Raw genomic sequence first — 136,197 nt, forward strand, 5'->3', positions numbered from 1 at the left:
GAGGCCAAAGGAAGAGGGCGAGGGCGAGCGGGGGGACGTCCCTCCCGTGGGGACGGAGCGGAGAGGGGCACAGGGCCGCGGCCGCCCCTTGCTGCACCGCCACGGCTCCGGCCACGCGGCGGAGGGCTCCGGGGCCGGCGGATGTGACTCAGAGTCACGCCGGCGGCTCGGGGCCAGCCGGGACGCTCCCTGCCGCCGCGCGCGCGTTGCGACACCCGCAGCGGCCGCCCCGCGTCCAGCAGCACCCGGCACCCGCTGCCCGGTCCGGGTGCTGCCCCGCGTGGGGCGCGAGGGGAAGCCCAGCGGCAGGCGGGAATGGATGGCGGGAGAGGCCCGGGTGGCGCCGGGCCGGGGACACCCGGGTGGCCCGGCAGGGGTGGGGTGCACCCGCGTGGCCTCCTGCATATGCGCTCACCCGCTCGCTGCACCCACGCACCCGCCTGGGCGCACCCGTCGCACACCCTGCGCACACCCCTGCACACACCCCTGCTTGCACCACGCTGATCGCTCCTATGTACACCTGCATACACACCCTATGCACCCCTATACGTCCCTCTTTGCTTACTGCTACGCTCCCTCCATACAGCCCCTATGCCCTATATGCCCCCTATACACACCCCTATACATACCCTGTGCTCACCTCTATACACATCCTATACAGACCCCTTGGCACACCTTTGGCTCTCCCCTATACACCCCTTATGCATCCTCCTATTTTCCCCCTATACACATCCCTACGCACTCCTTCAGCTCACCCTTATACACACCCTATGCTCACCCCCTATATGCCCTGCTATACACACCTCTACGCACACCCTATGCTCACCCTCGTACACACCTCAAGCAACCCCGTAGGCCACCTGCACAACCCCATACACTCCCCCCTACACCCCCTATGCACACCCCTGTGCACCCCATAAACTCCCCCATACCTCCCCGTGCACAGCCCCATACGCATACCATACACTGCCCCATATACCCTCCATGCACACCCTGTATATCCCCATACACCCCTAATACACCTCCACACACCCCTGTGGACAGCCTACACACACCCGTATACCCCCATACACCCCTATGCACACCCTGTACACACCCTATGCACACCTGTATACCCCTATACGTACCCCATACACCTCATGCACAGCCCATACACCCCCCCATACAACCCTATGCACACCACACACATCCCCATACACCCCCTGCACCCCTGGGCACACCCCCACGCACACCCCACACCCCCCAAACACCCTCCATACACCCTGATGCACACCCCATGCACCCCCAGGCACACAGTCATGCACAACCCCACACCCCCCTATACATCCCCCATACACCCCCACGCACAGCCCATACACCCCCGTGCACACCCCACGGACACCACCCCGCACGTCCCCGCACCCCCCCCACCCTCCTCGCCCCGCCGGTCCCGGTGCGCGGCGCCCCCTGCCGGCCCCGCCGCGCCGCTGCAGCCCGCCCCCGCCCCCCGTGCCTCCCCCCCGGCGCGGGCACCCGAACACGCGTGTTCGCGGCGGCGGGCGGGCGCCGGCAGCGCGGCACGGCCGGACACGCGTGCAAACGGGAAAAGTCCTTTTTATTTGCAAAGGGCTAAGGCAGCGTTACGGACACCGGGGGCGGCGGGTGTCCCCCCACCCGGGGGCGGGTGTCCCCCCGGGGGGTGTGTGTGTGTGTCCCCCGTGTCTCAGAGCAGGTGGGTCCCCGTCGCTCCGGAGGGACCGGGGGGGCTCAGGGGACACCCCTCGCCCTGGGGAGGGGGGTTAACCCCCATTTTAAGGCCACTGGAAAGATTCGGGGATCCCGGAGGCGGGTGGGGGTTGACGCCCCACCGCTTTGTGCCCCCCTCCAGCCCCACTCCACCCCGTCCCCAGAGCACCCTGTGGGGCTGGGGTCTCCTCGGAGGCCCGAGTGGGGCAAGAGCGCAGAGAGGGGCAGTACGGAGGGGGGGGGGGTCTCCGGTCCTCGGGGACCCCTGCGAGAGCCCCCCCCCCGCCCCAGCCTGGGTCGTAGCTCCCCGTTACCCCGGGGTGGGGGACACGGGGCAGGGCACCCGGAGGTGCCGCGCTTCGAGGAGTCCTTACGGGACGCGGGGCCGGGCCGCTCTACAGGAGCGCGCAATCCGAGTCCTGCTTCTGCCTCTGCCGCCGCTCTCCGGCTGCCCGGGCGCCCGGCTGCGCGCGGCCCTGCGGGGAGAGAAAACGGGCTGGGAAGCCGCAGAAATTGCGGAGACCCCCCCCACCTCCTTTTCCCTTCGCTCCTGCCGTGCCGGGCTCCGGCGGGACGCGGTCTCCGGCCACCCCACAAAGCAGCCGGCTCCGGGGCTCCGCTTTGATCCCTCTCCTAGGTCCTGGCAAGGAGGGGTGCCGGGAAGGGGGATCCCGGTACCTGCGTGGGAGCCGGGGCCGGGCGCTGCTGCTGCTGCTGCTGCTGCTGCTGCTGCTGCTGATATTCCTCCTGCTGCAGCTGACGTGCGAGTTCGAGGTCGCTGAGCGCCGAGGGGCCCTGTCCCTGCTGCTGCTGCAGGGACAGGGCGATCATGTAGTCCTGGGGACAGAGGAGAAGGCGCAGAGGGGCTCAGCACCCGGGGGAGGGACCCCAGGTGTCCTGCGTGCCCCCCCACCGCCACCACCGCGGGCTGTCCCCAACCTGGTCCACTTGTCTCTGCTGCAGTTGGTGCTCCGGGGAGGACGCGCCGGCCGCCTCCTTGCCCAGGGCATGGCTGAGATGGAAGTCGGTGTCGCAGAAGCAGCTATCGCCGTCCACGTTGTGGAGGCTCTCCCACACCACCCCCTCCTCCTGCAGGAAGCCCTGGTCCGTCACCAGCAGGTAGAGGTGGCCCTGCGAAGAGGGGACAGGGGACAATCGGTACCGCCGCCGAGGAAGGGGGGATCCTCGGGATCGAATTCCCTGCGGATGCTGCAAAAAGCCAGGGTTTTGTGCCCTGCAGGGGAACAGCAGCCAGGGCACGGTCCCACCTTGTGCTTTATCATGGTGCTGAAGTGGTTGTTGCGGAAGAAGACGCTCAGCTCCTCTTCCTTTACGGCGGCCGTGAGCTCGCACAGCCCGTGGTACGTCAGCTGCGAGGCCGTGGACTCCAGGAACTGCTCCGCGATCAAGCCTGGGGTGAGAGCGGCCTCAGAGGGCGGAGCAGGGCCCAGACGGTCCCGGGGCGTTTGCTGGGCCCGAACCCAACACGGCGCCACCCGAAAGCCACCTCGGGGTCGTTACCTTCGGTCACCAGGTTGGAGTCGCTCGAGTGTTTGCAGGTGATGATCTTCTCCACCAGCTGGTTGTAGCTGAGCTTGCCCACGGCCTGCACCACCTCTGGGCTCTGCGGGGACGGGAAGGGATGGAGCGGTGAGCCCAGGGTGGGGTGAGGATGGTAAGTTTAAGCCGTGGAGGTGTTCCCCCTCTCTGCACAGGAAGGGAAGCAAGTGTCCTGCCCTTGTGTGCCCCAAACCAGTGTGTCAGGCTTTGGCTGCAGCTCCCAAGTCCCACTGAGTGAGCTGGACCTTTGCTCCACCTCAGGGACATCCAAACAGCTGGGCCTGTGTTTTCCCTGACAGCAGAGAGAAGACCAGGGCCGTATCCATCCCCACCCAGGCTTTTTCAACCACATTCAATCCACCAGCACGCCCCACCAGGTGGTGTGAGGCCCTGAGGCTGCGGAGCTGGCTCACCTGTGGGTCCACCAGCCAGCCGTGGTAGAGCGGGACGTTGAGGAGGTCGAAGACGATGCACTCAGGCGTGTACTCAAAGTCCGAGACACCTGTGAAGCGCACGTTGACATCCAGCCCCGTCGAGAGCTTGGGGAGGACCATCATGGTGTCGTTGACGTTCTGCAGGGGGAAGAGCAAGGGGTCTCGGTCAGTGAATGTGGCCCAGGTCTCCAAGTCCCACGGCCCAGCCCAGCACCCCTCCAGGTTTTGCAGGCCACAGGCAGCTCCTTTAGATGGGGCTGAGCTGGGGACACAGGCCACATTTTAGGTGGACAAATCATGTCAATTTTTTGGCTGGGCGACCTGTGGCACTCCGTCCCTTGAGGCCCTGCAGAAGACAAGCAAATGGGTCTGTTCCCCCCACCCGACCTTATTCCTCACCTGCTGGAAGTTTAGCTGCAGCCCTTCCGATTTCTCTTGAGGTTTGATGGATAAGATGCAGTCCCCTTCAACAGAGCAAACGCAGCCGGTCAGCCCCAGCGCCTTCCCCACGACTTCTCCTCCTTCCACCCGTCCCCAGGCAGTGCTGAGCTCTCTCCCCGCAAGGGAGCAAGGAAATTAAGGCACAAGCGGGCTAAATGCCATGCCCAAAGGCACACGCAGAGCCTGGATCCAAACCTGGCTTCCTCCACACCCCAGGAACTGCCCTCCCTCTGGTCTTGCCATCCCACCGCTGGGACACAAGGGATCTGGTCCATCTTGGAGCCCGGCTCCAATTCCTCCTCCTCCACACGCAGAACAGGAGCATTTCTTTGAGGGCTAAGTATCAGGAACGAGGTCAGGGTGACATTCGGGGCTGAAGACCAGGGGAGGAAGGGCAGAGATCCCCAAGGCTGGGAAAGAAGGGATAGACCTGCAAGCAGGGCAGCACGTTGGAGACCCTGCCCCATGCAGGTCCCAAGTTCCTGGGGAGCAGGTGTCGCCCCCAGGCACCCCGGCGAGGCCCCAGCTCACCCAAATGCGCCATCAGCTCGTCCGACGTGATCACCTCCTTCTGCGGGGGCAGTTTCACCTGGCAGCAGAAGAGATTTGGGACCGTTAGCCAGGCCAAAGCGCCAGGTTGGTTCCACACATGACCTCCTGAACATTTGTCTTGGCACAACGAAGAGGATGAGACATGGGCAGTGCTGCTTGGTGTCATGCTGGACAAAACGTGTCCGGCTTCCACCTGTCCCAGGCCCTGGTGCCTCTCCATGCCACTCACCTTCCACTGCAAGAAGAGGATGTTCATGATGGCCAGGAGCGGGCAGGGCCCGTTCTCGCTCTGCGTGATGATGGGTGTCCGCTCGCCTTTCCACGTAATCCACTTCACGCAGTAGAAATCCGGCTCGGGCTCCCGCTCCCGGCTCGGGGACTGGGCCTTGGCAGGCTCAGCCGCCGGCTCCGCAGCCCCCGCACCCAGGCTGGGCATGGAGGTGTCGGGCAGCGAGGCCTCTCTGGCGGGTCGGTCGCCCTCCGCCGTGGCCGCACGGCTCTCTTGGGTGCCTTCGCTCTCTTCTCCCACCTCCTCGCTCTCCGGCTGCTCAGCGTCAACCGTGGAGAGAAGGTCCAGGGCACAGCACAGCTCCTCCTGCCTTGGGCTGGGAGGTGGTTCTTCCTCCCCGCGGCATGCGATCTGGTCCTGCCCATCAGGATCTTGGCTTTCCTGGCTGGCAGCCGGTATTTCTTCCCCCTTGACGACCTCCTCTAAATCCCGAGGGGCCTGGCAGATTTCGGGGTCAGTCCCTTTGCCGCTGACGCCTTCCCCCTTCGTTGGGACAGGCTGCTGGGGCTCCATCATGCCTACTCAGAGCATCCAGCGGTGCGAAGGCCTCCGGCCGTGATCCCGTCACGTTCCCCGCGGCAGGCTGGCCGTTCCCTCCTGCTCCTCTCCAGGAGGCAGGGAAAAAAGAGTCAAAGCCCTTCCTGGGAGTGGGCAGGGGCTCTGTGTCCAGATCAGAGTGTCAGAAATGCTCCAGGTCTGTCCAGGAATAGTTGCATCCTAAATCTCTCCCTTCCGAGAGTAATAAAACACAGGTATTTCAAGACAAAATACATATATTAATCCAAATCATTCATCAAGCGTGACTTGTTTAGCCAAAACTAAGTGTGGCTTATGTTTTTCCCCTGTCCCTTTAGATTCATTTAAATAAGCAAAACTAAAGCATATCTAAGAAATCTCTGAAAGACTCTCGCAAGGCAGATTTTAAAAAGCCTATTTATTAAAGGCCGAGTCCTTGTTCTAGAGGCTGTTTATTCTGCGGGGAGCCCTCCCCGGCTATTTAATAAAGTCTTTGTTTGGCACTTTGATATTCTCGTGAAACTTTTGCTGTTGTTGGTTTTCTAAATGACTTTCCGCTCCTCTCCGCAAAAAAAATTCTGCAGCTGTGCCTGGCCTGCCACTTATCGATCGGCGTCGAGGCAAATGAACCCAGGTCTGCCTCCCTCTCCTACTTTAAACTCAATTATTCACCACCAATGAAATGCAATATTCCCCCTGCTCTGTGTATGTGCGTGTACAGGCACCCTTTGGCGGATTATACCTCGAAATCACCTTTAAAATAATAACGCAACAAATGCACGTGTGTTTTATCTGTTTCCCGTTAGCTTTTAAAGCGTGGAAGAAAATGATAGAAATGAAGCAATTCAAAACAAAGCTACAACCTTGGGCCGACGAGTTAAACTCATGTACTTACATGAGAGTTATTTTGCTGAAAACCCAGGCCAGACCTGGGGAACAAAGACAGTGTTTGCAAATCTGCCTTTTAAAGCCCTGCCAACTTGTTTTTCCAATCCTCTCCCTATCAGTCGCTGAGGATCTCCGCAGCTCCGAATTCTTTCCCCAGCATCCGTTTCTCTCCCGCCTGGAGGTTACACAAACAGAACAAAGGCTGCTTCTTTCTCGCTTAGACTCGGGCTGGATTTTTCCACCTGCTGCTTGCCGCGGCACTGCCCTTGCCGGTTTTTCTTCTGTGGCCTCCTTTGCTCGGAGCTGACCAGGTAGGCGGCTTCAGCCGGCGTCCGGGCGGCTTGCGGGGGAGCGCTGCGGGCTGCTCCGGCAGCAGGACTCCCTCTGCGGCGTCACTGGGCAGAGAGCAAGGAGAGAAACAAGTCAGAGGAATCGGCGCGTTATCAGATTGCCAATAATTCAGCTCTGTTTGGCCTAGTCCAGAGCCCGACGGCCCAGGGCTTTGGCAGGTGGGAACTCTGGGTGGTGCCTTGGACACCCCAGCAGTCTCCACTCACTCCCATTTTCGTGCTTTTTCTCCTCAATTCCCCACCTCGATGTTCCCCTGCACCCCTCCCCGCAGTGACAGGGCTGTTCCAGCTAAAACACACACCTAAGCTGACTCACCAAGAGATCTTATTATTCCTTAATCTTTATCCTTCTCCCTCCTACCGCCACATGCGCAGCCTTTCCAGCCCTCACCTAAGCTCATGGATGAAATCAAATCCGCTGGCAGCCCTCTGGGGTGCTGCAGATGGACGGGCACTTTTGAAAGCACCTATATTTCCGATGGGAATCAGGCGTTCAGCCCTTCGGCGAGCGTGCGGGGACGGAGGAATGACGGCGCTGTCCTGAGACGCTTGGAGCGGGGACGTGTGGGACAAACGCAGAGCAAACAGCCAAGCAGAGCTTGACCCGCATAGAAAAGGCGCCGCCTGTGCTTTGACAGGGTTTTGCTGATGTTGCTCTGCCAAGCGTGGAAAAAGCAAAGAAATAAGAAAGAACAAGCGTTCTCACAGCTGCCTGCACCACTGCGAGCTCCCACGGGGACGGAACGAGGGCAGCAAAAGAAACGAGCAGTTTTGCTGTCCCACTGCACGGGGCTTCCTCATCTCTTCTTATGGCTCGGGTCTGGATGGGAAATTTCTAGGGAAATAAGTGAGAGGACAAGCTACGCAGCGTGCTGCAGTGGTTCGGCACTGCCTCCCATCCCTCTCCCGCATGGCCGCGGTACCTGCTGCCACGGGACGTGAGGGATTAGGAGGTACAAACGCATCCAAAGGCGAGACAAACTCGTGGACCCGTCCTCCAACAAGGGCTGACAAAGCCAAAAGGTTGGAGGCAAATTAAACCTGCTTCAAGGCTCAAGGCCAAAGCTGCAGAGGCCCAGCCTAGGGTCTCTCCGAGCTCATGCTTTTTCTTAGCCCCTTTCCTAGGGATTTGCTAGTGGCTGCTCCCCCAGCCACATCCCAGGGCTGCCCAGGCTCATGGGCTGTCACAGCACGCTGAAAAAGCCTAGGCTGAATTCACTTCCAAAACGGGGTGAGCACCACCAGGCAGCAGCCTGCAGACAACGGGACGCTGGAGCCCGCGGCCTCTTCCCCTAAAGTGGCTCCGAGCCATTTCCCAATGTAAACGAGTCCTTGGCTAACGCTACCAGCGTCACGAGCGTCTCTGTCGCCAGCCTGTCCCTCTCCCGCCTCTGCCCTGCCCTTTATGGTCCCAAAAGCAGCCCGGATGCCGTGCCGGCTCTGGCACGCTGGTTTGCTTTGTCGCGTGCAGAGCAGGCCCTCTAATGTCACTGTCCCCGAGAGCCCGTCATTGCCTTGGGTTCGGCAAGTCCCAGGAGCTCGCGGCAAGAATTGGTGCGCTGAGTTTTCCAGCCTGTGGTTTCCCCAGATTCAGAGGCCCCTGGCAGCTTCAAACAAAATAGGCTACAATCTTACAAACTGCCAGCTCCGCGGGGAGAGGATGGCTGCGCTTTATATTTGTACCGGCGCAGCACGATTGGATCCTGCCCTCCTGCGGCATCCCTGGGTGTTATGGTAATAAACAGTCACATCGGAACCCAGGCAGCTTTTAAACAAGAACGTCCCCTCGCTGCCTAACGCTGCCACCCCCCCCCCCCCGCCACCTCTAGCCAAGTTTGGAAAAGCAGCGCAACTCTTCCTCCTCGAGCGTGCGCAGCAGCAAGGCCCGAACACCTGGGTTCCTCCCCAGACCCTGCCTCTGCCTCGCAGCTTGACCTTCGAGCCAACTAATTTCTTTGCCTCAATTACTGCCCCCCCCCAGTCTTTGAAGTTACAAGAATAATGACCCTCCTGCCTTCGAGGCCATAAAGCCCCAGGAAACAAAGCAGTCGAGCCCTGGGCAGGTTCTTTACCGTGTCCTTGCTGTTCTTTTTGTGATGCCAGCAGCAATAAAAAGGGGGTTTTGCTGCTTCCAGCGAGCTTCTCGCTAGCCTGGTGGCTGCGCTTCAGCTGAAGCATCCCCAAGCTCCCAGGAGCAAGGAGATTTTTATGCTGTCAAAAGCGTGGCGCGGTTTTGATCACGGACTAATCAAGCTGCAAAGCGTCTGGAGGAAACCAAGCAGGGCTGTCCCCTGCCCCAAGGCAGGATCTGTCCCCTCTGAGCCATTGCCCTCTCCACCCTTTTATGAGCCAGAGCTAATCTCTCCAAGTCCCAGTCCAAACAAGTAGCGAGGCTCAGTGCAGCTGGATCGGGGCCGTATTCAGCGACCTGCACGCTATCAGCCAAGCTAAAAGATTTAGCGGGGTCCCCAAGGAGGAACGAAAGTGCTCTGTAGTGCCAGAAGTGCATGCAGTAAAAAGGGTTCGTACCCAAAGAGCCAAGCGTACTTGCTGCAAGGAGAGCTAGAGCCATTCCAGCCTGCAGGGTTTCATTTAGGAAAGAAAACGCATAACGAAGGTGAGTGGCTTCCCCTCACCAAAAAACCATCCTCGAAAGGTCAGCGCTGCAAAGGTAAAGCTTTAACAAGCCCTTCTCGGCCTTTCCCATCTCTGGGACGGGAATCCGGGAGCCTGCAGCTTTGGGGCCAGCCTGGGAGCCGCTGCCGTCCGTACGTTATGCAAAAATGATTCACAGGTAGAAAGCAGAAAAAAAAACAGCCTTGTAAATGCGCTCATCTCCGGCTAGAACCACAGCGTAAAAACAAAGAGGAATTCAGGCCCGGAGCCAGGAAAGCACTTAAACACACGCTTCACCCTCAGCAACGGAGTGGTCTTAACGAAGGAGGAGCAACATGTCCAAAGTTAAGCGCACGCTTAAGTGCTTTGCTGGATTAAGGCCATAAAAACAGCCCCAGCAGGTGCTCGTCCCTACCTTCCCGCACACACGCACCATTAAAGCTTCCTGTAGGCAAAAATATGGAGAGACCCAGGAGGGAGACAAGATGGGAAAAAAGAAGAAATACAAGCTACTGGTGCGGCTGTGAAGGAGCACGGCCCGGCCTCCGAAACGTGCTGCCCGGCTCCCTCGGTGCCAAGCAGAGCCAGTCACGGCGTCCGCCGGGATGGGCTGCGCGCCCACGCGAAGCCGGGGCCGGGGCCGGCGTCCTGCGAGGCCCACAGCTCCCAGAGCCTGAAAAACCGGCTCTGAAAGCCCTGGGGCTCGGACGCGGATTCATCCCTGCGCCTCCTTACCTGGCGGGGGGACCCACGTGCTGGGGATGAGGAAGATGAGAGGAGTTAGGGCCGAAGGGTCGGGGCTGCGGATCGTTACCTGGTCTCCGCTTAGGAAACAGTCGACGGGCAGCTGGTGGGGATCGGAGCCTGCTGGCCTCAAAGGCTTGAACTTCTCCTTTTATTGCTACTTTTTAGAAGCGCCTTTGATGCCTCTTCGGGGAGAAGGGCTGTTTCGTCACCTGTTAGCCAAGAGAAAACCTCAGACCAAGCCCATAGGTCAGGCCTCCTCTCTAGAATAAACCCCATTTGGGTTTCTCTACACACTGGGACTCTCTCCGGTCACTTCCCAGCTCTCGCAGCCCGCCCGGAGTGGTGGATCGTGGACCTGTGGCCAGCGGGGCCCTGGAGAAGGCTCTGCACGACACAGCTCCAGCCGGACTCCCTCCTCTAACCCACCAAAACCATGCTTAATCCCCCGCTGACAGATCATCCCCCAAAATGCAGACAGCGCCTTGCACCCGATCCCTCGGTGGGCGCCCCGGTCGCTCCCACTATGCAGACCGCAGGCAACCGGAGCCTGGGGAATGGGTCTCCTCCCTTCCAACACCCAGGAATGAAATGTAAAGAGGGTGGGAAAAGCAAGGAAGAGCAGCCGCGATGGTGTAATCACAGCACTCGGGAGCTGACTCCTGAAAAGCTACACTGCCGGTCGGGTGACGCTCCACAACAGACAGAGCCGGCCAGGGCACCTACGAGCCCAAACAGCCGCTGCGTCACCGCCGTCGGAGACAACCATCGCGGCGAAACCTGTTGCTGAGATAAGGCAGCAACCCTCGTTGCCCCCCCCCGCCGGTCCCCACACCGCCTCCAACCCTAACGAAGGGCCAGCGGTGCTCGGGCTGGGGGGGGGGAAGCCCCTCTACCCGGCCTACGTCCGTTCCTTTGCCTTCTTGCCTCAGTTTTCCCAGCCATAAAATGGGAACCGCTGTCGTTCCGGGATTGGGGAGGCAGTTTTGGAGCTGCAAGGAGGCAGGAGCAGGCTTCCACCCGGATGCCGGGGCAAGGCCTGGGGGGGGGGGGGGGAGTGTCACGGCGCAGCTTTGACTTTGCCAAAACCCTGCTGCGTCGGGGCACTTTGGGGCCTGGGGGATCCTCTCCCATATCAGCCGGAAACCGGTCGGTCCTTCCCGGCCCCCTGCCCAAAACACCGCAGCTTTATGCGTCCGCCGCACCCCAAAAAGCAGCGCGAGACTCGCAGCTCGTCCCCCCCCCCCCCCGCCCAGGCAACCCCAGCCCACCCTCTCCGCGCTGAGAACGGCGCCCGCTCATCGCACCTCAGCTGCCCCGCTGCCACGCAGCCCCGCGCTTACTTCGCGGCCCCGGTGACGATCCCGGCGGACGGACGGGGTGGGGGGGAGGAGGAGGAAGGGGGGGGGAAGTTTCGCCGCTGCCGTTTCCTCTCTCCCTTCTTTTTCTTCTCCTTTTTTCCTTCTTTTTTTTGGCTTTTTTTTTAAATCTGCTCGACGAGAGGCCGCACACCGCCGGCGCAAGGCGAACTGTTCGCTTTTCCTCCGTGCGCTCGGGCGCTTTTCAAAGAGACATCTACCGGGAAGGCGGATTTACAGCAGCGAGAGGAGGAGGAGGAGGAGGAGGAGGAAGGGCCGGAGGGGTGGAGAAAGCGAGCAAATAAATAACTAACTCGGAGAAAACTGCTTTTTTTTTTTTGCTTTTTTTTTATTATTTTTTTCCGGCCCCCCCCCCCGCTCCTCCCCGTCCCCCGTGGCAGAAGCAGGCCAGGCCCGCGGGAAGTCACCTCCCTCGGCGGTGTGGCGAGGCCGAAGGCTCGGCGAGCTCCGGGCCTGGCTCCTCCGTCGCCTTCCTCCCTCAGCGGAGGCCCGACCTCGCCTCTTTTAATTTTCCTGCCCTTTTTTTAAGGCATTTCCCGCTTTTCCGGGGAAGACGGGGACGGGGGAAGGGGCCGCGGCTCGGCCAACGCTGCGTTTTGGGCGGAAAAGCGTTTCTTTAATTAGGGTCTCCGCGGCCGGGGTCACCTCCCCCCCCCCCGGAGTCCCCCTCGCCTCACGGCCCCCTCAGGTCCCCCGTGGAAAAGCCCCCCCCACACCGGCCCTGTCACCCCCACTGTCACCCCCCCTCCCTGCCCCCGTGGTCCCCTGCCGCCGCTGTCCCCCCCCCCCCAACCGGGCAAGCCGCCCTGAGGGGACGCGGCCAGGCCCCGCCGCGCCGCGCCGGGAGGCGGTGCCGCCTGTACCGGTCCGTACCGGTCCGTACCGGGAGGCGCCGCGCAGCGCCGCGGGCCGCGCCAGGCCGCACCGCGCCGTTGTGGCGGGCCGCGGGCCGCCACCGCCGCCGCCGCCATGGAGCGGTTCGTAGAGGGGCGTCGCGCCGCCCTGCAGGTACCGGGGCCCCGCGGGGCCGTGAGGGGGGGGACGGAGCGCGGAGCCGGGCCGGGGGGGCGCCCGGTGCTGGGGGGCGGCAGGGAGGGGCCCGGTGCGGCGGCGCAGGGGGCTGCAAGGGGGCCCGAGCGCACAGGGTGCTGGGGACGGGGGGTGCGGGGTGCTGGGTGCAAGGGGAGGGTGTGAGGGTGCAGGGTGGTGGGTGCAAGGGGAGGGGGACGAGGGTGCGGGGTGGTGGGTGCAGGGAGGAGGGGGATGAGGGTGCAGGGTGGTGGGTGCAGGAGGAGGGGGATGAGGGTGCGGGGTGGTGGGTGCAAGGGGAGGGGGATGAGGGTGCGGGGTGGTGGGTGCAGGGAGGAGGGGGATGAGGGTGCAGGGTGCTGGGTGCGGGAGGAGGGCGGTGAGGGTGCAGGGTGCTGGGTGCAGGGAGGAGGGGGATGAGCGTGCGGGGCGGTGGGTGCAGGGAGGAGGGGGATGAGGGTGCAGGGTGGTGGGTGTGGGAGGAGGGGGATGAGGGTGCAGGGTGGTGGGTGCGGGAGGAGGGGGATGAGGGTGCGGGGTGGTGGGTGCAGGGAGGAGGGGGATGAGGGTGCAGGGTGGTGGGTGCGGGAGGAGGGGGATGAGGGTGCAGGGTGGTGGGTGCAGGAGGAGGGGGATGAGGGTGCAGGGTGGTGGGTGCAGGGAGGAGGGGGATGAGGGTGCTGGGTGCAAGGGGAGGGGGATGAGGGTGCAGGGAGGAGCAGGGACACCTCAGGGCGCATTGAGACGGGTGCGTGGAGCAGGGTGCAGGGGACAGAAAGGCAGGGGGTTTGGGGAGCGATGGTGCGTGGTGCTTTGAAGGGGTCTGCACCTCCGCGGGGCGCATTTGGGGGTGCTGTGCCGTGCAGGATTGTGCCCTTGGGCCATGCCCATGAAAATCTCCACGCTGCCGCTGCGCCTCCCCGGCTGCCTCCCCGCGTCCTCGCCCTGGGGATGCTTTTGGGGGGGATCGAGGCCCTTAATTCCCTTGTCGGAGAGGGTTGCACCACCTCCACGGGAGTTACGGGGCAATAAAATCCCGTCTCTCGAGCATTGGGAAAGCGCCGACTCCGGTTTGCTAAAACCATGTCCGTCTACACTCCAAACTTAAATCCAGAGCCTTTTTTTTTTAACGTCTCCTGGCTCCTTAGGAGACCCCGCGCGTGCAACCCTTGTCCTGAGCTCCCCAGCGCCCCGGCCCCACGTCATCTCCTTTGCTGGGGCGATTCGGGTTCGGCGGTTGAATTTGACCTCGAAAGGGGACCTCGAAAGGAGGCCGTGCGAAGGACGGGCCCTCCGCCGCGGGGTTAACGCCGGAGACGCCCAGCGCGGCCGTCGCTTATTGATTTCTTCCGTTTATACGGAATAAATGAGCCAAACCGCGTTATGCCGTGAAATAGTTGTCACCAAGGAAAGGCCTCTAGACGGGGCGTCTCCCTAGAGCATCGCGTGCCGTGCTGAGCGCCGGGGAGCGAGGACGGATAGGGGAACCGCGGGCGGAGGACGAGGGGACGTGTGGGTCCGCAAGTGCCTGCTGCTCCCGTGGGCAGAAACGGGCTGAAACGCAGTGATTTGGTGGGGGCGGACAGCCCCTTCTGCCGATGCCCACGTCCCTCCTCCGTGCAGACCGAGCGGCTGCAGCGGCGTCCCCTGCGGATTAAAGGACCTCGTCCCTGCTGTTGCAATCGACTGCGATTGCTCTTGACCGAGTTGGGTTTTTCCTTTCTCCCTGGGGCCTGATGCTGCCGGTTTTGCACGTGTGCTCTGATAACGTGGGTGTAAATCCATAAATCCATTAAAGCCATAAGTCAACGCTGGCCGGGTCTCTTATCTAAGCCTGTCTGGCAGGTGTTTTGGAGGGGGCTGTGCTAGGACAGGGACGTGGGATGGGTCGCTGATGTGCCTGATGCCTCTCTCACCCTGGTAGGAGCACATCCAGCGTCAGCAGGAGGTCCACGTGGTGATGGGCAATGAGGCCTGTGATCTGGACTCCACCGTGTCTGCTCTGGCCCTGGCGTATTTCTTGGCGAAGGTGAGGCTTGTCTGGTTGCTCCAGGGGGATTTTCGGAGAGGGTCAAGACGGGAAGGCACCTCACCGGGTGTCCGTCGCCTCTCCAGACCTCCCCAACGTCTAAAGCTGCTTTCGTCCCCGTGCTCAACATCCCGCGCTCAGACTTTGCCCTCCGCATGGAGACGGCGGCCCTGCTGCGGCAGCAGCGCATCCCGGACGCCTCCCTCATCTTCCGTGATGAGATCGACCTGGCCGGGCTGCACCAGGCCGGGCTGCTCTCCCTGACGCTGGTCGACCACCATGTCCTGCCCAGGTGAGCGTGGAGATGGCATGGGGACAGCCGGGCCGGCTCCCAGACAGGAGATGTGGACTCATGTCACCAGCCTTAGTTTTGCCCTGTGTGAGGGCTTGATTTTGGCTCAGGGTGGGTAAAACCTTTCCCTTTCCCCCTGGAGTGTTTTCAGGGTGGAAAGGGAGGAGCAAAGGGGGTTTCCAGGCTCTGCTGGTGGCAATGCCGGGGCTGTGCCGGTGGGGACGGGGACCGCACGGGTCTCATTGTCCCCATCTCGCCTGCCAGGGCCGACGCGGCCCTGGAAGAGGCCGTGGTGGAGGTCCTCGACCACCGGCCGCTGGAGCGGGACCGGGCTCCGCGCTGCCGAATCACGGCGGAGCTGGTGGGCTCCTGCGCCACGTTGGTGACGGAGCGGATCGCCCAGGGCCCGCCGGGGGTGCTGGACGGACTGACGGCCGCGCTGCTGCACGGTGAGTGAGGATGGGCTGCCGGGACCCCACTCCAGGTGGCAGCCCGGGGGCTGCTGAGCCCCGTCCGATGGGGCCGGCGACGCCGGGGCTCGGCTCTGCAGCGCTGACGGCCCCCATTCGCCCCAGGTACCATCCTGCTGGACTGCGTGAACCTGAGCCCCGCGGGTGGCAAGGTGACACCCAGGGACACGGCGTGCGTCACCCTGCTCGAGTCCAGGTTCCCCGAGCTGCCAGCCCGTGACGTCATCTTCAAAGCTTTGCAAGCGGCCAAGTTCGATGTCTCAGGTCTGTGCACCGGAGAGCTGCGTCCGGGGGCGTCTGCGAGCTTGTCCTTGGACAGACCCTCTCCTGGGGGACAAGGACGCGACAAGGGCTGTGCCCCCCATTGGGGGCTGCGGTGCCCCATGGCTCACTCTGGGCCCCTCTCACCCCCCAGGCCTCACGACGGAGCAGATGCTGCGGAAGGACCTCAAAGCCCTCTCTAGCGATGAGCTGGCCCTCGGCATCAGCGGGATCTACATGGACTTGGAGGTGAGGCTTGGCGAGGGGAAACTGAGGCAACGGGGTGGCGCAGTGGGGACAGTGGGGGTGACACCAGCATCTGCCCCCTGCTCCAGGTCTTCTTACGCCGGCCCGGCTTGCTGCAGGACCTGGAGGCTTTCTGCCAGGCCCGCGGCTTCGCCGGGCTCGTGGCCATGACGGTCTCTTTTAACGAGCGGAGCGAGCCCTTCCGGCAGCTCGCGGTGTACAGCCAGCGCGAGGCCGTCCGGAGCGCGGTGAGTGGGGTGGGAGCACCTCAAACCCATCCAGACCTCCACCTGGTGGGTCCCAGACCCCAGCGTGGGGGCTGTACGGGGGGTCCGGGGTGGGAGAGGGTGCACCGAGCGAGGCAGTTCTCTGCCACAGCGTTCGTTTTGCCCTGCAAAGCCCCGGCTTCGGGGCAGGGGGGTGCTGGAGAAGCACCCGCCGGACACCGCTCTCCGTCCCCTCCAGATGTGCCGGGTGCTGGAGGAGGCCACCACACCGTCCTTGAACCTCCAAGCCCTCCCCAGCCCCTGGCCCTGCATCAACGCCTACACCCAGGGCAACACGCTGGCGTCGCGGAAGAAGGTCCTGCCCATCCTCCGGACCGTCCTCGGGACGCCGCTGGGGCCGACGGCGCCGGAGGAGGACGTGGCCTTGCCGCCCACCCCCGTGAACAGCCTGGTGGACGAGTGTCCCCTGGCCCAGGCCGTGCCCCCGCTCTGTCCCCAGGCCGTTTTCGAGCGGGTCAGCCGCATCGCCGCCGGGCAGCCCCCAGCCTCCCTGGCCCCCGGCAGCCCCCCAAAATGACCACGGTGGCACCCCCAAACCCTGGTTCCCTGCACGAGGTGGCTTTTGGGGCACTTGCGAGGGGCGTTCGGTACGTGGGCAACCCCCCCGCGGGGCAAACGGGATGCCCCCCCCCCCGGGGGCCCGGCTCTAACCCCCTTCCTTAATTAACCCCCTTCGTTCGAGCTGGGGTTTCCAGGCCGGAGCTGTTTCTTCGCGGCGATTCGCCTCCTGACGGACTTCCAGCCTGGATGATGCCTGTCGGGTTCATGCGTGCGGCGAGTTTGTTGGGCGGACGGCTCCGGGGAGCGGGGCTGGAGCCGGGGCAGCGGCCGTGCGGATAACGAAGGATAACGATTCCTTGCCCTTCTTGCCCGCTCGGGGGGTTGACGGGGAGCACGGGTGTCCGGTCCGTCACCCGCCTTGGATGGCGGCGTTTGCACATGCAGCCCGAGATGGGCAGTTCGGGACTGTTTTCGGAGTAGTTTGAGGATTAAATTTCCCTCTTTTCCTCCACTTTTGGCTCTTGGCTCTTCTTCTGGGGGCGTTTCGGAGCTGGGGATGCCCGACACTGTATCCTCGCCATATCCCGGATGGGGGAGGGGGGAACTTTGGACCCTTTTTTGCCGGGGCACAAACCCCTCTGCAAACACCCCGTCGTGCCAGGCTGGGTTAAAGGAGCACTGGGGAGCGTTTCGGCCGGGCTGGGGGCTCGGGAAGCCGCCGGGCAGCTCCGCTCCGGTGGGGATGGAGCGGGCCGACGCGGTTGAACCCCCAAATCCGGCACAGCCGGGAAGAAACCGGTCGCGGCGCAAGGCCCCGAGCGGCGCCGCTAGGACCCAGGGCCTCTGCCTGGGCACGAATGCGGCCAAACCAGTTTGGATGAGCCACCAGTGCCGTCACCGTCACCGGGGCCACCCTCGCCAGCGCCGGGCCGCCGTGGCCGCCGCCGGATTCCCCTGGGGTGAGAGGGGGCCCCCCAGAGAGGTGAGTGGCATTGGGGGGGGTATGGGGAGTCTCTGAGGTCTCATACAGGGTTGTGCTGCTGGTACCAATCTTGCCGGGGACCCCCCCCAGGTTTCGGGGGGGGTGTGCGGGAGCTTCGGAGCCATCTCACCGCAGCAGGGCAGGCTGGGGGCAACGTTTGTGACCACTTTCATTTTGGAAATGGGGCAGGAAACTCGGGAAATTGTGGGGGGGAACCCGGGAAATCGGGATGGTTTGGTGTCAAGCTGTTCGGGTTCATCCCTGGGCCCCTGGGTGATGACGGTGACAGTCTCGGGGTGGCTGTGAGGATCGAGGGGAGCCAGTCCTCATCCCCGGGGCTGAGCCGGTGTCTCTCCCTGCAGGTGACAGGGACAGGAATGACAGCGGTGATGGGGACAGCTGGCGTCCAGGGCCTGGAGCTGAGTGAGGAGTGGCAGGACGAGGACTTTCCCGGGTGAGCGGGGGATGTGACTGGCACCCCTGGCCCAAATCCACCCACTAGGCACTGCCGGCACCATCCTGCTGATCCCCCCCCCGTCTCCGTTTCCGTCTCCGCCAGGCTGCTCCCAGAGGAGGACGCCCAGGGTCCCCCGCGGCCCATGCGGAGGCGGCTGTCGGCGCCGGAGCTGAGCCTGGCGCTGGAGCGGACCGAGAGCGCCGAGCGCTCGCCCGACGCCAGCATCGACCTCGACCTCGACGCGCTGGAGACGCCCTCGGGGAGTGAGCCGGAGGGTCCCGATGCCTTTGAGTGGGAAGGTAGGGCCGGGGCCTGGACGCCTGGGTCCTGCCGCGGTCGGGGAAGGGATGTGTGTTTGGGGGGGGGTTCCAGGACGCCTGGGCTCTCCCCCAGTCCAGGGGTGGCGGGAGGGATTCCCGGACGCCTGGGTTCCTCCCTCGGCACCTGGCTAACCGGGTGCCCGCAGACGAGGGGCCGTGCCCGGCGGGCGCCCGACGGGTGCTGGACGTGGAGGACGAGGGCGGCCGGCGCTGGAGGCTCTTCCTGGGCGAGCGGCTGGAGCAGAAAGTGGATCTGAGCGCGGTGGAGCCCTACACCCGGATCCTCTCCCACGGGGGTAACGCTGCGCTCGGACGCCTGGGTCCACCCTGCCGACCCGCAGGGCTGGTGCTTAGAGCGGGGTGGGGGGTGGAAACCATCCTGGGGGTCAGGACTCCTGGGCCCCCTCCTGGAGGGGGATGGGGTGGTGGTTAGTGAGGTGCCAGGACTCCTGGGCCCCCATGTGAGGGTTGGGGCGGGGGGGGGGGGGGGGGGGACGGGTGCCGGCCGTGCCACCCTCCGCTCTGCCCAGGGTACCACAGTGAGGACCTCGGCGCCATCCTGCTCTTCGCCGCCTGCCACCTCCCAGACGGCAGCATCCCTCAGTACAACTACGTCATGGAGCACCTGCTCAGGTGGGACGGGCCGCGGGAGCCCCCGGACACCTGGGTCCCTTCCAGAGCACCCCGTGTCTCGGTTTCCCCGGACCGACAGACTCGCCCTGCAGGTACATCGTGGGCACCCTGGAGGTGACAGTGGCTGACCGCTACACGCTGGTGTGCCTGAGCGGGGCCGCGGCGCGCGGGCAGATCCCGTCCTTCGGCTGGATGAAGCGCTGCTACCGGGCCGTGGATCGGCGGTGAGCGTGCACGGAGCCAGCGGCGCGCATGCAGGAGCTGGGGGCAAGCGTGCAAAGCGAGCGTGCAAAGCAAGCGTGCAAAGGCAGCGTGCACGGAGGTCGGCGGTGAGTCTCCCCCCCTTGTACACACATATTTCCGCATCCTTGCAGGCTCCGGAAGAGCCTCCAGGCCGTCATCATCGTCCACCCCACCTGGTACATCAAGGCGCTGGTGGCTCTCTCGCGGCCCTTTCTCAGGTAGCGAGGGCTGCGCGCACCCGCGGGTGCAGCTCCCCGTGCAGTTGCCCGTCCTGGCGAAACGCCGGCGCAAGGCGGGCGGCTGAGGCCCCTGCCGTTAGGCGTAACGAGCTGCGGGGCCTCGGCCCCCGTCTCCCCCAGCCCCACGTTCAGCGGCAAGGTCCGGTTCGCCGCCAGCCTGCAGGAGCTCACCCGCCTCGTCCCCCTGGAGCCGGCGCTCGTCCCCGAGCCCGTCCGGCGGTGAGTCGCCTCTGCGGGGTGGGGGGGGGGCCGGGGTTGGGATTTTTTTGCGGCGTGCCGGCCACGGGTGCATTTCTCTCCCCCTCCCCAGGCTGGAGCCGAGCTGGGATAGCCGCCGGGATGTGCCGCGGTGACGGCGAGGTGCCACCGGGGACCAGTCCTGGCGGGGACGCGCAGCGGCGTTGCGGCGGCAGCTCTCGCCATGCCAAAAGCGGTGGCTGAGCACCCGCAGGGGGGATAAAGGACGCGGACACGAGCGCGGTGGCTGGTGTGTGCGGCGGGGACGGTGGCGGGGGGGGATTTGGCACCCCTCTGCCCCATCCGCTTCCCATTAAACAGGGCATTTCCTGCTTTTCCGAGCAGCGCTTTGTGCAAATTTGGGGGTTCCCGTTAGCAAAGCGGGGAGCGGCGAGGAGGCGCTGGCGGCTCGCGGACGCGCTGCTCGGGCCAGCACAAGGGTTTTATTTCAAGGGTGGGTTTTTCTCCGCGTGTTTTCCGGAGGAGGGGGGGGACAAAACAACTGACTCAAGCATCCGCACTCGCTTACGAAGGCCGGGCGCACCGTGTTGCTGGAAAAGCCCCGCGCGGCAGCGTGCCGCCACGGCTAAAGCCCAGCCGGCGCTCTTTATCCTATACACGCGCGTGCCCAAATTCAGGAGCCCGAGCGAGTGCCTCCTTCCCGGGGTAGCAGCCGGGTTCGGGTCCCGTCCTGCCTCGGCCGATCCCGGTTAAACCCCGGCGGCGATCCCGCGTCGAGGTGGGAGGCGCTTTCGGAGCTTATAAAATACCCTAAAAACGCAGGAAGGCGCAGGTTTGCCGGTGGTAGAAACGCCAGCTGGGAGGGAAACGCGGACTCATCGCCGCCACCGCCGGAGCCGAAGCGATGCATCGGGAGACGCCGCAGGGTCCAGGTTTAATCCGCTTTTTGCTCTTTTACGTCTTTTCCGAGCAGGTGCCGTGCTCCTCCGGGCTGGCCTCGCCGCGATCGCCCGGAGAAACCGAGGCAGCAGCCGCTCGGTGGCCCATCGGCGACGGTCGGGGTGGCGAAAGGGGTTAAAACGGGAGGGTTTGGCCCATCTCGCCTGCGCCCGGCAGCTCCCCGCGCAGTTCGGGAGGGCGTCCTTTAGGCCGAGCTTTTTTGCGCCTCCAGGAAGGAGGGAGGTGCGTTGCGGACGACCGAAAGCCACCAGGAGAAACGTTGAGGACGCGGGACGTGGGGTCAGCAGGAAAACGCTCCCCCCCCTGCCCCGGCTTGCACGTTGGGTTGCAACGGGGTTGCAGAGGTTGAGGACACGTTAAAACCGCGCTCGGGCCGGTGGGGAGCCGTTTGCATAAATTACCGCGGGACTAAAGCGCTTGAGGTTGGCTGTTCCTCCAGGCAGTTCAAGTTTGGGCTGAAATAGCCGGGAACCTGCAAAGTCCAAGAGATGCCGGGTTACAAAAGCCTGAGGTGCCTACAGGTGGCAGGAGTATGGATGGTTTGGGGGGTGAAGGTCCCTCACTCAAGGCATAAACCTGCCTAGCCCCAGCGCACAAGCATCTCGTTTCACTGTGTTAATTAGCTGGTAATTAGCTGTCCTGCCTCAGACGGCAACAGAGGTGCTCAGGGATGTCATGGCCACCAGCATGCCCCGCTCCCGAAATCGCTGCGGTACTCACGCTACAACACCCGGGAGTTGCTCCACTGTCGCTCCCGTCCACCCTTGGACCTCATCTCCTGGACGGCGCCTGTCTGCAGGGAGAGGACGGAGACACGTCACCCAACCGTGAGACCTGTTACCCAACTATAAGACCCGTCACCCACACCATAATGCCTGTCACGCCAGCTGTGAGATCCATCACCCAACCATGGGAGCTCATCACCCCAACTATGAGACCTGTCACCCAACCATGAGACCTGTCACCCAACCACAAGACCCATCACCCAACTATGAGACCTGTCACCTGAACCATGAGACCCCATCAGCGCAACCACAAGACCCATCACCCACCCATGAGACCCCACCACCTCCAGTGATGATACCCATCACCCAACCATGAGACCTATCACCCAACCATGACACTCGTCACCCAACCGTGAGCGTGGGTATGGTACCATGGGCAGGCCTTCACCGGCGGCCATGTCATTGGAGCCGATGTGCGTCAGGTGCATGAAGTTCATGGGCTCTCCGATCATGGAGCGGTCGATCCGTCTCCTCCTCTTCTTCTGCAAGTGGATGGAGGCCATTAACCCCTGCAACCTTTGCTGCCTGGAGACCCCCATCCCCACCGACCTGGACTCAAGACCCAAATGCGCTCCCAAACTGGCCCGCTCGAAGCTACTTACAGGCTGCGGTTTCTCTACGACGCAGCAGCCCAGCTTGTGCCAGAAGTCGCTCATGTTTGCGGTGGCAGCCAGCGTTCCTCCTGCGAGGGGCTGGGACCGGCACGGAGAACCCGGCGCCGGCTCACTCCATGGGGACGGAACGAGGGAGTCCAGGGCACCTAGTCGGGACGGCCAAGACAGCGGCTGCCGGCCCTCGCACGGCTCCTGGCACGCACCTGGAGGAAGGCAGAGCTGAGGAGGGCTGTGTCACGGCACGGAGGAAGCCGGGAAGGATTTGTCCCCGGGTGCTGGGACGGGTTCCTTCGCCAGGGACGCGGACCAGCCACCTCGGGGACGTCGGGGCTGCGGGATCCGCCACGCTCCCCCGTTGGGGCTGCCCCCAGCTGCCGCCCGGGTGATGCATCGTACTGGGGAAACTGAGGCACGGCACAGCGAGGAGCGGCGAGCCGGCGGGTTGGGAGTGGGGACCGATTCCCAGAGTCCCAGCACCCTCCGATCAGCCCTAAATCTGCTCCCTCACTCAGATCCGGCTGGAAAATCCTTCCTGATTGATTGTTTTCCCGCAAGGTGGTTTTCAGCTGGATCAGCTCCTGACCGGCCGGCCGCTCCGGCAGCGGCAGTGCACAGCGGGGCCGGGGCCGAGCGCAAAGCCCCGGCATGGACCGGCTGCTCCGCCACCGCATGCTCCCACCGGCGCAGGATCCGGCCCCATTACCCCGCTCCCGGGAACCGGCCGCAGCACGCTGCAGCAGGCCGGAGAGACGAGCCGACCAGGGGGAGCAAATCCCAACTCCCTGAGCAAGGCCGCTATAAATATCCCGGCCTTTCCGAAAGGCGCCGGAGGTTGAGCTCTTCCGCTCCGACTCTAAAAGGAGACGGGGAAAAATAAACAGTGGCTCTGCCCGGCGGCCTGATTCTGCCCCCAATCCGCGTGGTTTCGGGGTGCGACGCGCCAGCCTGCCCACGCCGAGCTTCGGGAGCGGAAAGGGGGCTCCCGCTTTTCACCCCAAACCCAGCTCCCCCCCCCCCCGCACCGAGTGACAACTCGTCACCTGCAAAATCCACCCGGCGCCGTGCACAAAACTCACCCGCCCCGGCAGGGAGACCCCATGCGCCGCGTCCACCCTCCGCCGGCGACGGGCCGGAGCACAACCCTATATCAGCCACCGGAGAATCCCCACGCCACGGCGGGGCCGGTTTGCAACTGCGCCGAGGAAAGCCGGCACCTTCCTGGTGCTCAAATCCGGCGGCAAGCGGGTGCTGGGGCCCGGGAGAGGGGGTTCAAAATTCTTCCCCTGCACCGGAAAACAGGAAAAGTCCCTTCCTCTGCCCCGGCGCCTCCGAATGCTGCCAGGGTCCAAAGTCCGCGGTGGCCGGGCTGGCGCTTCCTGCGGGCCCGGCGCCTGCGCGGCCGCCTGGGAAACTCCCGGGTGCCGGCGGCCCGATGCCGAAGCCGGTGACCCCCCCCCGAAACGGGGCTCGACCGCCTGGGAGAAAGGGGATGAGGATGCTCCGACCCTGCGGCATTGCCAAGGCCCCGTTGTCCCTTGGTCCAGGGGCCCGGCCCTCGCCGCAGCGTCTCCGTGCTGGGCAGAATGTGGCCCCTGGGGTGTCAGGGCTGCCCCGTTGCCCCCACCGCGGCATCCCGGCTCGGGGTGCCGCCGCAGCCCATCCCCGTGGCGTCGGGGCGCCACATTAGCGGCGCCGCGGGAGAGCTGGGGATGAGCGAGGGGGGACGGGAGGTCTCCCGGCGCCCCCCCCGCCCCCCCGGCTCGCCGGCACGGTCCCGCTCGCCCCCGGCGCTGGGCGGCGCGGGCCTGCCCCGACCTGCTCCGCCGCGGCCGCCTGCCAGGGCCGGGAGCTGGGGAAGAAGCCGAAAATCCCTGCCGCGCCCTGGCCCGGCTGGCTCGGGGGGGCTGAGCCTGGCTCAGGGGGGCTGAGCCTGGCTTGGGGTGCTGAGCCCAACCCGGGGGGCTGTGGGGACCCATCACCCCACCTCCAGCCTGGCCCCGCGTGTGCGCAGGGAGGGGGAGCCCGGACACCTGGGTCCTTTCCCAGCCTCCGGATGGGCCTGAAATGTCCCCAAAGGGCCCCCGGCCACGAGGACCCCCGAGGGGTCCTGGGGGCACCCTGACCTCCGCGACGCTGTGATGTCCCCACCGGCTCAGGGGACACCCCGTCCCCCGTCCCACCTCAACCCATTGCGGCTTGGCGGCGAAACGTCCCCCAGCGAACCGAGCTGAGAACGGGCAGGTTGTGACACCCTCGGCACGGTGCAACCCGGAGCTGCCGTCGGTGCACGGCGGGGCTGCGGCAAAGCAAGGGCGGGTGACGCCGGCGCCCACGACACCGCCGGACCCAGGGCCAAAATCCGCCCCGGAGCACCCACTCGCTCCGACGCCTTCCCCGAAAATGGCTTGATCCCTTTCCAACGAGGATCTGGGGAGAACCCGGATTCCGCTGGGGCTATTTTTCCTCCCGGCTCCGGGTGCAAACCTCAAGGTCGCATCGCCCCCCCGGCTCAGTAACCCAATGAGGAAGGGAAACTGAGGCACGATGCTCCGAGCGAGCGACCGAGCCGAACCCGGAGCGGCCTCGCTGGGCGCCGCAGGTATTTATAGCCGTTGCTCGGCCTTCCCTTTCCTGGGCAGCTCCCGGTGCATCCCGGCGGCCCTCGGTTCGCTTGCGGGTGGCTCTCACCGGGCTGGGGGGGGTGTACCGAATTTGCCATCCCGACTTTTCCTGGAAACCGGCGGAGGGGAAGGCGGGAGAATCCCTCATTTGTTTCCCGCACGGCGAGCTCAACCTCGTACGAGCCACCAGTGAAGCCAAGCACCCCCCTTCCCCCAAAAGCCGGCTGCTCCGGGAGGGCGAGGGGGGTTTGATCCCCCTCCGCTGCGGCTTTCCGGCTGGGGGAAACTGAGGCAGAGGGCCCGGCTGCGCCCGCCGCCGCCAGGAGGAAGGGACGCGGCGCAGGCATGCGCCGAACGGGCCGGCCGCCCACGCCAGCCCCCTCGTGGGGGGGGGGGGCGGGGGGGGCCCCTTCCTTCCTACCCCACGGTGGCGGCCCCCCGCCGCGCGCCCACCCTCGCGCCGGTGGGTTTCGCCCCGCGGCGCGCCCGCCCGCCCGCCTTGCACTTACGCCGCTTCCCCTCGGCCACCCATGCAACGAGTTGTGTCCGGCCTCAGCTGCCGCCACCGCCGCCACCCAAGCGAGGGGGGTGGCGCGTGTCGGGCCCCCGGCCCGCTCCGAGCACCGGCTCGCTGGAGCTCGTCCCGTGTCCTCCGGCCGGCGCTGGCTTTCCGGCCGGGCCCGCACGCACAAAATGACTTCCCGGTTGGGAAATCGCGGCTCTGCGTCACCGGCGGGCGATCGGCGGGCCGGGCTCGGGCTCGGGGGGGGGGGGGGGGGGCGGGGAGGGGGGTGCCGGTCCCACGTCGCGGGGCGTTGTGCCAGGCCTCGTTACGCCAGGCCTCGTTACGCCAGGCCTCGTTAGCGGGTTTTCGTGCCCCCCACCCCTCCCTCCGCGATGTGCCGGGGTTTTGCCCCCCTAGCAGGGCCCTGTGGGTCCCCCCCCCGAGCGCGGGGACCAGGGTGGCAGGGCCACGGCCGTGACGGGGACAGAGGGGACCCCCCCGTGTCCCCCTCACGCTGCCTCCCTCCGGGGGGGTCCTGCTGCCCCGGGGTGTGTGTGTTTGGGGGGGGGGGGCACAACCCTGCCCCGGTCCCAGCTGCCCCTCGGGGTACCGGCAGCGGTGGGGGGGGCTGGGAGGCCCGGTGCGGCTGGGGGATCCCGGTAGAGCCGGGGGTCCCGGGGGTGCCGTCGGGGTTGGGGGGGGTCCGGTAGTGCTCGCGGGGTCCCGGGGATCCCGGTAGGGCAGGGGAATCCCGTCGGGGCTTGAGGGGGGGGGAGTCCCGGTAGGGCCGGGGGTCCCGTCGGGGTTTGGGGGGGGGGGGAGTCCCGGTAGGACCGTGGGTCCCGTCGGGGCTCCCCGGTACAAGCACATGGCTGCTGCGGGGGGGGGGAGGGGGGGCTGCCTGCCCTGCGCCGGTGCCGGAGCCCTTCCCCGCCTTTCCAGGGCGATTTTGGGGTGAAGGGGGGGGGGCTTCCCCGGGGCCGCGCCCCGATCCCAGCCCCGGTCCCGGTCCCGGCGCGGCCCCATTACCTGCCCCGGCGGCGCAGTGCCCGCGGCGGCGGCCCCGTTCCCGTTCCCGTTCCCGGCGGCGGCCCCGTTCCCGTTCCCGTTCCCGGTGCCGGCCCGCGGCGCAGCGGGCGCGGCCAGGCGTGGCCCGACGGCTGCGGGACGGGACGGGACGGGACGGGACGGGACGGGACGGGTCGCGGCGCTCTCCCGGCGCCCGACACAGCTCGGCCCGGCCCGGCCCGGCCCGCGCCGCCGCACAGCTCCCCCCTGGCCGCCGCCAGCACTGCAGGGAGCCGCGCAGGGCCGGGGGGGGGGGGACCCGAGGGCGCCGGCAGGGCTCGGGGGTCCCGGGGGTCGGCAGAGTTGGGGGGTCCTGGCAGCGCTCGGGGGGCCCGGTAAGGCTTGGGGTCCTCAGCAGGGCTGGAGGGGTCCGGGGGGGCCGGCAGGGCTGGGGGTCCCCAACCTTGGCAGGGTTCGGGGGGTCGCAGCAGGGCTGGAGGGGTCCGGGGGGGCCGGCAGGGCTGGGGGTCCCCAACCTTGGCAGGGTTCGGGGGGTCCCAGCAGGGCTGGAGGGGTCCGGGGGGGGCCGGCAGGGCTGGGGGTCCCCAACCTTGGCAGGGTTCGGGGGGTCCCAGCAGGGCTGGAGGGGTCCGGGGGGGCCGGCAGGGCTGGGGGTCCCCAACCTTGGCAGGGTTCGGGGGGTCCCCAGCAGGACTGGGGGTCCCGGGGCTCGGCAGGTCCCAGGTGTCCTGGCAGGGCTGGGGGTCCCCAACCTTGGTGGGGCTGGGAGTTGTGGACGTGGCCGGGCTGGGGGTCCCAGGGCTCGGCAGAGCTTAGGTCCCCGGCAGGGCTGGGGGGGCTCGGCCAGGCTGGGGGGGTCCCAGGGCTCGGCAGGGTTAGCGGCTCCTGGGGGTCCCAGCAAGACTGGGGGTCCTGGGACTCAGCAGGGTTGGGGGGTCCCCAGCAGAGCAGTGGGTTGGGGACATGGCAGGGCTGGGGGGGCCTGGTAAAGCTGGGGGTCCCCAACCTTGGCTGGGCTGGGGGTGTCGGGGTTCAGCAGGGCTTGGGGTCCCCAGCAGGGCTGGGGGGGCTCATCTGGGCAGGGGGTCCCGGGGTTCAGCAGGGTTAGGGGGGCTCCAGCAGGGCAGGGCATCGGGGGCATGGTGGGGCTGGGGGTCCCTGGCCTTGGTGGGGTTTGGGGGGGACCTGCCAGAGCTTTGGGTCCTGGGGTTCAGCAGCGTTGGGGGGTCCTGGGGGGGGGTTGTCTGTGGCCAGGCTGGGGGTCCCTGACCTTGGCAGGGCAGAGGGCCCTGGGCTTGGTGGGATTTTGGGAGTCCACAGCAGGGCTGGGGTTCCTGGGGCTCAGTGATGTTGGGGGGGGGGTCCCAGCAGGGCTGGGGGTCCCCGAGCCAAGCAGGGTGGGGGTCCCGGGCCCTTGTGGTCTTGGGGGGGGGGTCCGTACAGAGTGGGTGCTCGCAGGGTGCAAACGGGGCTGGGGCACTGGGAACAGCAAAGGCTGCCAGGATGGGAGGGGGCTGCCGTGGGGTCCCCATCCCTCCCCGCGGCCCCCCAGGGTTACGGTCCCCTCCCGGAGGGTTATTCCCGTTTTTTTCCAGGGATGTGGCAGGGCCACTCCGGCAGGCCCTGATTCTCCCTGCTCCCCCCCGGCAGAGGGTTCGCGGGGCTCTCGGGCCGCGGCTCCCCGAAATAGCGGAAGCCAAGGGGGGGGGGCCGGACCCGCGGCGGGTGCAAATCCGCCTTGCGCCATTTCCTCGGGCCCGCGGCACCGGCGATTGCCAGCCGGGGCGGGGAGGACGGGTTTCGTTATTTCTCCTTCGCTCTTGTTTTCGCCGCGCCGCCTTCCCCGACGCGCGACGGCGGGGTTTTGCCCCGTTTTCGGCTCCGGACGGGATGCGTCGTTCGGGCACGGCCTCCCCGCGGGGCTCGGCCCCCGGCGGCTCCTGAACCATCCCGCCGTGCTGCCCCCACCCGCGGGGAGGAAACGGTCCGAAATCCCCAACATCCCGATGGCTGCGACTCCGCGAAGCCCTAACAAGGCGCCACTGTGCCCGTTCAGGCGGGTGTCCGTCCGGCTGTTGCGACGAACAGTCGGAGAGGCCCCGGCTGATAATGCGCCGAGTGTTTGAGACCTCGTTTCAGCCGTTTTCTCATGCAGGCTCCCGCCTGAAGAGCCGCTTTTTCCCCTAGCGCAAGGCAATGGGTCAGATCCAGACACGGGCCGCGAGGTTGCCTCCTTACGGAGCATCCCGGTGCAATCTGTGTCCCTTGGGATCCCCCAAAACACTCCAGCTCCTAGGGAAGCGCTGGAGCATCTTCCACCATGCGCCAGGATGGCGTTTTTCCCGCACCACCGTGCCGGCACAGCCCAACTGTGAACGGGTCTATTTAGGAGAGCGGGACCCCGTATCCTTCACATCCCAGCGGGAAGGAGGAGGTAGAAAGAGCCAGGCAGAAAGCCGAGCGCTCGGGGACGCGGCCGGCACTTGGCAGAAACGATCAGCGCTCATCAAAAGGAAGGGGAAAGAAAAAAAAACCGCTCCTCTACAAATGCCGAAAGGAATGTTAATCCCGGGGAGAGGAGGGCGAGGGCCGCTGCGTGTCTCCTAGGCGAGGAGGGACGTTCAGGGCCGAGCCGCGGCCCGGCCGGGGCGGATTTGCAGGTCGCAGCCCCGGGAGTCGGGGATTTCTTTGGTCCCCGCTCCCCGGGCTTTGGCTACATGGCACAATGCACCTGGGGCAAAAGAAAGAGATTTTTACCCAGTTCCACGAATACGGTTTCGTGACCGAATGGCTGCGGGCTCAGTGATGCTGCAAAAAACCCCACGGCCGGGCCACTGAGACCAAATATCCGGAGCCCCAAGGTGGTGATTTACCTGCAAGATGTTTTCCTACACGGTTCGGGGGTACTGGGGCACCCCCACTTCTTTGTATGCAGGTAAAGAGGAGCCTTTGCCAGCCGAAAATGGGCCGTTCCCCTCGGATCCTGTGCTGAAGGTTACACGAGCAAAGCGGGAACAGTGACAGGTGGCTATATATATATATATATAAATAATATATAGCCGCCGCTATATATTTTTAACGCGTTTACACCAGCAGCAACGCCGCGCTGCGATCCCATCTCGGCGCCTCGCTTCGGGGCCCGCCGGAGCGCTTTCGCCCCGCCGCTCCAAAACGCCGGCGAGACCTTCTCCCCCTCGCCGTCTTGCGCGGAGCCGGCGACGGCGCGTGCGGGAGCAGCTGAGTCATCTGCCCACCCCGCGTCCCCCCCCCCTACACCCCCCCCCGCCTCGAAGGGGAGTTCGCCAGCCCGTTTCGAGGGGCTGCATTGCAGACCGGCGGCGCCAGCAGACAAAAGCCGAGCTGCGGCGCCGGCGAGCACAAAGAGCCGCTCCATCCTCCGAGCCCCTCGTTCCCTGGACAGGTAAGGGGTTGGGAGGATGCCGGAGGGGGAAGAAAAGCGACAGGATGCTTTTCGCTAAAAAAAAAAAAAGATTTTGCCCTGGGAGGATGGTGGCGGATTGGCACGCCTGGATTTTTGGGGGGGAAAGGGGAGAAACGCGCAGCGGTGAGCAAGGGCCGGCAGAGATGAGGTGAATAAAGGTCTCTTTTTCACCCCCGTTGCACGACTCTGCGGCACCCGAGGCGAGACGCTTTCTCCGGGGGCCGCACGCAACGTAGGATTCTCTCTCGTGCATCAATTCGCCTTTTCCGAAAGCATCTTTAATTTTTACGTCTCGCCTTTAGACTCCCTCTTCCCTTTTGAAGCTGTAAAATCCATTGTCCGAGGTCCTGCCAAAGGGCGCGACGGGGCGAATGATCTGTCACTTTTGAATCCGTCGTTGTGCCGAAAGATCCCCGGAAATATACCCCCGAGGAGGAGGCTATTTAAAAACACAGTAGCTCATTTTACCCTGGGGATGACACAGGAGCCTTTCATAGCCTTGGCGTCACATCGGGAATCTTAAATTTAGACGCTCGTCACCCCTCGCTGCGTGGACGGGGGAGTGGGGGAGGGCTTGATTCAAGGGATGCTTGAATCATCCTTTGGGATTCAGATTCCCAGCGCTTTAAAAAGGGGAAAACAACAGGAAAATAAGGAGATTTAGGGTTGGTGGTGTTTATTTCTTTCCACTGGCCGGGCCTCTGTGAAAACGGTCTCCGTTGCCAACCCCGAGGAGGTGAATGACATAATTCTGCCAGGGAAAAGCTAGTCAGCGCCGCCGTGACTCAGCTCCAGCAAGGCGGCTGTGCCGGAGGCAAAGCCGAACCGAATCGCCTCCCGCTGTTACCCAATTCTCCGCAGATCGGGGTGGGGTTGCGGGAGGCGCTCTGCGGCGCGGTGGGGCCGGCTGGCCGGCGGGCACGCGCGCGGCCGGCACCCGCTGCCCGCAGCCGGCAGGGTGGGTGGGGTCGGATGGAAACGCCGAGCGAGGTTTCTTCCAGGCTCTTCTAGACGGTTCGGTCGCGCTCCCCCGGGGCACAGAGGGGGGGTGGCGTGGGCACGGGCCGACCCCCGGCGGCTGCGGCTCGGGGAAAGGGCAGGAGCCTTTTGCAGGGTCTGTCGGGGAAAGGGTTTGTTTTATTCCCGTTTTCCACCCGCCCCGCTCGTGTGCCGCAGCAGGATCGATCCGTCGGCGACAGCCCTCCCTTGCTCCCCGCTGAACCCCTCTTTCCCACTCCACAAGCAGCAACGAGGTGCTCCGTCTTCGAGGCAGGAGATTGGGTTGGGAAGGCGCTAGCCCACACCCTGCCCTTCATTTCCAAGTCCACCGAGGGGCTCCGGTTTGTGCAAAAGGGGGAAACTGAGGCACAGAGTGACAAGCTCGCTTGCATGCACCTCCATACGATGGCTCAGCGAAGGGCTGTGACCACAACCCCCAACAGGATCAGCAGCAGATTGCTCCAGTCTCCTTTTAGTCCGAGCCCATAACCAAATCTCCTCCCAGCTGTGACACCACACTCCCCTGCCCCATCAGTTTTTTAGGGGGGAGTCCTGTGGGATTTGGTCAAATCCCATCTCAAGGCGTGAGGGTGTCGGTCGCTTTTGGGTGGCCCCGGGAGAGCCTCTCTCTTCTTATTCTCTCCCCTCACCCCCTTCCCCTTCGCAGCCTGAAAATGCTGGACACCATCAGCAGCCAGTACGATTCCTTCATCTACTGGAGGATGCCGATCCCGCGGCTGGACGTGGCGGAGCTGGAGGGGCTGGGGCTCAGCGACGTGGCCCTCTACAAACCCAAGGGAGGGCTGGGCAAGTTCGCCGGCGAGCGGCGACAGGGCAGCCAGGACAGCTCCGAAGAAGAGGACAGTCTGCTGCAGTTCAACAGCTTTAATTTCTGGCGAGCTCCCATCGCTAGCATTAGCTCGTTAGATTTTGATCTAATTTGAAGCCCTCCTTCCCCTCCCTCTGCCCCCCTGCCTTCTCTCTCTCTCTCTCTCTCTGCTAGGCATGCAAGGATTTGGTTTTGTTAGTTCTGTACATTGTCAGTTTGAGGGTTGGTTTTTCCTTCCAGGCAGTTTTTGACATTGCAAATTAACTCAGCGGTTCACCCCGGCCCTGTTGGCGATTGATAGATGGGCTCTCCGCAAAGTTTCAGCCTCTGTCTCCACCTGTTCCCTATTTTCTTCCCTTCCTGCAGCAACACTGGAAATTCCATGATAGGGCAAGCAGGGGCTAACATAGCTGGGGGCAAATGCGAGCGGAAAGGGCAAAACCAGCCGCCCCACTGCCCCCCGTGCCCATGCCACAGAGTACGGGACATGCGGGGAGGTGTCCGGGCACAGCCTGAACCCCGTGACCGTGACCATGTGTGTCCCTGTGCTCCGGGACTGCGCTGTCACGGCGGGAGGGGCTACATTTCGGCTCGTTCCTCTCCTGCTTTTTTAAGAAACTCATTTGTGCAAAGGGAGCAGTGCGGGACCTCCATTAGCTGACGGGAACCGTCTTCGCTTTGCAGACAGCATCGTCCCTGCTCCTCTCCCAGGGATGCGCAGAGACCCGTGCGGCTCTGCGCCCTGTTGGCCCAGTTTCTCCAAACGCTGATTTGTTCCCTGACCTTCCCCTTGGGATAACTAAGGTGGAAGAAGCAGAGATGCGCGCTGGTCCGGGCATGTGAGCCAAGTCTCTTTCTTGAAAAAAAGTATCCCTAAAGCCTTGCAGCCTGAGCCCAGCCGGGAGAAACAACGGCCCAGAGGGTAAATACGCAGCAGCTGAAGCATGGAAATGCTCTAGCCTTGTTTGTGGGCGGTTGATAGGGTTACGGTTGGGTGTTCACCGCACTGGATTTGATTTTCTCCCTTTATTATCCCCTGCTTACCTGAGCCCAGGTGTGATTCCTGACTTGGACTGGGATGCTGGGCTGCATCGTGGGACTGTCCTGTTCACGGCCAGACAGCAGAGCCGGACGGGTAACGAGCCGAGCTGAAAGATAGAAAGGAGAATTAATGTGATGTCACCCTGAAATGAAAATGTTTCCGGTTCCCCACCCAGTTATCAGTCCATTTCAAAGTAACAACCAAAAATGCTGCATTCGTTCAAATGGAAATCTTGTCCGGATGCTGTGTTTTGTTTGAGGGAAGTTTTAACCTGGGTTCTCAACAGGCTGCGGTCTTTTTCTCGGTGTCATTTCGAAATGAGGGGGAAAAAAAAAACCCAACTCTGAATCATTCTGGCTTTTACACAGTTTTTTTCACAAGGTTGTTTTCTGGGGGGAGCCGACCTGACAAGTTTGTTGTCCTGAATGTGCTTTCTGGCTTTGATTCAGTTCCATGGGCCAGCTTGTGAAACTGTGATGGATATTGGTGAAATTGTGATGTGGAGCGTCTCAAAACCGTCCTAGGAGTGAGGGGGTAGGCGGCCAGTGGGAGGCTGAGGCAGCCTGAACACCCAAAAAGAGGCAGATATTGGAAAAAATCTGCACTCCATTAAAAAAAAAAAAATACAGTGCAGCTCTCCTGTAATCTCCAGAAATTACCCAGCCTGCTAACTTTAAATCACCTATTTTAAACCAGAGGTGAAAAAATGTAAACTCTACTCTGCAGAGCTGTTTGATTTCTGTGTTCCAGGCTGTGGAAACCACAGGAGAAGTATTTATTATGAAACTTTAAATAAAATTATTTAAAAAAATACACATTCCTGTGGACGCTTAAGAATCCATATAGACTGGAATCCAGCTCTTTCTGTAATTTGCCATGAAATTGTTTGAAGTCTTTTCAACTGTGAACTTGAAAACTGAAATGAGAATATGTAGCCTTGGATGTAACGTCTGTTTTTTCGGTTGGGATGCTGGAAATTGAAGAGGATGCTAAATAAAAGGCCTATTTCTGTGCCCCCTGCACCTGGTAGAGTGGTCTAGATCAATACTGTGTGGGCCTAAGAGGGCTTTGGAGGAACAGGATTTTTCGTTTTCCCTGGGAAATTTGGCTATTTTGACACCTCCCCACACACAAAAAAAGCGGGGGGGGAGGGGGAGAAACCACAGACTGGAAATCACCTATGAAAAAATGAGATCTTTGGGCTGGCCCAAAGTATTTTGTTTCAGACCAACGCTAAAAGAACCCACCGTAATATATTTCTAGAGTTGGGCATATATGCACACGTTCGTATACACCGCAGTGAAAAAGCCCTTTCAAAGCGAAAATTGAAACATCCTGCTCCGAGGAGGCTGAAGCGGAACATGCAGCTTTACGGGGTGGCTCCACTCCAGTAATTATTCTTTCTTCTAAATTAAATGCCACCGAAACATACAGGTTTCCCTCAAACACCTGGATTTTGACCAAGCCACGTTTACTGTTGGCAAAACATGATTTCAGCCTAGCTCCAGCGTCCGAACTGCAGGCAGTGACGTGGGCCAGGGCTGGTCGACAGCTGGAAGCTGCGGGTCGGGTGCCAGTTTTGGGACACTTTGTGCTGCTCATCCGGTTACCCCAGGGAGGGACTTTCAGAAATCTGCTTTTGTTTGGGAATTTCTCCCGCTGATGCTCACAAAATCACCTAGAAATTTGCACTGTCGCACTTACACTCCCCGCAGGGCTGTCCTGGTTGAGCCCATATCAACACGCCGGATAAGCGAGTGTCTGCTGGACCCTGATAATCCTTATCAGGGAGCTGAATTTGAGCATGTTTTTCCCTCTGGCCTCAGTTGATCTTGGGTGGCACACAGCTCCCGTGCGAGTCCCGGCATTTGTATCCAGCCGCGTGTAGTGTCCAGTTTTCGCCTTATCCCCACCTGGAAAACATAAAAAAACAAAAACGCGTGGACAAGTGACACTGCATTTGCCTCCACAAACTGAGGTTTTCTGGTCTCCAGCTGCTGGACTCTCATGCCACCCGCCCTTGACTACCCCCAGGAAAGTGTGTGTGTATATATATATATATATATATAATTTTTTTTTCAATATTTCAAAGTGTCCTGGCTTACCCCAGCACCCCAGTCTGCAAAGAGTTGCTCTGTCTGGCAATCTGTCACTGCCGCTTAAGTCTGCTGCCTTCAAAAACTGTTAAGAAAAGGATTTCCCAGCCACAGAGTGCTGAATATTTGCTCGTGTGAGCGTTTCACCAGGGGTTTGAGCCTTTCCAACCCAGCATTTTGCAGCTGGGGGTGTTTTCGCTCTGCCTTTAAATGCCTGGCATTCCTGAGCCTTTCCGAACAAAAGATTTTTGCTTTTTTTCCACAGCTCCACATAAAATCATCTTTCTTCTCGCCCTTTTGTAAGAAGGGGGGAAATATAAAGTGTCTTTACAAACGTCGTGGATTGCTCGCCCCATGCTGGCTGCTATTTGGAGGGTTCAAGAGCATGGAAAAACTATACCAGGAACCAAACTAATTATTTGAATTTTCCCCCGGACTCTCAGGTCTCTCCGCTCCCATTCGAGCGGCTCCACAGGTTTATTTCCATCAAAACTCTCTGCTCCGTAAGATTTTTTTTCCCTGAAGCCCTTTTAATGGCACATTGAAACGTCCTTTGCAGGAAGCTCGCATGTACAGCGGTGTTATTATTATTATTTAAATGCCAGCGATCGCAAACATGCAAACTCTAAGCTGGGATAAAACGTGGAAAAAGCGATTCCTTTGGCACGGCTGGCACAGAGGCACCTCTGTCCATCCCTTCCATGGGCTCGGCAGGGCCATAATCCTGGGGACACCAAGTGCAGAGAAGGAGGAGGAATTTTATTGATGGTCCTAATTAGAAGGGAAAAAAAGAAAAAAGGATCCAAGGGCTGTTGCAGATGTACTTGCATTTACACTTGCTCCTCATAGCAGCCGAAAGGGCACTCCGTTCCAAGTGAAATAAGCTCTTCCTGGCATCATAGGGCCCCAGCTAAAGTGCCCTCAGTGCCAAGCCCAAAGGGAATGAAAAAAAATAAAAATAAGAGACATGAGTGTTTCATATTCACCTAAAAATAGGCACTCGAGGGCTTTGGAGGGCCTAATAGGGGGGAATACCACACAGAGCAGGAGGCAGGGCTGACCTACAGTTCCTCCTCGCTGAGGGGACCCCCGAGACAGGAAAAGAGACAGAAGCGCACACACACACACAAGTATAAATATATACATATGTATTTATAGATCGAGGAGCCGCCGGCCCGCCGAAACGAGGGAGCGCCACGAGAAGCCGACGCCCGCCCCTCAAGGAGGAGCCAGCAGCACGCACAGGCGGTCGCTGCCGCCGCCGCCCCTTTTATACTTGGCGCCTAAACGCCTCGGCCGGGACTAAATCCGGGCGCATCACCTAACCGCATACCACTACGCCAAGCTGCTCAGTATTCCTCCGCTGGAGAAAATACTCCCCCATGCCGAGCTACCCCTGCTCCCAGTGCCGTCGCCGCCCCCCTCCAGGGCTGTGGGCGGGGAGGGGGCCGGGAAGGCAGGAATTCCTCCATACCCGCCCCGAGTTCTTCGTGGCAGAGCAGGGCGAGGCCCCGTCCCGCCTCCTCTCGCCCTTCCCTCCGCGAGCGGGCGGACTCTTTTGCGGAGTCGCACGCGGTATCCTTCCGCTGCCGTCTCGCTTCCGGGTCGGCCATTTTGTGGAGCGGCGGCGGGAGGGGCGGGAAGAGCGGCGGGGGAGGGAGGGGGGCGGTGCCGCGCGCCGGGAACAGCCGCGCGCGCCTGGGGGGGCCCGAGCCGGCGCGTGAGTGGGGCCGGGGCGGCAATTGGGGGGGGGGGGGGGGAGAGACCTCTGTGAGGGGCGGTGTTGGGGGCTGCCTAGGGGGCGAGACCCCCCCCCCATGAGGGGTGAGGTTGGGGGCTGTCTGTGGGGGCAGGCGGGGGGAACCCCCCTCCCCGTGAGGGGCGGTGTTGGGGGGGCTCTCTGTGGGGTGGAGATGAGGGGAACCGCCCCCCCCCGTGAGGGGCGGTGTGGGGGGGCTCTCTGTGGGGGATACAAGGGGGGGGGTCACCCTGAGGGGGGGGGGTCACTGATATTTGGGGCTGGTTTGGAGGGCAGTGGGCCGCTCTCCCAGCGAAAGGGGTGATATTGGGGGGGGGGCATGTGTTTTAGGGGTTCCTCTTGGGGTGTTCATGGGGGGGAGGGCCATGGAGAGGAGGGTCTCCACGCTGGAGATGGGGGTGGTTTGGGGGAGGGAGGCAAAAGAGGCGCCCTAAAAAGGGGATCCTGCCTGTGCATCTGGGGGAGATGGCTCGTTTTTGGAGAGAGATTCCTGGCATGGAAAGGAAGGTCCCGGCCTGGGGCAGGGGGAGTTTGGGGGGGGGGTGGGAAGCCCCATCTCTAGCGGGGGGGGGGGGAGGATCCGAGAGGAGAGGGGCTCCTATCCCCAGCAGGGAGGGGGGGGGGCTCAGGGAATTTACTTTGGGGAAGCAATTCGTGCCTCTCCTATGCCGGAGGTGATGGGGGTCCCTAGGTGGAAGTGGTGTGGGGTTGTGCGTGTGGCAGTATCAATCCGGGACGGGCGGTCCCTTATCTCAGCGGGGCCCCACGTGAAATTAGGGAAGGTTAAAGGGTCATTCGGAGAGACGGAGGGAACCGCGAGGGTCCCCTGTCTTGGGAGCAAAGCACAGCCCCTTGGGATCATTTCCCTGGTCGAGCTAGGGGCAATCCCCTCTCCCCTCTGGGGAAAATCCGAGCGCTGCTGGCGAGAGGAGAGCTTTTCCTTTTGCGGCGGAGAGTAAAGTGCTTATTGGGGTGGCCTTGCCCATTTTGGGTCAGGTCTGCAGAGCTTCAGGGGCTTCTGACCCCAAGCTGGCTGTTAAGAAGAGGGAATTTACTCTTTTTTGAGAAGTGTGTCCTTTGCTTTTACTTTTTGCATATAGCAAAGGGAAGGTGGTGGTGTTGGGGGGTGCCAGCAAGGAACTTGTCAACAGTTGCCCAAACTGTGAATACTGTAAATAACTAAAGTCTGAGGCTCCCTCTTTTTTAAAGCTTCTCTGAAAGCATCAAGCGGGGAAGAGAGCAGGGGTGTAAGGTGAGGGCTCTAAAAAGTCGTTAATAAGTAACAACGCTTCAATTTAATAAGAGCAGAGAAGCTGATGTTTTTTGTTAATGAACCAGTTTCTCCTTTCTTTTTTCTAAGCACACCCACAGTGGTAAACCCCGGTCTTGCAAATACGTAGGCTTGTGATTCACATTATGAACACTGAGTTCAGTGGAACTACTTATGCCTGGAGAGTTATGTACAAGTGTTTTCAACGTGGGTGACAAGAAGGGGCATTTTAAAAAATGATATCTGTCCCTCCAAGAACTGAGGTTAAAAAAACAAAGTCCTACAGGGCACAAGGACTTTGGCAGTCAAATACGTAGATGTTAAATGCATAGAGGGTCCTGACTGTGGAGTAAGCTCTGCGCAAGTGAGTAACTCTTTTGGGCTATTTGCCCTTCAGGAGATCCTCCCTGTGCAGTTTCTTGGAGGACCTAAGTTTGCTGCATCGAGTGTTTGATGCCTGCCGGAGCTGTGCTGTGATAATGGAACTTATTTGAAGTGCGGCTTTTATGTTGTCGCACGTGTTGTGTGAACAGCTGGAAATAGCGCTGGGGTTTTCTCAACGGTTTGTTTCCATAAGCATCGCGTCTTTATCACAGTGAACTAAACGGTGCCAGATTCTTGAATTTTAAGAATCGGGGGTTGCATACGGTAACTGCACACTTAGAAAAAGCTACAATTTTAAAATAGCCTTATAAAATGAGACGTGTTTTTAGGAGGGAGAAGTTGATATGGGCAGTATTGCCTGACGAGATTTAGGATGAGATTTGCTGTTTGGTTTTACTTTACAGGGCTTGTGTTGCTGATAACTGGTTATAGTGTGTCACTGAGGACATGGTGAGATATTTCTTCATTAAAGAAACAGACCCTCTCTTAGAGCTTTTTGGCTATTTCCTAGAATTATAATTAAAGGAAATTAAAAGAAAAATTCATTCCTGTTGGAATCACTGTTAAACTACATGCCACAGCACCCATGTGCCCAGACATTCATTTGTAGCTGTTTAAAGAATGTTGTGAGGGAGTTAATATATAGATTTTTAAAGTCATTTTTTCATAGGACTGGCGTACCAGTGTAACCCTATCATGGAGAAAAATACTATAGTTCACTCTAGTACCATGATTATAATACGTTTAACGTCGTTTGGAATAAATAGAGGTACTATTGTCTGGTAGTTTGACCACAAAATGGGAACTCTTAGGTTCTGCTTCCCTTTATGACCTTGGACAAGTCACTGGAGTTCACAAGGTTTGTTGCGTACTCTGCCAGTAGAGAACAGGGATACTTCCCCCGTGCTTAGCTGCTAGTGCTGGGGGCAGAGGGGGTGCCTTGGAGATGAAACTGTGTTCTTAAAGTGCTTTAAAAATTAAAATGATGTTGTGCAATAAATGTGGACAGCTTTGCCATTGCTTTTATAGGTTCTGCTCTTGGAACTGGAGCCACATGGGCAAGTCTTTGTGTTCGTACAAGGCCCTGTTGAGGTAAGTGGGGTCATGCAGGAGCCCTGATGTCTCATGCTATCTGATCTGGTTGCAGGCTTAGCCTGCATGTTGCCCTCTCTTGATATTTCAAGGCTTGCAACAAAAAAAAGTATGAAAACCATTTGAGTCTGTTTTTATTGACTGTGTTGGGCCTAGCTCTGCATGGGAAGATAGTGGGTCTGCTAGTCAGACAGGCCGTTGGATGTGTTAGTTGTACTGCGCTTTTAAAATGTCTGTGCCTCACTTTCTTTCTTTTTTTTCCCATACCCTGCTCCCACCTGTTAAATCAGCTTTCGGCAAATACTCGTTCCCATGTATAAAGATGTCCTTAGTGGACTTAGGGAAGAGGTTGCTAGAAGCAGCTCGCAAAGGCCAAGATGACGAAGTGCGAACGCTGATGGCAAACGGTGCTCCTTTCACCACTGACTGGGTACGTTGGAGAAACGGAGACGTTTTTCTGCCAGGCTTCAGCAGGGGATGTTGAACAATGTTTAAACTGTTCTTGGGGATAAGAATATTTGTTGTTTGTTTTGAAAATATTTCTGTGAGGTACCATCTCATAGTCTTCTTTCCCAAAAGGGTTGCATGGGTACTCTTCAGTACTGAACCTAAAGGATACGATTGGAAATTGGGACAGTAAAAAAAAAGAGTGTGGATTGACAGGTAATGCATCTCTGCATTTCTGTGACAGTGTGGAGTTGTTCCAGATGAAGCACTTTAACACCTTCCTCAGGCAAAGATGAATTTACATTCATGGAAAGATTGATCTGTACAGAATTGCACGATGTCGCCATCTTAATTAATGTGCTGTCCCAGATAGCAATGTGCTTAGGTTTTGATGCTTTAGGAGGTTCAGTTCAGAGAAGCTAAGATAAATTATGAGTGAAATTGAATTGGAAGAATTGCTAAACCTTCTAGTACTAGGAAGTTCTTTAAGAATGCTTTATTAAATTGGTTAATCCTTTCTCAGTCAGGAAAGTCATCTTTGTTTAAAAAAATAAATAAATAAAAACAAACCAGCCCATCCTGCATAGGAAAGGAAATGAAAGCTTTAATGAAAATGAAGAATAGCAATTTGAAAAACGGAGAACCTGATAACAATGAATATGCCACCAGCAGGTATTTTCCGTCACCAGTTGTCTTCGTTTCCTGTCTCGTCAGTCTGTTCATTCATAGGTTTGGGAAATGAAGGAATTGTCTGTATCAAGAGGAAGTAGAGCCTAGTAGTATTTTAATACTGTCCTTATCTAAATAGCGATTAAATTATTTATCATGGTATAGAAAAGTTAGGGCTAGTCTGCTTTTATCCTGGAAAGAAGCACACTGATGCTCAGTGATAAATGAATGGCACAGTGGAGAAAGTACACACGTTTGATCGTCAAGCCATCAGATAATATAAGTATCTATAAAGAACTTAAGTCCATCAGGAGAAATACTGGGCGTACAGCTGCCGATTTCTGAGTGAAGAGAAAAGCTGATAACCCTTTCTTCCAGAAGCCTAGTCATTCTAGTTCTTTAAAACTGCTGAACGTACGCGTGGTGGTTGCTGTGCCTGTCCTCTCTTGCTGCGAACTGACAGTAACTTTTCTAAATTAACCTGCAGCTTGGGACATCGCCTCTTCACCTCGCTGCCCAGTATGGCCACTATTCAACAGCGGAAGTGCTGCTTCGAGCTGGTGTTAGCAGAGATGCCCGAACGAAAGTGGACAGGACTCCGCTACACATGGCTGCGGCAGACGGACACACTCATATTGTAGAATTGCTGATTAGGGTAAGCCTAGTGAATTAGGTAGAACTCTTAATGCTCATTTGAATGGCCCTTGGAGTTAATTGTTTGTCTGTTGAAATGCTAACGCAGGCACTGCCTTTAAGACACAGTAGATATCTCTGTAGGAGAGAAGCAAGCATCCTGTTCGAGGTGAAGTTAAAATGGTAGTCATCTTAATCACCGTGTCAAAATTTTTTTTTTATAAGCTATTTTACTAATAATCAAGGTGAGAGTGACTGAAGTTAAGATCAGAACAGTGACTGATATGACTGAGCTCTCTGAGGGGGGTTTGTTGTGTGTTAAGTGATGCTTTGTATTGAGGGAAGGCGATGCTCTGACAAGTAATGCGTATTTCTTTCAGAACGGGGCTGATGTAAATGCCAAGGACATGCTGAAGATGACTGCTTTACACTGGGCAACAGAGCACAACCACCGAGATGTCGTAGAGTTGCTGATCAGATATGGAGCTGATGTCCATGCATTCAGCAAGTTTGATAAATCGGCTTTTGATATTGCTTTGGACAAGAACAATCCGGAGACTCTGGTAATGTTACAGGTAGGTTGAGGAACCTGCAAGGACCTGCAGCTGCTGGAAACACTAGAACAAATATTTCTCATGGAGACTTTGATGCTCAGATCAGAAGCATTGAGATAAATTTTATAATGTGCCAACCTGACATGGCATTGACCCAGCTCTGGGTCACCAACGCAGAATCTCTGAGCTGGATGTGCAGACTCCCTTTCATATCAACACCAAGAAACGATCGCCTCCAGGAGGTGATTCATAGTATCCCAAAGTAGGTGTCTAAATAGGCCAGATGACTCACTCCCTAGAAAAGCGTGTTTCTCCGCGTAGATTAGGGAGGGAATCTGGGTGTCTGCCCCAAGTGCGTCTGTGCTCCAGGGAGAGGGATCCTGTTGTGACTGACGGAATCACTTTCTGTTAACAGAGAGAACTAGCGATATGGATGTAGATGACTTTTTATTTCAGAATCAACCAGTCAGTGCCTGCGAGGCCTTAGGGGGTGATGGGGTTTCCGTTGCCCTGCGTTTTGCACAGTGTGCCACAGTAGTGTAAGTTGCCTCGTCCAAGTGGCAGTTTTGTAATAGCTTTTGTACTGGTGTCACTGGCATGCTACATAGAGAAATAATCTGCCTCTAAGCAGCTTCATGGATGCTAAATACTGCTCGGCACAGAAGTCACGAAGGATATATGCCTAACCATGCTCTTTTTCCTAGGAAGCAATGCAGAATCAGGTAAACACGCACCCGGAGAGAACGAATCCTGTCGCAAACACTGTCACTGTCACATCACCGTTTATTCTTGCATCGGGGGAAGTTCTCAATCTCGCTAGTCTTGTTTCTTCAGCAAACACCAAAACAACCTCAGGTAAGGTTTTATGTGACCTTGAGTGGGAAAGTCTAGAATACAGTTCTTGGCCTAACAGGTTCTTAGAGATGTGCCTCTTAATTCCAACTGCTTACCAGTAGAGGGCAGATGGCCATTTAGTAGAGGAAGAATGGTGACACATAGCCAAACACACCACGTTACTACATTTAGCCTCAAAATATTTTTGCTCTCAAAGGTAACAAAGCAGATTTCTAGCTGACGTAAGTAGAGGTGGTTGCACTGTAAGTGGCAAAGCTCTGCTGAGCTCAGCTGTGGGTCTGCTCCAGGTCTGTTATGAGCAACAGAGCTTGAGAAAATGGATTTGGATGGTTGCAACAGAAGAATAATGGGAGTTATTGCCTGCGCCAAATCCTTGCCGTTGCAGAGCAGTCGGGGAAGGGTTTGCTTTATTCTTTATTGGCTACAAAAGTTGAATCAATATTTTGGTGTCTATAAATGTTGGGTCCTTGCAGAGGAAGCAGATCGGTTGGATATGTAGATTACTCCTTATTTGTTCTGGACCAAATATTAGACAGAAAGAGTTAGATTGCTCGTTGTTCTGTAAGCCATATTTTGGTGGGGAAAACACTTTAATTTAAGGCTGAGTGCAAATTTCCTAATTTCAAATTCTTTTCCTATAATTCCGGTTTTTGTAGTAACTCTACAGTTACTTTTCTGTATTTGGGGAAATCCGAACCATTGTTTCTTTTCAGCCTCAAGGGGGCTACTAAATACAAGTTTTGGAAGGCTATTTGGCTTCGTCCAGCAAACACTTCTGCATGTAATTCTTCAGTTAGTGGGACTGTTCATATGCGTGAATGTTTGCCTCTTAACTAGAGAGTGCTTTTAAAAACTTGGATGCTGGTGTTCTGCAGTCCCACCCAGACCTTTCTGCCTGTGCATGACCGTGGTGACTTCAGCAGTGCTCCAGACTTATTCTCAAAGCTTTCAGTGCTGCTCACAGCTTTAAGGCACTTAAACAACAAATCCCAAGTTAGAAGAGGAAAAATGTGTAGAAGTGTTCATGTTCAATCTGTGAGGAAAATGTGATGGAATTGGCATAAAACATCTTCAATAAAGGATGTTCCACAAACTCAAAGGAGCATAAGACTAGAAAGGACCTTGTAATTTTTGTGTGCTGGATGATACCCTCGCCACAGCCAGTGTCACTGTCTCCGCAACTGTATGTAGCAGTGTCTTGAAACCAGCTAGGAGCCTCAGAGGCCAATGCCTTGTTGAAAGGCTGTTGGAGAACAGCAGTGTGCCAAATCAGAAAACTGATTTCCAGCTTAAACGTGTTCACAGTTGCCTTATACCTCTTATTCTGGTGCCAATGCTGTCCTTTAGCTGAAATCATTCTCTTTCCCTTGTGTCCGTTCCTTCAATGCAGAAATCAACTGTATCCCCTCCCTGCCTCTGCTTGGCTGGACTAAGCAAGACAGTCGTCCCTGGTCGCTGTTCCAGTCTGAATTCATCCTTGGTGCATCGGTGAGCAGCTGCAGGCAGTGCTCAAGCGAGCTCAGCACCAGCCTCGCAGCTCCCCGTCTCTCACTGCACCTTTCCTCGTATATCCTGCAATGTAATCTCCTTTATCAGGGCCACCTCAAGGTGATGGCTTATTGTCCACGTGTAACTCGAATAAAATACCCCGGGTCTTTCCTCCCACGACGCTTGCAGCATGTGCAACAGCCGATCAGCATTAAAATAATCAGTGTCAGGGCGCCCCTGCTCTAGGCCACATCAGGAGGTTTGTTTTTTTCCTCGCTTCCCACAAGAGGGCATCAGCGACTGCGTTTTCATTACAACAAAAATCCGTTGCTTAACCGTTTTACAATTTCTCTCGCTTCTCTTAAATTTCTAATATCTTCAGTTATTTAAAAACATTTTGAATAAGAATAAATATCCTCAGCTGGCATGAAGAAATCTGGTTTAGAAATGTAGTTACAGACTGCTGAAAACAGTTACTAAGCCCACAGTATTTTCACGTGCCTAGCCCATGGCCTTTTGAAAGACTGTCCTTTGGGAATAAATCCCTCCGTAACCGTCGCAAAGTCAAGGAGCTAGTGAGACAGAGAGAATAGGTTGCAGGAGTTAAGTCAGGGGAACTTTAGATGAACTTCCCTTTGTATTATCCTTGTGTGCTTATAATCTACGCTGGCAATGAAGCACAGGATTTTTTTTTTAAGAGAAACTGCGGGTTATATGCATGCAAATAAAGTACTGAGGTTGCGCCCATTTAGTTCAGTTTCCTGTTCCATTCTTATTACTTCCGACTTTGAATAGGAATTACTATGGTCAATTGAAGGAAGAAACATTGTATTTTGGAACTGAGAACACTTGTTTATCTTACTCAAATCAATACACTATTGCAGCAGCCTTGATTTCCCCCCCCCCCCCCTTACTAAACCTGAGAGGGGAGGAGAGAAGCTCTGCTCAGTATATTGAAATAAAGTGATATGCTCAGTTGACTTTTGCATTTGAGTAAAAAGCTCTGTTAATTGACTTGTGATAAAACATTTGTTCTATGAAGTAATGCTGAAGACAGTACCTGGAGACTTTCCCAATTGAGTAAGAACTCACAATAGCAAACTAGTTTAATATATTCTTCAGCATTTGCAATTTTGGAAGCTACAGTACGATGCAAAGCCAAGTAATCATGTGCATAGCAACCACTTCTCCACAACACTACAGCAATCAGACCTCGGCACGTCTGTGAGTTTCATCAGACAGCATGGCTACGTCTTGAAAAACCGTCCATGTCTCCAAATCAAAGCTCGGCGTTAGCCCAGCAGACAGCCTGGCTTTCTGCAGCTTTTGCAATAAGGCTGGAGCAAATCAGTTCAGTTGATATCAGTCGACAATGATTTAAAGCAATATTTGCTTTAAATTTGATTTAAATTATTGTAAAATATTCAGAGTGGGTGCTGTCTGTCCTAAAGTAATACCAAAGCCCCTTTTACAGTTAGAAGGAGAGGCACCTCTCACAAAACGTGACCTGTTCCACCTCCCTTTTTCCACTGACCACTGGGAGCCCAATAAATATCTTGCACTAGAGTCTGACTCTAGGTGACAGAATTTTTGCAAGCTGGCTGCTGTGTTCACTGTTTAGGGCATGGCAGATCCTGAAAATCCTTCAGCTTGCCCTCTTCTCTCCCGAGCAGGTGATTCAGATGTATCCACGGTGCAGTTTTCCAATTCGACGACCTCTGTGCTTGCCACGCTTGCGGCCCTCGCTGAAGCATCGGCACCTCTTTCCAACTCAAACAGAGCTGCAGGTAGGGGAAACCATTTGGCCACTGATTCAAATTTGTATAATTTTAGTAGGTATCTTACTAGGAATTGAAGAGAATTGAAGGTATCTGCGTGCAACCTGTGAGTGGATTTGACTTGAGTCGTGGTAATTAAGAGTGGATGTTAAATATGCGTGATGTAGTGGGTTGATTTGTTATCCCAGCTCAAACTAAATTCAAAAAACAGCAGATGTTGCTGACAGAAATGACTTATTCATATTTATTATCCAGCCTGTCCTGTTTTGACCCTGACATCAGCGTGTTGCTTTTGACGTGCTTAAGCAGTTACAAAAAGACTCCAGAACATGGATTTTATCTTTCATACATAAATGTAGATAAATATTTGTTTAAGAAGAAAATTGTTTGAAATGTTTTGTGTCCCCAGGTTGCCAGTTTGTTCAGTTTCATGTCCTTATAAAATCTTGGTATTTCACAAATGCTTGGAGTCTCTTGAGGCTCTGGTAACTTTTTCTTTTGGAAAGTTCTGTTTTGTTTTGTTTCCTTTTATGATCTTTTATGGTATGTTTGTAGAGTGCAATGTTTGACCTTTAATTAACTTCAGATTTAGGAATTTGATAGCTAAAGTTTATGTAATCCTTTCACCTTTGAATTCATTTTTCCCCCCAAGCTAAGCATTTTTCCTTGAATCTAGAGACGAGCAATTTGACTTGTTTAAGCTGCCCCATAACTGATTTCTTGGCCTTCAGTGCTTGAACGTTTTCCTCTCTGGCACCCAAAGCATGCGCAGTAGGTCAGGTACCCTGTTTCCTGTACTTGCAGTGTACGCTGGGAGCAGGATGCAGCTGAGGGCTTACAACCCTGATTATTTGTGCGAGCCGTAAGTCATACAAAAAGTGTCCCGGAGAGCTAAACAGGTTTGCAGTCATCCAGCCAAACTAAATAGCCTCCTTACGGTTGCTTTGGCTGTGCTTGTGTGGATGGGGCTCTTGAGGCACGAAGTGTTTTGAGTGTGGTTTGTCTTCATTAGAGTTGGGGGAAGGGTCGCTTAGAGAGTCAGGTCCGCTTAACAGCTGCCTCCAGCTCTGAGTTTTTAAATTTAATTAATTTGCTTGGATGCTGGTGCTTTAAACTCATTAAATTACATGAAAAATGCTGTTTTTATGTGAGAAAGCTTGTTCTACTAAGGTTTAGTAGTGGGGTTTGTTTCTCACTAAGACTTACTATATTTATGGATTTTTTTCATGAGTAGGTGTTCCAGGGTTCTGATGCTGCATACTTGGGCCTTTTCATTAGGCTTCAGTTTCTATTCAAGGCAGGGAGGAAATACTGACTTTTTTGGCACTTACTTGATTTCTCAAGGTAATACGGAGGAAATAGTGGAAGCGAATTCTGTCGATTCTGCCATACAGCAAGTGGTTGGCGGTGGAGGGCAGCGAGTTATCACAATCGTAACAGATGGAGTTCCCCTGGGCAGCCTGCAAGCAGCCGTACCCACGAGCGGCCTCAGCCAGCCGTTCATCGTAACCATGCAAGATGGACAGCAAGGTGAGGAGTAGCTGAACTCGGAAAGCTGCCAGCCAGTGCTGAGAGTTGAGCTTTAAAAAGGAAAAAAAAGGTACTGATATCTGTGAACCTTCTTGAGCTGTGCAGGGCAGGCTGTTTATACGATTTGCCTTGTCGACACTGTGGGATAACAGGTTCATGCCCTACTGCTGGCATCCAGGAAGGGTTAAAAAGTTTGTGTGATTTACTTCAGTGATAAAGCTTGGCAGTGACTTGTTTGTGGTTTAATACACATCCGTGCTGCTACACTTCAATATTTGAATCTTTGTATTAAAACCAAACACCTTCATTGTAAAATTTCAGGAGGAAGAGAAATGCGGTTAGCTGCTGTCCCCTTGGCAGCCAGGCAAAGATTGTTCCTTTACCCTGTGGTAAACTTCCCAGTCTGGGAGCAAACTGCTCAACCAGTGAAACTGCAACCTGTTGCCTTTAGCAATTACCCCACTGTTCTTGCAAAACGTAGTATTGGGACATTACTGTAAGATTAAATACACCTTTTCCTCCCCATACTCTAGTTACACTGCCTAAGGCAACATAATCTATCAGTTTTACAAGGCAAATTTGTTCGGTAAAGCAGGGCAGAGCTTCAAAGCACTTGCACGGTGAATTTTTATTTCCTCAAGGGATGTAATTCATATGCCTTGTCTATTACCTACAATTCTTTTAACATGTCCTATGGATATTTGGTTATTTGGATTAATATTCGGGGAGGGTGGAAGAGGATTAAGAAGTAAAATAGCTCTCCTGTAACACACATACAATGTTACGGTGTGAGATAAGCTATGTCACTTCTGTCAGTTTACAGTCTTCATGAGTGGAAAGCAATTTTCTAAAGCCTGTTAATTATTCAGAATTATTTGCCAAATTAATACAAATAATTCCAGGCTTATCACCCATTCTTAGTCCAAGGAAGACAAAAGGAGAACTGTTTAGGTGGAGCTACCTTCAGTAGCTCACGTGGTGCGTTTCTGCTCTTTGGTTGGATGAAATCTTTCTACTGGTTTCCCAAAGTGAAAACTCACATTGGCAGATTTAAAATGCGTTTGTTCTCTGGCATATTTACAGCTATTGCATGTGCTCAAAGCTGATTCTGAGCTTAACCAGCAGGACTGTCTGTACTGGGAACTTTTGAGAGTAACTTTCTATTCCTCTTGTTCAACCTATCTTGGCTATTAATGGTATTACTGAACCATCACGATGATAACATTACTTTACATATTTCCTAAGACACAAACCTTTGACTTTGGATTCTACCAGCCTTGTCGTGGTGATGGGACTCTGAAATAACTGCTTGCCTTCCTATGACAAACCATCTAAAACAGAGGCCTGAATGAAGAAGACTGGAAAGCTGCTCCAGAGTTCTTCTCCAGGAAGTCTTAGGCATTGCTGATCCACGGTTCTCCTCTTTTTCTCCAGAGCCACACAGATGCACTAATTTCAAAGTAGTCTTTCAGGAAACATCTGTGCCAAAGCATATCTCAGACTATATAATTTCCCACCTTTGATTTTTTTTTTTTCCAGTTTTAACTGTACCTGCTGATCAGGTTGCAGAAGAGACTATTATTGAAGACGATGATGGCGCAGAAGAGGAAGAAGAGCCACCAGCCAAGAAACAAAAAGCAGAGCAAAGTGTAAATGACTTGGAAGAAGACAAGGTAGACATTGCTGTTTGTAGCTGACTGCGGTTGTCTCCTGTGTGTTTCTCTACTGCACTAAGGGTGTCGGGCTCCTGGCCTGCTGAAGCCACGGACTCGAGTTGCGCCCTCTTCAACTGAGTCGGAGGATATCTCTGTAACAAAATCCGTGTGACTGTTCTCCACTTTCCCATTCGCATTCCTGCCTTAGCGATGAATGTACAAGCAGTTGAGACGAGCAATGTTTGGTTTAGTATAGCACTGCCTTAAGACCGTTTTGCTTTTGTGACCTGAAGCGTGCACTATTCTAATACTTGCACGCCCCGCTTCCTTGTGCTGGTGTTCGTATCGCAGGTTGGGCCTCCATCATGGGCTCTCTTGACTTTTGTTTTCTGTAGGACAGCGATGAAAGGGAAGTGCTACAGCAGCAGTTGCAAGAGGCAAACCGGAAGGCTCAGGAATATCGAAGCCAGCTCATGAAGAAAGAGCAAGAGGCAGAGCAGTACCGGCTTAAGCTAGCAGCCATGGTGAGGCAGCAGCCCAATGGGGCTGAGGTGACGGTGCTTGAAGAGGTCACTGAGATGGACACGGTTGTAGTAACCACAGAAGACCTAGAGGGATCCACAGTGGCTGTGGTGGAAATGGATCAGCCAACTGATATCGCTGTGGAAACTGTAACCTCCTAATCCTGGGCTATTGACTTTATTTTGTAAAGGAAAATAACGTTTTTTTTTATATATATAAAAGGTGCTGTCAGCAAGCAGCACTGGGAGCAGAGGGCTGTTGTCAGATCCACTGCGTGACTGAAAAATCACGTGATGGGACTGCCTGTGCAGTCCCATCAACAGGGACAGAAGTTTCTCCAGCAGCTCGCAACGTAACTCTGCTTTCAGCACAGCGCCAAAAGGCGCTTTTCAAGCTTGACCTTGAATGATTGGAAGCTTTTACAAATTTTAGCCAACAAGTGACCTGAAGGCTTATTTTGTGGTGTTAATACCTGCATTGTTGGGAGTGGAAAAGAAGTACCTCAGTGCCAAAGTAGCCGGTATTAGCTCTCAGCTGCCCCGAAATTACAGCACTGAAAACAGGCTTTATGCAATGACCTGAGATGTTTGCTCCCTTCTGTGAAGTTGAGTGACCAGATCTGGACCTTCGGAAAAGCAGTCTCTTGGGGTGTTTGTTTTGCTTTAAAATCTTCAGAAGTGATAGTGGGGTTTCAGCACCTAAACCAAGCTGGAAAATGAATCGGACTCGAACAATTGTGTTCTTTTGGGTGTTTTTTGTTTTGTTTTTTCCAAAGAAATGAATCTAGTTCACATTGAGGCAACCTTCAATGCAAGAGTAAAGCCCAGGCTGGGTGTGCGTGAACTTGAGCATTTCGAGATATCAGGGAATACTACACTTTGTCCTCTTTGGACAGTTTTAGGAACAGTTTTGGGCAGCTTTACAGCAGACTTCTTAACTACCTAAAGGGATCATAAAAAAAATTCCTCATCAGTTTTATGAAACTTGGTCAAATGTTCCATTTGACTCTTTTGTGCTGAACAGTAGACTAACTCTGATTATATATGCAAAACTAAACATACGGCGGTTGTTGGAAGACAGCTTGGGAGTTTAGTTGTCTCTGGAGATGTCACTTTTTTACTAAATCGTTTTTAAATATACTGAAACCTTTTTTAACAGGCAGCTGATTTTGTTACTAAAATGTATATATTTTTCCCACTCTTTGCAGGCTTGTTTAGTAAAGAGGATACCTAAATGGTTTCCTCTTAGCAGGCTTGTGGATTATGCGTTTCAAGACAGCAGGGAAACGGATTGGAAGCGCTCTGAGTAATCGTGTGGAGCTTGATAATGAAAAATTATTCTGTCTGAGCAACCATGAGGGAAACAAGGGAAGTTGAGAAAAATACCGTAGTGCAAGCTGTTCAGTTGGTTGCAAAAAGGTTACAAAGGCTAGAAGTGACTTCTAGCTCCAGAGGCCCTAGCAGCTGGCCTGCTTTCTGAAGGCATTCTGAAATGTCTCCTTGCAAAGATAAAGAATTAATCACTGCTCTGGCCCATAGTTTATTGTTTTCTTGTCCTGGTTTTGTAACTGTTGGCAGTATTTGTGGTAATCATTCAATTTCATGGTCCTTGCATTGCTTTTTTCCCTGTGATTTCCAAGTGTGTCCAGATAATAGGGTTTTATGTTGGTTCAGATTCTGCCTTTGTTATGTTTGTTTGCCGCTGGATAAGTCCGTATCGTGATGTCTGAGATGTAACAGAGACTTATGAGTTCATTAAGCCATGAACTTAACGATCGCGGGTCTGAATGAGTTTGTTGCCCCAAGAAGAAACCGCTTTTTGCCGTAAAACCGGCCTCCGAGATTGTGGGTTAGTCGCTGCTGCAGAGCAGTCGGTTTCCGCTTGGTAGCGGGGGCTTTGCGGGTCAGCTCGCAACGAAGCGGCGTGGCCTTGTTTGTGCTGATACCCGTGTATCGAAGAAACGGTTGTGAGGCTTCGCCGCAGTTTAACAGCTAGCGTTCGCCCCTCTCCCACGCCGAAGCTCTTGCATCTAGACTCTTGATAAGAATCTCATTCTTGGAGTGCTCGTATCCAGCACCCTTTGATATATTGGGCCGCGTGCTTTGGTCTGAAAGAAAGGTCAGCTCTGCCAAAATCGCGTATTTGGCTACATTGAACAGTGTTTAACTGGTTGGGTTCACCAACGAGTTTTAGGAAAGAAAGGTTTATGAACCTATTATTGTAAAGGCTTCATGAGACTTGCTGGTTTTGAGAATCTAAGTGCATTTATTTATAACCGGTGTAGCTATATTTATAAATAAGACTTTTTATCTTTTTCCAAAAGATGTTTTGAAGAAGGCTTTAATAATTATTTTGAATGAATGAATGTTTGGAGAAGCTCAGTTCCTGACTATTGATTACTTCAATTCTATGCAGTCAGTATTCCTCTCTGGCTTCGAGCATGTGTTAAGTTATTTTTTGTTGTTGCCCAGCACATCAGAAATTCAGGTCTGTTTGATGAACTGCAAATCTGTATTGGAAGGTCCGAGACGGTATCAGAGTAAATCTAGACAGATTCTTCTAGTTATGTTGTACCCAGAAATGTTTACAGATGTAAAGGGACGCTGCCAACTTTGAATTCTACATTTTGCCTGTAGTTAGTGGTTATTATTTGTAAATCTGAAGAGTTCTACAGCTGAGGCAGCTGTAGTATAAATGCTGTGTTGTGCCTTTGACAGCACTTTGATTCTCATTTCTTTCCATGCTTCCCCTGCCCAGGGTCAGTTGTGCAAAAAGTCCCTTCAGCTGGGAAACAAACTTCCCCTTCAGAAGAGAAGAAAAAAGTCCATGGCGTTTGCAGTAATTGGATTTCTTGTATAGAATTGGAACAAATAAAGCTGACAGTGTTCTTAGTGCTTCGCCTCGTGCGGGGAAATCGCACATTAATTTTATTTTTAGAAGTACTTGCATACGGGGTCTGAACAAAGCCTGAGAAGTATTTGATCTATGCCCAGCATTTAGAAAGAATTTAAACTCGCCTGTATCCTCTGCTCTGCCACAGAAAGGACTGGAGGATTTTAAGCAAAGAACAGCAGTTTTCTTGTCAATGCCGCGTCAGATGTGGCAGCGTAGGTCTGTTGTTGCTGGCGGGAGTAAGCGGCGGGTTCGTAGCATGTAAATAACCTTTCCTTGCGCGCCCTCCCACTGAAGCAAGGGCCGGGCTTTGCCATGTCGGCGCTTTCGTTATCCACCCCTTCTCAGCCTCAGCGCTTTTTAAACCGCTCGTTATTATACGAGCGCAGGATTTTAAAAGGTCAAAGGCTAAATAAACGCTTTGCTCCTAACGCTGCGTTGTTATCGACGCGGAGCACTCGCGATCCTGTCTTCCCACGCACCCAGCCCGACTTCCCATCCTGGCTTGGGCTCATCTGCAAGCTTGGAATTGCATCTGTCGTCATGCGTGCGTTTGGGAGGGCGGAAGAAACCCGACCGATTTCCCAGGGACGCTTATGCAGAAGTTCTGGTTTTAATGCAGTTCTTTCCCCTTTTCAGTCTTCTGAGAATGTTAATATTTCTGTCCTGCAAGAATCCCAAAGGCCAGCAAACATCCAGCTGTCTGGCTCCAGCTGGTTTGGCCTGAAGGGCCCCTTGCACATATAAAACTTACTGGGCTGGGATTTGGGGTTTTTTTTGAGTCCTGGCTAGAATTTACTTCCTATCTGCCTGTGCCAAGATTTTGACCCACGTATCGTTCATGTGAGTTGTTTCTCCTCAGTGGTGGAGATGATTTGGTGCTAATTGAACCAGCAGTTTAGCTTTGATTAGACATATTATTTCCCTGTTTTCGCAGTAGCAGAGTATAAATGCTTCCCATTATCCTAAATAGGAAGCAGGGCTTTGTAAATCCCGTCCAGGGTCACATAAACGCGAGCTAAATCTTTTTCAGCATACCATTTAGGGATTCATTTGGGCTGAAGTAATAAACCCCGTGAGTTAAGCTGTGAGTGCCTTACTGGGAAGCTCCCCGCTAGGCTGGGAGTGGAGCAGTTCTCCCGAAGATTGAGGCTGGGGATTTCCTCATTCCCGCTGTCGAATTCCCCTTCGGTCCTGGCAGGATTGCCCGCGATGCGGTTCTCGGTGCTCGCCGGCCTCTGCCGGATCAGAGCACTTCTCTAATCTCGCCTCTGTCGGATTGTTTTTTCGCCCCGTGCCAGCCACGGCGCTCGGGTGTATATTTATCGCAGAGCTGCGTTTGCCGCTTAACGCGGCGAGTCCGTTCCGGATCCAGTTCGTGCTGCGATCCGGAACCGAAGCGCCCTGAATTGCAAAGAGTTGGCGATAGCTTTATGTACCGGATCGTCTTTAGAAAGCGCGCGTATTCCTTTTTATATTTAGGATAATGTTTGCAAATGTTGAGATTTCAACGTGTATAGACACTTTTTGTACTATGTTTCTTAATAAAATACCACGTCCTCTGTGAGCAGCTTTCTCCGCCTTTGCGGCTGCGCTCTTCCCTTGGATCTTAGCGCTTAGAGCCACTCGCCCCTCCGTGCACACGCAGAAGTCCCCAAGTGTCCCTTGTGCCCCTGCATTGGTCCCCGTTCGCGCGTTGTTCTCCGTGCACCCCGTTGTTCCCAGCTCGCCCCAGGCCGTAGGAACCCCCCTGCTTTCCCTTCCCAAACCCCGGACAAAGCCAGGCGAGCACTGGAGTACAGAAAATCCATGTAATTGCCGCGGGTGCCCGGGGTCCCGCGTGGGGCCGAGTGCCAGTCCTACACGGTAGGACGAACCGAGCGCCGGTGGGGCGATCCCCCGTGCCCGGCGCCCGTCCTCGACCCTGGCGTCCCCTGAGATGGCCGCAGCCATCAGCGAGGGACCGCGCTGCGTCGGTGGCTTCGACGGCCCCCAAAGCGGCAAATAAATTAGAAAGGAAAGAGGCCTGGGGGAGCTGGGGACAGCCAGGGACACAGGCACCCCATCCCATGGGGCTGGGACATGTGGATGGCCAGGGACACAGGGACCCTATCACTCCTGTCACCAGGGGCTGGGACATGAGGATGACTGGGGACACAGGGATCCCTGTCACCTGGGGCTTGGGACATGAGGATGACTGGGGACATGGGGATGCCTGTCACCCAGGACTGGGACATGATGGTGGCTGGGGACATGGGGATCCTGTCACCCAGGACTGGGACATGAGGGTGGCTGGGGAAACAGGGATGCTGTCATCAGGGGCTGGGACACCAGGGTGGCTTGGGGACACAGGGCCCTCTGTGACCTGGGGCAGGGAGGTGGGGGTGGCCAGGGACACAGGGACCCTTGTCACCTGAGGCAGGGAGACAGGGCTAGCTGGGGACACAGGGACCCCATCACCCGGGGCTGGGAGACATTGGGGAGCCGGGGACACAGGGACCCTGTCACCCAGGGAGATGGGGGTGGCTCGGGAACATGGGGACTCCCATCATCCAGGGCAGGGAGCCTGGGGCAGCTCGGGGACACGGGGACCCAGTCACCTGGGGCAGGGAGCTGGGGACAGCTTGGGGACATGGGGACCCGATCACCCAGCGCATGGATATGGCGACACGGGGACCCCCATCACCCAGAGCCGGGAGACGAGGGCAGCTCGGGGACCACCATCCTTGGATCCCATCTCCGAGGCCCTGTCCTGGGGGGGGGGGAGGACACGAGGACGTCCCCGTGTCCCCTGGGGTGGCTCAGGGCCGCCCGGGGGCCGCGGGCACCAGCAGGGGTTTGGGCAGCAGCTGGGGCTTGGCGGAGAGCGAGCGCTCGAGGACGCCGTGCCGGGGCGCCCGCGCCAGCCCCCCGCCGGCCCCTGCCGAGTGCATCCGGGTGAGTCCCTGCGCCGGGCCGGGTGGCCCCGCCGGTGGCCCCCCCAGCGAGTGTCTCTGCACCAGCGGCCGCCGCCGCGGCGGGCTGTCGGGGGGCACGTCGAAACGCCGCACGCCGAAATATGGGGCGGCGTCCGGCTGCACCCGCTTCCCGAAGGAGCCGGATCCCCCCGGCAGGCTCGGAGCCACCGGCCACCCCGAGCCGCCGGCCCCGTGCAGCCGCTGCAGCAGCTCGTCCAGGGTGACCTTGGGTGGGGGCCCCGGCACGGCGGCTTGGGGGCACCCCGGGGAGCTGTGACCATGCTCCCGCGGCGTCTTGGCCGGCGGCTCCGGCGTGGGCTCCGGGGTGGGCAGCTGGGCCAGCTCCGGGTGCTGCTCCCGGACGCTTGGGTCCCCGTGGCGGGGCGGCAGCGGGGGGTAAAGGCGGGGGGCGGGCGGTTGGGGCGCCTCGGGTGGGCGACGGAGCCCGGCGGGGAGCGCCGGGGGGGTCTCGGCACCCTTGGGTGCTGCGGGAGCCCGGTAGCAGGTGGCCAGCAGCCCGGCGGCCAGGGCGCCCAGCGCGAAGGCTCCCAGCACGCAGCCCGCCAGCACCGGCAGCGGCACCGAGGAGCCCGGTGAGTCCTGCCTCACCCCTGCGAGCAGGGACCGCGTCAGGGCCCGACCCCCCCCCACCTGGACACCTGGGTCCTCCCCTCCCCGTGAGGTCCTTGGGGTCCCCACCCCAGCTCCTGGTTCATGGGTGTTCCCCATTCCCTGGGGTCCCTGCCAGTCCATGGGGTCCCTTTTGGTCCCTGGTGTCCCTCCTGGCCCTTGGGTCCCTCCCTGGTCTCCAAGGGCCCTCCTTGGTCCATGGGTGCCTCCATGGGCCCTTGGGTCCCCCCTGGTCCCCAAGGCTCCTCCCCAGGCCCTGGGGTCCCTCCTGGCCCCTGGGATCCCTCCCCGGTCCCCAGGGGTCCCTCCTGGTCCTTGGGTCCCTCCCTGGTGTCCGGGGGCTCTCCTTGGTCCATGGGTCCCTTCATGGGCCCTTGGGTCCCCCCTGGTCCCCGAGGCTCCTCCCCAAGCCCTGGGGTCCCTCCTGGCCCCTGGGATCCCTCCCCGGTCCCCAGGGGTCCCTTCTGGTCCTTGGGTCCCTCCCTGGTGCTTGGTGTCCCTCCAAGGTCCCTGCGGTCCTTCCTGGTCCTTTGGTCCCTCCCTGGTCCTGGGGGTCTCTCCATTGGCCCTAGGGTCTCTCCTGGTCCTTGAGTCCCTCCATGGTCTCTGGGGTCTCTCCTGGTCCCCAGGACCCTCCCCAGTCCCTGGGGTCCCCCCTTGGTCCCCCGTGCCCACCCCCAATGCTCAGGACATCTGGGTTCCTCCCTGGTTCCCGGGTCCCTCCCTGGTCCCTGGGCTCCCTCCTGGTCTCCGGGGTCCCTCCTGGTCCTCGGGTCCCTCCCTGGTCCCTGGGGTCTCATGACATGCAGCATCACCCGGTGGGTGCTCAGGGATGATGGGCGTTACTGACCGTGGGCCAAGTCCCCGTCGCTGTCCCCGTCCCCTGTGGTCGGCATGTCTGTGCGAGCAGAGGGGAGTTGGGCCAGGACCCCGGGGCCACCCGTGTCCCCCTGGATGCCCCCCACGTTCCCCTGATGTCCCCCCATTCCCCAGTGTCCCCCTGCATCCACCAGTGCCACCCACATCCCTGGGATCCCCCCCGAGGCCCCAAGTGCCCCCCATGTCCCCTGGTACCCCCCAGGTCTCCTAATGCTCCTGCATCCCCCAGTGTCTCCTCGTGCCACCAGCATGCCCTGGTGCTCCTCAAAGTCCTCCAGTGTCCCTCATGTCCCCCCCCACCCCCCATGTCCCCTGTCCCTCAGCGACTCCATGTCCCCCAATGTCTCTCAATGTCCTCGATGTCCCCCAATGTCCTCCAATGGTCCCCAATGTCCCCCACACCCCCTGGAGCCCCCCATATCCCCCTGGTGCCTTCCACATCCCCCAATGCCCCCCAGGTCCCCCTGTGTCCCCAATGTCCCCCATGTCCCCTGGTGTCCCCCCATGTCACCCGATGTCCCCATGTCCCCATTCACCTTGGCAGGTCCCCACGAGTCCGGGGGCTCCGTCCACGTCCTGCTCGAAGCCCGACCTGAGCACACGGGCGGACACGAGGAGGACACGGGGGGGGACACATGTCAGCCACCGTTCCCAGTGTCCCCGCGAGGAGGGGACACAGGCGATCAGGGAGGCTGGGCTCTTTGCACGAGCGCGAGCAGCTGTGCGAGGCCAGGCCGCGTGCGAGGGGCAGAGGGGCACGGCGTCCCCGGGCCACCACCGGTGTCACTTACGGGAGGTCCTCGGAGAAGGGGACGCAGCCGCCGGCCGGCAGCCACACGCAGTAGGGGTCGCGGGCGGCCAGGCAGCTCCTGCGGCACAGCACGGCCTGAGCGCCCGCCCCGCGGGGACCCCGGCGTCCGGGCGCCGCCGGCAGGGACACGCGTGCACGTGGCCCTCGCACACCCTCGCACGCCCCACGTGCTCACGCTTACACTGCCGTGGCCCTGGGCCCTCGCACGTCCCATGTTCTTGCACCTCCCCATACCCTTGCACCCCCCCTGTGCCCTTGCACACCCTCATGCCCTTACACACCCATGTGCTCTTGCACGCCCTCGTGCCCTTGCACACCCCCTGTGCCATTGCACACCCGATACCCTTGCACAACCCATGCCCTCACAAGCTCTTGTGCCCTTGCATCCTCCATGCCCTTGCACCCTTCTGTGCCCTTGCACACCCCCTGCCCTTGCACACCCTATGCCCTTGCACACCCATGTGCTCTTGCACGCCCTCGTGCCCTTGCACACCCCCTATGCCATTGCACACCTGATACCCTTGCACAGCCCATGCCCTCACATGCTCTTGTGCCCTTGCATCCTCCACGCCCTTGCACCCTTCTGCACCCTTGCATGTCCCCCTGCCCTTGCACACCCTATGCCCTTGCACACCCATGTGCTCTTGCACGCCCTCGTGCCCTTGCACACCCCCTGTGCCATTGCACACCTGATACCCTTGCACAGCCCATGCCCTCACACGCTCTTGTGCCCTTGCATCCCCCATGCCCTTGCACACCCTCTTGCCCTTGCACACCCCTGTGCCCTTGCACACCCTCTTGCCCTTGCACACCCCCCATGCCCTTGCACACCCTCTTGCCCTTGCACACCCCTGTGCCCTTGCACACCCTCTTGCCCTTGCACACCCCCTGTGCCCTTGCACACCTGATACACTTGCACACCCCTGTGCCCTTGCACACCCTCTTGCCCTTGCACACCCCCCATGCCCTTGCACACCCTCTTGCCCTTGCACACCCCTGTGCCCTTGCACACCCTCTTGCCCTTGCACACCCCCCATGCCCTTGCACACCCTCTTGCCCTTGCACACCCCTGTGCCCTTGCACACCCTCTTGCCCTTGCACACCCCCTGTGCCCTTGCACACCTGATACACTTGCACACCCCTGTGCCCTTGCACACACTCTTGCCCTTGCACACCCCTGTGCCCTTGCGCACCCCACATCCTTGCACCCTTCTGCGCCCTTGCACACCCCCGTGCCCTTGCACACCCCTGGGCTCTCCCCATGCCCTCGCACCCCCTGCACCCTTGCACCCTTCTGCGCCCTCGCACGTCCCCGTGCCCTCGCCCGCCCCGTGGGCTCACCTGCGGCAGGCGCCGTGCCGGGCGCAGCGGCTCAGGGGCAGGCGCACCAGGCACCCGGCGAAGGCCACGTAGAGCTCCCGGCCCGGCGGGTGCAGCTCCAGGCCCAGCACCCGGCTGGCGCCCCGCGGCCCCCGGCACCTGCACCCGCCACCGCTCGTGTCAGCACCCCACCGGTGCCCCACAGCACCCCTCAGCCCCCCCCCCCAGCACCTCTCAGCCCCCCATTGACCCCCCCCACAGCACCCATAAGACCCCATGGCACCCATCAGCCCCACGTGGCACCCACCTGCGCCCCACAGCACCCACTTGGCCCCACAGCACCCATCAGCCCCACGTGGCACCCACCAGCAGCCCATGAGACCCATCAGCCCCCCCCATGGCACCTGCATGGCCCCATGGCACCCATCAGCACCCCATGGCACCCATCAGCCCCACGTGGCACCCACCTGCGCCCCACAGCACTGACATGGCCCCACGGCGCCCATCAGCTCCACATGGCACCCACCAGCAGCCCATGAGACCCATCAGCCCCCCCACGGCACCTGCATGGCCCCACGGCACCCATCAGCACCCCACGGCACCCACGTGCTCCACAACGACCATCGCCACCTTCCACCCCACGGCACCCACCAGCACCCGTGGCCCCAGGATGCCCCCTCCCCTCCCAGGAATGGGAATGGGCTCTTCCCACCCTCCCAACCCCTCTTCTGCACATGGAGAAACTGAGGCACGGAGGCAGCACCAAGCACCCCCTGCCATCACGTCACCCACCACCCTCTGCCCAGGGACCCAGGCGTCCGGGTCTCACCGCCCGGGGTCGTAGAGGCTGATCTCCTCCAGCAGCAGCGCCTCGGAGCCGGGCTTCCGGATGTCACCGGGCTCCGGCGTGTCACCGGGGTCCCCCATGTCACCGGGGTCCCGCGCCGCCGCCAGCACCTTCAGCACCCGCCCGTCCTCGGCGCCCAGGAAGAGCACGGTGTGGTTCCCCCGCGGCCCCGCGCCCGCGTCCACCGCCAGCTGCGTCAGCCTGCGCCGCAACGCACCCTTGCGCTGGGGCCTCGCACGCCCTCACGCTGGGGCCTTGCACACCCTTGCACACCCTTGCACACCCTTGCACCCCTTTGCACAGGGTCCTTGCACGCCCTCGCGCCGCTTTGCACTGACTCATTGCACACCCTCGCTCACCCTTGCACTGCAGCCTTGCACCGGGTCCTTGCACACCCTTGCTCCAGGGCCTCGCACCCCCGTTGCACACCCCCCACACCCCCTTGCACCGAGCCATTGCAGGCCCTTGCACACCCTTGCACCCCTTTGCACAGGGTCCTTGCATGCCCTCGCACCCCCATTGCACCCCCTTGCACCAGGGCCTCGCATGCCTTCAGAGTGGGGCCTTGCACCCGCTCACATCGGGGGCCTTGCACACCCTTGCACTGAGGGCCTTGCACACCTGCACACTTTGGCCTCACGGGCCCTTGCACTGGGTCTTTGCACCCCCTCGCCCCAGGCCCTTGAACCCCCATGCACGACTTTGTGCACCCTTACACCAGGCCCTCGCACGCCCTCGCGCCGCTTTGCACTGACTCATTGCACACCCTCACTCACCCTTGCACTGCAGCCTTGCACCGGCTCCTTGCACACCCTTGCTCCAGGGCCTCGCACCCCCGTTGCACACCCCCCACATCCCCTTGCACCGAGCCATTACATGCCCTTGCACCCCTTTGCACCGGGTCCTTGCACACCCTTGCACCCCTTTGCACAGGGTCCTTGCACCTTGCACCCCCATTGCACCCCCTTGCACCCCCTTGCACCAGCCCCTTGCACTGCAGCCTTGCACCCACTTGCACCCCCTCGCACGGGGGTGGCCGGGGGCCCTACCTGCTGCCGGTGCGGGTGAAGAGGGGCCGGCCGGTGGCGGGTGCCACGGCGTCGCGCAGCAGCGGGTGGGCCTTGGCGAAGGCCAGCGTCTCGTCGGGGAAGTCGCTGGAGCTGCCGAACGCCGCCGCCGAGCCCGCGCCCGCGCAGCACCCCGGCCTGCGGGACACGGCAGCCGTGAGCACCCATGCACCCCCCCCCCCAAATCCTGTGCATGCAACCCCCCCCCCGGGGGCCCAGGCGTCCGGGCGCTACCTGGGTCGGGGCACCCGCTCCTCGGGCACAGGGGTCCAGGCGCCGTCGGGGCCCCGCTGCTCCTGGAAGCGCCCCTCGAACGCCCGCTCCACGTCGGCCAGGTAGAAGGCGCAGACGGCCGAGCCGGGGATGCTGCGGTGACAATGGCGGTGACACCTTGGGGACACCCCCGGGGCTCCTTTGGCCCTGCTGGGTCCCCCCCACCCAGCGTCCCGAGCTCCCACCCAGCCCCTGGCCCCGTGTCATGTCCCCTGTCCCAAGTGCTCATGCCCCTGTGCCACATACCCCTGTCCCTGCACCTGTGCCCCCCTGTGCCCATGTCCCCACATGCCCCTGTTCTCCAGTCCCTTGCCCTGTCCCCATCCCCTGTGAACCCAAGTCCCCGTGTCCCCGTGCCCATGTCCCCCTGTGTGCCCGTGTCCCCATGTGCCAGTGTCCCCATGCCCCTTGTCCCATCCCTGTTTCTCGTGAGCCCATGTCACTGCGTCCCCATGCCCATGTCCCCACGTGCCCATGTCCCTGCCCGCTTGTGTGCCCCTGTGCCCATTTGCCTGTCCCCTGCGTGCCCATGTCCCCACTTGCTCATGACCCCTTGCTCCGTCCCGTCCCCTGAGAGCCCATGTCCCTGTCCCCCATCTCCCATGTCCCTTTGCCCATGTCCCCCTGCACGCCTGTGTCCCCACATGTTCATGTCCCCATGCCTCCTCCCCATCACTGTGTGCCCATGTCCCTGTCCCCTCTGTCCCCCATATTCCCATGTCCCTGACCCCCACGTGCCCATGTCCCCATGCCCCTGTTCCCAGATGCCAATGTCCCCGTCTTCCCACCCCTCATGCGCCCATGTCCCTGAGCCCATGTCCCCATGCCCTGTGTCCACATCCCCATGTCCCCATTTTCATGTCCCACGTCCCCATGTCCCGTGTCCCTACGTCCGTGTCCTCCTGCCTCCATGTCCTGTATCCGCGTGTCCCCAGGTCCCTGTGTCCCCATGCCATGTCCCACGTCCCCATGCCCCCCGTCCCCGGGGTGCCGGGCCCCGTGCCTGTTGCGCTGGGTGCCGAAGAGGGCGAGGACGGCGGGGCGCCCGTGCAGGCGCCGGGGCGGCGTCACGGCCTCCAGCACGTCGAAGTAGAAGACGGCGTCGCCCGGCACCGAGCAGTTGAGCCGGGCCTTGAGGAAGGAGGTCCAGCGGCGCTCGAGCACCCGCGGCGAGCCCCCGCCGTCGTTGCGGCACACCCGGGCCACCCGGGCCACCGCCACCTGCGCTGCCGTCATCGTCACCCGTGGCTGCTGGCGCCCACGGGCATCGGCACCCGGGCTGACACCCATGGAGAGCGGCACCCGTGGACACCCGGGGGCATCAGCACTCGGGTTGGCACCCATGGGCACTGGCACCCAAGGCTGGCACCCCTGGGCATCAGCATCTGGGGCCAGCACCCATGGGCACCCTCGGGCATTGGCTTTTGGACCAGCACCCACGGACATCCGCAGGCATTGGCACCCATGGACATTGGCACCCATGGAAACCCACGGGCATCAGTACCCATGGACATTGGCACCCATGGACACCCTCGGGAATCAGCACCTGGGCTGGCACCCCTTGGCATCAGCACCTGGGGCCAGCACCCATGGACACCCACAGGCACCGGCACCCAGACTGGCATGTGCAGGCATCAGCACCCATGGACACCCATGGGCATCGGCATCTGGGGTCGGCACCCATGGGCCACCTTGGACGTCGGCACGTGGAGCCAGCACCCGGCCAGACGCCACGGGGATGGGCACTGGGGCACCCCTGCCCTGACGCCAAGGGGATGGGCACCAGGGTGCCGCAGGCATTGTCCTGGCCCCGTGTCCCCCTGTGTCCCCCGTGTCCCCCTGTGTCCCCCCGTGTCCCCCGCGTCCCCTGCGCCCACCTTGCCCAGGGCGCTGAGCTCCACGGCGATCTCCCGGAAGAAGAAGTAGACGTAGGGGCCGTAGGGCAGGGCCTGCACGAAGTGGGGCTCTGGGGGGCAGCGGCCTGTGAGCCCCCCCTGCAGCGGACCCGCTCGGGGGGGGGGGGACCCAGGCGTCTGGGGCTGGGCCTGTCCCCCACCCCCAGCCCCCTGTGCCCCAATGCCAGCCGGGCTCTGCGCCCCATGTCCCCAACCCCTGGTGTCCTGTTCTCCTGTCCCCCTGTATCACCTTGTACCCCCATGCCCTGTCCTCCTGTCTCCCTGTACCCCATGCCCTGTCCCCCTGTACCCCCGTATCACCCTGTACCCCCACGCCCTGTCCCCCTGTATCACCCTGTACCTCTATGCCTGTCCCCCTGTACCCCCATATCACCCTGTCCCCCCATGCCCTGTCCCCCTGTATCCCCATACACCCATCCCCTGTCCTCCTGTACCCTTGCACCCCCGTACCCCAAACCCCTGTCCACCCCCTCCCCTTGTACCCATGCGCCCCTGTATCCCCCTACCCCCAAACCCCATGTCCCCATCCCCCATACCCCCTGTGCCCCCCCCATGTCCCCGTCCCCATCCCTGTCCCCCCGCGTGCCGTGCCGGTACCCTGGAGCCAGCGGGAGCTGTACTTGAGGGTGCGCAGCGGGGGGCTGCCCTCGCCCAGGCTCCGGTAGATCACCGCGTCGCTCGCCTGGAAGTCGGCCACCGTGGCCGAGTACAGGCTGCCGTCTGCGGGACAGGCGACGGGTGACACGGGGACCTCGGCGTGCAGGCACACGCCGGGCCCCCATCACCTCGGGGTCCCCATCACCACGGGGTCCCCATCTCCAGGTCGCTGTGCCCTCCAGGGTCCCCTGCCCGGGTCCTTATCCCTGTCCCAGCGACCCCGTCCCCCTCCCAGGGTCCCCTGCCTGGGTCCTTGTCCCCACCAGGGTCTCTGTCCCCCTCCCAGGGTCCCCCCCTGCTCCGGGCACCCACCAGCAAAGAGGGCGACGTTGCTCTGCTTGGCGTCGAAGGGGCACCGGGCCTGGCCGCTCACCTCCTCGCCCTCCTGCCTCAGGCTGCCCACCTGGGGGGGGGCAAGCCGCTGAGACCCTGCATGCTCATCACACCCCGATCCCCTCCGCCCAGCCACCTTCCCTGGGCATCGCCACCCTCAAGCTCCCCAGAGGGGAACCGAGCCACTGAGAACCCACACGCTCGTCTCACCTGCCCCCCCAGCCCCAGCAGTGCTACCCCCATGTTCCCAGAGGGGATCAAGCTGCTGAGACCCCCCCAGACTCATCACACCCCACCACCCTGGGCTCCTGGCGGGGATGGAGCCGCTGAGGCCTCCCATGGTCGTTGCACCCCTCCACCGCCTGCTCCCTGGAGGAGATGCAGCCACCGAGGCCCCCCGCGCTCGTGTCACCCGCCGCCCGCCCCCACCTCGTAGGTGCGGCACAGGGGGTTGAAGGCGTTGGTCCCACAGGCGAAGAGGGTCCGGGCGTCCCGCGGCACCAGCACCTTGATGTAGTTGTAGCACTCGTCCTGCGTGACGGACACGGGGACGTGGTGGGACGGGGGGACACGGGGGACACAGGGGGTCCCAGCTGCCCCAGCCCCAGGAGGAGCTGGGCCCAGCTGTCCCCATACCCCCATGTCCCCATACCCCCTATAACCCTGTGCCCCCCTACCCCCCCCTACCCCATGTCCCCATGCCCTTATACCCTGTGCCCCCATTTCCCCTACAGTCCCGTGTCCCCCATGCCCGTCCCCCTGTCCCCGTGCCCCCCATACCCCTGTCCCCCTGTCCCCGCGCCCCGTACCTGCAGCTTGCCCCGCATGGCGCAGTTCTCCCTGTCCCGCGTCTCCCACGTGAGATGCTGCTGGGCGAGAGGGGGGGGGTGCTGGGCACTGGGTGGCCCTTGGCCCCGGGACCCAGGCGTCCGGGTCCTGCCCTCGCCCTGGGAGCCAGCACCCCCCGACCCCGGTGTCCCCCTTACCCGTTCGGGATACAGCGTCCGCTTGTCCTGCCCCAGGTCGAAGGCGTAAATGTGGTCCCTGGGGGGAGAGGGGCTGTGAGTGTGCAAGGGGCACGGGGATGTGCGAGGGGACATGGGGGTGTGCAGGGGGACATGGGGACGTGCAAGGGGCACAGGGACACGTGAGGGGACACCAGGGAGAACAGGGACACTGGAGAGAGTATGGGAACGTGCAAGGGGACACGAGGATGTGCAAGGGGACATGAAGGTGTGCAAGGGGCACAGGCTGGGCACGAGTGCACAGGGTCATGCATGGTGGCATAAGGACGTGCAAGGGGGCACGAGGGCGGGCAAGGGACATGACGTGCAAGGGGACCCGATGCCGTGCAAGGGGCACAATACTGTGCAAGGGAGCACAAGGGCGTGCAAGGGGTTCCAGTGTCATGCAAGGGGCACAAGGACATGCACGGGGGCCCGAAGGTGTGCAAGGGGGCCCCGGGGCCGGTGAGGATGGGCAAGGGGAGGAAGGCCCGAGCGTGCCGGCCCTCGTGCGAGGCCCCGCTCACCGGGCCGCCACGAAGAGGGTGCCGTTGAGGCGCAGCATGCGCTGGAAGTCGAGCCCGAGCTGGGCCGTGACGTTGTCGTCCCGGAGGCCGCTGAAGCGGGGGTAGGCGGCGGTGCCTGGCAGGGGGGTACAGCGGCACGCGTCACCCCTGGCCGCCGCACCCCGCGCCCCGGCCCCACGCCGTGCGCCCGCTCACCTGCCAGCCCCACGGTGCTGCGGGCCACCAGGTCCCGGGGGAAGGACAGCGCCATCCCCCCCGGCCACCCAAGGATGATGATGAGGAGGAGGAGGAGGAGGAGGAAGACAGTCGGTGGCATCTTTGGGGCCAAGCGGGGGGCTCAGCACCCACGCAGGCACTGGGCATCCTAGGGAGACACGGGGTGGGCAATGAGCCCGGTTGTCCAAGCTGCACCCACCCTGCCAGGCTGGAAGAGGTTAAGCCCAAGGGTGGGGGGAAACTGAGGCAGGGGGTGGGGGCACCCAGTCCACCCCCATGTAAGAGACAGACTGAGGTGTGTGGGGGGAGGTAATGCAGGTTGTTCCCCCCTCCCCCCAGGTGTTGCGGCTGTCACCAGGGTGGGGTGACAGCCAGGGTGGGGGACCCAAGCGTCTGGCACCCATGGGGGGCATAGGCACCCCAAAAGGGGGATCCCCCCCTCAGGGAGCTGGAAGCCTGGGCAACAGGACAGCTGGGATGGCCAGCCCTGAGCACGGGGACATCCAGCACGGCCAGCCCCGAGCGTGGGGACATCCAGCATGGCCAGCCCCGAGCGTGGGGACAGCCAGGACGCCAGCCCCGAGCATGGGGACATCCAGCATGGCCAGCCCCGAGCATGGGGACATCCAGCACAGTCAGCCCCGAGTGTGGGGACATCCAGCATGGCCAGCCCCGAGCATGGGGACATCCAGCACAGTCAGCCCCGAGTGTGGGGACATCCAGCACAGCCAGCCCCGAGCGTGGGGACATCCAGCACGGCCAGCCCCGAGTGTGGGGACATCCAGCATGGCCAGCCCCAAGCATGGGGACATCCACCACAGTCAGCCCCGAGTGTGGGGACATCCAGCATGGCCAGCCCCGAGCACAGGGACAGCCAGGACAGCCGGATCCGAGCACGGGGACCTGGGGACATCCAGGACGGCCAGCCCTGAGAGCAGGGACATGCACACAGGTGCTCGCCAGGTCCCCGGCACTGCCTGCCCCCCCCTCCGTCTCCTCCCGGGACCCTCCTTGATCCCCCCCCAGAGCAGACCGGCAGCCCAGTGTTCCCAGTGCTCCCAGTGCCCCCATCCCAGCACTCCCAGAGCCCCTGTCCCCTTGCTCCACTGTCCCCAGTGCACCCCCCCCCCCCCAGTACTCCCAGTGCCCCGGGAACTGGGAGCCGCTGCCAGCACAGCGGGGGCACGATGCACAGCGGCACAAGCGGGAGCACGGCCGTGCGCACACCCGCACGGGGAGACACACACACACACGCACACGCACACACACGCACACACGCACACAGCCGCACGCGGGCACGCACAGACACAGCCGTGCGCGGACAGACAACTGTCCGGCTGTGCACAACCGAACCGCACCACCCGCGCACAGCTGCTGTCACACACGGACACACACACAGACATCCCGGCGCACCCCGGCTGCACAACAACACAACACACAACAACACAACAACACAACCTCCCCCCCCCCCCCCCACCCGCCGCCCGCCGCCCGCCACGGCCCCGCTCCCGTCCCGTCCCGCCGCGCCGCGCCCGGTACCGGCTCCGCCGCGCCCGGCCCCGGCGGCCCCGAGCGGCCCCGCGGCTCCGCCCCGGAACGGGCCGGGAAAGGGACCCGAGCGGCGGCGGCGGCGGCGGCGGCGGGGCCGGGCCGGCAGCGGGGCCGGCAGCGGCGGGCCGGGCCGGGGCGGAGCCCGGCGGGGGCAGCGCAGGGCGACGGGGGGCACCGCACCGGCCCCGGTCCCGGTCCCGGTCCCGGTCCCGGTCCGGCCCCGCTGGGCTGTGCACACGGGTCCGTGCACGGGCTTGCACGCGCGTGTGCGCCCGCTGCACCCGCACTGCCTGCCCTGGCACATGTGAGCACATGGACTTGCACACGCATGTGCCCGCTGCACCCGCACTGCCTGCCCCAGCACATGTGAGCACGTGGGCTTGCACACGCATGTGCCTGCTGCACACACACTGCCTGCCCCGGCACATGTGAGCATGTGGGCTTGCACGCACGTGTGCCCGCTGCACCCGCACTGCCTGCCCCAGCACATGTGAGCACATGGACTTGCACACGCGTGTGCCCGCTGCACCCGCACTGCCTGCCCTGGCACATGTGAGCACGTGGGCTTGCACACGCATGTGCCTGCTGCACACACACTGCCTGCCCTGGCACATATATGCACGTAGGCTTGTGCATGCGTGTGCCCTGCTATGCTCACACCGCTTGCCTTGGCACTTTGCACGCATGGGCTTGCACACCGATGTGGCCCGCTATGCTTGCACCACTTGCCCCAGCACATGTGCACACATGGGCTTACACACGCGTGTGCCCTGCTGTGCCTGCACCGCCTGCACTGGCATGTGTGCACACATAGGCTTGCATGTGCTGCACTCACAGGCTTGCACACGCGTGTGCCCCAATATGATTGCACCACCTGCCCCAGCAGACATGCACACATGGACTTGCACACGCGTGTGCCCCCTGCACTCACCCCCCAGCCTGGGGGCACACAAACACAGCCATGTCCAAGTGCACGCGCACACCCACTCACGGGCAGGCACACACGTGTGCACCAGCCCCGGCTGCGGGCACCGTCTGCCGCAGCCCCGGGCTCGTCCTGCTGCTCCTTATCCCTGCTCTGAGCCGCCGGCTTGGCGCCAGCTCAGGCCTGGCACACGCGTGGCGAGTTCGTGGGGGCTCAGCCTGGGGGGGGCCCTTCCCTGCGGGAATGCCCGGCACGCGGGACAACAAGGGGCCTCTGTGCTGCGTCGGCGTGGGTGCTGGGGGGGGGGGGGGCGGCTTTGCGCCCGGACGCCTGGGTCCCGGCCCGGTGCATTGCCGCCCGCCTGTGCGATGCCCGACGGTGGCGCGGGGCCAGCGCCGGCTCCTTTGTTTCCTCCTGAACAAAACAAGCCTGCGGCTCTGGGGGGGGGGGGGGGGGAGCATTTCCCGCTCGGAAACGGCTTCCTACCTCGCGTGGGGCCGGAGCGGGGAACAGCCGGAGGCCCCTGTGCGCCTGGACGCCTGGGTCCCTGCACGGCAGGGGCAGGACAGTGCAGCCTGCAAGGGGTGTGGGGGGCAAAATAGGAGCTGTGGCGGGGGGGGGCACCGACAGGACATATAGTCCCGGGCGTGGGGACACGAGGTGCCACTGCTGCATGCAGGGCCGTGTGTGCAGGCGACACCGTGACGTGCAGTGCTGTGCAGAGGGGGACAAGCCAGTGCCACCCCAAGCGAGTGGACCCAGGTGTCCAGGGGCTGCACCCCCTCCTCCAGCTGTCCCCAGGCCTTTTGCAGGAAGAAGGGCACAGGCGTCCGGCCCCCAGGCCTGTCCCCAACCCTCTTGAGGGCCGACGGGGGGGGAGGAAGGAACCCAGGCATCCGGGCCTGTCCCCACCCCTGCTGCTGGGAGGGGGCCCAGGCGTCCTGGTCCGCAGCGCTGGCGCGGAGCCTGGATTAAGCCAAAGGATTTAGGGGATTTGGGGGGCTCCCAGGGTGGTGGTGGGGAACGTCCCCGTGTCCCTGTGGTGGCCTTGTCCCCCCTGTGTCACTTGCCCCCCCCAGCTGCCTATAGATAGCCATTAATCCCTGCTAATGAGATGATCCCAATTAGCCGTGGGCACTGTGGGGCAGCAGGACACACGCCAGTGTAAGCCTGCTGTGCACACACACATGTGAATACACATGCGTGTGCACCCATGCAGGCAAACACAGACACGGGAATATACGTGTGCAAAGACACACATGTGCAAACACACCAGCACATGCACTCATGCAAACACGCATCCAAATGCAAATATGCACGCGCGTGTGCAGGCATGCACACATATGCACACACATGCATGCAAATAGGTGTACAGCGTGCACATGTGCCTGCACAAACACCTGCAAAAACGCACGGGTGGAAACACCCATGGGCAGATGCACACGCGGCATGAGAACATGCATGCAAATGTGAACACGTGTGCAAATGCAGACATGCGCACTTGCAAGGACCCCCTGCACACGCACACACGTGCAGCGCGGTGGGCCTGGGACTCACCTCAGCACCCTGTTGCGTTGGGTGCTGGGTGGGGACCTGCAGCCTTTCCTGCACCTGTGGCTGTATGTTTATGTGTGTGTGTGTGTGTGTGTGTGCACACGAGTGTCCATGCATATGTGTGTAACTGTGTGTGCATGCATGTCTGTGTGTGCACACATCTGTGTGTGAATGCTTGCACGTGTGTGTGCATGGGTATGGGTGTGCATGCATGCTTGTGCCTGTCCAGGTGTGCGCAAATGTGTTTGTGTGTGCCTGTTGGTGTGCACGTGTGTGTGTTTGCATGTGTAGCTGTACCTGTCCGTAAACGTTTGTGCCTGCACATATGTATGTGCAGCCATGGTTGTCCGCACAGGCGTGTGTGTGTGTGTGCATGGCTGTGTGTGTGTGTGTGTGTGTGTGTGTGTGTGTGTGTGTGTGTACGGCTGTGCTCACACACGTGAGTGCACGTATATCTGTGTGTCCAGGGGCCATGTCCCAGTGGGGACTGGGAGCAACTGGGATAACTGAGACCACTGGGGGTTGGGGGACCTGTGGAATGGGGTGGCCCTGGGGACATCCCAGGGGTCCTTGGGGATGCGGTGGCCCAGGGGACAACTCAGGGGCCTTGGGGGATGAGGAGACCCTGGGGGTCCTAGGGGAGAGGGGGGCCCTGGGGTACAAGGGGGCTCTAGGGGTGCCCTAGGGGGACCCTGGGGACAGGTCGGGGGCCCTGGGTGATGGGTTGACCCTGGGGGTCCTTGGGGACAGTGTGGCTCTGGGGACATCCCGGGAGGGCGGGGGAGTTCAGGGGTCCTTGGGGTGCGGGCGCAGGGCGACACCTGGTGGCACAGAGTGGAATGGCAGGGCAGGACACCTGGGTCCCCTGGGGCATCATCTGGGGACGACCGTGTCCCCGGCGGAGGGTGACCTTGTCCCCAGGGCTGTGATCATGTCACTGGGGGTGACCATGTCCCTAGGGGAATAACCACGTCCCTGTCAGGGTGACCGTGTCCCTGGGGGGTGATGATGTCCCCAAGGCTGCAACCTTGTCACTGGGGGTCACCGTGTCCCCAGAGGGGTGATCGTGTCCCTGGGGGTGTGACTGCATTTCCAGGGCTGTGACCATGTCCCCAGGGGGTTGACAGTGTCCCCAAGGGAATGACCATGTCCCCAAGGGGAGGACCATGTCCCCAGGGGGTGACACATCCTGGGGGGGGGGGTTACCTTATTCCCAGGGGTCACCACATCTCCAGAGGGGTGCTGGTGTCCCCAGGGCTGCGACCATGTCCCCAGGGAGATGATTGCGTCCCCAAGGGGGTGACCACGTCCCGGGGGGGGGGGGGTGGCAGAGCAGGCAAAGATGGGTGACTACTACATTTTCTTTAGAGGCTCTTTGAGGGGAGAGGCAAAGGGGGTGACCGATGCCGATCCCATCCCCAGAAGGCCTCGACCCCGCAGCTAACCTGTAGAGCCCCCGTGCTGAACCTGTAGAGCCCAGAAAAGCCCCGTACGAGCCCGTAGAGCTCCGCACAGACCCGTATGAACCCGTATAGCCTGGTATGAGACCGTATGAGCCCGTAGAGCCAGGCACAGGCCCATACGAGCTCAAAGAGCCCGGCATAGGTCTGTACAAGCCTGTAGAGACCCATACAAGCCCCTATGAGCTGGTAGAGCCTGGCACAGGACCGTATGAGCCCGTAGAGACCGGGTCTAGCCTGTACGAGCCTGTACAGAGCTCATATGAACCTGTAGAGCCTGGTACGAGCCTGTTGGAGCCCGTAGAGCCCAGCAAGAGCCTGTACGAGCCTGTAGAGGACAGCACAGATCCATACAAGCCTGCAGAGCCCGGCACGAGACCGTATGAACCTGCAGAGCCTGGCATGATCTAGTACGAGCCCACAGAGCCCCACACAAGCCCTTATGAGCCCATGGAGCGCAGCATGAGCCTGTATGAGCCTGTAGAGACCAGCACAAGGCTGTACAAGCCCATAGCGCCCAGCACAGACTTGTACAAGCCCGTAAAACATGGCACGGTCTAGTATGAGCCTGTAGGGTCCCACACAGCTCCTTATGAGCCCGTAGAGAGCAGCACGAGCCCGTATGAGCCCATAGAGTCTGGCACAGGCCTGTAGGAGCTCAAAGAGTCCAGCATGGGTCCATATGAGCCTGCAGAGACCCGTACAGGCCTGTATGAGCCTGTAGAGCCCCGGATGAGCCTGTACAAGCCCGTAGAGCCTGGCAGAAGCCCGTACAAGCCTGTAGAGCCTGGCACGGGTCCGTATGAACTTGAAGAGCTTGGCACAGGCCCATAGGAACATGTAGAGCCCGGCACAAGCCCATATGAGCCTGTAGAGCCCTGCACAGACCCATACAAGACTGCAGAGCCCATCACTAGACCGTACGAGTCTGTAGAGCCCAGCACGAGCATGTACGAACCACAGAGCCTGGCACAAGCCTGTAGAGCCTGTAGAGAGTGGCACAGGCATGTACGAGCCTGTAGAGCCTGGCACAGGCCCTTATGAGCCTGTAGAGCCTGGTATGAGCCTGTACAAGCCTGTATGAGTCCGAAACGAGCCCATATGAGCCCATAGAGCTAGGCATGAGCCCATATGAACCTGGTGACCCTGGCACAAGCCCATATGAGCCAGTAGGGCCTGGCACGAGTCTGTACGAGCCTGCAGAGACCTGCACAGACCCATACCAGACTGCAGAGCCCATCATGAGCCTGTATGAGCCTGTAGAGCCCGCAGTGGCTCACACAAGCCCGTACAGCATGGCACAAGCCTGTAGAGGCTGTAGAGCTTGGTATGAGCCTGTATGAGCCCATAAAGGCCTGGCACAAGCCCATACACTGCAGCACAAGCCCATAGAGGCTGTAGAGCCCGACATGAGCCTGTACAATCCCATACGAGCCTGTAGGAGGTCCCTACAAGCCCGTAGAGATAGGCACGAGCTGTACGAGCCTGTAGAGTGCTGCAGAGGTCTGTACGAGCCCATAGAGCCCATCACAAGCCCGTTCAAGCCTGTAGAGCTAGGCACAAGCCTGTACAAGCCCGTATGAGTCCAGAATGAGCCTGTACGAGCCTGTAGAGCAAGGCATGAGCCCGTACAAACTCGTAGAGCCTGGCAGAGTTCCGTATGAGCCTGTAGAGCCTATAGAGGCCCATTGCTGCTGATTGTGCTTGGAGCGTTCCTTGTGCCTGTGTCATTGACTGGCCAACAGCAGACACATGAATTGAAGGGCGATTGTGCCTCTGCACCTGGCAGACATGCAGTTAGCACATTGCTGGTCCCTCTGCTGGTGAGGCCACTTCTGCCTCAGCAGCTCATAGCCCGGGAGAAGACACATTGCTGCTGGTTGTGCTTGTGAGGTCACTTCTCCTTCAGGACTGCAGAGGGCAGCAGTAGATACATTGCTGTAATTTCTACTTGCGAGGACACATCTGCAAGAGTACCTGATAGACCAGCAGCAGGCACGTTGCTGCCGGCTGTACTGTGAAGACACTTCCGCCTCAGGACCTAATGGTCCAATTGCAATCACACTGCTGCTGGTGGAGGTGGTGAGGTCTCTTCTGCCTAAGCGCTTGGAAAGCTGGCAGAAAATACACTGCTGCTGGATATCACAGAATCACAGAATCGCTGAGGTTGGAAGGGACCTCTGGAGATCATCTAGTCCAACCCCCCTGCTCAAGCAGGGTCACCTACAGCACACTGCACAGGATTGCATCCAGGTGTATTTTGAATATTTCCAGAGAAGGAGACTCCACAACCTCTCTGGGCAACCTGTTCCAGTGCTCTGTCACCCTCACAGTGAAAAAGTATTTCCTCATGTTCAGATGGAAGCGTCTGTGTTTCAGTTTGTGCCCATTGCCTCGCGTCCTGTCGCTCGGCACCACTCAAAAGAGTCTGGTCCCATCCTCTCGACACCCTCCCTTCAGATACTTGTACACGTTGATAAGATCTCCTCTCAGCCTTCTCTTCTCCAAGCTAAACAGGCCCAGCTCTCTCAGCCTTTCCTCATAAGAGAGATGCTCCAGTCCCCTAATCATCTTTGCAGCCCTTCACTGGACCTGCTCCAGTAGTGCCACATCCCTCTTGTACTGGGGAGCCCAGAACTGGACGCAGTACTCTAGATGTGGCCTCACCAGGGCTGAGGAGAGGGGGAGAATCACCTCCCTCGACCTGCAGGCAACACTCTTCCTGATGCACCCCAGCATACCATTGGCCTTCTTGGCCACAAGGGCACATTGCTGCCTCATGCTTAACCTGGTGTCCACCAGCACTCCCAGGTCCTTCTCAGCAGAGCTGCTTTCCAGCACGTCAACCCCCAACCTGTACCGGGGCATGGGGTTATTCCTCCCCAGGTGCAGGACCCAGCACTTGCTTTTGTTGAACTTCAGGAGGTTCCTCTCTGCCCACCTCTCCAGCCTGTCCAGGTCTCTCTGAATGGCAGCACAGCCCTCTGGTGTATCCGCCACTCCTCCCAGTTTTGTATCGTCAGCAAACTTGCTGAGTGTGCACTCTGTGCCTTCATCCAGGTCATTGATGAAGAAGTTGAACAAGACTGGACCCAGTACTGACCCCTGGGGGACTCCGCTAGCTACAGGCCTCCAAGTAGACTCTGCACTGCTGAGCACAACCCTCTGAGCTCTGCCATTCAGCCAGTTCTCAATCCACCTCACTGTCCACTCATCTAGCCCACACTTCCTGAGCTTGTCTATGAGGATGCTATGGGAGACAGTGTCAAAAGCCTTGCTGAAGTCAAGGGAGACAACAGCCACTGCTCTCCCCTCATCTACCCAGCCAGCCATTCCATCAGAGAAGGCTATCAGATTGGTTCAGCATGATTTCCCCTTGGTGAAGCCATGCTGACTACTCCTGATCACCTTCTTGTCCTCCATGTGCTTGGAGATGGCCTCCAGGATGAGCTGCTCCATCACCTTTGCAGGGATGCAGGTGAGGCTGACTGGCCTGTAGTTCCCTGGGTCCTCCTTCTTGCCCTTTTGGAAGACTGCGGTGACATTGGCTTTCTTCCAGTCTTCAGGCACCTCTCCTGTTCTCCATGACCTTTCAAAGATGATGGAGAGTGGCTTAGCAATGACATCCACCAGCTCCCTCAGCACTCATGGGTGCATCCCATCGGGGCCCTTGGATCTGTGGGTGTCAAGTTTGCCTAAATGATCTCTAACCCGATCCTCCTCCACCAAGGGAAAGTCTTCCTCTCTCCAGACTTTCTCTCTTGCCTCCAGGGTCTGGGGTCCCTGAGGGCTGGCCTGAGCAGTAAAGACTGAAGCAAAGGCGGCATTCAGTAACTCTGCCTTCTCTGCATCCTTCGTCACCAGGGCACCCACCCCATTCAGCAAAGGGCCCACACTTTCCCTAGTCTTCCTCTTGCTACTGATGTATTTGAAGAAGCCCTTCTTGTTGTCCTTGACATCTCTTGCCAGATTTAATTCCAAACGGGCCTTAGCCTTCCTCCTCGCATCCCTGCATACTCTGACAACATTCCTATATTCCTCCCAAGTGGCCTGTCCCCCTTTCCACTTTCTGTAGACTTCCTTCTTCTGGTTGAGTTTTGCCAGGAGCTCCCTGCTCATCCATGCAGGTCTCCTGTCCCCTAGGCTTGACTTCTTACTCATAGGGATGCTCCGATCTTGAGCTTGGAGGAAGTGATGTTTGAATATTAACCAGCTCTCTTGAACGCCCCTTCCTTCTAGGGCCCTAACCCATGGGATTCCTCCAAGTAGGTCCCTGAAGAGGCCAAAGTTTGCTCTCCTCAAGTCCAGGGTTGCAATCCTACTTAGTGCCCTGCTGCCTCCTCGCAGGATCCTGAACTCCGCCATCGCATAGTCACTGCAGCCAAGGCTGCCCCCGACCTTCACATCTTCCACCAGTCCTTCTTTGTTTGTTAGTACGAGGTCCAGCAGCACACCTCTCCTTGTTGGCTCCTCCACCACCTGTGTCAAGAAGTTGTCACCAATGCTCTGCAGGAACCTCCAGGACTGTTTGTGCCTAGCTGTGTTGTCTCTCCAGCAGATATCAGGGTGGTTGAAATCCCCCATGAGAACCAGGGCCTGGGATGGTGAGGCTACTTCCAGCTGTCTGTAGAAGGCCTCATTGACTTCCTCATCCTGATCAGGTGGCCTGTAGTAAACACCCACCACAGTGTCCCCCATGCTAGCCTGCCCTTTAATCCTTACCCATAAGCTCTCGACTCGCTCTTCATCCACCCCTAGGCACAGCTCAATACATTCCAGGTGCTCTCTCACATAAAGAGCAACTCCACCACCTCGCTTTCCTGGCCTGTCTTTCCTAAAAAGCACGTAGCCATCCATGACAGCACTCCAGTCATGCAAGCTATCCCACCATGTCTCTGTAATGGCAATGAGATCATGGCCCTGCGACCGCGCACACATCTCTAGTTCTTCCTGTTTGTTCCCCATGCTGCGTGCATTGGTGTACAGGCATTTCAGAGAGGTGATCAAGCATGCAGGTTTCCCAGGAGGGATACAAGAGGATCGTCCATAGCCACATCCCACGCGCACTTCCCTGGCTGCATTCACCTGCTGGAGGTGTCCTGACTTGAGCTGTCTTTTGCCAACTACCCTGTCACTATAACTCTCCCCTTCCCCCGTCTTTCCTAGTTTAAAGCCCTCCTTATCAGGTTGGCCAACCTGTCGGCAAAGACACGCGTGCCCCTCTTCGTGAGGCGGATCCCATCTCTCTCTCCAGCAGTTGTTGATCTTGCCCTTGAGGCGCCCTTAACCCACAATTAGTCATAGTCCCCGCAGAAGTAGTCCCAGCTTCAGAATGGCTTTATTGATTTATTACCATACTTGCAGAGAGAACCTGACCTTCAGCACTCACAGGATGAAGTCATGATCACACCATGTCAAGTGACAGTGGCTAAACTTTCCTGGGCATCCGCGATCAAAGAAGAGGACACCTTCTGCTCCACTCAGCATTCTTTATGGTCTATTCAGAAGAGGAATCTGTAGAGCAAAATCCCTGTTGTTACTGAGAACATACACATTGGACCCGTCAGACCCAGATGTTCTGGACCAATTCTCCTCCTCTTCTGATGAATGTGAACAAATGCATGCATTGGATGAAGAGTCGTCACCAGGATCTGAGTCGCCCCAGTGTCTAGGCTGAGCTGAACTATTTGGATTATCAGCACCAGCTGGCAGGGTCATCTCTATGAGTAAATTCACTTGTAGTGGACTGTAGCTGTTGCTGATGTTCTCCTCTTCTGTGGCAAATTCAGCCTCTTTTGTTTCTCTTCTTGAACCCACACTGCCTCCTTCAGTTGCTGTGTCTTGACTTTGACAAGCAGTATCAGTATTAGGTAATACTTCTTCTCTGCAATAACAAAAGAAGGGCCCAGGAAAGAACATTCATAGGAATGAATGAAGAGGCCAGTTTAAAAAAAAAATTGTGACAGCAGACACCTCGATAGAGTACCATCGACAGCTAACTTAGCACTCCAGAATACTCCTAACAAGAAGCACTTCATTGCCATGAGGGGCCGAGTGCTAAAGAACCGTGTGGGAGGAAAGCACTCACTGTTTTCTCTTCCTCAGCAGCAAAGCAAGTAAGCATGCCAGCACAATGCCAGCCAATATCCAGCCGCACACTACTGCAGGGGCTGGTTTACGGGGCTTTTGGAGGTCCTTATCATCTGCAGACTTTGCTTTTTTCTCGCTATCCACACCTGTCAGAGGAAGTCAAACAATTGCACAAGTTAGAGGGGCAGATTCTGCATTCATTACTCCTTAGCCAAGAGGGTGATGCATAGTCCCAGGAAAGGTTCTTCTCCACTTTGTTACTACGCTCCCTGACCAAAAGCCCTGGCACTGCAACCTTTTCTCAATTTCTGGAGCAACAATGGCAACTCTCAAGTCCTTGCAAAGAAATGCGGTATGGAGCCTTGCTTCAGGAGAATCTCCAGGGTGGCTTGCATGGCTACAGCAGTACTGACTCCTTCATAGCTCTGACCTGGTGGGAGGCAGCCAGATTCCCTCCTGTCTTTTCTGTCTACCCAAGGTTTTACAGAAAGGATCAGCCAGGAGGGAGCCACTGCTGACTCTGTGAACACCTTGCTCCCTTGTGAGCTGCTAAAAGCTTGGCTGGAAAACAGCAAGGAGCTTGGCCTTCAATAACCTCTGACCTGGACAGTTGCAGCTTCAGTGTTCAAAGGCAGCTAGTTCACTTTTGCAAACGCTCTTTCACATGGGGAGAAAAAGACAACAGTTTCTAGAAAACTAGGGCAGGCACCAAAACCACGTGTTGCATAACTAGCACGTTGCATGTGATCTTTTTGTTCGCCTGCCACTTAGCACCTTCTTGGCCAATTGTATGATGCCCTCAAATGATTTACTTCAAAGCAGAGAGGAAAAAAGTGCAGCCGGCACAGCTGGGAAAAAGTCCTTCTGAGGAGCAAGGGCCATCATGCCATAGAGCTCACGTTTCTGAAACCTCAGCTTTACCAAGCATTACAGTTACCACACAGGGAAATATACACACCATGCGCTCTCTGCAAGTTCACCCCCATCTCCTCGGCAGCTTCAAACAAGATGTCAAAAGAGGCAGCGATTCTGTCCTGGGATTTAGGTCTGCGGAGATCTCAAGAGACAGTGCTGAGTTACGTTTCACACCACTAGCATATGGAAAAGGAAATGCTGCTTCTTGCAAGTGAATAAATATTGATTACCCATGGCATCTCCCTGAGGCTTGAGAACAGCATCCAGCTGAGCAGCTGGGTAAGTATAACCTAGAGGGGCAGCGATCAGGAAACAGACATGAGAATGTTCTGTTTCAGAGCTTCAAGGTTCAAAGGAGACCACTTCAGCTTTGCTGCCAATTTTGGTCCGGTCCTGTATCTAATGGGTATTTTTTCCTCCTCCCCGCATGTACAGTCTCACAGTCTGGAGGTTAAAACCGCTCCTCAGGAAGTGAAGTGCAGGCATGGGCTCAAAACCACTTCCTGGAAGGGTGGTTAACCTCTAGGCAGGGAGCCTGTCAGACTAAAAACCAAGGAAGAGTCTAGTGGCTCATCCAGTTGATTGCTTCTGCCATAGTAAAGGATCTTCTTGTGCAAAAGTGCTAAGCTTGACTCTCCAAGTAGCAAGTGTCATTTCTCCCAACTCCTCTGCTCGGAAGGCTTATCCACCACTGAATTACTCAAACAGTTACACAGCTCCAGCTGTCCGAAGAACTGCTTCCAAGGGCAGCGTACCTCTGTGTGTTCCTGTGCCAACATCAACCTACAGGCAAAGTTTACCTTCTTGCATGTGCCAAATACAGATCAGCTAAAAACGGACGGCTCAACTAGACCCATGAGTGAACTGTAAATTACAGAGTGTTTTTCCAGGGTCTACATCATGAATTCTGAGACCAAAGTTACAGTGATTGCAAAACTAAAAGGAACAAACAGACCCTAGATTTTGTGTGTCCCCTTCTTCTGCATTCTCACATCTTACTCGCCTAGAGGTTCTCCATGTCTTCTAAGCAGTGCAGCAGCAACAATCACCACCGCCACCACCAGTCAAGAGCAACAACAACCAATGTCATCATCTGCCTTTGTATTTGTATAATTGAGGTGGAGGCAAAAAAATAGCCACAGTCCTAGAAAAATATTTGCTCTCTTTCAGCTGAACACAGTATTTTCTAGCTGAATGAAGCCCAACTCGAAGGCATGAATCAAGTGTTCCAAAATAGCGTGAGGAGGGCTGCGGCTTACTAAGTCATTAAGACCAGAACTGCAACCCCCCAGAGACACCCCCTGCCTTGGATTAGGCAAAACTCAATTAAACTCGACAACCCTGGAGTTCAGAAGAGCAAACTTTGGCCTCTTCAGGGACCTACTTGGAGGAATCCCATGGGTTAGGGCCCTAGAAGGAAGGGGGGTCCAAGAGAGCTGGTTAATATTCAAACATCACTTCCTCCAGGCTCAAGAGCGGTGCATCCCTATGAGTAAGAAGTCAAGCCTAGGGGACAGGAGACCTGCATGGATGAGCAGGGAGCTCCTGGCAAAACTCAACCAGAAGAAGGAAGTCTACAGAAAGTGGAAAGGGGGACAGGCCACTTGGGAGGAATATAGGAATGTTGTCAGAGTATGCAGGGATGCGAGGAGGAAGGCTAAGGCCCGTTTGGAATTAAATCTGGCAAGAGATGTCAAGGACAACAAGAAGGGCTTCTTCAAATACATCAGTAGCAAGAGGAAGACTAGGGAAAATGTGGGCCCTTTGCTGAATGGGGCGGGTGCCCTGCTGACGAAGGATGCAGAGAAGGCAGAGTTACTGAATGCCTTCTTTGCTTCAGTCTTTACTGCTCAGGCCAGCCCTCAGGAACCCCAGACCCTGGAGGCAAGAGAGAAAGTCTGGAGAAAGGAAGACTTTCCCTTGGTCAAGGAGCATCAGGTTAGAGATCATTTAGGCAAACCTGATACCCACAAATCCAAGGGCCCTGATGGGATGCACCCACGAGTGCTGAGGGAGCTGGCGGACGTTATTGCTAAGCCACTCTCCATCATCTTTGAAAGGTCATGGAGAACAGGAGAGGTGCCTGAGGGCTGGAAGAAAGCCAATGTCACCGCAGTCTTCCAAAAGGCCGAGAAGGAGGACCCAGGGAACTACAGGCCAGTCAGCCTCACCTGCATCCCTGCAAAGGTGGTGGAGCAGCTCATCCTGGAGGCCATCTCCAAGCACATGGAGGACAAGAAGGTGATCAGGAGTAGTCAGCATGGCTTCACCAAGGGGAAATCATGCTGAACCAATCTGATAGCCTTCTCTGATGGAATGACTGGCTGGGTAGATGAGGGGAGAGCAGTGGCTGTTGTCTCCCTTGACTTCAGCAAGGCTTTTGACACTGTCTCCCATAACATCCTCATAGACAAGCTCAGGAAATGTGGGTTAGATGAGTGGACAGTGAGGTGGATTGAGAACTGGCTGAATGGCAGAGCTCAGAGGGTTGTGCTCAGCAGTGCAGAGTCTAGTTGGAGGCCTGTAGCTAGCGGTGTCCCCCAGGGGTCAGTACTGGGTCCAATCTTGTTCAACTTCTTCATCAATGACCTGGATGAAGGCACAGAGTGCACCCTCAGCAAGTTTGCTGACGATACAAAACTGGGAGGAGTGGCCGATACACTAGAGGGCTGTGCTGCCATTCAGAGAGACCTGGAGAGGCTGGAGAGGTGGGCAGAGAGGAACCTCAAGAAGTTCAACAAAGGCAAGTGCTGGGTCCTGCACCTGGGGAGGAATAACCCCATGCCCCGGTACAGGTTGGGGGTTGACGTGCTGGAAAGCAGCTCTGCTGAGAAGGACCTGGGAGTGCTGGTGGACACCAAGTTAAGCATGAGGCAGCAATGTGCCCTTGTGGCCAAGAAGGCCAATGGTATGCTGGGGTGCAGCAGGAAGAGTGTTGCCAGCAGGTCGAGGGAAGTGATTCTCCCCCTCTCCTCCGCCCTGGTGAGGCCACATCTGGAGTACTGCGTCCAGTTCTGGGCTCCCCAGTACAAGAGGGATGTGGCATTACTGGAGCAGGTCCAGTGAAGGGCTGCAAAGATGATTAGGGGACTGGAACATCTCTCTTATGAGGAAAGGCTGAGAGAGCTGGGCCTGTTTAGCTTGGAGAAGAGAAGGCTGAGAGGAGATCTTATCAACGTGTACAAGTATCTGAAGGGAGGGTGTCGAGAGGATGGGGCCAGACTCTTTTGAGTGGTGCCAAGCGACAGGACGCGAGGCAATGGGCACAAACTGAGACACAGACGCTTCCATCTGAACATGAGGAAATACTTTTTCACTGTGAGGGTGACAGAGCAGCGGACCAGGTTTCCCAGAGAGGTTGTGGAGTCTCCTTCTCTGGAGATATTCAAAACCCTCCTGGACGTGATCCTGTGCAATGTGCTCTAGGTGACCCTGCTTGAGCAGGGGGGGTTGGACTAGATGATCTCCAGAGGTCCCTTCCAACCTCAACCATTCTGTGATTCTGTGATTCTGTGAACAATAAAGTGCATAGAGAGAGGCAGGAAGAGCTAACATCATTCACTATTTTCCTAAAGGACAGCTTTGTGTGAAAAGAAGTAAAACTAGCAGGTGATTACCTTGATTCCTTTGAAAAAATGCATATACCTTGGCATGGTGTATTTCTTCTTGTTTGGATGCATTTGTAGGCACTGTCAAGAATCAGAGAAAGGTAAAGGCTCAGCATGTCTCAGCCACAGATGATGCAGAAGGATGGGGCAGTTTCTCTCTTGAACCTGTGCCTGATCATTGCATCGATTCCAACCTCACTGAAAAGGAGGCATGCCACTCGCTTCTTCTTATGGGCATAGAGCCCCTATGGAGCTAATACTTCTCAAAAGGCTTTCAAGAGGTTTAAAAACAAAACCTCTTTTCTTTTGTGTGGGGCGGGGGAGGAGGGAGCAGAGGGTGAGACTTGGCCACTAGTGCAAACACCGTTTCGCGTTGGGAGAAAAATACAAGGGCAACACAACAGTTTCCAGAAGACTAAAGCAGATGCCCAAACCAGACGCATTGCATTACTAGTACATTGCATGTGATCTTCTTGTTTGCTTGCCACTTAGCACCTTCTTGGCCAATTGGACGATGCCCTTGAATGATTTACTTCAAAGAAGACAGGACAGAGGTCTTGCCAGTTCAGCTGGGGAAAAATCCTTTTGAGGAGTAAGGGCCATCGTGTCATAGAGCTTATGCAGATATGTTTCTAAAACCTCAGCCTCACCAACCATTATGGTTAACACGGAGGGAAATATACACACCATGTGCTCTCTGCAATTCTGTCCTCATGTCCTCGGCAGCTTCAAACAAGACATCAGAAGATGCAGCAATTCTGTCCCGAGATTTGGGCCTGCGGAGACCTCAAGAGACAGTATGGAGTTGAAGTTCACATCAACAAACTGTGCAGGTGGTGCTTCTTGTAAGTGAATAAATACTGATTACCCATGGGATCCCCCTGAGGCTTGGGAACAGCATCCAGCTGAGCAGCTGGGTAAGCATAGCCTAGAGGGACAGCGATCAGGAAACACAAATGCCGGGCAATGTTCGGACACAGTTTTTCAGGGGGGAATTATACTGAAAGGAAGTGGATCAGGCAATTACCTGCCAGGCATACGCAGGTCTGGATTCTCAAAGCTGCAAAGGGGTCTTCATGCATGTCCTTTGGCAAGGACCTAGTGCCTCTCAAAACCTCCCTCAGTACAATACCTTCCACCCCTCAAGGACCAGCCAGGCAAACAGACTGACCCTCCATGCTTCCTCCACCAGGAGGTATCTAACGTACATGAAAGATGCAAAAATAAAACAGGGAACACTCCAGCACCGGAGGATAAAAATGGTAGGTTACATTCTCTTCCGCATACTTCACTGGCCAGGGAAAGCCTAAGCCCTCCCTGGCACCTGCTGTTCCTCTGGGCATCTGGCAGAGGATGCTTGCTGGGCAAGTGGCATCATCAGGAGCGCAATGCAATCTTAAAAATAAAGGCTTGAGCTATCACAAGTCAACCCATACTGAGTCCTTACGCCCAGCATGCTGCCAGTGCTCCAAAGCCTCATGCAGCTGAGAAGCTCCAAAAGCATTGCCTCCAAGCATGTCTGTAAGCAAAGAGGGACAGGAGCCCCTTCCAGTGCAGGCTGCCACAGGCTCCTTCAGGTTTGTGCTGCAGCGGGTGTCAGCAGCGCTCATGGACAGCACCTGTTTTAACCGGTGGGGCGCTGGACAGCCCAACTTTGTCGAGAAAGCCACTCGCAGGTTGAGCTTCCCTGCGCCTCCCCGTGGGATTTCTGCCTCTAGTCCGGGGAAGGCTGGCCCAGGGCCATCGTGCCAGTGGGGACACCCCATGCCCCCCCCCCCACCACTGCCGCGGAGCTGCTCCCAGCACCACCGCGGCCCCCAGCACGGCCGGCACTTGCTGCTCTCCAGGCAGCTCCGGAGTGGTGGGGCTGGGCAACGGCGGCACCGTCTCTGGTCGCGCGCACCCTCCCGCCCTACCTGGGCCTGGCACTGCCCCTGCGAGCAGCCTGGGTGTCCCGGGCACATGGAGCCGGGAGAAAGAGGAGGAGGAAGACGCCGAGGCGGGTGGGGGCTGAGGCCGCCCACGCTCGTGCCATGATGCTGGTGTCTCCGGGGGCTGGCGAGGCCCCTCTGTGACCTCATGGACCCCCGCGCCGGGGCGGAGGGGCCACGGCGGCACGGCGTGGGGCTGCACGCACAGCCCACGGGGCACCCTGACGCCGCTCGCGGCTGCCTAGTCGGGCCCTTTTTTTGCTCCCCGCTCTTGGACCTCCGTTCCATGTATCCCATTAACCCAGCTTTCTGGTAAACCCTGCCAATATTACACGCTTTTAGCCACTGCCCAGAGTGGACGTGTTGGTAGTGACTGTCACCTCAGCTCCTATACCTGCTAGCATCACCGTACCTGGGTGCTGCTTGCCAAACCTGATGGGGATGCGTGCTCTCCCACCCAGATCCCAGCCCAGAGGGCTCACAGGGATACCCCCTGCTCCGGGCAGGGCGGGCCCCTCGCATTGCCCAGGGAGCTGCTGCGAACTCACACCTTTTCCTCCAGCATGAGGCCAAGGAGCCGGGATGCCAGACCCTTAGTAGAAGGCTTTTCCTCCAGAAAAGGTGGATGACCTCGGAGAGTCTGCATTAGGGTACCATAGGAGCAGCTATTGCCCGTTACCTTCAGTCCTCTATTGCCCTTTGTAACAGAAGCACCTTTCTGTTGAGAGAGGCTGCACAGAAACCTAGGGCTGTTTTCTCTGCCGTTCCTGATATGGCTTCCATGATACAGGAGAATGAAAAATAAATGCAGAGCAGGGCTGTAGTGCACAGCAAGTCTTTCCTTAATTCCAGCAGGAACAGAGAACAGAGAAGCGCCCTTTTCTCTAACCACTTGTTTCTAATTTCTGCAGCTACTGCCCTATGTGAGGCTCAGAAGAGGTAGGTCTGGCAAATAGATCAGCTAATCACCCATCCGAGCCTGAATTTCCCTCCACTGAGGCTAGTCCAGGCCCACACGGGCTATCTAGAATTGCCTGCCGTACACACACCAACTGCACTTAGCACAAAAGATCCTAGAGTGAGGTGAGTGTTAAAGCTATGCTTTGCTCAATTTCTAAAATATTAATATGGAAAAATACCATGCTGAATGAGGCAGTAAGGCCATATAAATTTAGGAAGTGTAAAAACCTATTCTTTCTTCCCATTAAATTTAAATAGTTTAATAAGGCTTTGGAGGAGAGAAAAACTAGTCTCTGTAAGCTAATTCAGGAAATGGAAGTTTCTGCAGGAAGTAGCTCAAAGCTGGATCTTCATGTCAGCTCCAAATCATCACGTAAATGTAACTTTAGCAATGGAGAAGCTCTAGAGAGGTGTGGAGCACGCAGGGCAGTCTTGTACAGAAGAAAAGTGAGGAAAGAAGAGTACATGAAAGAAACACAGCTGTTTGGACTTCTACTTTTAAGCATGGTCAGTAAAGATTTAGTCCAGATACAAGCAGTTCACCTCACTCAGTGCTCTCTGAGACCTCAAGAATGTCTATTCCACTGCCATCTCCCAGGAGCTCTCACAAAGCTCTTGGCATTTTTCCACTTAGTCCTGTACTCTTGTTCCATCTGCCTATACCTCATACTGGGAAGAGGAAATGGAAATGGACCCCCTGGGTCCTGGCTGACTGTTATGGTCAGCCAATTGCAAGACAGAGAAGGAACCCATGCAGGAGCTGGTCTGCTGGAGTGTTTAGCTTTGGAAGAAGTGTATGCCACCACAATGAGCCCCTTCACTCTAGTGCATCTCAGTGCTAATCCAAATGGGTTGGGGTGTTCTTGGACTGGGAAGCTGAGAAAAATCTCCCTCTGTAACACTTCAAGTTTCTGATATCTCTGCTTTTGATGTTATTTCTTTTGATCCAGCCTGTGCTCTTCTCTGTCTGGGAACACAACAGACCAAGTTGATCCTGACCCACTCAGTACATGCCAGCTCTTAGACTGGTACTGACTGGCCTACCCAACTCTATCATCTAGTGGATATGGTATCCAACCTACAAATACCAAATCATGTGCCAAAAGGAAAATGCTTTCTGAAATGATTCCTCTATCTCAAAAGCTCAGTTCCAGTGACCAGAATTCTCCTGCGTACAGGGGAACTGGTTATGTGTACACCCCCCCCCCCTTGGCTACATCCCAAATTTCTGTGTTCTCTGTACACTTATTTCCAGGTGCTTGCAGAAATGTATGCAGACTAGAATAACAGATGCCTTGTCTATCTGCATTGCTTCATGTGCTGTGAATCCATCTGGCAAATAGAAAGACACACAGTCCTGAGCAACCTGCTCTAGATGACCCTGCTTGAGCAGGGGCTTTGGGCCAGATAGTCTCCAGAGGTCTCTTCCAACCTCAACCATGCTGTGATAATGGGATTCTAGGGTGACTAACACATGTTTAGATAAATGATTTCCACTCCAGTCATCCAGGTGTTTGAAGAGACTATTCACCTAATTCTCCTGGAGCCATTCCTTCTATTCCCCCACCAGCACCATCTTTGTTTGGGATAAATATTTCAAAATTTTCACTTTTAACTGAATAAGACTGCCAGGCCTTTACCATATTGAAATGCCCAGGTTTGTTGGTCCAGGTGACTGTAACTACCCCATGTTCTTTATTAGACCCAAAGGCATAATGCAGTTGATGGGTCAAAAATCAAGACCATGAGTGCTGGGTTGTATCAGCAGAGGAAATCCTCAGTCTCTCAAAACAAGGAGATTGGGATAAACTGTCCTCACCTTCTCTCAAGCAGTCCAGGTTGAGAGGAGGGTAAGACAGAGTTTTGAGATCCCCTGTTCTCAAAAATCTGTACCTTCTTCTATGCATACAAACTAGAATATGCAGAAGGTCTTGAATACATACAAGCTATCAAACAAGTACTTTAGGAACTACTGACAAATAGTAAAGGTACTCTAGCCAGCAGAAACCTGAGTGACACTGGAAAACCCTGCAGGATTCCTGGCTCAGACTCATCTGACCTAAACTTACATTCTTTCCCTCCTTTAGCCCGTAACTGAGGTGCCTGTGTCATCCTTGGCTCTCTATAACATCAATGGAGGGAAACAGCTCCCACAAGAGGGAAGAAGATTGGTGCCCTCCAGAAAGAGCCAGCTAACAGGTGGGCCTGATCACCCTGGAAGTCAACCATTTTCCCCCATTGGTATAAAGGGCATAAGTTTGACTGATTTCTTGCAGTAGGGGCTAGAGAGGGATATCTTTGTCATGCGTCAGATGAATCTGTGACTCACTCCATAAAGTACGATAGCCCTTGTGTAGAGCAGCTAGCTCAAGGGATGCCAGTATTCTTTGTCTGCAGGATAGGAACTGCATGGAGCCGCGAAACCAGAAATGAACAAGTGCAAAGGATCACAGTGTTTTCATTGCGCTGCTGTGTTTGCCGTCCTCTGATTACATGCTTCCATGTGATGAGCTGTCAGGTCAGCACAGTCCGCTGCCCAACTATTCCTCTATAGCAAGTGGACTAAAAGAGTCCAAAAGGCTCTCAACTGCTAAGTCTAAAGATGACTATGAGTCAATCATCTTACCCCATAAATAGGAGAAAGCCCAGAACCTGTTGAGCTCTCCTGCACGGCAGCGGGCTGCATACCAGGATCTCCCCTTGAGTAGGGATGCCTCTCAGGGTTACTCCTCGAGGTTGAGAGATTCCTTACCCACGACAGATCTTCGGTAAGAGACTAATAGCATGCTGAAACTTTGCAAACTTTGCTAAGTTGTATCTCGGATTGATTGTGCACTAATCCTTTAGAGATAGACCGTTGACCAAGTCTGGGACTAAGGTTGGATCCAGCCACACCCAGACTCCTCTGAGAAGGAGTTTGAAAAGCAAGGGGGTCCACTCTGATCCTCATGATTCAATGGGAGAGTCTCCTTGACAGTTTGGTCTGACCCTGTCCTCTATGCAGTAAATAACCGAGCATACCTTGCCATTGAATCTTGTTAAACTACTCTCTTATTTACCATTGAACTTTGTTAAATCACTGTGTTATCTCAATAAAATATATCGCTGCTTCTCTCTTATGAATGAAGTGCATCACTCGTCTGCAGCAGCTTTGAAACCTAAAGCAAATAGAAAGGAGTGATGAAAAAGAAAAGCCTTTTTATCAATGTTATCATATTGCTGTGAATTGTTTGGGTCTCCTTTTTGCACCCTTGCTAGTTTGCATGTTACCACACTGTGTGCCTGAAGGCTGTGTTTGGAGAGCAGATCATTAGTGCCTTAAATCTGAAGAGGCATCCTTTGGTATTTTAAGTGGGCAGCTCAGAGTGGCAGCTGTTGTGCCCTCAGCAGGGCTTGGTTCTCACCCTTTCATGCCATGCCAGCACTATGTGCTTAGTATAACACGATCACAGAAATTTTTATTTTGACTAATAATGGCAATACTGGGCTTTGGCCTCAAGCTATCTAGCTATCTAAGAGTGCTTGTTACTGACCCAGACCTATTGCAGATGTAGCTGTTGGTTTTAAACAGCTCTAAAGCTAAAACATAGTTCCTCTTCTTTCATGCATGTTTATATTTTAGACATAGAGATGAAATCCTCTAATGTAATTCTGGTATCCTCCACATTTAATGGCAGAATAATCCCACACTGCAGCATTTATAATAGAGGACCTTCACAGTCACTGTTAGACTCCCTGGCAATGTCATTTCTTCTAAAATTAAATTTAAAAAAATCATAGTTTCTAATGAAAATTTTGTAACATATTTGCCATGTTCTGGCGAGGGAGTGGCTAGAAGAAATCTGCAGACCAGGAGCACTGGGGCACCAGGATAAGACAGATGTCAAGTGGTTTTATCTTTGCAAAGAACCATCTCTGGGTTTATTCCTTTTGCTGCGTGTCAGATTCGTTAGTCAGTGGTGTGCCACCTCAGCAAAACAAAGCACCCTGAAAACTGGTCCAAGTGCAGTTGAAGCTATGTCCCTAATGCATTCCTGCATCCTGCCGTGCACTCAGCTTCATCTCACCCATAGCCTTCATATAAGCTTGCAGAGTGATTAGGGCATGAACTCTAAAGTTTTCTTGCCACACAACAATAGTACTGCAGAGAGCTGACCTGTTTTCAAAATCCTCTTTTCCTTTGAGGCAGTCTCTCACTGTCCCCTAGATCAGGGCAATAATCAAGCCTGACAATTTACTCTGACAGCTATTAATTTCAAGGGCTGAAAGAATGTTAGATTTTAACAATGCACAGTGGAGGCAATTTCAACACACTTTCAAACTCATCTGTAAAGTTGCATCATTGTAATTAGCCAAACACAAGCTTTTTAATTGCATCTACTGAGAGCTTATTAAAACGATCCCAAGTCACTTCCTGGAGAAGCAATCCAATTGTATTGAATTGTTTGCCTGGAGTCTGTAGACACAACCCCCCAAAAGTTGTGACCTCTTTGGAACTTTCCTTTGGTTTCATGTCAAAGCCAGAATGATTATTTCAACTCAATACATGCAACTATCTTCACAGTTTCCTCACAGAAAACTCAAGAAATCACCAGCAGACATTTCCCCTAGAAGAAACGTACAAAGTTCAAATGAAAAGAGAGAAAGAGAGATAAGAATAACAATAAATTGTCTGATCTTTGAGTGTGAAACTGTAAAAAAGAAACACCTGAAATTCAAAACTTCAGTTCTGATGGCTACAGTAGTACTAGTGAAATGCTACCAGTTGTCTGCTAACAAATATGGACTGATGTGTCTGTGTTCTGTGTTCTCTCCATATATCTCAACATATCTCTCCATGTATCTCTAGCACAGATGTCTAAAAGGGGTAACATCTTAATACCAACAAAAAACAAAATAACAATTGAAAATTCCTGTTTTGAACTCAAATGCCCATTACTGCTGAAGGTTATGAAACAGACACTTCTGTTATTATCTTCCAGAATTTTTATGCTATTCCAGAGTTCTTTTTAGTATAAGATATTTGGAATATACCAGTCTCTATCCTGTGGGAGATCAGGGCACTACGATAATCACAGAAAGAGAATGGGGATCATTTCTAGTTTTAAATTTTAAAATGAGATTGTATTGGCATTGGAGCACATTCACCAAAGCAGAAAAGTCGCATTTTTCAGGGCCTGGAGCACACTTTCCCCCTTTCTAGGAGTTTAGCTGAATGTTCAAGGATAGGTCACTGATAAGAACCGTCACAAAGAAAGAGTTAAGAACCTCGGTCATCTCCCCAGCTTTTCTTTGGAGCTGCTTTTGACTGAAGCTCTTGTCCTTGGTTCCCATCTGAGCTACACAGCAGCTGCATTGAAGCTATGCAGCTGTGTCCGCACCCAGTCTTGTACCTCCCTGATTCAAGCCCCCCATTGGCTTGACTTTCTTGGCTTGACCTTGGATCTCCCTCATCACCTCAAACTTGCTGGGTGATCACTGGACTCCTGGCTCACAGTGATTACTGTCTCTAGACCTGATCCTGACTCTGACTTTGCTGACTTGATGTCCTGGCTCCTTGTTGGTGAGGTCACTGCCCTTTCTGTCTTGCTGTGACCCTTGGTTCCTGGCTCACCTTCCGTTGTGGAGCAGCCTGTCCCTGACACCACTGCTGTCAATAGGGTACAGTGGATTTGCCACAGGACTGCCCACCTGGCTTCTGTACACGAGGAGTGATTTATTCTTAACTCTTGGCCAGTCAGTCTTTGCTGGAGCTGCACCAGTTTCACATCAGCTAGAGATCTGGTTCTTTGTCCTCAGTGGTGCCATGTCATTTTGTCTCTCTTGTCAGAGGAGACATTTGTCCCGGTGATTTAAATGATCCAGACCTATGAATATTCTAAACTGGTTTTACATCTCACTAAGTAAACTGCCCCAACAGTCAAATTCTATTGTTTGGCTTTGATCCACTGATACATTTTGGGTTGAGAAGCACTTTCAGTTTCAAAATGATTTTTGCATAGAATGGGATGAGTAACATCTGGGAACTGCCTGTCTCTCTCCACTAGAGGGAGCCAAGGTGATTAAATTACACTTGACACAAAACTTTCACCTGCCTATTGGTAGATGAGATGAGCCACTTCATCTCCACCCCTCCGTTCTAATGTTGTCTTTCATCTGTTCCTTTAGAGGGACCTAAAACCATGTGGACACCAAAATGAAGTGCCTCAGTGGGGTGGGTGCCCAACTTAACGTGGGTGAATCCACACAACTTACTCTGTTTCTCTTACTGGCGTATACTGAATTTTGAATGGGTTTGGTAAAATGCAACACTTAATTGCTTCCTTCATATTTCTTGGATAAAGTTTGCTGAACAAACACAGAAGCTTACTGACTCCAGGATGGATGTTTCACAGGTGTGGAAGGCACTTCACAGAACAAACTAGTATCAAGGAGCTCTATGGACTTCCTGTCTCCCCTTTACTCTCATTTTCCCAAATACATCTGCCATCTCCTGCGTTACATTATAGTAGGGGTGTCAAAGTAATTTAAGGATTCTTCTAGCTTTTCAAATAGCTGAGCTTAAGTGCTGGCACAAACTTTAGCAAAAGGCTGCCTCACATTCTTTCAGCTGTTGGTGAGCACACTGATTTATCTAACTCAACTTTATACGTATGTGCTGCATGTGCATCTGTGCTAAGCTAGTCATTCTGAGTTACCTTTAAGGTGATATTCCCTCAAAACTAACAGTTCTCAAGCTCTGTAGATTTACTCTTAGACAAGGTATGTAATCTTTACGTACCTGCACCCAATCTCTAGCTCCTTGCCTAACCAAGACCAGGTGATATAAGTGTTCTACGCAGTGGTGTATCCCACACTGAATCCCCACTCTACAGTCTGTGGATCAAGGAGGATCCTTCAAACACAGAAGTGAAATCATCAAAGCCTCAAACTTAGAAGTCAAAAGTTAGGTGGAATTAATTCCCTTCAGAATTGTCACAGTCATTGTTCTTTGTACTAAATCTGTGGCTCTCACCATTGCAGTGAAGAAGCCATTATACAGAAGAAATTGTCTGTCAGTCAATAAAAGCTCCAAGGCAACTGCTGCTTAAAAATAAATTAACAAATGGAAGTACAATTGTTTATGAATCAATTTGCTCTGAAACAGTCGCTTGGCATAAAATACAAGTAGGAGAAAGGTGATTGGGGAAGTGAAGAGTGTGACTAATTTGAAAACCTTCATGGCACCATCACCCACAATATTCTTGTATGTGAGTTAGGATGTTACAGTCTGGATTAGACAGCTAGATGGCTAAAATTCTGGTTGGATAATCAGGCTCAGATGGTAGTGGTTAATGGGTTGTATTCTACCTCAATGTCTCTGACAAGTGGAGTACTGCAGAGGTCTATCCTGGGACCCGTACTGTTTATCATCTTTATCAACAATCTGGAGGAGGTAATGGAGTGAACTGTTGTCACAGGGAAATTCAAGGCTGAGGCAACTGGGATTTTGTTGATCCTGGAGAAGAAAAGGCTGTGAAGGACCTAATAGCAGCCTTCCAGTACCTTTGAGGAGATAACAGGAAGACAGATCCAGGCTGTTCAAAGTGATGCACAGAAGGAGAATGAGAGACAATGGGCATAAACTAAAGCAAGAGAAAGATTCAGACTGGATATGAGGAAAAACATTTTCACCATGAGGACATGGAAGAGGTTGCCCAGAGAGGTTGTGCAGCTTCCATCCTTGGAGGTTTTCAAGATCAGACTGAATAAATGCTGGCGCATCCTGGTTTGACCTTGCAGTTGTGTCTGCTTCGAGCAGGAGGTTGTTCTAGATGACTTCTTGAAATAAAGTCAGTTAGTTTCAACTCAGTCAGTTTATTTCAACTCAGACAGTTGAAATAAAACCAAAATTAATAATTTTGTTGATCTCTTTCCCATATATTCTGCCATATATGTCTATTTTTCTATGTCCTGGCTAGACATACATCTATTTTGTTATATATTTATTCTGACAATGTAGAAATGTTCATGAAGAATATCCATCTTTAAAAAAGCAGTCAAATTTTTCCCAAAGCTCACACTTCTGAAACAGTCTTGATTTTTCAGGGCCGTTTGTTGTTGTTGTTGCTTTTTTATTCATTAAAATAAACATTTTGGTGTAGTTTCAGAGTACTTATGCACATTTCTTTTTTGTTACTGCTCTGAGTAACTTCATAATTAAAATAAATATTCTGATAATTTCTATGTGTAAAGTAAGAATTAAAAAAAAAGAAACTTTAAAATATAATATGATCAGGCAACAATGTTTGTATTTTTTGTTATTACTAATAACTATTTTAGTAGGAATAGATACTATGTAAATACTATGTTAATGATTTCATGGTAAGATGACGGATAGCACTTCAGGCACTGCACTGAGAAGATTCTCTTTTATTACTGAGATGCTATCAGAGATGCCAGCTCTGATAGAGGTGCACACTGCCTGTTTCTGCCTGTACTTGGAGGAATGCATGTGAGGACACAACAATACAGTCACCAAATTACAAGAACACTTAGGCCATATATGCACACCAGACCACAGCAGGTTAGCAAGGAAATGAGAAGAGATAGCTCCTAAAAAGTTCTTCTGCTGTCAATGGACATGGCTCCAGAAAAGCAGTAAGCCAGATTTAAAGACTTCAAAGAGCTTATTGTGGAAGTGAGAGGACTGCTTTGGCAGAAGGGTTGAGCCCATGTGCTTAAGCTGGACTCTTCTCCACACCACCTCCTCTGCACACTGGCACTGCTCATTTGATTCCAAAGATGTCCTCCTCTTTCTGAGAGGGGAGAGCCCAGACTGAAACTGCTGCTTGCCTTGAAGCAGCTCTGAGTGCTGGAGCAGTGGGGAAGGAAAGAAGCAATACACAATGAAATGATACCCCACAGAAGAGGTGTACCAGATCACACCCCCACCTGTGTCCGGGGAAGTTAAGCATTCCTAAGGGAGATGTGTCCCCTGGGCATGAGTCACTCAGTCCTTATGTCTGAGCCTGACACTGTCGCTCTGAGCATCCTTGGTGCCAGTGCCAAAAGGTAAACACTGCCAAAGGACAATCCATCTCATCCCATTGAAGATGTTAAAGGAAGAAAAAAGGTTTCTCCCCCTCTACTGATGAAGGGCAATTCTGGCTCCTCCTCTACACAAGCCTCTGGGTCAGGTATAACAGGTTCATGACTCAGTAGAAATGGGATAAATCCAAACATTTGTCTTTAAACATGAACGAAAGAGAGAGAGAGAACGAAAAGAACTTACAAAACACAACCCTGGCCTCAAAAACACTGGTAGTCATGATTGGATAGAGGTGGGAGATTATTGTTTTTGAAATAATATCTGTTTAGCCAGTTTCCTCAGTGTATCTTTAATCTCTGTGTTCCTTATGCTGTAGATGAGAGGATTCATTGCTGGAGGTACCACTGAGTACAGAATAGCCACCATAAGACCCAGAGCAGCAGAGGAGATGGAGGGGGGCTTCAGGTAGGCACAAGTTCCAGTGCTGGCAAACAAGGAGACCATGGCCAGGTGCAGAAGGCACATGGAAAATGTTTTGTGTCATCCTTGCTCAGAGGGAATTCTCAGTATGAGAGTGAAGATCTGCATATATGAAAGAACAATGAAAACAAAACACCCCCAAAATAAACAAGCACTAAATGCAAGAAATTCAACTTCCCTGAGGTAGGAGTCTGAGCAGGAGAGCTTGAGGAGCTGGGGAAGTTCACAGAAGAGCTGGTCCACCACATTACCACTACAGAATGATAGTGTGAAAGTATTACCAGTGTACAACATGGCATAGAGAAAACCACTGGCCCAGGCACCTACTGCCATTTTGAGCAAGTTCTGATGCCTATGCCTGTCACATAGTGCAGTGGTTTGCAGATGGCAATATAGCGGTCATAGGCCATGACAGTGAGAAAAGAATACTTGGCTATGAACGAGAAGAAGAGAAAAAAGACTTGGGCAGCACACTCTGAGTAGGAAATTGCTCTTGTGTTCCACAGGGAGCTGGCCATAGATTTGGGGACTGTGGTGGAGGTGGAGCCAATGTCCAGGATGGAGAGACTGAGGAGGAGGAAGTACATGGGAGTGTGGAGGTGGTGGTTGCAGGCCACAACTGTGATGAAGAGCACATTCCCCATGACGGCAGTTGTATAGATCCCCAGGAACAGCAGGAGATGCTGAAGCTCCTGTGTATCTGTTAAAGCCAGGAGGAGGAACTCGGTCAGGGAGCTTCTACCGGACATTTGCTCCTTCTGTGCATAGCGAGAGGAAAAGACATTAAAAAGTTAGTACAGACTTCTCTGAGCAAATACCAAACCATTTCTTTTAGACACTCCCCACATTTTGTTTCTTTTTCTTGGCAGAACCATCATTTGTCTTCCCTTGTTCGTACTCCAGTTTGTGCTGATCGAGTTTGATGAGAGGAACAGGAGCCTCTGCCCATGGGCTCCAGAGGAGTTAGTCCTGTTCTGCAGCAGTGGGTAAAAGGGAGTTGGGGTGGGAAAGCCCAGATGTCAGAATTCAGAATGTATTTCAGATGAATGACTGGCTCAGTGGATGAAGGGCGAACAGAAGACATTTTTATCTTGACTTTAGCAAGGCTTTCAGCACTGTCTCCCATAGCATCCTCATAGACAAACTCATGAAGTACAGACTAGCTAAATGGACAAGGGCTTGAGCAACCTGCCCTAGCTGAGCTTGTTGGACTAGATGACCTTCAAAGGTCCCTTTGAACCTCCAATATTCTGTGACTCATTGACTGTGAGGTGGATTGAAAACTGGGTGAACTACCAAGCTCAAAGTGTTGTGATCAGTGGCACAAAGTCCGGCTGGAGGCCACTTACTGGTGGTGTAAACCAGGGGTTAATACTGGGTCCAGTACTGTTTAACAGCTTCACTGATGACCTGAATGATTGGACAGAGTGCACTCTTAGCAAGTCTGTAGATGATACAAAACTGAGAGGAATGGTAGATAGACTAGACTGTTGTGCTCTGATTCAGAGGGATCTCAACAGGCTGGAGAAATGGGTCAACAGGAACCTTATGAAGCTGGATGTAACTTTTTTTTTTTTTTTTTTTTAGCTATCGCATTTTCTCCTCTCACCTCTTGCAAGGGTCAGTTTTCTATGGAACTCTAACCATTGTTTACTTGCTGCCAAAGACCAGCACACTGACATCACTGATGAAGATGTCCTCTGCCTTCTATGCAACTGCAACTCTCCTGGTCAATCCACAAACATACAGCCAGAGGAACAAAGAGGTCAAGAATGCACTGAAGCAGGCCCTTAAGAGATCTAATAAAGCTTGGGCACTCAAAATATGTATTCTTCTTTGCTATGTTCATAATGTCCTTGGTAGCTGTGTTGTTGGTTCTCTCTCCAGAGAACTTGAGCCAGCTGCATATAAACCTTCTGTAGAGAGATCTCAGATATGAGATATCCTCCCCTCCCCCCCCAGTTATGAAATTCTCTTTCTAGAGAGTCTGTAATCTTACTCAAGACTACAGTTAGAGTGTGAGACAACATACAGAGAGCAAGAGTCACCAAAGAGTTCAGATTTGAATGAAAATTCAAGCCCTGGGTTAACATGACAAAAGAGAGGTATCTGTTAACTTCAGTCAAACAAAGATGATCCCACGGTGTAAGTAAAGCTACAGAGAGAAAATGAAGTAAATAACAAGGACCTATTATTTATTTATTTATTTATTATCAAACAAGTGAAAATGAGGCCTCATCTATATATGGATATATATATATATATATATATATATATATATATATAAATATATACATGTGGTTGAGTTGAATGATCGCATTTATCCACATGTCCATAAGGTGATAGTAAAAGATTTCAGTTCTAGTTTGTCAGTCTTAATTTTAATCTAAAAAACCTTGTCAGGTATGAGTAGTCTATCCAAGCAAAGTTGTCTTCATTGCAGGTGATTATATCTGAGCTAGTTTACTGGAGCGAACATTCACTTCAAGAACACAGTTCTCATATTATCATAGGTGTCAAAGCTTGGGCAGCAGATTCATCTCCTTCAACTGACCATTTCTAAATATTGGCTCTAAAGGAAAAACTCATTTCCTAAATGCAGGCATCTGGTGACATTTGAGATACCCAAAGGTAATGAGGCTGGCCTTGACCTACCACTGCAGAAGGGTCAGATCTCACATGTCCTGTCCGGCAGTCCCACATACATATCTTGGACACAAAAGGGAGTCTTAAGTGGCACAAGGCACCAATGTGTGGGCAAATGGATCAAGTCCAGCTGAAAGCTTGTGGAGAAATTAGTGAAGGGTTGTTCTCACCATACCTCATCTCTTAGCAATGGAGCTGTAACTCTTAGACTCTAGCAATCATTTTAGATGACCAAACATCTGCTTCCTGGCCTCTGACACCTGCTTCAAAGCAGCTCAGGTTTCCTATAGGTCTTCTGTCATTCCTCTCAGCCTCATGCAGATACGTTAGATAGCCTGGGGCATCTCAGATGATGCTGGACAGATCAGGTCAAGCAACAAAATAACACCCATGTGTCTGTGCCACTGATGTCTAAATAAGAGGGGATGAATCCTAACCACAGAGTTGTAACAAGCCATAGACGTAAGCAGAGGAATCTCAGCACCAATCCACTTTGCGCTGCAGAGTGACTGAGGTTCTTCAAGTAATCAGAGTGCAATGTCAAAATAAATATGAAAGAAAATGCATCTCAAAATATCCAAGACTTTAGTTCAGTCTAACTCAGTGATTGATAAGAATCTGTCCTTGACCATGGAGAAGAACAGGAGTGTTCTTTCCCCTTGAAACTTTTTTCCTCATTTTGTCTGGATTAAAACAGCACTCCAGAAAACCCTCCTGTCTAGTTTCAAATTATTAAGCAGCAAAAGTATACAGCCCTTATTTAAGGAAGTGTTTCTTATTTTCTTCTCTAATTGACTAGGACTAGGACTTCTCTAATTGACTAGGACTGATGTATGTCCCAGCTTCTAGATGGTCCATCTAAAGTGTTACTTCCAGGTAGGCTATGGATCAGGGTTACATTTCCTGGCCCTCTTTTCAGACACAGAAGAGGGCCTTCTCTGTAGCTGGTCAATTCTGAATGTCTAGGTTCTTTCTCTCATCTGAAAACTGCTGTTCCCAGCCCCAGAGAGAAAATAATGATGATCAGCCATTCTCAGGTGTCCTATGATTGTCAATGCCAAGAGCTTCACAATACAGGTTGTACCAGGAAACCCATTAGGAGTGACTGTTCATGAGTGATGAGTTACAAATACTCAAAAGCCCCCATAGCCTCCTAGAATGGCACCTTACAGATACGTTGGTGTCAGGAGGTTTTGTGTAAACATCTTTTTTTTCAGGGGGAAGGTGTTATTATTGTCACAGAATCACATAATATTTGGGATTGGAAGGGACCTCTGGAGATCATCTAGTCCAACCCCCCTGCTCAAGCACAGTCAGCTAGAGCAGATTGCACAGGACAGTGTCCAGTCAGGTTTGGAATACTTCCAGGGATAGAGGGTCCACGACCTCTCTGGGCAACCTGTTCCAGTGTTCAGCACACACACACACACACACACACAGATACACACAGCGAAGAAGTGCTTTCTTATGTTCCAGTGGAATTTCCTATATCTCAGTTTGTGCCATTGCCTCTCATCCTGTCACTGGGCATCACTGAGAAGAGTTTGGCCCCATCCTCTTGACACCACCCATCAGATATGTATATGCACTGATAAGATCCCCCCGAACCTTCTCTTCTCCAGACTAAACAGCCCAAGCTCTTTCAGCCTCTCCTCATATGAGAGATACTTTAGCCCCTTAATCGCCTTTCTAGCCATCCACTGGACTCACTCCAGCAGTTCTATGTCTCTCTTGTTCTAGGGAACCCAGAACTGGCCACAGTACTCCACCAGAGTTTGTTTCTCTGGTGGCCTCACCAGAGCTGAGCAGAGGAGGAGGATTGCCTCCCTCAACCTGCTGGCAATGCTCTTCTAATGCGGAACAGGATACCACTGGTCTTCTTTGCCATGATGGCACTGTGCTGACTCATGTTCAGCTTGTCCACTAGGACCCCTAGGACCTTTTCTGCAAAGTTGTTGTTGAGCTTGTCTCATCTTGGTCATCTATGAACTCGCTAAAGGTGCATTCAGTCCCATCGTCCAGGTCATTAATGAAGATGTTAAACAGTATTGGACCTTGTATTGACCCCTGGGGGACACCACTAGTGACTGGCCTCCAGCTGGACATTGTGCCACTGATCACAATGAGCCTGACAGCTCAGCAAGTTTTCAGTCCACCTTACTGACTACTTACCTAGTCCATACTTCATCAGCTTGTCTATGAGGGTGTTATGGGAGACACTGTCAAAAAACTTACTAAAGTCAGGGTAAACAATGTGTACTGCTCTACCCTCATCCATTAAGCCAGTCATCTCAGCATAGAAGGCTCTCAGTTTGGTTAAGCATTTCTCCCTCATAAATCCATGTTGACTATGCCCAATAACCTTCCTGTCCTTCATGTGTCTAGAAATAGTTACATTTGCCACCTTTCATGGGCTAACAAGGCTGATTTAAGTGCTAGGTTATATTCCATGTTTAATAGATCAGTAATTTCATATCTGAGTTCTGGTAGACTTCATGGGTGAATCTTAGTTGGTCTCAGACATGACTTGCTGTTCATTCTATTAATTTGCTTTAAAACACTTTTAGGACACTGCAGGGCATCTGACTTATCTCCGTAGAGAAGATCTCTGGTATGGGAAGTGGAAACAGACTAAAATAATTCATTTAGGTTTACCATAATGGATTTGTTTTCTTCAAACATTTCTTTACAATTTAATTATCTTCTGCTCTTACTGACTATTTGGAGGACACCTTTTCTGATACTTTGAAAAAGCTTTTAATTCTTTTATGCTCTCAAAAAGCTGTTCCTCAAAACCATTTTATGTTCATTTGTTTTGTTTTGATATGCTCTCTGCTTACATGAGGGCATTTTCCAGGTTTTACATGTAAAGATCAGTCCAACATAGAGTAAAGACCAAAAAATGAACCAAAAAAACTTTGAAGAGAGCAATGTTGAACTGAACCGCATATACATCCTGCATGCTGGTCTGGCTAACTCAGAAAGTATAGCAATTGCAATGTACAGTTGAATCACAGTGCAAAAGTGAATTTCATTACTGATGTCTCTAATATGTTCATTGTCATGATGCCAGGTGTCCCCTATCTCTAGGAAGAAATATGTGGGGTGAAACAAGCTCAGATTTCTTTGCAACAGCTGTGGTTAGTCACTCCATACCTTCATCCTTGAGCTTCTTCCTTTGTAGGGGTTTACTGAACAGTAGCATGCACGAAGGAAGGAAAAGCAATAGGAAATAGCGTTCTGAAGTACCTGTGTGATTCAGAACATATCACCTATTCAGAAGTATTGGTTTTCAGTTTAGTTTTGAAATGTCATTGGAAATATTTAGTAGGTGAAATATTAATCAGCCCCTCTACTGCCAAAGTAAGAGCTCTAGTTTCTGCTCTCTCCATTGGGCTGGCCACAGTCTACCCTGCTCTCATCTGAGCCCTCATGTTCTGAACAATGATATTCTACCAAGAAAGTCAGATCTACTACCTCATGGCACAAGGTCCATCAGTGCCACACTCGATAGCCTTAAATTCAGCATCCTGAGGTGTCACCATTCCCAGAAGCTGTCATAGACTTTCTCCGCAAGTCAACACTGGATCTTGACTGAAATGTAGTGCATAATACAGGTATATTCATCTGTGAATCTTCTCAAAATCAGAGTGATAGAAAGTCCAAAGTTTTACTGGAAAAGTACTACAAAATATGTTGCATGGCCCTGTATTACATGGGTTGAAAGCAAGAGGGAAATAGGATGGCCTAGGGAACAATTATTTTATACCCATGAGAATGTGATATGCAATACAACTGTTGTTTGCTTATCTCACTTAAATTATTGCTGGAAGCATTGCTTATTTCTTCTAGAGGATGAACTAGGGAAATGTTTGTTTACTTCTGGAAATTGATGAACTGGGAAAGCAAATTTTTTGTTTTGACGCAGGAGATTAAATTTAGGAAAGGGGTTCCTGCTTCCAGCAGAGTTCAAAGCATCCTTGTATCAGGCATCATGAAGGAGATCTGAAAAAAAATCATTACGCAGGTTAGTATCCAGGTACTGAATCAATTCACTTGTTTATAATGTAGTTTTAGTCAAGATACAAACTCATTTACATTCCTTTCTCAGAATACATGCAGAGACCACCACAAAGTTGTGTACTTTATACAAACCTGCCAGCTTAGCACCCCACCCAAGTGTAGCCTATGCGATGAATAACTGAATGGTGTGTGAGGATAGATTTTACTTCATTAAAAATATATCTTTTAGTTAGGAAAAATATCATCTTTATATCATTCCAAAAAATGCATATCTGTCCAAAGCTGGTGAAAGGTAAAACATGTTAAACTATGTTTAATGTAAGCCATCATGTACTGACATGTACTGGCATATACCATAGGTTTGAAAGAAAGTTCAGCAATAACAGAAGTCATTTTTAATAAATAAAAAATGCTTTCTTTTTATGGAATCTACTTACTAGTGATGACTATGTTCTCTGGACTGAAAACCCTGAGACTAAGATTTCAGGATAAAATGTGGATTACTTTCCATTATTTCTGAAGTTTGTGGCTTGTTGGTTGCTGAAGTTGTGGTTTGTTTCAGAATTTGTTATAACAGGTAGACAGTTTTCATATCAAAGAATTAGATAAGGCCATTCTGCTCCCTTAGACAATGCTTACTACAAAGAAAAAACATTTTGAAGGATTTAATGTGTAAAGCTATTGACAGCGTGTTGCCAGTGCATCCCCAAGCAACTTAACTGCAAAAGATTTTGAAATTCTTTCTCAAGGAAGGAGGTAAGAAGAGGTAGTGTTTCCTTTCAATCTAACAGCAAATCTTTTCAATCATAATGCTATTTCTTTCTCAACCTTGGAAAACAGGTAAAGACTGAGCAAAACTGAATAAAATCTTCCAAAATATTTTAAATTTATATGATAATTACAGCCATATTTTAATATATGCTGAGTAGTTTTGAAAGTCTTTTGTGTCTCCTCCTGAATGGTAACTGTTGAATGTCGAATTCCTGTAAATTTAATTCTTAAATTATTCTTATTTGAGACTTTGACTTCTTTTAATAAGTCTTAGAATTAATTTAGATCAAATTAATTCGTTTCCTGAACTTGTCCTTGAAAATATGTGTGATAAAATATAACTAAGCAGACCTTAGACTGAATTGGATAGCTGATAGTTTTATGATTATTAACATTAATACTCAGTTATACTATTGCTGATGTTGCAGTAACAGCTAAAGCTATTAAATGTATTGCATGCACAGCACTAGATGCTATTCTTTTTCCCAGACAGCTTACAATATATTCAAATGTTAAAAAACTTATCAACTCTTTGCTGCATTCTACAGGAGGTGGATATTGGGGCAGGAAAAATATGTCAGCTATAATCGGATATATGGAGTTTGTAACAGAGAAGATTGATCAAAACTCTTTCATAACTCAGTTATGTGTAATTCCTGTGTTTGTTACAGAACAAATGAGACACTTCAAAGAAAATAAAAGGCTGGGTTGACTATAGTTCAGACAGTATTAGGCTCACTGGTCTAAGATTAAATCTCAGTGTCACATTATCTGTTTTAAGTAGATGTTATTCTTATTTGTATCACAAAAGAAAAAAGAAAAAGAAAAAGAATCTTCCCTCCCCCAACTGTCTCCATTTTCAAAATCATTAAAGAATAGTCAGGATGGAGTCTTTAGGCATTGCACAGCTTAGTCTGGACTGCTTCACCTGACTCCTTTTCTACTCGGTAGATAGAAGGAAGCACTTCCAAAAGGTGATTTTCATCCTAAAATAGGCATTTCAGTTATGCCAAATGAAGTGCTTTGGGAAGGTGAAACTATCTCTGTTAATAATAAAGGGTGCCAACTGGATTTATATATCTTAACTGGTGAACATGTAGTTTAAGGGATATAAATCCTGTCTTAGCTTAATGCCTTGAAGAGGAGACCATAAGACTCTGAAACCAGGCATTTCAAGAACAAATTTCATTAAGTGGGAGAAGTGGGAAGATAAATAAAGGTACAGACTGAGACTGATGAAATCCAATAATAGTAATAATATCTTTTTTAAGAAACAAACCACAGTAAAAGCAAAGCAAATGGGGAAAAAAAAGGAAGTAATGAGAAAGTTTGACAATCGCTGAATCCAAGTTTGATTTCTTTCTATTTGATCAGAAAAGATGACTCTCATTAGGGCAACTGCCGCCTTCATTTTTCAAGTCTGAGTTCAAACTCTTCACTTTTGAAGAACTTGTGGGGTTTTTTTTTCAGTTGCTAGCTAATTCTGAAAGAAACCAATGTTTTAAAGAGAGAAGCGAGCTATGCTCTCCCATTGTGCCAATGTGAGCTTGCTGTTTGAAAAACAATGAAGACAATGGGAGGAGCTGGTGCTTGCCTTTGAGACAGAGGGAGGAATGATTGTTTGAGAGAGGAAAGAAAGGCTGATGTGATCTATACTGTGCAAGTGGAAAAGGAGGGGATGGGCTCTCTAGAGAGCTATAGATTGAGGAAATAATTCCTAGAACACAAAAGAGTAGTTTCTGTTGATAATTCTTCAGGCTACTTTGCACTTCCTCAAATATGGTCAAATTTTGGATGAAATGTAATAGAAGAATAAGTCAGGGTAAAGGGACATAAAAGTAGCTTTTGGGTCTCAGTTTTGAATCAGCCAAATATAATAATGGTTTATTTGGACTAACTTTCAGTATTTGTCTGATCATCCAAGAGATACCAGGACGTCTATGGAGCTGTGAATTTCACAGTTTCACAAGGATCCTGGAAGCATGAGAACAACCAACCAGAGCAAAGTAACTGAATTTATAATAATGGGATTCCCAAATCTTCAGGAATTCCATACCTTCTTCTTCATCCTGCTGCTGCTCATCTACCTCCTCACTGTCTTTGGGAATATTGTAATTTTCACAATCATTAAGCTAGATGCTCAACTTCATACTCCAATGTACTTTTTCGTCTGCATTTTATCTTTTTTGGAAATCTGCTATACAGCAACTACTATCCCCAAAATGCTTTCAAACTTACTCAGTGGGACAAAAAGCATTTCCTTCACTGGATGCCTTTTACAAGTGTACTTCTTCCATTCTCTTGGAGCCACTGAATGTTACCTGCTTACAGCAATGGCCTATGATAGATATTTAGCAATCTGTAAACCACTGCATTATCATGCCATCATGAACACAAAAATGTGTTTTCAGATGATTGCTGGATGCTGGGCTTGTGGCTTCATCTGTCCAGTTACTGAGGTAATCTTGGTTTCCAAACTCCCTTTCTGTGGTCCCAATAAAATTCAACATATCTTTTGTGACTTCCCCCCACTGTTGAGTTTGGCTTGCACAGACACTAGCACAAGCATCCTGGTAGATTTTGCAATAAATACATTCATAATACTGGTGACATTTCTCCTTATCATGCTGTCTTACGTCAATATTTTAAAAAACGTACTAAAAATAAACACAGCAGAGGGAAGGGAAAAGGCCTTTTCCACTTGTGCCTCTCACTTGATTGTGGTTCTGTTATTTTTTGGGAGTATTATATTTATGTATGTACGACTCAAGAAAAGTTATTCCTTAGATTACGACAGAATATTTGCTGTGATTTATTCTGTCTTGACTCCTCTAGTCAATCCAATCATCTATAGTCTGAGGAACAAACAAATACTGAATGCAATAAAAAGGAAAATTGCACACAAAAGAGTTTACAACGGCAGTGTGCTACCTTGAATCTTATGTGAGCCATGTAGTTTTCACAGATATAATTTTCTGAAGATGGGTCTAGGCAGTGATGATACCAACGTCTTGTCTCAGGAACAGCTGCATACAAAAAACATCCTCCAGAAAAGTTTTTATCACGCACAGTATTATCAATGTGGTACTGGCAACAAGAACAGCAGAAGACACCAGGGCTTTAGTGAGTGTTCACTGTGTTCAGCAAATCACCATATCTCAAAGGCAGGAGCAGCTCTTGACCTGTTATTTTGGATACATTTTTGATCAAGAACTGTTCAGAGGCATGACCATCCTTCACAAAGTCCTTGGGCTCCCCAGCTTACCCTTTCTGCATTCCAGCAGCTCCTTCTCTGCTGTTAATTTTTCTTCTTGTCTTTGTCTCCTTCTGCTCTTTATTTCATTCATGTTTACTATCCTCTGATCCGCTCTTTCTGTTTTACCATACCCATGAACACCGACCTTCTGCTTTCCCATTCTGTGTTCCATGCTAAATTTCATCCCATTCAATAAAAAGGAAGAAGGCAGCTGTGACTGTCTCCCCAGGTAAGCAAACAAATCAGTCTTATACTTCATGACACACATTTGCGCCTGTGTTGTCTAGACATCTCTCTTTAACTTGGTAAAATTCATATTAATTTTCATTTTCCTCTAGATGGGAGTTTAAACAACTGAGGGCTGAGGCCTTGCCGCCTATATTAAGCCCCTTAAATGTTATAGCTTGTGAGCAAGTACAAAATTACATTGCAGAGACCTTTGAGGACATGCCTAGATTAAAGGAAAAAGTTCAAGCTTTGGGATGCACAAGAATGGATTCCCTGACCAGTGTCTAAATAAACGAAATATTCAGTTGCAACTATATCCAGTGAATTCTTTGCAGTAATCCTGCTGGAGATGTAATAAGCTCATTTTGATGACCTCTCTATCCTAGGGCAGAATGACTAAAAATGCATTTGGGTAACCTTTGAATACCATACTTATTTGAAAAAAAATCTTTTAATATGTAAGCAAACAAAAATTTTCTTATAGATTATGTAACTCTTGATATGACTAATTAAAGCATATATAAAAACTCCTGGACAAAAAATATTGAACATTGACTCTGGAATTTAAAGATCAATATGTGCAAAAAGATATATTGAAGGTATATATTTGCTATTATTTTTCTCAAAAGCTATCACTCCTTTGGTACTATGTTAGTTAGCATGAGATGAATCATTCCTTGAGCTAGTTACCTGATGGTCTTGTTCAATTAATAGGGAGAAATCGCACTCCAGTTTTAGATATCTCACATTTATCCTCTTGGGTTATTGCAGTGAATGCCACTCAGAACCTGCAAATCAGTTTAACTGAAGGCAGGGGATTCATCACTGATAGCAGATGGACAAAGAAAAGTTTGACTGAAGTTAGTAGATACGTATAAATCTTATTTGTATGTAAATCTTAGACCAGAGTGTGCCTCTCTCTACATTGCTAAATAGCCAACATGTAGTAGATCAAGGTTTGCTGACATCAGTGCTGAGATGAAAAACAGAGGCCATTGAAATCAGAGAATGAAGTGCGCATATGATGCGACTGTTACTTGGGTAACAACTAAATATTTATCCCTTTATTAATTTAATAAAAAAAACCAGTAAGATATATATAAATAAGATAGCCAAGGAGCCTAATACTGCAGGAATACATATCATGACTAAACTTTTCTCCATCAGGAATAAATACAAATAATTTTATCTGGGATTCCCATAAACAGCTTTCTCTTGCATGAAAATCTTCACTCCTCCAAAGAACGAGCACGAAAAAAGAAAAAACAAACAAGAGAATAATATTTTAGAGACCCCCCCAAATTCAATAGGTTTGATCATGTCTTACATAAATTGGGTGAATGTACATTTACATTTTCACTTTTTGATTCAAGGGAGATTAAAACTTTAGTAAGTTGGTGACATCTGTTTCAGTCTGAAGAACTGCCTATAACTAAGGTTATAGTGACATCTATAGCAGTTAAGTCTTTCATTTGACACAAAGATTGAGCTTCGTCTTGCCTAACTCTAGAATTGATTATTCTTATCCTATGGTACAGGCCTAAAATAATTCACATAAATAACATTGTAGAAGTGTTTATTTCTTTTTAGAGACCATAAATGGCATCTGGGGCCAGGGTTTGTTTCACCTAATAAAAGTGCCTATAATGTTTCTACATGAGCGATAGTCTTTCCTGAGCTCTCTATACAACCACAGATTAGAATCGCAGGCATATACAGACTTACAGGGACCTCCGGTGGTCTCTAGTCCAACACCCTCCTCAAAGCAGAACTAACTTCAAAGCCAGATCATGTTGCTCAGGGCTTTGTCCAGTTGAGTTCTGAGTATCTTCAGGGATGGAGATTCTTCCACCTCTTTTTGCTACTGTTCAAGGGTTGCACCACTCTGTGATTTTTATTTTTTTATACCTTTCATCTAGTTGGAATTTTCTGTGCTGCAACTTGTGACCATTTCCTCTCATTCTTTCATTGTGCACCCAGGTAAAATAAACCCAGTGCCCTCGAGTTCTGCTTGTACACCACATACTGCCACTGTAGCACCGTAAATATGACTTTTGTCATTATTGTAAAAGACCATAGGGCTTGTATTGATGCCAGAGCGAGGGGTCTCAGGACTTGTCTGAGCTTGTTATGGCTTCAGCTGTTTCTAGCAACTGCCTAGTGGTCAATGACTACTGCTTGACCTGTTTTAGCTTGAGCTCTGTGAATGCCATCTATGGTAATTATGGTATGGATCTGTAGGTCTGATAAACCTATGCACCATTGTGCAACAAACAATGACCCTTTATGATAATCTATGATGGAGATGCTGTTATGAAACATCCAAACTTTAGCTAGGAACCAGTGGGAAGAAAGCAGACAATGTTAAGAGATACAAAAATGAACCCAAATGTGCTCAAGACTAAAGAAGAAGAAATTCCCATCATGAATGTCAGACTCCTCTTGGCATTAACTTCAGGGTGCTGATGACTTGTTGTAACCCCCTCTTTCCATTCTGCTTGAGGAAGATTTAGACTGTTCCCCTCAGGACCTAGGTGAACATTGGAAAGATCAGCATATTGCTAGATAAAAGGGGAAGATCCTTGGAAGATTTGTTTTCTTTTAATAGTAGTTTTAACTGTATTGCAGCTCTTTTATGTATTAGATAATTTGGAATACTGGACTGTTCACACATAAATTGGACTAATAATAAATTCTTAGCTCCACACATATGATGTACTCTCCTTTGCCCATGACAAGACTGTGTATAACACCATCTTGGTGGCCCTCAGTGGGACACTATGCACTGTAGAGGAGCCCAAAACTGGACACAATATTCCAAACGGGAGTGTCAGAAGTGCCAGATAAAGAGGAATAATCACTTATTTTGACTTGCTATCCATGCTCTTGCTAATGCAATTCAGCATGCAGTTAGCTTTAATCAGCACAAAGGTACACTAATGACTTCGCTTGCTGTGCACCAGGACTCCCAGGTCCTTTTCTGCAAGGTTGCTCCCTAGCCAGCCAGCCCTGGACCATACAGCTATACGCATTTATTTTCTTGCAGGTGTATGACTTTGCACTTACCTTTTTGGAATTTCAAGAGGTTTGTCAGGGCATTCTCCAGATTGTCAGGCTCCTTATGAATGGCAGCTGACCTTTAAATGATCAGTGTATGCTGCCTCACACATACACATCTCGGTTAGGTGTCATCCACAAACTTGATGAGAGAACACTCCATCCCATCATGTACGATAATGAATAAGATGTTAAACACTATAGGTCCCAGTAGAGACTACAGAGGGATGCTACAGAGGGTAACTGGCTGCAAGCTGGGCTTCAAACTTTTGACCAGAACCATCTGAGGCCAACAGTCCAGACAGCTTTCTACTTGCCTTATAGTCCACTCAGCCGGTCCACGCCTCCTCAGTCTGGCTACAAGGGTGTTTTAAGAGACCCTGTTTGTTAAGTTATGTGATTAAAAGCTCATCTCTGCAAGCACAAAGAAGCAATGGCAGGTAGGCAAACCCGAATAATATGCTGCCCTAGCTACTCCCAAGCCCATCACAGAAGAGAGATCAACCCATCAAGGGTGCATCTCCGCTAACACAGAAGAGTGCAGAGGCAAAATGACAGGTGGAGAAACCCAAATTACCTGCTCAGGTAAATGGACACCCTTTCCAGGCTCTTCCCAAGGCTGTTCCAGGAGACCCATAACCCCAAGGTCCAGGTATGAAATCCATCAGCATAAGTCAATGGGAGCAGCTCTGCAGAGCACCTTTGGACTGAGGGGTGGTTATTGCTTAGGGGTATGGGACACATTGTGGAAGACAAGGGAAGAGCATTTCAGGATTGCACAAGCCTTACTATGGGATGTTTAGGCAAGGAACGAAAGGGAGGGATCTAAGTGATTTGGGGTAGAAGAAACATGGGAAACTAGAGGGATAAAGGGGATAAAAAGGGCCGGTCACAGGTAAAGAACTTGCTGGTCAGTAAGCTTGTCTGGCCATGCCCTATTTAATTCCTTTCTAACTATTTTTTGGGATGAGGAGGCTCTATATTCTGTGTGCATGTGCGTGTAAGTTTAAGTGCCAGCAACTGGAGTCAGACCATGCATCAGAGGTCCCGTGTGCCTGTGGTGCCAGCAACTGGAGCGAGCGAGGGTCTGAGTTGGTGAAGTGACCTGGGAGCCAGGAGGGTGTGAGTGTGTCTCTAAGGGTGAGACCACAGCGTAGTTGGCTACTGCGGGGACCAGGGGAGTCCCAGTCAACTGCCAGGGAGACCATAAGGTCTGGGGATCTACTGGGAGACCATTTTGTGTGTGTGTGTCAGAGAGATCATAGGAAGATATATATGTGCACCTTTGTGTTTCTAAGGGTGAGACAACACAAATATTGCCTACAGGAGCGACCAGGGGAGTCCTGGCCAGCTGCCAGAGAGACAGTGGGGTCTGGGCATCAACTGAGACCTGTTTCTCTGTGTGTGTGTCTGGTGTGTGTGTGTGTGTGTGTGTGTGTGTGTGTGTGTGTGTCTGGTGTGTGTGTGTGTGTGTGTGTGTGTCTGGTGTGTATGTGTCTCTAAGGGTGAGGCACTTGGGAAGAGCAAGGGGAGAGCACACCATATCGCCAGGCCACTTCACTCACCATGGGAAAAAGTCAGGGTAAGAGGGCTGCTGAGCTCTGAACTGGGGCACTGGTAGCTGGTAGCTGCCAGCCTCTGGATTTGCTTTCACTGTCTGGAGGATGTTGGATTCTGTTGTCAGCCAGAACTTGTCACTGTGATACCAGGATTTGGGGCCCTCTCCCAGGAGGTGGGATCCCCCAGCAAGTCAGATTCATACTCTTGCCTGTGAATACTGTGCTCCAGGATTGCTCCAGAGTCAGCAAGGCCTTTTGTGCAGCTGCAAGGCGCAAGGCAGGCAGGAGGAAGAGCGCAGGACAGGGCAAAGTTCCGCGCAGTGGTGGAGGAAGTGAAATGAGAGGAGCCCTCTACCCTGAGCATGTGGGCTGGAACCAGTGAAGAGGGAAGACTTCCACTTCCAGATTTCTAGATCTACCTGGACTAAATGGACGTGCTGGAGGAAGTGTCCGGCAAAGGGCCTCAAAGATGTTTAAGGGACTGGAGTATCTGTCATACGAGTGAAGAAGACAGGGCTGCGCCGCAGTATGCACAGAAGTATTTTGGGTGAAGCAGAGGAGACACAGGCTCTTCAGGGAGGATGTTAACACAGAGCTCAGGGGCTTATTGCCACAGATGCTAGGTGGGTTGAGGAGTCCAGTGGGATCCCAGCAGAGCTGTGCTTTTCTCCTAGGTTCATTTTAGCACAGGGCACAACCACTGCTCCCCAAAATGCCTTTCAAACAGATGCTCCTTGCCCCATGTCAGATGACTTGAGGTAGGGAATTGACTATGCTGGGCTGCAGGACTTTACCCAGATGCACACAGAGGAATGTCACGTCCCTGTCACTAACAGGGCTTGTCTGTTTGGTCCTGGCCTGTGTAGTAGTAAGTACATTTACCTGTTCCTGACCCACTGGATAAAGGGACTGAATGAGGTGTTTTGTTAATTCCTTTATTTGGGAAATTTCTTCTCTGCTCACTGAGATCTCCAGCACACGAAGGCCCTGATGCTATCCCAAACACTGTACAGTGAGCCTAACCAGGGATCCAAGGAGACATATGGGATGAGAACCTCTCTTGGCAAAGCCTGGTCCGGGCTTGCAAACCCTGACTACTACAGTTCCTGGGCAAAGCGACAGTGGCTTCTGTGCCCTGCAAGGCACAGTCACCAGAGGGCCCTCAAACTTACCAGGACTTGCTTGTTTCTGACTGTCGGGCCTGCTTCTCTTCGAGTACTCGCGGCACTGTTTCCCGAGGTCTGTGCTCTGATCCTTCACTTTGGAGGCAGAGGACAGTGTGAACCGGAGGAAAAGCAACAGGCCTTTGGCACTTTCCGTGCTTCACTCGGGTCTGGTCCTGAAATGGGAAGCGCTGGTGCCGAAAGTCTGGGACACGGGAGTGGGGCCCAGCTCAGTGCTCTGTAAGAGCACGGCACATTGCTGGGCTCAGTACATATAACCACGTAGGAGCCTGAGATCCTGGAGATGTGAGTTGTCTCCCGCACATCTGCCTGCTGGAGTCGGTTACTGGGGGAGGGAGCAGCTGTGAGAGCACTCAGGGTGTTCGGTCAGTGCCTAAATCTTACCCCTCATTATTTCTCTTGAAGACAGGTCCCAGGGATCTTCTCCAAGGGATCTGGCAAGTGGGACCCTCCCCCGTCCCCACCACTTCTCCTCTGTTACCACCTCCTCCTGCCTCATGGATCTTCCTGTGCCTCCATCTATTCCCTCCCCCTTCTCCTTCCCACATCCCCCTCCAGTGGGAATCCTGTCTCTCAAACACAGTGCTCCCTGGATCCAACCCCAGCAGGGATTCAGCCTCCACAGCGAGGGCTCTGGAAGGGGAAGCACTCTCCCTGAGTGACATCTATGAGAATGTTTCCCCCCCTGCGACCTGCAGGTGACTCAGGACATCCCCTGGCCAGGCCTGGACCACCTCGGCTACCTCCAGGAGCAATACTGACCCGCACACAGCACTGTCACGTGCCTGCAGCACTGCTCTTCGAGCACTGCTCAGTTCATGGCACATGCCAGATGAAAATGTCCAATTCCATATAAATAAAGAGGCCCTGATAAGCTTCTGGACAAAGCTTGATTTGGGCAGGGGGAGCCATATCCAGCTAGGGGAGGAAAACTCCATTAGCAGGGATGTGTCCAGCAGTGGTCAGCAGGAGGGAGCAGGGAGAGAGTGCGAGGGATAAGGCAGATACAATTTGACCCTTCCCCAGGATGTGCTCCAATTCCTGATATGTTCTCAGATCATTCCAGGCATTTCTGAGCCAGAGGTTGTGCCTAAGCCCAATGAAGTACATATACCCTATCCTCCAGGTATGGGTCTAGTCCTTCAGGCACTTAGTTATACTTCCAGCCTCCACACTGAGGAGGCCGGCACAGACCATGGCAGTGTAGACTAAGGCAAGGCATCTCAGCATTCAAAGACACAGAATGTGACAGAAAATTTTCCTGGCAGCTGGCAGATCCTTCCCAGGACCACATCACGTTGCACGTGACACCTGTTTTCTCCCTCCCAGCATTTGGCCAGCTGGACTAGTGAAATGGTCCCAAGGACGGTTTTTTGCAGCCACCCGGACTTGACTTTCTGTAACCTAACAGCAAGAGAAGCAGCTGGACTTTGGGACTTGGCAAAGGGAAGGGAGGGGGCTTCATATAAGGTGGATGATGGGAGACTGTGAAGGGAGAGGGGAGAGAGAGCGATAACTGACTAGGTCAGATACCTCCTGGACTGAGGGTAAGCTGGGCATTGCAGGAATGGAAACCCTTTGGTACATACAAGAACAGAGCCCTGTGGGACATCTACAGGGAGGCATTATGGGCACATGGGACTCTGGAAGAGTTCCATCATGAAAGGAGAGACGCACCTGGAAAGGCTGGCCCAAAGTGCCCAGGGGTGCCCTTGGACTGTGCCACTTCCTTCTGCCTTTCACTTTATGGTGCTCTTTGAACAAGCACAGGCCATGTCCTTGAGCAAATGCTGTGTGGGTGATTTGTGTGTGAGCAGCAATTACACACGCAAAAACACATGGGGTGCACTCAATTAGCAATCATGCAGCCAGTCATCAAGCTTCACGCCCAGAAGTCCTTTAATGAGGAACACTTCCAGGAAAACAGCAGAAGCATCTCTGAGCCAAAATACCTTCAGGGCTGGTGAGGCTGAAGAAGGGACACAGGGATGCTCTGGAAAGCCCCAGCCGTGTTCAGCACATTAAATCAGCAATGGATGATTTCTAGGGTTCACTTGCAGGGATCATAGCATTCAAGAAGCCCCACAAATACTCTTGCCATGAGCGTGACCCACACTGCAACCCATGTTCAGACAGTCCCTTGGGCAACTCCACTCACCGTGTTGCTTCTCTCAGTCCCTTCTCTGTTCCGCCCTGGCAAGGACATGCACTGCGACCACCCCAGCAAGGAGGGTTCCCAGCCCTGCCATCAACAGCGGTGCTCTGATGTGACAGTAGAAGAGTGGAGGGACACCTGGCAAATGAATGCACTATGAGGGCTCAGGTAAGTTTGAAAACACCAAGTGGGGCTGATGCCTGAGCTGGGAAACTTAAGTGTTGCTCAGACAAAGACAGTGAGCCTCAGCGCTCCTTGCTGGAGCACTAAGCCCTCAGCTTCAGCACCAACACCACAAACACACCTGTATGGCAGTGTTGCATAGTGGTATCTCAACCTGGAGCTCAAGTACCCCCTGACTTCCCAAATGCCTGAATTTTGCACTCAAGAATGGGGAGGCAGAAAAGCCATTAGGTGACCTGGGTACTTCTAGATCCCAATCAGACCCTCTTCCTTCCCACAGCTTGTCCCTGGTACCTGTCATGGAGAGGGCCAGCACCTGACTAGTTCCTGGAAAACTCTCTGGGAGCTGAGCCAGTTGCTGGCTACACACTGGTAATTCCCTACATGGCCCAGCTCCAAGGCTTTGGTGTACAGGACCATCCCTGAGTTGTTCAAAACAGAACAGGCTGTGATCAGCAACAATGCTTGGGCAGTGGGGAAGGATAAGAGGAGCTTCCTGCTCGGAGGCAATGCCAGGCTGTGCAGGTAGTTGAGGGCCCCTGGCTGGCTCTCCATGTGGCAGGTCCTGAGAGTTCATCTCTCTCTCAGGAGGAAAAAGATCTTCCATAGTATTGGTGAGAAAAAGTGAAAAAATAATCTCTGTTAAGCTCCAGATTGCCAATGCACAGGTTTTGCCTTAATTTCACTCCCTTTTCTCCTTAAAAGAGAGAAAAAAATGTTATAAGCAATTTCTATTTCTAGTGGATCAGATAATTTGATTCTTCAAGCTTCTCAACCTTGTTTTGGACCTATTGCACACCTGAGCTCCCTGCTCCTGCACCTTTCATGTGCGGTCCCTAGGGAGCAGTCTGGGGCCCCATCCCCAGCAGCGCTGAGACAGCACTGATGTCCATCAACGCCTGTGCCTGTGCCCAGCTGGAGATGCAAACACTCCTACAAGCAGTATCAAACTTCACTTCCCCCACAGACCATGAGATTCCACTCACCCATCACGGTGACCTGCACCTGCAGGCTCTGGGCTGCAGCTTTCCCACTGGAGGCTGTGCAGTAATACAGCCCAGCGTCACTCCCCTGGGCTGACGGGATCACATAGTGGGTGTCCTTTCCCAGAACCTGTGCTGAACCCTCTCGGTGCCAGGAGAAGGAGATGGGACCTGCACTTGCCACCACCAAGCAGCTCAGAACCAGGCGCTCACCCTCCTTCACCTGTCCGCCATGGGGCTGCACCTCCAGGGACACTTCAAAGATGATAGGGACTCCTGTGAGAAGGAGGGAAAGGAAACATGCTGGTTTCACTATAGCCCTGGAGGGAAGAGGGGTCCAAGAGAGCTGACTGATATCCAAGGATCACCTCCTCCAAGCTCAAGAACAGTCCATCCCAACAAGCACGAATTCAGTCAAAGGTGGCAGGAGGCCTGCATGGATGAACAAGGAGCTCCTGACTAAATTCAAACATAAAAAGGAAGTCTACAAGAGGAGGAGCAGAGTCAGGTGACCCAGAAGGAATATAGAGACACTGTCCAAGCATGAACAGATGGCATAAAGAGAGCTAAAGCCCACCTGGAGTTGAAACTGGCAAGGGACATGAAGGGCCACAAGAAAGGCTTCTACAAGTACATAAGCAGCAAAGGGAAGGCTAGGGGAAGTGTGAGCTTTCTGCTAAATGTGGCAGGGGCCCTGGTGACAAAGGACACAGAAAAGGTGGAGGAACTGAATACCTTCTTCATATCAAGTCTTTATTGGAAAGACTGGCCTTCAGGAATCCCAAGCCCCTGAGACTAGAGGGGAAGTCTGGAGCAATGAAAACTTAACCTTGGTGGAGGAGGATCAGTTTAGGGAGCACTTAAACAAACTGGACATCCACAGGCAAATGAGCCCTGATGGGACGCACCTGGGGGTGCTGAGGGAGCTGACTGATGTCATTCCAAAGCCACTCTCAATTATCTTTGAAAGGTCATGGCAACTGTGAGAGGTTCCTGAGGACTCGAAGAGATCAAATGCCACCCCTATCTTTAGGAAGGGCAAGAAAGAGCATCCAGGGAACTTCAGGCCAGTCAGCCTCACCCCAGTCCCTGGGAAAGTGATGAAGCAAGTCCAGTAAACCTTTTCCAGACATGTGAAGGACAGGAAGGCGACCTGGAGTAGTCAGAATGGATTTATGAAGGAAAAATCATACTTAACCAACCTGACAGCCTTCTATGATGGAATGACTAGCTGGGTAGATGAGGGGAGAGCAGTGGATGTTGTTTCCTTGACTTTAGTAAGGCTTTTGACACTGTCTCCCATAACATCCTCATAGACAAGCTGATGAAGTGTGGGCTAGATAAGTAGACAGAGAATTGGGCTGGAAACTGGCTGAACTGTCTGGCTCAGAGGGTTGTGATCAACAACACTAAATTCAGCTGGAGGCCAGTCACTCGTGGTGTCCCCAGAGGTTGATACCGGGGCCAATAATGTTTAACTTTCTTATTAATGGCCTGGGCAATGGGACTGAATGAATCCTCAGCAAGTCTGCAGACCATACAAGACTGGAAGAAGTGGTTGCTATGCAAGATGGGTGTGTGGCTATTCAGAGGGCCCTGGATAGGCTGGAGAAATGGACAGAGAGGAACCTCATGAAGTTCAACAAAGGGAAGTGCCAAGTCCTGCACCTGGGGAGAAATAATCCCAGGGACCAGGACACTCTGGGGGCCAACTGGCTGGAGATCAACTTGGCAGAGAAGGCCCTGTGGGGGTCCTGGTGGACAAGAAGCTGAACATGAGTCAGGAGTGTGCCTTTGTGCCAAAGAAGTCCAATGGTATCCTGGGCTGCATTAGAAGTGCATTGCCAGCAGGTTGAGGGAGGTGATCCTCCTACTCTATGCAGCCCTGGTGAGGCCACATCTGGAGTACTGTGTCCGGTTCTGGATTCCCTAGAACAAGAGAGACATAGACCTGCTGGAGTGAGTCCAGCAAAAGGCTGTGAAGATGGTTAAGGGACTGGAACAGCTGACATACAAGGAAAGACTGAGAGAGCTGTGCCTGTTTAGCCTGGAGAAGAGATGGCTCGGGGGGGATCTTATCAACACTTATAAAAATCTGAAGGAAGGGTGTGAAGAGCACAGAGCCAGACTCTTCTCAGTGGTGCCCAGTGACAGGACAAGAGGCAATGGGCACAAGCAGAAACACAGGAAATGCCACTTGAACACAAGAAATCACTTCTTTGCTGTGAGAGTTACCCAGAGAGGTTGTGGAGACTCCATCCTTGGAGATATTCAAAACCCAACTGGACACGGTCTGGATCAACCTCCTGACCCTGCCTGAGCAGGGGTGTTGGACCAGATATCCTCCAGAGTCCTTTCTAACTTCAATAATTCTGTGATCTGTGGTTCTAGAGTAGACATTCTCAGTGAAACACTGATTTGTCCAAATGGTGAATGATTGGGGATGTTGAGTGTTTGGCACAAGAAGGAAGAAACAGTGGTAGAGGGGCTGTCAGAATAGCAGGTGTTGATGGCACTGAAATCAGCAGGACAGAAATATCCTGGCCCCTCTCAATGAATCTTCCCAGGACACTTGGGGAAAACAGGTGCCAGTCTAACCCAAGGAACAGTCTGAAAAAGGACAGCCTGCCTCCACAATGAAAGGAAGACTTCTGCCAGAGAGAAATGATGTTTAGAAGGTAAATGACAGGACCAGAGCCTTTAAGACACCATAAAGTAAGAAAGTCCGAGGGCCCAGAGATGTGGGACAGGACGCAGAGACAAAGGATCCTAATCAGTCCCAACTCACAGACAGAACAAAAGGCACATCCAAAAAAGGCACTAAGTCACTAAAAGAAAAAAAACAAAACAAAACAAAACAAAACAAAACAAAAAAAACCAGGAGATGTTAGAAGACATAACCTGGAATCCCTTTTCCTCTATTCCATCAGAAGGACTACTGGGCAGGTGGTTGTGTGAGTAAGAAAGTTTGGGGGGGGGCGTTTCTTGTAAGGTAAAATGACCATGCCCTCCTACAATGTCTGTCATTGAGCTTTACTGTGTTCCTGCTACACTGTTACAACATTATTTCCTCCAGCAGCAGTGCTGGTGGAGAGAGCCCAACCACTCGGCATCTTTAAGACTGGTGAATCCATCTGGAGTTTGTGTTTTCCAGGCCATGCTCACCACCTGCAAGTGTCCCTGGGCCATAAAAACAGCAACTACGCCCTTGGAGGCTCCAGCCCAGCAGAAGCTGTGCCCAGATCCCAGGACCTGCCATTCTCTCCAAGCATTCTCAACAATCCCCAGCACCTGCCCCCAGTCCCTATCATGCAGACTTACGTTTTACAGTAATGGGTATTTGGGGGCTCCATTTCTGCACGCTGGAGGTCTCCGTCCGCACCTCACAGGAGTAGGACCCAGACTCAGCCAGCCCCACTGCTGGCACCGAGTACTTCAAGAAGCTCTTGGGGCCTTGAAGGACTGTGCCATTTCTGTAGAAAAGGTACTGAAGGCGGGTGTGGGATTTGTGGGGGCTGAGGTGCGTAACACAGCTCATGTTGAGGGGACTTCCTTCGAGAGGTTCAGTTGAGTTGTCCATGCTCAGAACCGGGGAGGAAAATAGCTCTGGAAAGGAAATCTTTTCTTTTTTCTTCCTCTTCTTTTTGAAGTGGAAGATATATTAACCCCCCGCCCCTGGAAGGTGTCTGGTCTCTTTGAAGGGACCTTATGGGGCTGCATCACCTCTCAGGATGCAGGAGGGACCCGACAATCGTTCTTCCTCACTGGAGAAGGGTACGTAGGGGTAAGACTCTGGGATGGGTATAGAGAGTGTCCTAGAGTCAGACAGAGGTGGGTCTAACTGGGCAGGTCTTTTTGCTGTGGTGGGGTGGGTTCTGGGTTTGGGTATATTCCTTCACTGTCATTCATAGCACTGTCCCAGCTCAGCAATCACATAAATTCCCTCACCACTTCTGTCCTGCAATTTTCACCACATGATACCCTGAGTAAGATGGAAGGCTGAGGGAACAATCCCCTCATCGTGCACTATTAGGATAGACCATGAAAATGTGTTGGCACCTGCTGGCTTTGGCCAGTCCCTACCCTGGGGACATAAACCTGCTCCTACATGCAGCAATAGAAGGCTGAACTCTGCTCCCCATGCCCTGGGAGTGAACACAGTGTAGCCAACCTGGCTGCACTCAGTGATACTCTGTGAGCATCAAAATGATGTAACTGTTGATTTTGTTCAAAATAGGGCCTTTATTAACTGCACTACACCCATGGGAAGAACAACCCTCCCAGGAAGCCAGGACCATCCTGACCTATAGGCAACAGGTGTCCCAGTGCCGCCCAACCTGAAGACTCACAGGAATTTCTTACCTTGAACTGAAACATGTAAGACGCGAGACTCCCTTTTAATTAGTGATGAAATGGAATTTATCTGTCCTGTGCAGTGATATCTTCCACTGTGGTGTGTCTGTGCTTGGGGAATAGACAGCTCTGGTGATGCATATTGTGGAGTGATGTCTGATCCATCTTTGTAATATCTTACCATGGACACACTCCAATTATTCCACCCCCGGCACCGCATGTGCAGTGGGTCGCCCTCAAACACCATGTATGAAGGGACCTGGAGAATTATCCAGTCTGAAAGAGATGCCGAGAGCAGCAGCTGAAAGGAGCCCTTGAATGAGGGACAAGCTCTGCAGTGCTCTGTGTCACATAAGGGGTGCAGGCTGTGCTCATCAGAGCAGGGTGTGAGGGAGGGGGAGGGAAGGCAGGACAAAAGGCCTCCAAAGCCTAGCTTGCAAAGCACCAGAACCAAGAGCATTACTCCTATTATCCCTGCAGGAGCTGCATTTGTCCCAGGACAAAACAAGCAGCTTCCATGCTGAAGCCCATGGGTCCCAAGGCAGGGGGAGAGCAAGACTTTTCCCTGGAACACTTCACTCACCGTAGGAGACGGTCAAGGTAACAGAGTTGCTGTGCATGGAGCCAGGGCTCTGACACTGGTATTTGCCTGTTTGCTTGTGCTTTGCATTTGTGATCCTGTAGGTGTCTGTGTCTGTACGTGCAAAGAGCTTGTCATTGTGATACCAGGCTGTTGAGCCCTGTCCCGACAGATGGGATCCCTGGCACGTCAGAGTCACACTCTCCCCTGGAAATATCATACTCCATGGTGGGTCCAGAGTCAGCAGGGATGTCTGTGCAGCTGCGAGGGGCCAGGCAGGTAGGAAGGGAGTAGCAGGACAGACAAGAGGTCAGTTTAACAGTAGCAGGGATGAGAGGAGTCCCCAACCCCGAGCACATGGGCTGGGACCAGGGAAGAGGGCAGGACCCCACTGCTGACTGGGCACTGGAAGAATTTGTCGGACTGTCTATTCTTGCCGATCAGTCAGTGCTGAATACCGCCTATTCCACAATACCCTGTGCTGTCTAGCACTCTGGGGAGCCAAGCACTGTGTCGGATAACAGCATTGCTATGCTATACTCTGATGTCTGTTAAGGGGATACCAGACCTGCTACGCTCCCAAGACCCGTAGTGTTGTTCAGCAATAACAGTCTAGGACTCCAAGAGCTGTCACCATAAATCTGCAAGCAAAAAGACTCACCAGCAAGGCTTAAGGCTTGAGGTGAAGGGAAGAATGAAAGAAGAGGTGAGTTCTGGGGGCATCCACAATCACATCCAGGCTGATGATGCAGAAGTCTGAGAGCTGTGGGCTGTGGGGCATCAGACTGAGCAGCTACTGCCTTTTGGGGCTGGTCCCAACCCTTCCAACAAGGGCTGGCAGGGTAAGGTCAGAGCTGTCATAGTATTATGGAAATAGGTGCAGGGATCATGCCAGGGCTGCATGCTCTGTGGTGCAGAACTGGGAAGAGCCCCAGGGACATGACTGTCAGAGCTTCCCAGTCCCTGTGTCCCCAGCACAGAAAAGAGTGACACTGGACTTGGACAAAGCCATCCTAGGGTCAGACTATGACAAGGTCTGCTCCTGTCTGCCAGGACACTGGAACACCTGCCACCAGCACATCCTCACTGCCCCAGCAGCAGCAAGACCTCCCCATTCCCACCACATTCATACCTACTAGCCTTATTTGATCCACTCCCCTTCCTCTTCCTCCCCAAAAACAACTGGGACCACCACCCCCAGCCCCAAAGAGAAAGCCAAGAGCCTACACTGCTCCAACCCAATCTCCAAACTGTACAAACCACTCTTCCCTTCCTTGGGCAGAGTGAAACCCCCTCCTGATGGACGTAGACCCATACTAGACGATTGTCAGGTGCAGATGCCCACAGTGCCTGGCACAGTCTGTGTTGGAGATGAAGACCCCTCTGCCCTCCGTCCAGTCCCTGAAGCCCACTGGGACCCTGTGACTCTTCAGGGACGCAGGCTCCCTCCCCACAGCTTCATGGGCTGTCCATGCTGGGGGACAGCAGCAGGCACCAGCCCTCCCCCCATGCCCTCTCCAGCCCCAACACCCAGCCCACAGCCCCCTTTGCTGCACTCACTGACGAGAAGCAGAGCTGTGCTCCCCACCATCCTGGAATGGGGAACAGGTGCTTGCTGACTTTCCTGAACAGAGAGCAGTGGTGATGTCCCTTGAACAGAGTTGCTCTTCTGAGAAAAGAGGAAGGAAATGTCTTTCTTTTTTATTGCTATTATGTGAAGAAATGAGCCCTGCTAACAGGAAACCTAACTGTTCCTGTAATGACTGTGATGAGTCCACTTTTTTCTCACTTCATTGAGAGGTCAGGACTCACTCTGTCCCTGGAATCCACAGCCCCATCCGGCTGCCTCTGCTTCATGCAACTCCTCCATCCCCAGGCGTGCCTGAGATCCCTCCTCTGTTCCTCCTGGGGTGACTGTCATCACTTGCTGGGGTTGTTACACACAGATAAAAGAGATTGCAACATTTTTCTGTCCTAAGGCTCTTGATGCTTGCCATTCCCCTCCTTCCTCAGTGTCTTGGAGTCCATTCATCAGCAAGAGAGTCCCTGCCTAGCCCTCAAGTGGCAGGAACCTCAGGCTCTTCTGGAGTCATAGGCTAGATTTGTGATTTTCCTGGACCTTTCTCTCTACCATAAAAACTTTCTCTGTGCTGGAGAGCAGACACCAACAGGGAAGAAACAGGCTGGTTTCTGCTGCTTGTTCGTGACATGGATCACATTGATTTGGTCATGGCAGGAACAGGGCTAGTTTTGAGAACCCTCTGCACCACACAATTTCTTGTATAAACCACATTTCAGCAGAGTTGCCCTGAAAGATATCAGAGTGAAGCACAGACTGAGTCTGACCCACAGCCTTTGCCTGCACCTATTTTATTGTTTGAACACCATTTCCCACTAGCTTTGGGATACAGGAACTCTGCATGCAATCAAAAGCACCAGAATAATCCCTGAACACAATGCTCACCTGCCCAAATTGCCACACTTCTCATCTTCACTAATGAAGCCAAGTTCATATGTCAAACTGCATGTGCAAGCATCCCTTTTCTTGTAATCCCTTCAGCAAAGCAATATGTGGGCTAGCCATAAAGGGGTAGCGTGGACCCTTGATGCCTGCACCACCAATAGTTGTGTTTCTCAGGAAGGGTCTTATGTCCATGCTCCTTTTGGGTGCACACTATATCTGTATTCACATTGAGCATGACAAGTCCCAAGCTGGCAAGTCTCAGTGGGTGGGTATTTATCAACTTTTCAGGAATCAAGGGATGTTGTGGGGAGAACCTCCACCATGTCCCAAAACTTTTAAAGGAAAGACCCTTTAGGACAGGCCAGGTCCAGAGCCCAAGACCCTCACAGCTCCTGCACCACCAGCATAGGACTCTTCCTACTAAAGCTGAGGCAACTCAGCTTGTGCTGCTTTCAGGTTCAAGGACCTGAAGTGCCCTCCTGTGCTGCCAGCAGAGGTAGAATCAAAGCAGACACCCTCAAGGGGGCAATGCTCCATCCCAGTGACTATGCTAGATGTGGGACTCCCTAACCTAAAGCACATATTCATTTGACCAGCCACAGTTTGACATGCTCCCTATGGTTGTCCAATTGCATGTCCGGCATTTGACAGGAACTAGCAGTTAACCTTCATAATCTGTCGCTTCATACTGGTTTTGACTGGTATTTTCAGTGTCCTTTATCACATACTTGAAAGGTCATGGGGTGGGCGGAAGGTTCAGAAAGCAGAGTATGTGGTTGAATATGTTTATCACAGTGGATATTCTAGAACATCTTTCGCAAGAGCATATATGCTGCACAGGTAGACAGGGTACAAAGAAGATATTCAGTGATACATGTTATTAGTGCTAATGCCATCATTTACTTGTGGTGACACCTTTCGATAAGCCTTCTACAGAAGCATTTGAAACAATCACCTCAAAACCAGTCCTTCCCAGTGTCCTCATCTTCCCCTGAGTTCTCACCACCCACTCCCTTTCTCTCTCCAGCCTGTCTCCAGACTCTCCCACAGCCCATGGCTCCTGCAGACAAACACAGCTCTGTCCACATGGAGATGCTGTCAGCATCCCTGGCCGTGCTCCAATCTGCTGACCTTTTCTCTTCCAGACCTAATTCCAGCCCCCATCCTGACCATAGTCCCACTGTGCTCAAATATCCAACAGCCCTAAGAAGACCTGCACGTCCTTCCAGTTCTCCACTCCCTTCGGTTCTCCAGTGGCAATGTACAAATTTTTCTGGAGGAAACAACATCATGACCCCCAAAACAACTTCAGAAACACTTTTTCTCCCATGATACAAGTCCCAGTGCAGGCAGGCACATATTCCTGTATGTACCCGACATACTGCAGCCAGGGCTGGTTTTCATGCCAGGAGAGCATCGCCACCTATTTCTCAGCAGACAGGGGGCACCTCTCCCCCGTATGTTTGGTCTGGCTCTGGGGGGGCACTGCAGGAGTGGGATTCCTGGAGGAGTGGACTTCTCATCCTTTCCTCACTGCATCCTACCATCTCCCTGGCACCCCTACCCTGCTGCTGAGCCTGCTTCATAGCTCCCTGAAACTCTCTGCAGTCAAGACACTTCTGGGCAGGCTCTGGGCTGTGCTGGAAGTAGGAAAAGAGGCTCTCTGTGGTGAGGACTGAGTTAATCACTGCAGAAAGCAAGAGGCTCTTGAGCTGCCACCACATCCGCTTCTGGCTTTCAATCCTTCTGTTACTTCTGAGGCTTCACTTTCCCCTAACTTGCCCTGCTATACTTACTCCCACCCTCCATGTCCCTGCTCAGGCTTTCCTGCCTGCAAGAGAAGCAGCAACGAGTCAGGTTGGGGCACTGACTGCACACCCATAGCCACCTGCTTTGCCCAGGGTCTGGCTCCACCTGCCACCTGTGTCAGCGGCACACCCAGATACTCCCACACCATGTCTCCTATGTATCCTGTTGAACAGCTGGCTGTGCCCATATTGCTCCTCTTCAGTGACTACCTTTCTGCCTTGTTAATGTGCTGATAGAAGGAACAAGATTTGGGACCTTGGCCAAAAGAAGGCCAAAGTGTATCATCATCTTTGTTATCTTCTCCAATACAAGGTAATGCTGTACAAGATACAAGCATTTATCTCTTTACTGTCTTGATCTATGTACTTTGCAGACTTCTAGAAATGAAGATACATCTGCAGCAGTGATACCAGAGTACAAGGAAGTTTACTCTCTGAGATGGTCTCTCTGGCACTGACTGTGTGCAGGTGAAGAATGGCCTTTGTGGTTATGCCATAACTCTCTGAATGCACCCTCCACAAACACACAGCCCTGGAAGGAGTTGTTCAGTCCTTGAGCTAAAGAATCTAGAAGCCCTGAGGAGAGCTGCTGACAGCCTGGGATGTTCACTGCCCTCCCAGTACCTGGGAGGCAGCCCAGGCTCTAGGTGGCGGAAAAGACTGTAAAGTGACATCCTAGGGAAGTAAATCCCCACCCTGGAAGTCTTTCTGCCCCTTTCTACCCCTGGAAATTTTTCTCTGTCACCAGCTTCTAGGGGTTAAATCCTCCCTTACAGTTCATAAGCAGGAAACAGGAGAGGGCCTGTAGCTGGGATAGCTTGGAACATTGTGGAAATAAGCCTGGCAAAAGCACCCTGGGAGAACAAAACAACCAGGAAGTCTCCCTTTGACCAAAACCAGAAATGAGATCTAGGAGAATTCCTCTTGAAGTCATGAACAGGAGACATGAAAGGCTTATGGAAGGTCAGGCCAGAGGAGGCATCGTCAGGAGGTAGTTGAACTCGGGGTGGTACAAATGTGTTTTGAGTATAGATATTTCTAGCAGATATCTCATGGATTTATGAAGGGAAAATCACACTTAACCAACCTGAGAGCCTTCTGTGATGACGTGACTGGCTTGGTGGATGAGGGTAAAGCAGTGGATGTTGTTTATCTCCAGTTTAGTAAGACTTTGACACGATCCCCCATAACACCCTCATAGACAAGCTGATGAAGTACAGACTAGATAAGTGGACAGAGAAGTGGATTGAAAAATGGCTTAACTGACAGGCTGAGAGGGTTGTGATCATCAGCACTAAATTCAGCTGGAGGCCAGTCACTCATAATGTCCAAAGGTATCCTGGGCTACATTAGGCAGAGTGTTGCCATCAGGTTGAGGGAGGTGATCCTTCCCCTCCACTCAGCACTGGTAAGACCACAGTGGGAGTACTGTGTCCAGTTCTCAGTTGCGCCTATCTGTACTGTGTCCAAGAAAACACAAGCACTCCACCTCCTGATGGTTGGGAAAAAATGAATTCTCACCATCTTCCTTTCTGAAAATTGCACACCTCCTAAGAATCCTTTTGACAACTACATTTGTTCAGGCACAAAAGGGCTTAGCTGCCCTCCAAAAAAAACATAGCAGGGAAGACAACATACAGTTATGAATATCAGAAACACATAGCACTAAGCAGGTTCCTTAGCTATGTGCACAGTATCACTGTGAGAGGCCCTTGACCACGAGCTCTTGCTCCCAAAGCCAAACTTCTCAAGCCAACTGCACCCATGTTGCAAGTCTGCACAAGAAACAGCTACTGTGTCTCCCCTACATTAGCTACCAGCTCAGTTCTCCAGGGTCAGAGCTGTAGCATGAACCAGTGCTGAAGCATGTGTGTGGGCCAGTAGAAAAAGAAAATAAGTTTCTTATCATCATAGCCTTGGTGCTGGAAAAGGCACAATATGAGGGCTTTTGTAGCACTCCAGGAGAAACTTCTCCTCAGTGCTCCCCACTTGCTTTCTGCTGTCAAAGCAGAAGAGGCATGGCTCCAGCAGGTTACAGGGAACAGAGGCTGCTGAGGTTTCAGATGCAAAATATTTCATCTGCGTGAGATTCAGGGAGCAGAGGTTGTTGGGTTTAAACGTTTTTGTGAGGGTGCGTGAGACACAGCAGAGAAGCAGGCTGGCAACAACAGCATTTTTGAGATCTTGATGTACAGAGTACCAAGATTTTTTGGTTAACTGAGCATGAGGAAGGAAAGAATAGGCAGGAAGTGAGAAAAGTGAAAAACTGCATGTGGGAGGGGGGACCAAATGTCATCATGATCTCCAACAATCTTAGAAGTTGCTCTGAGGAGACCAAAATGAATGGAAAGGCAGGGCTGTGCATCATCTTTAACACACACACACACACACACACACACACTTTCTCCCCTCAGAGAGAGGTGGTGCTTTTGTAGGTGGGCTGACCATTCTGCACATGGGTCTGTCAGTGGCTATAAATCATTGCAATGAAAATAGTGCTGATACACTGCAGAGGATGTGGGCTGGGGAAAGAGATTTGAACAAAACATTACAATACTTAGAAGCAAAAGTTGCTAGTAGAAGAGATATTTGTTTCCAGAAAGAAAGAGTCAGAAGAGGATGTGGAGGAGGGAAAGGGGGAGAAGATCTGGACAAAGGGACAGCCTCCCCTACACCAGTGAAACCCACACAGATGGCCTTTCCTCTTATTCACTAAGGATTGTGCTTTCTAGTGGAAATTTTCTGTTCCAGATATCCCCACCCCCCACACACCTTGTGATGCATCTCTAGGATAACATGGCTTTGATGGGTAGAGACCCAGCAGTGGAATCAGTGGGATGAGAAAGAAAGGAATGAGCCATTGTGTGTGAAATTCCATTTTGACAGAGATAGGAAAAAACAGAAATCTATTTACTCCACTGGTTTTCTGTCTTGATCACTTTTTAAGGTAACCTAATATCTCATGTTAACAGTATACCTATCATCGTGCACCCCCCAAGCCCCAACCCCCAGCCAAAGGACTTCTGTGTAGGCTTTGGGCTGACCTGACAGCAGGAAGAGGCTGTGTGTGGTGAGGACTGAGTTAATCCCCGCAAAGAAAGCAAGAGGCTCCTGACCTGACACATCTTCTGGCTGTGAGCCTTTCTCTTCCCCTTTCTTTATCCCTCTCCCTCTCCCTTTCCCTTCCCCTTTCTCTTTTTCTTCACCTTCCCTTCACATTCTGTCTGCCTTGTCCTATTCTACTGATGAACATTGTTCATGTCCTTTTGCAGCTCTTGCTAAACAAAACTCCCTCAGTCCAGGACTCATGAGTGCAAGAGTCCAAAGAGAGTGGGAAAATGAAGCAGAATAGCTCATTACCTTGGGGCCAGACCTGGGTGGGCACTAGCACAACAGGTGAACACAGGCAGCCTCAGAGACCTTTTGTCTCTCTGGCATCCTGCTCAGGGCAAGTTCAACACCACAAAACCCTCCACAGGCGGATGAAGTGAATGTGGGCCTGCAAGGAGGAAAGCACAGTGGTTGCCATACAGAGACAGCTGCTGGAGCTGCAGAAGAACAAGGGCAGCTGCACAGCAAGTTCCCCAGCTCCAAAGGTGTTCTTGGTGACATTTTCCTACTCTCTCCAACCCACTGTAATCAGCCTCCTGCTGTTGGGAATAGGGGATGAGCAAGTCTTTCCTCATCACACTCGTTAACTTCCTCATGGCTCACTGCTGCTGATAGCAGGAAGGTAAGTGAGAGTTGCTTGGGGTCAGTGTGGCTGATCCTTCCCGGAAAGAGATGAGGAGAAGGGAAGTGAGAGGCTTTCCAGCTGGTCCAGCGCACAAATCAGAGTGGATGGAAATGGGATTGTAAGGAAAAGGCATCATCATGGAGAGGAAAGCATCTGTGCATGTCTGGTGTGTGTGGGGATGCATTTTTGTATGTGTGTGTACAGACACTATGGTATGTGCACTCTTAGATGTTTGCATGTATGTCTGTCCCTGGTTCCCCAGCAGGAACTGTCTCAGTTATGCTCTTTGTTGATGTGTTGATGGAAGAAACACAACTTTGATCTTGACCACAAACCAACCAACTGATATCTTTGTTATCTTCTCCTATTAGAGTAACCTTGTGGTAGTAGATGCATGAATTTCTTTCTTCACTGTCCTGATCTAGAAACTTCATTGCCTTACAGAAATGACGATAGACCTGCAGTAGTGATGCAAGTGTACACAGAGGTTTCTCCTCTGATAAGGTCTTTCTGGCAATCACTGCATGCAAGCAAAGAACCACCTCTGCTGATGTGCCATAACTCTCTGAACATAGATAAGTTAGGAAATGTTTTCTTACCCCAGTCTGATCACTTGGTAGTGCTTTGTGGAGTAAAACATTACTTTCAAACACTTTATTTCTTTCTCACTTCCTATTATATACTCCTAGACTTCCTGAGTGCCAAACTGCTGCCACATGTGAGTTGTGGGCTGTCACTGCATGACCAAGCGTGCAGTGGTGAGCAAGAAAACAGCAAAGAGTGGATCAACAGCAGGTTTCAGATGCACTCAAGAAACATGGGACTCATAAGGGACCCTCAACATCATTACTTAACTTAACAAAATAACCCATTGCATAGGTTATAATGTTAAAAATGTTTTCAGAGTCTCCAAGGATGAGGTGGTTAGCTCCAAATCATGCGGAAGGACAGTTCCCTCCTGCCATTTAGGGCAGCTCCCTGCCTTTGTGAGAGGTCATTTAGTTCTCTTGCTACACAGCCAGAGAATAGGCTGTGAAATGGGGCATTTGTATCTTGTCTCTGATGAGTGACCTGAAATGTGTTTCCAATAAATGTGTGTCCTTTCCTTCTGCAATAACTTTTTTGAGTCAGACCTGGCTGTGAGGCTGCAGCATCTCTATTTCCTTCTTTCTTTGACAAAAGCATTTGCTATACCTACCACATAGAGTCACTTTCTCCATACTAAGAGGTCTGCAGTGATACTCTATAGGGTCATCCCTGGAGAAAGAAGGCTTGTGAGTAAGTCTTGGGAGAGAGACAAAGCCCACAGGGTGAAGGGACAAAACGGGAGGCAGGAAGAGGGAGTGGGGCAAAGCTTTTTAGCCCTTGAAAACAGGTCACAGAATCACAGAATGGTTGAGGTTGGAAGGTAATGGTAAAAAATGAAGGCAGAACCTACATCATTTAATGTTGAAAGATCCTACTTTGAGCCATTTTCTTTGGGAGAGGTGTAAGACCCTCACAGCCAGGGCAGAACAGTCCTGATCCTTGCACTCAGCAATGAGGCTGTGGCAGGGCCCAAGAAGCTGAATCTCACATTAGATTTGAGCACAACTCATGAAAGAGAAAAAGCCTGTTCTGCATATTCCCTCATGCCCCTGCAAGCCTTGCAAGGTCCTGAAGGCTGTGCACCTCTCTAGCTCAATGAGCTCAACTCACTTCATGTCTAGTGGGGCCAGTGACCTCTCCTGGCCAAGCAAGGCTAGTCAAAAGGTGCATAAAAGGGTCAAGCCATGGTTCAATGTTGCCCTGATCTGCAGAGGCTCCCATCAAACCAGACAGCAGCAGACAGTTGTAGCTGCAAGGAGCTTCTTAACCAGAGAGCAATTTCTACAGCAACTGAGGGACACTATGACATTTGAATGCAAGCTGGTGTAGTTGTTGATTCTTTTCATGACTTTAGGTACAGATCCTTATGAAGAGTGACAGGCCTTGCCTTTATTTTCCCAGAAGTCTTGTAGGTTGAAGCAAAGGACACTGGTCCGTTCCAATGGACCCAGGATCCACCTTGCTGCAGGACTGTGTTTGGAAATCCAGGCATCATGTGGAGATGGATGTGCATGGAAACACAGAGGGCTGGCAGGGGGTGTGCAGCGTTGGTGGGTTGCACTGTTTCTGGAGGATGATGGCTGCTGTACTCTCCCTGAGGCCGTGGGGGGGGGGGGTCATAGATCACACTGGAGCTGGTGGCAGAGCAGCAGGAAAGCAGTGCTCTCTCTGAGGAGAGAGAGGTCACAGAAGGGCTTGGGTATCAGAGGCGCTGCATGGCACTGAGATGCTCTGACACAACCCCTGTGCCCAGGCTGGATTAGATGGAGATGCTATTTTCTATCTGTTTGGGATTAAGATAGTTGTATGGCAGCTCCACAGGGTTATTCCTCTCCTCAATCTCCTCAGTGATCTCCTGCAGCTGTTCCTGAAAGGCCCTGATCAGCCGCTTTGGCTTCTGCTCCGTGAAATGCTCCTCTGGATACTGGCCAAGGAACCTCTGAAAGGCATGTGGAGCAGGATCAGAAGCCCAGATCTGAAGACCCTCTGAGAGAGGACTCAGCAAGATCTGCCTTCAGCAGGCCTCTGGCACACACCCCACACAAGCTACTGACACCCCTCTGGCAACACTCCCAACCATCCTTTTTCACCACTCTCACCTCTGACTCATCCTGCCCTCTCCTCCCCAACACCGTCTCCCCAGATGTTCCCTCTACCTCCAACCTGAACCTTTCTCACTAGGCCAGCCTAAGCCCATGACCCAGATAGGACATACTGGTCAAGGCAGAGACCAGCCTGTGCAGTCCTGTGTGCTTACCGTGTCTGCCAGTGTACTGCTCAGCAGCAGGAGGGAGGTGGCATTTTGGGCTGTGGTGGCCACAGTCGGGACGGTGTCTAGGAAAAGCTGCAGGGAGTACCTGCCTTTCACTTCAGGTGGAGGCTCCCTCATGGATGATGGGTAATTGGGCAGGAATGCTCCCAGGTCGTACTGCAGCCAAAAATGCCATGGTGAGATGTGGGTTTCAGCAGCCCAGAGAGTTACTATCCCTTGTTCCCCTCCCCATTCAGATGCAGAGGAAAGACCCGCCCTAGCTGCCCAGTAATGAGAGGCATGGAAAAATGTCTAGGTGAGGGTCTGCCCTTCCACAGGAGAGGGATACAGAGTCAGTGTCTGTCCCTTCAGGAGGGATCAGCTAGTGTAGAGGTGTTGTCAGCAATGCCAGGGCACAAAGATCCCTCTGGCCAGTGGAATCACTGTATGAGGTGTCTCATCTTCACCCTTTTGCCCTTTTCCACTGTAGCAGAACATTCCTCCCTGGTCTGTGGACTGTGCCCCTCCAGTCTTGAGGAGAAATGTGATGGCAACCAGGCCTTGCTCTCCAACTAGCTCTAGAGGGAACCTATTCCTGGCTCTCAAGTCCATCCTCTGCCTTGGGAGACCCAGCTGAGTGAAGCAGGGATGCCAGGGACAGGATGGTTGGGTAGGGTAATGCCATGGGCTGGGAGTAGAGCTCTACCATACTACCTGTGGTGATGAGTGAGAGAAAACAAGGTGCAAGAGGTTAAATATATCCAGTCCCTCTTTCCCACCTGCCCAGTGTTGACAGCTGCATGCTGGGCTGAGCATGTGAATATCATCATGGTGAGGAATTTCTTGAGCTCTGCGATGGTCCATAAAGATGAAGGGATACCTGAGGAGGGGAGAGCAAAGTCAGATGGGGCTGGATTCCCTCAGAGTCATCCTCTCCAAGCCCAGCACATTGGCCACTGTATCCCCAGGTTGAGGACAGGTCTTGCAAATACTCTATGCACTGAGCTGGAGAAAGCAGATGAAAGCTCTAGCAGAAACCTCCTCACTGCAGAAACGCCTGGTGTGCTGCAGTACTCCATCCTCATCAGTGACATCATAGTCTTGGGCATATCAGTATGGGACCTCCAACAACGTAAGGTTGAGTATGGGAACTTGCACGGTCACTGTGAAATCTCCTGAGGACAGTCTCACAGGAGAATGGACATTTCAAGGAAGCTCTGGGACTAGTTTGAGGAGGGAACAGTACCTGAGGACTCTCTGCCCAGGAAGCCATTCATGAAGATCTCCTTTACCCAGGCCTGCAGCTCAGCATCTCTTTGGACAGACTCATCACTTGTGTAATAGAAATCAATGATGCCAGAGACAAAGCTGGGTCAGAGAGAGAAGAAAGGGCTGAAGTGAGTACTGGGGAGACCAAGAAATGTCCCTGGTACAGAACCAGCTGATTAAGAGGACAGGGCTTCCCTTACAGTGTATGTCAATGTCCATCTCCCCAGTTGCAGGGAACACACCGGGTAAGAGAGAAACAACATTCACCACTGTAATTTTCCCAATAGTAGTGGTCTCTAGTAGGGGCTGTAGTGAGCTTTTCCACAGTGATTTAGTGTAAGGAGTTCTTCTTGTGCCAGATCATAGGTGTGCAGAGCCATTTCAGAGGTCCTAAAATATCTGAGCTGTGTACCCAGGTCCGACATATATGAGATAGGAGCTACAGAGAACCTGTGCTGCTTTGAAACGGCAGCTGGGAGCCAGATGGGACAGTTAGGACATTGGAAACTACAGTATAAACAGCTAATGCTGAGGCACTGGAGATAAAAAAGTGTCCAAGGTCTCTGTCCTAAGGGAATCACTTTACATAACTCTGACCCTTTGAACAGAAGTGACCAGTCTCTTCCCCCTCTCTTTTCATCAACAACCCTCTGCCCCTGCCTCCTTCCCTCTCCCAGACTCTACCTGGCCACAGCTGTCCAGAGCTTCATCCCATCATCTCTGTAATAATAATTGGGAATAGAGGAGACTCCTCGGGCCTGGATGTCATCAGGGAGGCAGAGAGACACGTAGGTCACCTTCTCCAGTCCCCTTTTCAGGATCATCAACAGCCCTTCATAAGAAGCACCAGCACCCTGAAAAAGATAGAGCCTTTGAGAATGAGAAGAGTCACATGGAAATGACATGGACCTTGATCCAGATGACCAATGATGCACTGCATTGTTACTGTGGTTGCTGAGTTCATGCACATCAACACTGTGCTCTAAGGGGACAGAGAAACAGCTTTCCTTTTCTCTGCAGGGCCTGTAGGGCAAGATAATGCTGCTTGAGTCACAGGAACCCATGGCCTATTGGGCCATGGAGTCAAATGTCCTCCAAAATGATGTCACATACAAGAACCATCCTTGCACAACAGGACTTTGACTTTATGAGAGAACACCCATACCCATCTGTGTGGTCCTAGAGGTACGTGCATTGCCAGTTCCCACTTCTCCCACTCAGGCATTTGCCTCCACAGTGACTGAAGTTGTGATTGTAGCACATGTTCCTCTACACTGGGAGAGCATGAAGCTGGTGACAACAGCAGGAAACATATGGGAGATATTCTCTACCTATGTTCCCAAGACTCCTGAGCCCAGACCATGACAGACTACAGAAGCACTAAGCAGTCTTCCCAAGGGAGGCCTCATAGCTTGAGGTTAGGATCACACTGCTCCAAGCAGGAGCTGCTGGTAGCGCTGTTCTGATGGGCCCTTTTATCCTGCAAAGCCACACAAACAAGGCTCTTGACAAGTCTGCTGGATATTGCAAACACTGTTGGAAGAATCCAAACACTTTAATTCCTTTCTTTTAGCTGAGGCAACTCAAACAAAAATGTCTAAGCCAGAGCAACTCCCATCAACCTTCTTAAGGAAATGGAAAGATGGAGTGGCTGGCCCTTTTCTCAGAACAAAAGGATCTACCTCAGCCCCATCCTGTCACCCCTAGGAAAGGCGCAGAGCTGTGCAATCACTTACTTTTTCTATGATGCCACCAGAGTTGATGAGCACACTTCTAGCCAAGGTGTTAATGTGCAGCGTGAAACGGAAGTGAGGGATCAGCAGCTGGAAGGAGACATGCAGGAAATTGGAAAGCATTAACTGACTTTGTCCCTAGGCTAAATGTTCTTCTCCTCCATCCAGCAGGTTCAGTCAGCAGCACTTGCCACAGCTGGACATATCTGCAGTCCCTTCCCCAAGGGAATGAGGGCCTGCCATCTCCCACATGCTTTGATGAGTTCTAGCACAAACAGAGCCAATGTGAACTGGGGAAGGAAGTGTTTCAAGGGTCTTAGGAGGAGAGAGGAGCCCAGTCAGGTAGTTAATGTGTTGGAGAAGACCTGCTAGGGAATGTAGGCAGACCTGCCTGGGATGATTCTTGCTGTCAAATTCAGAGGACAGCTACCATTTACAATTCTAGCACACAGGCTGAGCAAATGTGATTGCCCAGCCAAGATTTTTTTCCCAGATGTTCTGCTGAGGCTACAGCTACATTTGCACAGAACCCACTGCCACTTGGAGTTGAGCCCAATGGTGCCTGCCACAGACTTGCATATTCAATCCCAGCTTGCCCTGACTGTGACCCTTCCCAGGTACTCCCCTCACCTTGAACACAGGGTGGCACGTGGGCAGGTGCCGCAAGGTGGAGATGGCAAAGACCTCCCCAAAGAGGTGGGTCTTCAGCAGGTGGATAATGATCTGATGGATGTAAAACTCAGCATTGCGCACCCAGGTCTTGGCCAGGATCCAGTCCCACTCGTGGTCACTTGGCAGGAAGATGGGGCTCTTGGGGCCAGGTGTCTGGCTGAGCTGCAGGGGGACAGAGCCATGAAGAGTACTCTGTTGAAAGATGCCACCCCAAAGACCGCTTCCTACCTTGGGATGGGAAGGAGTCCTGCCTGACTCTCTCAGGGACAGTCTGGAGGGTCTAACATCACAATGTTCCTGTATTAGGGGAGCTGCTTAGTGCCCTGCACCTGGTCTTGCTCTCTGGTATCTCATGACTACCATCCGCAATGAATATGACACATTTTTCTGAATATGCCTGGTGGTAAGAACCATACACTGATGATATTTCTGCCCTAAGTGCACAGAGACATCAGGAAAAGAAAATCTTAGCTATAGATTTGAAGCAATCTTTTCAACAAAGGAAAATAACTAATAAGTAGAATTTGGCTCTATTCTCTTTGTTAATGACCTTCAAGCAGTATGTACCTTTCACAGTTGAACTTCATGAGGCCCAGTCCTCAAGGTCCTCGCATTCCATGTGGATTGAGGCTCTTATGTTTGGCTTGTTACCAGTCTCCCTAATTTAAGTATCATCCACATGTTTCCTGAGGCTGCACTCCGTGCTGTCACCCAGGATGTTCATGAAGATACTGAACAGTATTGACACACAGTCTGGTTCTCTGACCATCACTATATGCCAAGCCGCAGATCCATGCTCTTTGAACCTGTCAGCCCTGGCAGCTTCTAAACCATCCGTCAGTTTGTCCAGCCTATAGTTCGTCAACTTCCAAAAGAAAATGTTATTGGTGATGGTGTCAAAAAACTTACTAAAGTCAAAGAATATTATTTCCTGCACTCTCAGCTCATCCACATATACAAACAATTTGTCGTGGAAGACAATTAAGTTGCCCACACATGAACTTCCCTTGTGAAATCCATCTGCTTGTTCCTGATGACCTTCTCATCCTTCACATACTTGGAAATGGATGCTATTTCTAGGGAGTGAGGTGAGACTACCTCGTCTGCAGTTTCCTGGGTTGTACATCTTGCATTTCTCCAAGATAGCATATGTTGGCCTTTTTCCAGGTGTCCAGGATCTCCCTCATCTTTTCTTTTCCCTTGCCCCTGTGGGCACTGAGGTGAATCTCCTGGAAGTGGATGTGGATGACTGCTATGCAGGCATCTCCATCTGAGATATTCATCCTCATCTCCTTTTACAGTACATAGAGAAGAAATCAGCACAAACAGTGACAACTTCTCATACTAAGGTACATGCCTGCATTATGAGAGCTGATTTCTCCACTTACAGCATATAAGGAACTCAGGCTGCCAGTCAGAAGACTGTAGATGACACACTGCCAGTAACTGTACCTCACAAGGGAAAAGCAGATATTTGAAGCTAACCCTCAAAAATACTGGGCCAGCAGTAGTGAGTCCAAGGAGACAGCATTCAGCTCTGCTAAGGGCTTATTCTTCTAACAGCCTTGCCAAGTTCTGCCTTACCTGGATGGCAATGGGGCGCAGGAGCCCAGTAGAGTCCTGGTGCAGGAGGCACAGAGGAGCAGCAATGTACTGCTGCTGCCCATTGATGGTTCCAGTGGGAATACCCTCAAGGATTTCATAATCCGCAATAAATATATGTCCCTCCTGTAAGCAGAAAGCATATGCTCAGTTGGGAGGTAGGAGGGGAAAGAGAGACAAAAGTGCCCTTCAGGATTAGGCTCACCACAAGTATTTGTATAGATGACATGGAATGGGGAGAAGTGGGACTGAAACCTGAGAGTACCAGTCGGCAACCTGTGCGAGAGCAGTGCCTTGTCCCATGCCCCTCTCTTCCCCTTAAAAAATCGATATCCCATTTCCTGTGTCCCCAGCCAGTCTATGCCCACAGAGGATCAGTGTAGAGGCCCATGGAGAGTACCCTAGTCTTCGCACTGGTGCCCAGGGGACACCAGGCCCTTAGGTCTCTCTCTACCACTCCCTTGTGTTCCCAGGCTATGCTGGACCCTCAGCCACACAGACTGAGCAGCTCTGTCTCACTGGGGTGACCACAAGCCCTGCCTCACACTGGCTGCAGAGTCAGGAGGATGTGGCTGGAGGGAACCCTTTCCCCAGGTTTTTCCAGGGCTGAAATTACCTGCATTTCCTTCCTGAGGTTAGTGTCAGCCCCCAGGAAACTAGCCACCATCTCCTGCATCACCGGGAATTTGTCTGGCAGCTCCATGCACTTTTGAATCACAACTGGGTTGGTGCCATTCAGAAACTGGTAGCCAAAAAATGTGTCTTTACTCCAGTGGCTGGCTACATACTTTGGGACTGAGGGAGAAAAAACACCAGACATTAGCACTCTCCTGTGGAGCCACCTTCACGGGCGCTCTCATGCAATAAGAGCATCTCCGTTTTTTCACCATGACAATACTTGTGGTGAGAATTCTAGAGACAACCCTCATTTTGCCCTGCTCAAACAGTTCATAAATCAGTGTGCAACAAAAAATTGCAATCATCAGGAATCAATGGATGTATTCAGGACACATATATGGTAAC

The 136,197-nt window shown here is 53.7% G+C and overlaps 10 protein-coding genes and 1 long non-coding RNA gene across 21 annotated transcripts in view; 5 read left to right on the plus strand and 6 right to left on the minus strand.

Annotated features, from left to right (window-relative positions):
* Positions 1–1,577: 1,577 nt before the first annotated feature.
* On the minus strand, positions 1,578–11,739 carry MINDY1 (MINDY lysine 48 deubiquitinase 1). 2 transcript variants are annotated; one of them, XM_067313316.1, is made up of 13 exons: positions 11,459–11,739; positions 10,186–10,327; positions 7,147–7,411; positions 6,413–6,800; positions 4,942–5,730; positions 4,692–4,749; positions 4,119–4,183; positions 3,699–3,857; positions 3,247–3,349; positions 2,994–3,136; positions 2,665–2,856; positions 2,404–2,562; positions 1,578–2,201 (listed from the first exon to the last, which is right to left on the minus strand). In XM_067313316.1, exons 5-13 carry the CDS (start codon positions 5,515–5,517, stop codon positions 2,121–2,123), a joined length of 1,536 nt encoding a protein of 511 aa, XP_067169417.1. In that variant the 5' UTR covers positions 5,518–5,730; positions 6,413–6,800; positions 7,147–7,411; positions 10,186–10,327; positions 11,459–11,739; the 3' UTR covers positions 1,578–2,120. The 2 variants fall into 2 exon arrangements, with proteins under 2 accessions (XP_067169417.1, XP_067169416.1); XM_067313315.1 differs by lacking the exon at positions 7,147–7,411.
* A 113-nt stretch (positions 11,740–11,852) lies between these two features.
* LOC136994642 (uncharacterized) lies at positions 11,853–12,450 on the minus strand. The gene is made up of 2 exons (XR_010886634.1): positions 12,378–12,450; positions 11,853–12,083 (listed from the first exon to the last, which is right to left on the minus strand). It is a non-coding gene; the product is annotated as an uncharacterized lncRNA (long non-coding RNA).
* Positions 12,451–12,455: 5 nt separating this feature from the next.
* On the plus strand, positions 12,456–17,120 carry PRUNE1 (prune exopolyphosphatase 1). 2 transcript variants are annotated; one of them, XM_067313431.1, is made up of 8 exons: positions 12,456–12,502; positions 14,448–14,552; positions 14,639–14,844; positions 15,109–15,293; positions 15,420–15,578; positions 15,730–15,824; positions 15,911–16,069; positions 16,287–17,120. In XM_067313431.1, exons 1-8 carry the CDS (start codon positions 12,464–12,466, stop codon positions 16,623–16,625), a joined length of 1,287 nt encoding a protein of 428 aa, XP_067169532.1. In that variant the 5' UTR covers positions 12,456–12,463; the 3' UTR covers positions 16,626–17,120. The 2 variants fall into 2 exon arrangements, with proteins under 2 accessions (XP_067169532.1, XP_067169533.1); XM_067313432.1 differs by lacking the exon at positions 12,456–12,502 and adding an exon at positions 14,048–14,292.
* Positions 17,121–17,537: 417 nt separating this feature from the next.
* On the plus strand, positions 17,538–19,836 carry BNIPL (BCL2 interacting protein like). The gene is made up of 9 exons (XM_067313599.1): positions 17,538–17,591; positions 17,954–18,045; positions 18,151–18,347; positions 18,515–18,664; positions 18,899–19,001; positions 19,094–19,225; positions 19,376–19,462; positions 19,604–19,702; positions 19,794–19,836. Exons 2-9 carry the CDS (start codon positions 17,969–17,971, stop codon positions 19,834–19,836), a joined length of 888 nt encoding a protein of 295 aa, XP_067169700.1. The 5' UTR covers positions 17,538–17,591; positions 17,954–17,968.
* Positions 19,837–20,144: 308 nt separating this feature from the next.
* CDC42SE1 (CDC42 small effector 1) lies at positions 20,145–26,420 on the minus strand. 2 transcript variants are annotated; one of them, XM_067313597.1, is made up of 5 exons: positions 26,196–26,420; positions 22,029–22,243; positions 21,798–21,908; positions 21,362–21,434; positions 20,145–21,113 (listed from the first exon to the last, which is right to left on the minus strand). In XM_067313597.1, the coding sequence occupies exons 2-4, from the start codon at positions 22,080–22,082 to the stop codon at positions 21,363–21,365; spliced, it is 237 nt and encodes a 78-aa protein (XP_067169698.1). In that variant the 5' UTR covers positions 22,083–22,243; positions 26,196–26,420; the 3' UTR covers positions 20,145–21,113; position 21,362. The 2 variants fall into 2 exon arrangements, with proteins under 2 accessions (XP_067169698.1, XP_067169699.1); XM_067313598.1 differs by lacking the exon at positions 26,196–26,420 and adding an exon at positions 25,171–25,341.
* Positions 26,421–29,498: 3,078 nt separating this feature from the next.
* Positions 29,499–33,529, plus strand: MLLT11 (MLLT11 transcription factor 7 cofactor). Its single transcript, XM_013962010.2, has 2 exons — positions 29,499–29,616; positions 31,304–33,529. The coding sequence occupies exon 2, from the start codon at positions 31,311–31,313 to the stop codon at positions 31,578–31,580; it is 270 nt and encodes an 89-aa protein (XP_013817464.1). The 5' UTR covers positions 29,499–29,616; positions 31,304–31,310; the 3' UTR covers positions 31,581–33,529.
* A 3,483-nt stretch (positions 33,530–37,012) lies between these two features.
* Positions 37,013–53,698, plus strand: GABPB2 (GA binding protein transcription factor subunit beta 2). Of its 5 annotated transcripts, none has more exons than XM_067313594.1 (10): positions 37,013–39,108; positions 39,399–39,538; positions 40,712–40,879; positions 41,238–41,432; positions 42,116–42,266; positions 43,657–43,874; positions 45,428–45,541; positions 48,625–48,735; positions 49,113–49,241; positions 50,447–52,083. In XM_067313594.1, the coding sequence occupies exons 2-10, from the start codon at positions 39,431–39,433 to the stop codon at positions 50,546–50,548; spliced, it is 1,296 nt and encodes a 431-aa protein (XP_067169695.1). In that variant the 5' UTR covers positions 37,013–39,108; positions 39,399–39,430; the 3' UTR covers positions 50,549–52,083. The 5 variants fall into 5 exon arrangements, with proteins under 5 accessions (XP_067169695.1, XP_067169693.1, XP_067169692.1 ...); XM_067313592.1 differs by having other exon boundaries at positions 37,013–37,614; positions 39,046–39,108; positions 49,113–50,535; XM_067313591.1 differs by having other exon boundaries at positions 49,113–50,535.
* Positions 53,699–54,497: 799 nt separating this feature from the next.
* On the minus strand, positions 54,498–67,175 carry SEMA6C (semaphorin 6C). Of its 4 annotated transcripts, none has more exons than XM_067313587.1 (18): positions 67,108–67,175; positions 65,548–65,716; positions 65,353–65,467; positions 64,808–64,865; positions 64,631–64,687; positions 64,251–64,352; positions 63,801–63,891; positions 63,429–63,551; positions 62,793–62,881; positions 61,919–62,136; positions 60,877–61,008; positions 60,625–60,780; positions 59,558–59,776; positions 58,750–58,887; positions 57,389–57,466; positions 57,134–57,189; positions 56,569–56,616; positions 54,498–55,688 (listed from the first exon to the last, which is right to left on the minus strand). In XM_067313587.1, exons 2-18 carry the CDS (start codon positions 65,666–65,668, stop codon positions 54,814–54,816), a joined length of 2,676 nt encoding a protein of 891 aa, XP_067169688.1. In that variant the 5' UTR covers positions 65,669–65,716; positions 67,108–67,175; the 3' UTR covers positions 54,498–54,813. The 4 variants fall into 4 exon arrangements, with proteins under 4 accessions (XP_067169688.1, XP_067169689.1, XP_067169691.1 ...); XM_067313590.1 differs by having other exon boundaries at positions 54,849–55,573; XM_067313589.1 differs by having other exon boundaries at positions 54,849–55,699.
* Positions 67,176–103,495: 36,320 nt separating this feature from the next.
* Positions 103,496–104,449, plus strand: LOC106500293 (olfactory receptor 6N2-like). Its single transcript, XM_013962007.2, has one exon. It carries the CDS (start codon positions 103,496–103,498, stop codon positions 104,447–104,449), a length of 954 nt encoding a protein of 317 aa, XP_013817461.2.
* An 8,519-nt stretch (positions 104,450–112,968) lies between these two features.
* LOC106500294 (Fc receptor-like protein 3) lies at positions 112,969–120,642 on the minus strand. The gene is made up of 7 exons (XM_067313154.1): positions 120,606–120,642; positions 119,713–119,727; positions 119,055–119,312; positions 118,481–118,747; positions 117,440–117,724; positions 114,122–114,394; positions 112,969–113,090 (listed from the first exon to the last, which is right to left on the minus strand). The coding sequence occupies exons 1-7, from the start codon at positions 120,640–120,642 to the stop codon at positions 112,969–112,971; spliced, it is 1,257 nt and encodes a 418-aa protein (XP_067169255.1).
* An 8,319-nt stretch (positions 120,643–128,961) lies between these two features.
* Positions 128,962–136,197, minus strand: part of LOC106500300 (hydroperoxide isomerase ALOXE3) — an 18,256-nt gene continuing 11,020 nt past the window's right edge. The window contains exons 7-15 of the mRNA XM_013962011.2: positions 135,791–135,969; positions 135,157–135,300; positions 133,531–133,734; positions 132,904–132,990; positions 131,852–132,021; positions 131,145–131,266; positions 130,678–130,778; positions 129,905–130,075; positions 128,962–129,586 (exon numbers count right to left, since the gene is read on the minus strand). Coding sequence (XP_013817465.2) covers positions 129,407–129,586; positions 129,905–130,075; positions 130,678–130,778; positions 131,145–131,266; positions 131,852–132,021; positions 132,904–132,990; positions 133,531–133,734; positions 135,157–135,300; positions 135,791–135,969 — 1,358 coding nt within the window. The 3' untranslated portion in view covers positions 128,962–129,406. The remainder of the gene's footprint in view (positions 129,587–129,904; positions 130,076–130,677; positions 130,779–131,144; positions 131,267–131,851; positions 132,022–132,903; positions 132,991–133,530; positions 133,735–135,156; positions 135,301–135,790; positions 135,970–136,197) is intronic.

Source organism: Apteryx mantelli, chromosome 31, assembly GCF_036417845.1.
Source record: "Apteryx mantelli isolate bAptMan1 chromosome 31, bAptMan1.hap1, whole genome shotgun sequence".
Taxonomy (NCBI): domain Eukaryota; kingdom Metazoa; phylum Chordata; class Aves; order Apterygiformes; family Apterygidae; genus Apteryx; species Apteryx mantelli.

Excerpts from the sequence above, each read along its gene's own strand:
- MINDY1 (XM_067313315.1), bottom strand. The coding sequence starts at position 5,517 with ATGATGGAGCCCCAGCAGCCTGTCCCAACGAAGGGGGAAGGCGTCAGC. Across the intron at positions 4,750-4,941 it reads TCCTCTTCTTGCAGTGGAAG|GTGAAACTGCCCCCGCAGAA; the intron begins GTGAGTGGCATG and ends TTCTGCTGCCAG. Across the intron at positions 3,137-3,246 it reads CTCCAACCTGGTGACCGAAG|GCTTGATCGCGGAGCAGTTC; the intron begins GTAACGACCCCG and ends CTCTCACCCCAG.
- PRUNE1 (XM_067313431.1), top strand. The coding sequence starts at position 12,464 with ATGGAGCGGTTCGTAGAGGGGCGTCGCGCCGCCCTGCAG. Across the intron at positions 15,579-15,729 it reads GGCCAAGTTCGATGTCTCAG|GCCTCACGACGGAGCAGATG; the intron begins GTCTGTGCACCG and ends CTCACCCCCCAG. Across the intron at positions 16,070-16,286 it reads GCGAGGCCGTCCGGAGCGCG|ATGTGCCGGGTGCTGGAGGA; the intron begins GTGAGTGGGGTG and ends CGTCCCCTCCAG.
- BNIPL (XM_067313599.1), top strand. The coding sequence starts at position 17,969 with ATGACAGCGGTGATGGGGACAGCTGGCGTCCAGGGCCTGGAGCTGAGT. Across the intron at positions 19,226-19,375 it reads TACCGGGCCGTGGATCGGCG|GCTCCGGAAGAGCCTCCAGG; the intron begins GTGAGCGTGCAC and ends GCATCCTTGCAG. Across the intron at positions 19,463-19,603 it reads CTCTCGCGGCCCTTTCTCAG|CCCCACGTTCAGCGGCAAGG; the intron begins GTAGCGAGGGCT and ends CGTCTCCCCCAG.
- CDC42SE1 (XM_067313597.1), bottom strand. The coding sequence starts at position 22,082 with ATGAGCGACTTCTGGCACAAGCTGGGCTGCTGCGTCGTAGAGAAACCG. Across the intron at positions 21,909-22,028 it reads TCGTAGAGAAACCGCAGCCT|AAGAAGAGGAGGAGACGGAT; the intron begins GTAAGTAGCTTC and ends ATCCACTTGCAG. Across the intron at positions 21,435-21,797 it reads CCGGTGAAGGCCTGCCCATG|ACAGGCGCCGTCCAGGAGAT; the intron begins GTACCATACCCA and ends CTCTCCCTGCAG.
- MLLT11 (XM_013962010.2), top strand. The coding sequence starts at position 31,311 with ATGCTGGACACCATCAGCAGCCAGTACGATTCCTTCATCTACTGGAGG.
- GABPB2 (XM_067313591.1), top strand. The coding sequence starts at position 39,431 with ATGTCCTTAGTGGACTTAGGGAAGAGGTTGCTAGAAGCAGCTCGCAAA. Across the intron at positions 45,542-48,624 it reads CAACTCAAACAGAGCTGCAG|GTTGCAGAAGAGACTATTAT; the intron begins GTAGGGGAAACC and ends CCTGCTGATCAG. Across the intron at positions 48,736-49,112 it reads ATGACTTGGAAGAAGACAAG|GACAGCGATGAAAGGGAAGT; the intron begins GTAGACATTGCT and ends TGTTTTCTGTAG.
- SEMA6C (XM_067313587.1), bottom strand. The coding sequence starts at position 65,668 with ATGCCACCGACTGTCTTCCTCCTCCTCCTCCTCCTCCTCATCATCATC. Across the intron at positions 64,353-64,630 it reads CCATGCGGGGCAAGCTGCAG|GACGAGTGCTACAACTACAT; the intron begins GTACGGGGCGCG and ends TCCGTCACGCAG. Across the intron at positions 62,882-63,428 it reads CAGCTCCCGCTGGCTCCAGG|AGCCCCACTTCGTGCAGGCC; the intron begins GTACCGGCACGG and ends GCTGCCCCCCAG.
- LOC106500293 (XM_013962007.2), top strand. The coding sequence starts at position 103,496 with ATGAGAACAACCAACCAGAGCAAAGTAACTGAATTTATAATAATGGGA.
- LOC106500294 (XM_067313154.1), bottom strand. The coding sequence starts at position 120,642 with ATGGTGGGGAGCACAGCTCTGCTTCTCGTCAGTGAGT. Across the intron at positions 117,725-118,480 it reads CTTACATGTTTCAGTTCAAG|AGCTATTTTCCTCCCCGGTT; the intron begins GTAAGAAATTCC and ends TTTCCTTTCCAG. Across the intron at positions 114,395-117,439 it reads AATACCCATTACTGTAAAAC|GAGTCCCTATCATCTTTGAA; the intron begins GTAAGTCTGCAT and ends TCCTTCTCACAG.